Consider the following 144,179-nt stretch of genomic DNA (forward strand, 5'->3'; position numbering starts at 1 on the left):
AGAATGAAGAGAGACTTCCTGGGTAAGATAGAAGACATCAAGAACGTTGATGTCAATCAAAATGTTGCATGGATGCCACAGAGTCAATAATAATAATTAAACAAATGAACACATTTTATCTGCCTGTTGATTAATTTAGGAGCATTCGTTAAGACTCTAGCTGAAATTTGGATGAAGAGTTTTGAAGGTGAAATGTCTCAATCTCCACGTTTCCAGTTGCAACAAACTGGATCAGAATTGCATCACTTACTGACCTGAGGTTAGTAAACAAACCGCGGAATAACAAACTCCACCATGAAGCCAGGTTCAGTATATTATATGATACAGTATATATGCACACACACACCCCACACACACACACACCCCCACACACACACATATATATATATATATATATATATATATATATATATATATATATATATATATATATATATATATATATATATATATATATATAAATATATACTTCTTTTTTCATGTTTTAGACCAGATAAACAGGAAGCCATTTACATCTAATAAAAGGTAAATACTTGGATGAACAGTAAAGTGTAGATTATTTAAAATGCTTCAGTTACATTTATTTTAATGAAATTGTTAGAGAAGAAGTGATTCTTTGAAAAAAATTTAATTACTTCTCATGGGATATTTTTTTTTCTCTGAATGATTGTAGTTTTTCTTAATCTCAGTGTGTGATTGTGAAAAAAATACACTTATTTTAAGGCTCATTGAACATCTTTTTTTAGGTAATTGTAAGGGGTGCCCTATCTATAATTAAATCGTCTCAAAAATTTTGTTTTCACAATATACTTAATCGAAATGTGGAAATGAATGTAGGTAAGACTTTTCTTCACAGGCAAACCAAGTAAAATTGTCAAAAAGCTAGAGATAGAAAGTTGAAAACCTGGAAAAAGACAGTAAGTAGAAGGCAGCAGGGTGATAATTTGAAGGTTATGGATTCTGAACTCTTGGATGTGTCCTAATGAAGCCATGAGAGACTGTTGGGCATTTCTGGGTCAGACGCGTCGGGGCAGACAATACACAAACTTGCTGCCTACATGCACATGCTGTGCATGCACGCGCCCACACATTCATAAACAGAGACCAGAACTGCCGTTATATAATCATGCCAGAGAGGAAGCTGGAGAAAGAGAGAGAGAGGGACAAGAGGCACTAATCAGACACCAGCAGACACACTCACACACTTCTCACAGCTGTCTGTCAGACGTTGACAGCAGCAACTCTGCTCTTTCCAAGCTGCAGTCTACAAATGTCTTCTCACCAGCACCAAACAGTGTGACTGCTATTGTTTTCACTCCATGAGTTTGCCTGTGTGTGTTTTTCATTGCATAATGTGGCAGGTAATAACACAAAGGAGACTATGGTTGGCAGATTCATACTTATCACATATATTTGTTTAAGTCAGGAAAATAATTATGATTCCATAGTTTTTTAACAGTTCCTATAGGAACAATGCTACTATCAATGTTACACTATCTCTCCACCATTGTTATCCATCCTGGATAAGTTTAACACTCTTAAAATAAGTGGATGTCAAAGAGACTTGGATGTTCTCTTTGTTACAATTTTTTAACATTAAGCATTAGGTGTGAAGATAAACTCAAAGCTCTATCTTTTCTTTTTTTGGTGTGACGTTATATCTTATTCCTAGAAGTCGTTCTTTTCTACAGTAGCTAAATACAGAAAATCACCATTATTAAGAGAGAGAAAGTTTTAAAAATGGTGAACATTTTTATTTCAGACAATCAAGGTCATCAATATACTGCCAGAAAAAACAAAACAAAAAAACCAAACATGTTTATTGCAGTGTAACAAAGAGCTGATCATGCTTTTTGGGGCTGAAACTGAAACTGTTGAAGGTGTTGAGGTCAGTAGCAGTCAAGCTTTCTTTTTCCAAAACGATCACAATAATAACTGATTATTTACAGGGGCTTAAAACAAAAATCTAACAAGTCCATCTTCCTTAATTGGGTCAAAATGCTTTTGGTCCTTCATTATACCTGCTACTCAACCATTGTTAAAAAGGGTCAATTCAAGATCTCCACTACTTTTACTAGCCTGTTTGTGTTTGATCTTCTTAGATGACCTTCAGTGTTTGTTTTATTTCTTTGTTAAAATAAAAGTAACTCTGCTCTTTCTCTGCATAAGTATGACAGACTGTTGTCCGTATCTCTGACTGACAACAGTCTAACTGAGATCATGGTGCGATCATGTTTGTTTAATGGAGTATAATTGAATAGGCAACAAAAAAAAAACAGTCAGCTCTTATCTCTATTGATTAATTTGAAGCACTCAGACACTCACTTATGTTGCGTGTTGGATAACACAAGCACAAGGCCAACACTCCAAAGCCCTGGGTCTCTAAGAGGACGTGTCTGATACTCCCACATCAGCTATCAACTGGCTTTCATGTCTCAATGGGCTTCTTTAAACTAATCCATAGTAGCCTTGACTCTTTAGCTCCAGTACGAGTCAAGAATTCTTCTGAACCCTTTTACTGGATAGTGTCAATTTGGAGGTTTCAGAGACAAATAGGAGAACTAACATATCCTTATCAGAGTAAGCTCTGTAATAAGGTAAAACTGAAAGCGTAAAATCTGATTACATGGAGTTAAGTACTAAGTAAAAGCCCAATAACTAAATCTTAATTTGAATACAACGACAAATTTGATTTTTGAAATAGTTTATAGTACACAAAAGTTGTAGTTTAGCACACTTTTGGTTCTTCCCAAATCAAGGAAGAAAATAAATAGAGATGCATATTTTAGTTGTTTGTTTTGCTTAGCAGAATGCAATAATAATAATAATAATAAATAAATAAATAAATCGATTTCTGAAATTAATAGATGTTTTAGAACTTCTAAAGTGGAAAGAACAGCTGGAGGTTTTGATGTATTTTCTCCCGATGAATAAAAAAGCATAAGCAGGCGTAGTGAATAACTGAATAGATTCAATCCAATACAATGATCGAATAACTACTGGAAAATGGTCAATGTTTTATAATAAGACTGTGCTCACATTTGAGAGTGAAACCTGTTTTAATAAAGTTAGAGTTGTTTGGATGCTTAGATAACCTCATGTAACAGCTGAACCTGAAGGAAATATGCAGGTGTTGGGAAAAGTCTGTTCTCAGCAACAGAGATTCCTCCAACTGTCATCATTGATGTGTTGCTAGATGTTTGGTGTTGGGACTCACAGTTTGCTAAAGGCTAGTGGAGTTTTCTTCAGCATCTGTGATGTTTAGCTTGAAGTTGTTTCAGGCAAGTATTAAGTTCAGAGTATATTGCGTTACTGTGCACCTTATCACTGTAGAAAAACTGATTTAATTCAATGCAAATTCTTGTGACACAATGGAAAAATAGGGATCAAAATACAGATATACTTTTAGGCAGTAATTTGCCAAAAGGTATTTATTATAGCGTAAGAGTACTTTTGCGTTACATAGAGTTTGGATTCCTTGTTTCTGGCTAAGTGGTCAACAACCAGAAATCATAACCATATTATAACTTGCATTTTACTTTATGCATGCTGTGTCTGTTTCAGTAATGAAATGAGGTTCCTTTTGTGTTTGCCTGTTCAAAGTTCTTCATTTGATTTAACGGGACTGTCATAAACCACATCATGGCTCTTTGGTCCCTGGTCTCCTTTGTTCTCTCCATGCAAGTTCCTTTGTTCTCTGGGATATGTTTTGTTTTTCCATGTCTGTATGACAATGATTAGCTCTGATGGATGATAGTGACCCAATAAATGTGACAAGGACACAACATTAACAGTGAAGTAAGGACAATGGTTGTGCCGGTAGACAGCCACTGCATTATTCAGACCGGATGGCTGATGGAGAAAAAGGGGAGTGGGAACAAGAGGGGACAGGAAGGAAGCATGAGGGGGAGGAACTGAAAGTGGGAACGGGTTGGGTTTACATATGAAGTCATTTATGAAAAGAAACTGTTTGAGGTTAGGGGAAAAGATAAAGTTTACAGAAGACAGGAGATTTTTTGCAGTGATGTTGGGAACTACAGTAAACAGGACTAAAGATAAACTAATAATATTCAAGGTGAGGTGTGGCAACAAACTTATTCTGGTTTCGGATCTAGAAGGGCTAATGTTTTAAGGATATAGGTTATAATAATTTGTGTACTTGCAAAAGTACACCCCTAGAGCTTTTTCACGTGGTATCATAATCCAACCACACACTTCGAGAACTTTTAATAGGATTTGAAGTCAGACCAACTCAAAGTGGACCTTAAATGTAAAGGGAAAGAAAAAGATAAAACAATGATGGTTGTTTTATCTTAACCACTGGAAAATGGTCAATGTTTTGACCATTTTCCAAACATTGACAGAAGGAAGGGTGTGTTCACTCCTAAATAACATCCATAGCAAGGCGATATGTGTTTGTCAAAACTGATAGACATGATATGTAAGGAGAAGCTACATTGCTCCAAAACCTGGAAGGAAGCATCTGTTAACACAACAAAAATTAACGGTGCACTCTACACATCTTGCCTTTATGCAAGGGAGGGAACAAGAAAGCCATTGTTAAAAGAAACCCTTCTTGGACTCTCATTGCAAAAAAGAAGATATCAATGTAGTTAATGCATAATTGCACTTACCTAAGATATTGATGGTTCCCTCACCACTTCCATTCCTGGATGAAGAAAAGCATTCCCATGGCACGATGCAGCCACCATTATGCCTTTGACATTACAACTTTGATGTGTTTCCATAACTTGTGACAAACTACAAAAAGAACTTAGAGAAAATGCTGCCACAGCTAATATTAGGCAATGGCCAAAAATGAACTTTCACAAATTCCAACATGGAAACAGGCACTACTTTATGTTCTTACCCACAAATCCAGCCACTCAAAAGATGAGGAATTTTAACTTACTCGGCAGTACTTACTGTTCTTTGCACGAGATCCCAGTGCCAATAAACTGGGCAAAAATGATACCACTATGAACACACACAGCTGCTACACAGCCCCCAGCCTTTGCCGCGATATGAGCGGACTATGGAGGCACTGAGACAAAGCCCTGCTTTGCCAGAACCCAGATGCAATCACTGCTATCTTTTATCGAGAAATAAGACAAACTGGGCCCAAGGGCCTGACTTATTGATCTTAAGGCAGTATCTGTTCACTCCATCACTTTGGTGTGCAGAAACATCCAAGATACAAAGGATTAGTTGCAGTAAAATGTGGATTTTTTTAGGTTTTTGTTCAACAAAAACAAGTATATACCAAGAACACAAAAATATACAGCTCAATTTTTCCAAGTACTATTTTTCTTTTCATTGTTACAGACTGATTTTTATCAACATAGATGGAAATTAAAAAGTGACAAAAAAGATAAGGGAATTTGGTGCAGCATCTTCTCCGTTCGGTTCCACCATGCTCTATTTTGGGTTGTGTTCGTACGTTAAAATTTGTTCCGTCTTGCCTTTGGTGTCAGTGAGCCGATAAAATATGCATGGTTTGGACTTTTCACCTTTCTGATTTTTATTCCTTGTTTAAATCAAAGGAAAATGCAGCCTTTTATGGTTGGAGCTCATCCATGTTTGATGTGCAGCCAGGAGGGAGACCCAGATAATAGAAGCTATCACAGATGTACCATGCTCTCTGGGTGTGTGTATGCGTGTGTGTGTGTGTGTGTGTGCACGCACAAGACTCTGTCTTCTTTCTGATTCTGTTTCATTTAGATGCAATGATGGACCTGAATGTGTTATGACATACATTTAAAAAAAAAACTCTTACACAAAGCTTAATGAGTTCAATACACATGTTGATAGACAGGTGTTTTCCTAAACTGCATTTGAATTTTCAGTGCAGGAAAACCTTACGGCATTAAACAGGCGTCTTCCTTGCACCAAATGAGGTCAAGCAATTTAAAATGCAGTTTCTGCTGAATCATAATCTTCTGAAAAGGCTTTAAAGATATAAATGCATTAACTTTTCTTTTTCCAGCCCCTTAAATATGTCTGTTCAAATGAATTTAAACAGCCAATTATCCTGCCACCAGCGAGAACAAAATATGAAGCAAACACCTGTGGGGCTGTTTTGTGTGATCACAAATAGGAACGCACGTGATGATCAAAGCGAGTCCTCATCAGCTGAGAATGGTAATTGTCTAAAGGGGGGTCCTTATTGAAACTTCACTCATAGTTTGTATTTTCACGTGACTCTTGGCACCTAGCTATCTCTGTAGGGGGAAAAAAATCAATAACCATTTTAGAAACATGACTTAATAATGACTTACTAGACAGCACCAGAATGCTGAAATGAAGGTCAGACCTAGATCTATTGTCTGAAATTTATAATCATATTCAGCATAGGTATTATTTTGTACAAGCAACATACATTACTGGTGAAAAATCGAGTCCACCAGTTTTACTGTTTTAGGTACATAAATGTTTCAGAGCATCAAATAATTTTTTTAATCAGACAAAGATGACCTTGGTTAATTCAAAAGGCACATTTTATCAGACAAATTTGTTTATTAAAGAAAAAAAAATTATCCAAAGCAGAAAGATCTATGTAAAAGTGTTGTGTTATAAAATTGGTAATGATATATCTGCGGTAGCATTCAAAGGGCAAACCATAATGCATTGCTCTAATAAAGAACATGAAAATGTAATTAGACAAAGGTGAAGCACAACTTACAGGCATGTTTCATTTACTTTTAGGAACTTCAGAATTTCATAATTGCTAGGTATTTGTTGGGTCACTGAAAACATTTTTAACATATTTTTAAAACACAACAGTCATAAATATTCATTAAGACTTACTCATGTTTATGAGAGTGTCATGACAGTCTTATTCACACCCAGTCAAATAAAGTGTTACCACAAAATCTGTAATTTAACTTTTACCATGACTGAATTAAAATAAACATTGGATTTATCAAAACGTTTCAGTCTGACATTGCACTCCTGCGAATAAATGTGAATATTTCTATGAGTACACCTTTTACATTACATTTAAATTTAGTTGAATTCTCATCTTTGCCAAAATGTATATGGAATCAAGATTATAGTACAAGTCAAACCTAAGTCCTTCACATTCACTGCATGCTTCCATTGAAATGAATTATCTCGATGATGCATTGCAGTCATTACTCTGTCTATGCTGAGCATGGAGAATATTAAGACAGATGGGTTGTTTTCTTTTTTTTTTTTTTTACAGACTTCAGGATATTCTCACAGTCAGTCCACAGAAAACCGCAACTTCACGACATTATTGAAATAAAGTAGCTTAATGTTCTGTTCTGATTGAAGAACTCCACTTCTCCCTACTGCTGGAACCATTCAGTTGCTCTTCGATTGGATTTCAATCCAACTAAATTACGATCAGCCGTTGTTATTGAGCAGTAATAAGCCTAATTAGTCTCCACTAAATGAAATTGTGCTCATTTAGGCTAAAAGGAACTGAATTAACTCAGCAAATTTGTGAACTTATCAGTCTCCATATCAATAGATTAACTAATTAAATTCTAAAAGAATTTTTACAGAAAAGGCTCTATTCCTTCATGTACACAAGCAGTAGCATAGCAATCTATGTTCCTCCAAGCCTTAAATCACACTATAGTGTGATGCCTATCATTAAAATAGATAGGCATCATTCCTCTGCCTATCTATTTCAATATCTATTCAATATCTATTTCAATATCTATTTCAACGAAGGATGAGTAAACACTTGTTTTTCTTGCACTCCTGATAAAACTGGTTGGTTCAGGTTTTTTACTATAGCAAGATAAAGATTCGTTCGAAGGTTAAATTTAACAGAGCACTTAAATGTTCAAAACATTTATGTTAAAGTGAAACATGACTCCCTGCTGTGCAAACCGTGGACAGGAGCATCATACACACCAGGAGTTGTGGTGGAAGCTGAAGCTGTTGCTGAGGTAGCTCTTGGAGATGAAAGCATGGCTTAGGGTACTGCTCGGCAGTCCCATCGGAACCCCCCCTGTCGTAATCTTTCCTTCAAGCAGTCACTGCAGCTTTATCCATCTCCAGATGTACCTGGTGTAGAAAGCGGTTCTGAAACTAAACCACCCAACTAATTAAATTAAATAAATAACTTTGCCAACTACATAACCACCTTAAACTATATTTCGTCAAACAAAAAATGACAAAAATACAAAACAAAAATGATCTGCGAGAAACAAAAGCGCAACACAGCAAGAACAAAAAATACCTTCACTTCGTTAATAGGCCACCAGGCTTACAGTGTTAACATGTTTCTTAAAATGACATGTACACTCAGTAGTAAGTTAAAAAAAAAAAAAAAACATCAGAAAAGCTAAACTGATTATTGTGAGGGAGTAGTTTTTGTGACACAACTGACTCCACCTCTAGCCAATCAGTGAATGGTAGACTTATCGTTTTTAGCCGATCTCGACACACTCGGACCTTCAGCAAAGTAGATACTGAAAAAGGGGCCGGTAGCACACAACAATTTACAGTGACAATTTCCGATAACTTTCCCCTGAAATTAAAATCAGCAGGTTTAGTTTGTAGATATGAGTCGAGCCGCACTAAGTAGGTAATATTGAAAAGGAGCATTTACATGGCTTGTGACTTTTCAGGGAATTCGCTCCCTGAATAGATCTACTCACAGACCTATTCAAGGTGTGGATCTGTGTAGCTTCTACATGTCACTGCATGATTGTTTACCAAGTGGGTGAACAATGGCACCTCTGCTAAGGCTTCTGCTGATTTAGCAGAAGACTGAATGGATGGATGGTTATAAATGTAACACTTTCCTCTTGACATTAAAATCCCAATCAAAACAGTAAAATTTAAGGCTATTGTATGACAAGCGTGAATATATGTGTGTATGGCAAATGGTAAGAGGAGAGAAAACTGCAACAGGAAGGAAAAAAAAATTCTAATTCCACATTTACAACTTAAGATGTGATCACGTCAATTTAGCATGTAAAACAGCAGAAACTAATACCCTGATGTCGGTTTGAATTTAGTCAGATTTATTACCTTACACTTTTATGACAACTGAAAGTAAAATCAGCAGGTGTAGTTTTCACTTTTCCAGTGAAAATAGTCACATCTTGTATTCAAACTCTAGGCATCCACAAATGCATCCATGCGTGGCAAGGCTGATTATGGAGAATGCATTGCAAGCAGACGCTGTGGAGGATAATTCCCTTCAAGCTCACAGCAGGTAATGTCAAAATAATTATCAGACAAGACAGTTCATTGGGCAGGCAGCACCTCTTCATCACAGCAAGGTTGAAGGGGCAACAAAGCTCCAGATGAATGGGTACTTAGTCAAAGTGAAGCTTCTCAGAAAAATCTTCAAAACCCCCTTTAAGCTTGGCTTTTCCCAACTTTTTTTTATTTCTGCACTTTTAATTTTAAACCAGATTTTTGTAATGACTTTGCTTGCACTCGTTTGGATTATTCAAACAATCATGCATAATCTTTTCCCATGCCATTTTGAATGTAAATATCTTAAAAAGTACTTATAATAATGAAACAACACAGACTGAATAACTTAATTTACTCTCTCGGCCGCTGTTGCCAAACTACAAGCAGATTACAATACTAAAAGGACACAGGAACTAATCGTCATTGTTTACAACTTCTCTGTTTGCTGATTGGCCCAGTTGAAATTCTACCGGAGAAATCAAGCTCAATGAAAGAAATCCCAGATGGAAATGAGAATTGAAAGGAATTGCGCAGGAAGGCAATAGTCAGGATAGCAAAAAGCTCGTCAGCAGCTTGAAATTTTAGATTTAAAAAGGTGAACCAGCCCCTTGTTACTTGACGTGATGATTTCAGCCCATGAGACAAAATGTTGAGACACCACTGTTCTTGGCTGATGTATAAAAAGATTAACAGCTTTAGGTTAAATAACATTTGAGACTATAGCTGGAACATACCTTTTCGTTATTTTTCTAAAACAGTAAATTACTATTTTTGTCATCAAAAACCATCATCTTAGCATGGTTTTTATTTAGTTTTAGAATTAAGACACCAAATGCAGTTTTTTTTAATTATTATTATTATTTTTAGAAAAGACAACGATAAGGCTTAAAATACAATATTTCCCCAGTGGAACGCCTTTCTTAATAAATAAAATGTTGACATTTCCAATAAAGTTGCTTTGTCAAGCTTGGAAGTCAAATACTCCTTCTGTATAATTATAGGTCAAAATTTCCTACATGAACAAATGACCCATGGGGTCTTAGGGAGAAGGGCGGTGTCTTCAAATCAATTTGTGTCAAAGTGACAGATGTTATTAGAACAGCAATTGTAGTGTGAGTGCAGTGTGTGCAAAAATATTATAACGGTTATTAGTATTACCTTCCTGTGTCTTAGGTTGACAGTGGTTTCATATCACCTTGAATGACCTTCCACACGCATGGATGCCCATACACATGATGGAACACTTACACCCCCCCCCCCCCCACACACACACAGACATTACACCAAAGGGATTTCACATTAAAGAGCATTTCTGCTCATATGATTGACTGTCTGGAATAAAGAACCTTGGAAAAAACATCTGGGTAGGTGACAAATATGTCCCCTTGGATGCCTTTGTACGAAGGAGACAGATACCTAGGGCAAGAGAGAAAAAAAAAATGTGTGTCTGCATGTGTGTGTGGAGTTATCGCCGGTGCTACACAAAGACCTGCCAGACGGCTACCCTGGTGAGGTTGTGTGTGTGTGTTGTGTGTGTGTGTGTGTCTGCGCGCATCTAAAATGCGAGTCCTTGCCAGCCACTTGACATCACACAGCCCTCTCATGGCAGGCTTCTCGGATCAGCAGCTGAATGGATAAGGCTATTTACCAGCAGCTTATTTGGTCCAGGTCAGACCTCCAGTAACAGCTTAATAGCTGTTGAGTGTGGTTACGATGCAGAGGGGAGCAGCTTTATCTGTCTATACACCTTGGGCTCCCATCTGCATGGAGACTGATTTGGAAAAATTACATTTTGACAACCCAGCGGCTAGGAAGCAGACGTAACAAAAACATAGTTCAGGAGAGGAGTAGAAAAGTCTTCCTCCATATACATATATGCATCACTGTTTGTAATTCCAAGACTTCTTCGCCTTCTTCTTCATCTTAAAGAGAGAATTTTGAATCTGATATGTTTTGGACATGTTTCGACCTTAAGCAGTTAAATGCTTTGCTAACTGCTTTAGAAAAATAATAAGCTGTGAATGTTTCATCAGCTATTGCTTCTAATTCAGTCATATGACAAAAACAAGTGTTGGAAGTAATTGCTCCAGATGATCATCATAAAGACTTCCTTAATAAAAGCAGACATTTTGGCAGTTTGCATTCCATGCTACTATAGAAAAGCTATTGCTGTTGCCTATTAGTGTGAAACAAGACCATTGTGCCACTAATTTGGAGTCCATTGTTTAGTAGTGAGAATGATGTGCAACAGCGCGGTGAAAACTGTGCTGTCGGGTAGTTCATGCAATTATTGACCTAAATCTCATTAGCACACCACAACACTACACAGGAGGTCCAGCATGTCTCTGAAGGATCGCCAGATTGTTCACCAATGTCTGTGGATACCTAGTTGTTTAGCTTCCCTTTCCACCAGCTACATCTTAGTTTGTGCTGCTACCACAATACACACGTTAAAAATTCTTCAACATAATCTGGAGATCAATGAGCAACACCAGAATGGCACAATTTATTAACTGCAGATATACCAAAACCTAAAGACAGGTAATAAATCTGGACAGTGATCACACAAGTGTCAGTTTACAGAGCAGCAAGAGAAATACAGAATGTGGAAAAAAAATCATGAAGATGCAGCCAATTTATTTAGAATTTATTTTTTTGGCTCAATTTCTGTAAAGTGATGTAATTAAAAATTGTGAAGACCAGATGAGGCGCTTTACTTTATTTTTTTGTTTAGTTTCAGCTGAAAACCAGAACCTGCTCACTTTATATTTTGTTTCAGCCACAGACCATTTGATTTCAGTCAAAAAAACATCCTAGCAAGCCTTTATATAATAGACCCCACCTCTTTCAAGTCTTCACTATTAGTGGTGTTTTTTTGTCACCAACTTCTATAATCACACAATAAAAAGGGCAGTTAAGTTATAATTAGCGGCAATAAATCAAGCAGGAAAAAATCAGGGACAGAGAAGTACATCCAGCATGATTATATACAATGAGTTGGTCGAATTATCCTGAAGGTAAAGGAGCCATTTTGTCTCATATATTCACAGACAACCAGACAATCCCATCTAAAGTGACAGTTAAGGTTCTGCTGAAGGTCATTCATGATGATTAAAGAGGCACCTCTGCAATGATTTCCAAATGACCCAAGGGACACTTGGACCACTGACACCTTTTCAAGAGAAAATTACTTTACTATGCCCTGGGACACCTGACATTAGTCAGACACTATGACAGCCTTCAGCAAAATGTAAAGGAAAACAGAGAGAAAGCCAGTAGGTCCTAATAAAGTCACACTGAATGTCATGCAGATACGCGTACAACACCAGACCAGTTAGCTGGTTAGAACAGAGTGGGATGAACAAACAGGAAGGCCAGTAAAGACATGGAAGCTTAGACAAGCTTAGAGACTGAGGCTAGTGCAGTCACAAACCTGTCTGTCCATCTGAAAACAATCCAAGTCAGCACCAGTGGGAATTTGGCCCCAACGCAATCCCAACCTTCACACACACACACACACCCCTTGCAGGTCTTTCTTCGAGCCGCTGATACAGAGGTTTTGGTAATAGCCATGCTGATTGTGCGATGGCTAATTTCACACTTTCTGACACTTTTTGTGTCTGGCTGTAATAATAACCCTTAAGCCAGGCAGGCAGTGGATTCCCCCAGAGATCCACGTGGTTTGATTTGACATATCGCACATACATAGATTTGCACACGTACACAACATTGTGGGGCTGATATTTGCATATTAACTGCTGTGGCACTGGTTGGGCTTGAATGTCACCTTCACACGTATTTCAAGGCAACTGCAAACATCAAAGATACATTTATAAAGCCAGTGTTAAATGACTGAAATTAAATTAAATGTGCTAACAGAGATTACAATAAATTGTTAATACAAGGATAAATATCTTCATTGCAGTTTTGTAGATAAATCTAAAAAAAAAACAGTCCAACTAAAAGTAGTTTTTTTTATTAAATGTTGAAGCTCACAAAAATCAGCCATTGTTAAATGTTTATTGTTGCGAAGCTTTCACATTGTCGGCTGTTGCATGAGAAAGTGATAACATCGCCACTTTATTGTTGCTGACATCAGCAGTTACTTTCACTGCATCCAGCAGACTTTACCAAGACTTGCATCATCAGATTTAAAAACATACTGCATTTCATAGAACTCCTCAACTCATTATGACTGTGACCTAGCAATGAACCATCTATTCCTTGCTTCCTGTATGCTGCACCGCTACCAATGTGGAACTACATTAAAGACAAAAAGAATGATAAAAAACATCACCTGACAATATATCAGGGAGTGCTCAATTTTTCACTCTAAATCAGAAATTTTAGATTCATTTATTCATCCTCCACCCCTTTGTTACCCAACCTTCCAATAAACTGAAGAGGGGTGGGGGGAACATTGGAAGTGGCTCCCTTGTTATCCTGACAGATGGTGTCTAAATAACCAACAAACCATGTCTAATTGCATTGCTTGGAAACATTTTAAGTTGCCTTTTTTCCAAACACTTTGGTTTCTTTAATCTTACACCAATTTGTCAGCCTCGATCTCGACTACATTGGGATAATTTCAATAACAGTGCTGTTCAGTAGACACTCACACAGCTATTGCAATCAGTTACATTAATTTAAAATTGTAAAGAGCATAAAGTAAATACCTTCAGCCAAAACAGAAAATTAACTGGTAACTTTTGGAGGTCTATGTATGAAGCAATGTAAATATTAGAAATGCACTGAGAAATTAGATACTTGGGGAAACAGAATAAAACTATTTGCTCCATCTTATTTTTACATGTGTCTTGGCATTTATTGGATTCAGAAATGTTAGCAGCCTTTTGATAATCTGAAGAAAAAAGGGTTCACTTAGAATTTTAAAAGTGTTGTACAAAATAATAATTGGCAATAGTTTCTCCCCCAGCAGTAGAAGGAATGGTGGACGCCAACAACTATTCTGATATGTCATTGATTTCATTCGATAATTAGGATCAACTCCTATGTATGTAATTGATTTTTTTTTTTTTTTTTTTGTAAAGCGTCTCAAAATTACACTTGTTGTGAACTGGTGATATGTAAATAATTTCAATTGAATTTTAACTGATTAGTTGAAAAAATGATGAATTGAAAAAGGTCAAACCAGAGAGACAGAACACCATGTTAGTAGATATTAGCTTCCCATCTCAAAGACCATCGTTATGTGTGGTGTTGTTCTGTTTAGGCAAATATCTTTCTTGTTTCTATGTGGAGCGATGTTGATTGACTATACCTCTATTAAAGAAATGTGAATAATTTTGGAAGAACTACAAGAACCTCCAACAATAAAACACCCATTTGACAAACAAAGGTGGTGCTGGTATAGCCATAGATGGTTACATTACATAAGGTTTATTTTTTCCAAGTTTTATTGCAAAAATATAGAATTTGATAGGACACTACAAAAACATCAACACAAACATAATACACAATACAATTTCCAAGACAAACCAATAGCACATCAACAGTCAATATATATATATTTTTTTACTGTGCTTTCAATGAAACACAACAGTTATTCAGTTGTTCAAAACAATAATGCGTGAGTTACTGATAACTGACGATTTGCAATAACATCAGCGCAAACCTGTTTTTTGTACATTTTGATAGAAAGCTGCACATTACTCCCCATTGACCACACAGAACATTCCAACTTTCCACTTCCTGAGAGCAATAAGCAAAGTGGGAGGGCCTCTAGCACAAAATATTTTATATTTGCAGACTTGAAAATTAAGTTACCGTTCCAAAAAAAGAAAAAAAAAACTGCTTGCATTTTAGCCCGCAATAAGTTTTTTTGCATTTATTTTTTTTTAATCCACATTGTGTCTTTATATGGCACAAACTATTATAATAGCCACCCACCTCATTAGCATTTGGCGTGATGAAGTTGGTCCATCAAGTTCCAGTTTATTCCAAACATCCTTGCAAATGGAAACAAGTTTCAGCCTTTATCTTTCTCAAAGAAATGTTATTATAAATTGGAGGCCTGAGGAAATCAGATTTCAAAACAGAAAAAATTACTATAACAACCCTGTTCCCTGGGGTAAACGTTTTATTTATAGGTTTTCAAATGTTTTGCTCAGGACATTTAAAGATTAAAACTTGTCAGATGCAAGTGTGATCTTGTTGTTCCCCATGTGTCTGTTGCACATTTTTCCTGATATTGATCATTATTATTGCTTCTGCACTCCCACCACAATTTTTTCACACCTTACATTTGCATTCAGGGATTTTATTTTAAGAAAAAGAGCACCAAAACCATATTTGTATATTAAAAATAATCTGCTATTTTGACTAAAATGACCTTGTGAAATTTAAATTTGGCTCCAAATGTAGGCTTCATACTTTGTTGTTACATAACTGACTATTGCCTGATTCTTCAGCAATTCGTGGATTTTTTTGTCTCCCAGCAAATGTAGAGCTACAACAAAAAACTAAAGAGAAAATACAAACAAAATATTTTCAGACTATCATCTTAACAGGGTAGTTATGCCCAATTTCACACTTTCTTCACTTGAAGTGGGTGAAATAATTCTAATAATTCTACAATGATGAGATTTAATGTCTGGAAGAAGTTTGTTGACTTGTGGTAATGATCTTTTATAAAAAGTCATGATCCACATACTGTCCAAACAGGTTTTTGTAAAACCTTGTGCTTGTATTTTGAAGGTGTGATGTGTCATACACAAGAAAATGGTGCTCTATATATCAACAGTTCCATAGCTTTAATTTCTTTGAAAAATATTACCAACTCTTTGTGCTTAGCTGTCACCTTTTATGTCCAGGGAAGCATTGACAGTGTGAAGTAATATCATCATCATCAGGAAATGGATTACAAAGTAAATATTTAATAACTAAAAGTTAAGTCATATATAGACATTGCAGTCAAAGAAAAAAAAAAATCCCATAAAGTGCAAATTAAATTAGTTCCAACATACACTTTGTCTGACATTCTTCTTATTGCCTGTAGACATTGTTGGCAAAACATTAATATTGTACAAAACTGGGGCACAGTTAGGGCAAAAATATTTTGACAGGAGAGGAAACAGTGCTTAGAAGATGCGAGGCACTTATATGGCTGTATTATTCACCAGTTGTTCATGCACCACGCGTGGAATTTAAGTTTAACATTAAGCCAGAAAGAGTGGTTGTACAACAGCTGAAAACATTGCATTTTGATTTAAGTTATTCAACACTCCTGTATATGATATTGATGCATTATAACAAACAAATCTGCATAGCCACAGTAGTCTACAAGTTTACTGCATTCCTTGTATTTTCTTAAAATAATTTCACTGCCTTTATAAAAAAAAAAAAGTTACAAAGTAATAGCTTGAAAAATTATAGTAAAATTAAAAGACTTTGAATCTACAAGACAAAAGCTCCACAACTAATGAAAAGACTAAAGAGACTATGCAGATGCTATGCTTCCTGGAAGAAAACGTTCAGTTGGACCATTTTTACTCTTAGAAACACCATCAACCCTTGGAGAACTTCAAATGTGGAAAAAAAAACATCTTACATTCAATCAACTGATACTTTACAGCAGTAAGTTATCCATTTTCCACAATCAACACTCGAAATGTTGATCTGTAAGCACGGATTTATGTGTTTCAAAGCTAAACATGCTCTTCAAAAAAGTGGAACAACCCTTTAAAACCTTACATTCTTGTACTGTGCTTTCATATGGTCAAGTAAAACCACCTCTAAATAGAACGAAATATCCATTCCCAACTTTATGCCAAATCTTTACATTAAATGGACAAAGACATATAGAAGCAAGTCATCTGCGAACATAGATCTAGTGTGAATACTTTTGATTGTTGTGGACATTGCAGTCAAAGGGGTCAAGATTTAGTAATAATTCACAATGAAATTATTCTACACTGAAGTTTAAGTAAAGCACAGACTTGACTAATTACTGACATTTATTATTAAACCATAAAATAGGGGAAGCAAAAATATGGTTCCTGTAATATATTCCTCTGCTTTTCATTGGAAGTTAAATAAAATGCAACCACCAAAAACAAACAAACAAACAAAAAGAAAGATAAATCTGCTCTTTCTGCACATCCTTTTTAAAACGGTCGGTAGGAGATAAATGTGCTGTTAGCCCCCACCAGGACATTCAAGCAGAATTGCAGCTTCATAGTATCAGTCACCACTGACCTACTCTGAGATGTATAATCAATGTCAAGTTGTCCACATGACGGTAAACAAAGAAACAATGCTCCCTGCTGTAAATGTATAGTACATTATTTACATGAAAAGACATGTAGGGAGCTGCTCAGTAGTCCATGAGAAAGCACAATAACAAAACTGTCCACACAATTTTTTTTTAAACAAGTATAAATAAATGATTATCAAGTTTATCAATATTGCCTTTTTTTTTTTTTTTTTTCTACACAGCAGTCCTGTCAGAATGAGGTTTATTGCGGTGTGGCACACAAGCGTGAAAAAGATACTCTGCGGAGCGGTGAACTAAACAGATTACCGAGAGTTTTCTGTGGTACCTGAAAGTTACGGTTTCTAAGTGAAGGCTTGGTAAAGACGGCTAAATGCACTCCCAACCAGAGAAAGCTGCTTTGGGATCCTGTAAAGGTTTCAAACCAAACCATTAAACAATTCCATTAGATTCATCAGGCTTCCATGGGGGAAAAGTCACACAGATTAAGACAGGCAGGGCCAACACAACGTATTCAATGCTGCCATGAAGATTTTCTCAATTTTCCATGAAACTCCTAAAAAAAAAAGATAAATCACTCCAATTGAGTTTCACTGGGAGAGATTTGTCTGTTAATTCTGAGTACTTCTGAGCAAACAATGAAAGAATAAACAAAGGTTCTTGCTTATGTGTGAAATGTTCCAGCATGAGTTGAATATGCAAATCATGTATGCTGTAACGGCAAGGGCTTGCAAAATCTCTAATATTTTATTAAAATATGCATCTGTCAAGTATCTGATTTTTGAAATAAACCAATTGAAGTTTAGAATAATTTTCTGTATTTGAATAGATGATTTTAAAATAAAATTTCAAGTCTTTAAAGACTGCCAGGCTTGTCAGCTAAATGTTTTACAATCTCTGGCTTTATTCAGAAGCTGGGATTAAAGACATCAATAGATTATTGCCATATTCCACCAATGTTCACATTCAGGCAAAGGAACATTCCCAAACAAAGAAAGCCCTTTGTTGCCTTACACCAAACTTATCCTAAAGTGTATCATCTTCATTCCATGACCATTTCATTTATGACTTGTTTTACGCTGGAGAATCACTTTTAAAAGTAAATTAATTATGCAGCAACACTGTTGGGGAAGTTTTGTGGCATTAAAACCTCCCAGTGACAGAAAAACAACAAAAACAAAAAAAATTAGATAAATATGCTAAACCAACAGCTCACACTTGTAATAATTATGCTCTTGGTCCATCATTTTGCCCTGCCGGAGATTTTCTTTTCAACTCAGTGACTTGTAAAAGGTAGTGTATGTCCAAAGCTATGGCTAGTGAATAAATTCTGTTCCGATCAGGTGGGCTCGTCTCACCTGAGACAGATTAAAAAGGTTCCATTTTGAGCCCACTTTATGAAAACTCCAATGTGATACAGCCAAAAAGGGGCCAAATCTTTGTTTCTAGTTTGATCTGAGAGAATCCAAACAGTGCAAATCACGTAAGAATCTGGAAATTCCAGAAAATTGGGAAAAGTCAAATGAAAAACATCCTATAGACCCAGCTTTGTTTGCCTTCCTTAGTCTTTCGCATAGCACCGTTCAGTCCAGTTCAGTTTGGTTTTAGCTCTGCAGTGTATTATATCTCCATGAGCTCCACACACAAAACTCACCAAATTGCAGATCATCAAGTGTAGATCCATAGAACATAGGGTTTCCTTATCTCCACAAAGTGCTAAGCCGTTCTAGGTCCAACAGTTCTTTGATTTCATGCTAGGTCCAAAACATCAGTTTTAACTCATGTGCGCATATGGAGGTCTAATTTGTGTGCATGCTTGTACATATGCATCAGATGTTTACAGTAGAGTTGGTGCTGTTCATATGGACTCTCATCTCCTGAATACTTGTGATAATTTTTTTCTGGTGTCCAGCCAGGTTTACTCCCACTCTCCGGAGATCTCTGTAACACAGTAAGCAAATGATGGAATGGTATGTACCATGTTATCTGATGACATAAAACTTTAAACCACGAGTCATCAATTTTTTTATTAAAATATATCTTATTTATATTATCCAAAAAGAAAAAAGAAGAAACAAACAAACAACAATAAACCCCAAAAAACATTACAGTTCCTTTCAATATGTCAGTGGTCTTACTCTGATGTCATTTGAGCAACTGTTTCGAGCGAAGAGTAGCCACCCTCTATGAAGAGCTCTGTGTACCGGCCCATCTTGATGGAGTCGAGCCACTCTCCTATAGTCTTGCTTCGAGTACTGCAGTCTCCCTCTACACTGGCATGCTCCACTAACAAGTTGGAAACCCTAGCACATGGATGAAGATTATAAGAAAACAATTCCAGATACATAATTTATCCACTACAATGTTTCTGCAGAGAATCAGAGAATGGCCTCCTCGAAACCGATTATTGTCAAACAAAGAGAAATTCTTCAAATAATTTTAAGCACATGTGGTCCAAGTAGACAAAAGGATTCATAATATTTCATAATATTATTATAAACTGAACGACCTAGACATGTGCAAACATTTACACACACACATGCACACACTGATTTTATAGCCCATAGCTCAACCCATCAGTCCCAAGAGTTACCTGTGAGGCTTCACAGATAATGCAAGCTATGCACCAGCACACAAAGCTGCAAATGCTTTCCCCCTCAAAAGTCTTTATCATTCAGCTCACTCTTGGTGCTGACAAATAGAGCTCCCCATGCTATCAAATGAAACATTCACAGTAGGTAACAACATTTTCATGCTACGGCAGGAACGGGAGGCTGCTCTGGAAAAAGGTCTGGGCTTATAGGCAGCCCTTTAATCTTGACAGCTGTCACATGTCACTGTATATTAGACATGGCACTAATTTAATTTATTAAGCATGCTTCAATTTGTATGCATGTAGAAGTTCATTTTAAATCTTTACAAAGAAAAAAAAAAGGCCGTTAGGTGTCTGTATGGCATTCACATTTATATTGTCTAAATAATTTGTGGTTTTAGATTGTCCCGCCATACCTGTGTGAGGAATTGACCAACTTTTTTAATGAACATGGGTTGCGAATAAACTTGTCAAGTAGACAAACTATTTCATCAAACTTAGGCCGACTGCTGCGTTCCCGCTGCCAGCAGTCCATCATCAAGTGGTACAGGGCCTCTGGGCAGTCCATCGGGCCAGGCAACCTGTAGCTCTCTTCTACTGCTTTTATAACCTGCCGGCAAATCAAAGAGACAAAGACACATGAGTGCAACTTTCTACAAATAAGACTTTATATCAAACCAAACCACAAAAGATTGGCATTCAAATGCTTGAATATGTTTTTTTTGACGTTCAGTGAAAGAAATATCACAATACATTTCACCAGTATTATAGTACTACTTTTTCAACACAGCAATAACTATAACACAGGCCAGGTTACAACTGACTCGAGATGAAGAGCAACAGTCTCCTGTCTCCAGCTGGCGATCTGTTCATGCACCGCATTTTGCTGAGTGCTATGAGATAGCTGCAGATAGTACAAGTGGATCATATCCACATCATGCTTTCTTTCACCTGACCAAAATTTCAATCATAGATAGTCCATGATTTGGCATGTTTGAGAAGATCCGGTAGGACAGATCAACAGACAGACTGAGAGCTGCAGAGGCCAACACAGTTTCTCCTTTTTTAGTGTCTTTCATCCAAGACTCTCATAGTGGTCCATTTAAATGATCTTAGACGGTTAGAAGTTGTGCAATACCTTACGACAATCACAAGGATTTTTCTGAAATTTACTGATGAATTTATTTATAATTGAAATATACATTTCAGGTCAGTGTACTATTATTGAGGTTATGGCAGATGCATCTTATCTTAGCATGTGGGCATTTATACTAGCAAGGGCTATGCAGTCAAAATTGTCAACACCTCTTCATTTTGAGGCATAAATATCAAGAACAAAACATGACATCGAACTCAAGAAGTACTAACTTTTCCACAATAAGACTGTGACACACTTAAGGAGGGCAATGTTAGTTTGAAATAGACTTCCACCCTGCAACATCTTATATCTTAATACTTGCTCCAAGGATGCCCCTGTGCTCTTTATCTGACCTTCCTTTAAACACCAAGAAGCAGCAACCAGCCCCCATTGAGAATAGACTAACAGAACATTGAATTATTTGTTTATTCCAAGTGCTGCATAGCCCAGTTACTCATTTTTGCAACTAAGTACTAAATAATTTTTTTTACATGAAGGGAAACAGAGTTGAATGAATAATAAATAAACTCCATCTCTTTCTGTTGGAGTCTGCAGTGGAGAGCAGGCAGGAGTTTTCAGCTGAGATCCACCAGTGCAAGATGCTGCAGGGAATTGATTTGTTGAGTTCATGACAGCCTTTACTTTGGTTAAATTCCAAAAAAAAAAGACTCATACGATAACACTCCAATACACACAGATGTGTTGAAGTGCATGCATACACTTCAACTAAAGTGCAAGAAAAAAGCGCCGCATCAGACATCATCGCTGGCTGAGAGGGAGAAGGACTGCACTTCACACTAGCAGGGTGCAAAGATCAGAGACCGAGGAGGGAGGAAGAAGGAGAGGGTGGACGAAAGGCAAAAAGAAGAGAACAGAGACAAATACTGCATTTTAGAGAGACAAGAGACGACGAGAAACTGAAAGGGAAAGGGAGAGAATGGGAAACAGAAGGAGACAGCTTAGAGAACGAACATTCGAGCCTACACTTTCTTGTGCAGATCAGAGAAAATCCTGCATAACGCTTTCAATTAAACATCAAACGTCTTCTCCTCTCCTTCCCACTCATCCTCATCTTCCCTCCTCTCCTACCCTTCTCTAGTCTTTGAGATAGACAGCCTAATACCCAAAAGGAGGGAGGAGTCTAGAAAGGTCACTAAGGGGTTGTGTGCACATATGTTGCCCGTGTAAATGAGTGGGTGGCTGAGTAGTGAGTACATATGTGGTGTCTAAGAGGAAATACTACATATCAAAGCATCTACTCCATTATTGTTATATGCCTAAAATATGCATCTCTAAGACAGTTATTTTTCACAAAACTTACGTCTTGATTGGACATATCCCAGTAGGGCCTCTCTCCATATGACATAACCTCCCACATGACAATCCCGTAACTCCACACATCACTAGCGGAGGTGAACTTCCTGTATGCAATCGCCTCAGGAGCTGTCCAGCGAATAGGAATCTTCCCTCCCTGCAACAAAAGGAGATTATATTTAATAATGACTTAAATATATCTGTGGATTTGGAGACCCAATTGTTTTACACTGAAGCAACCATATGCAGATGTCTTAACAGGAATTTATGAACATGACACAATAAAGGACAAAAACAGACTAGAGCAGGACAGGAAAAATGTGAATGGAAAGTAAGGCTCATCATCAAAACAGTTCCAGTAATTAGCCAGTTAAGAAACATGAGGTGTCTGTAAATGCCTTGCAGTCCCAACTGGCTGATTTCTCATTGCTATCCAAGGTGCTGCAAATAGCAGTTTATCACAACATTTATAAATATCACCTGCCAATGTAAGAAGAAGAAAAAAAAAAAACTGTGCTAAAGAACTGAGTAGGAAATGTCGCAAGCAGATTCAGCTGAAAATAGTGGCTGTAAGTGCAGCTCAATGCAGCACACTGACCTACTTAACACCATGGGTGATATTGGAGTAAACAGCAGTAAGAAGAGAGACAGTCAGGGATTCCGCTTTTAGAGCCTTCCTCCTGACAGGCGAACCATTACCCCAGGCATCACTTTGGGGAAGGTGTGTTCAGGGTATTGCGTTTTGTATGAAGATACATAAAAAGTTACATTTTAATCTCATCTGACCAAAGCAAAATCTAAAAAAAAATATTTGCTCCATTCCCTACACAGCTTGCATTTTATTGAGGTAGATTTGAGAAACCACATTACAAAAATGAAACAAAATTTCATTTTGATACCAAACACACAAAGTATCAGCCTTACCATGTTGACATCAATATGATACCAATACTGACTTGTTATTGATATTATTAATATTTTGGATTGATCCGCTCACCTCCAACACAATTGCAAAGTTCTGTTTAGACCCAATATATACTATTATATTTCAAATGTCGGTCATTCACAGTTGGCATATTGATAATATATTTAGCTAGCTGGCTGGATTCCAACTGCACTTAAATCCCACACTTTATATATTTTTATCGGTTGAAATGCTAAAGTTCATGCCAAGTGGTGGGCACATTGTACATTGGTATTACAAAAACAAAATATAGCCATAAAAATGTTTGCAATTGGTTCATTCACTATCACTATTGTTTTATCAACAGTACCGCTATTACATGTTTTCCTCCTCTTGTGCCGCCATGTCTTTGTAGGTCGACAGTTTTAACTTTATGGGCAACCTGACTTGTCTATTGTGTTTCTTAATCTCATTAAAAAGGTATACATTTTAGATTTTTACTTTTTTATATTGAGCTGGTCTCTTGTGTAAATGAAAAACACAAGAGTTTCTTAGGTCTAATAAAACAAAAGGAAAACATTTCAAAGAGTGTGAATTGTTATGCAGTTTAAGACTGCATGAATTGTTTGTTTTAATCGTGTGATTACCATTTACAGCAGACAAAGCTGGTGTTGTCAATACACGGTACATAGTACAAGCTCTGCTTAAATGAAGCACAGACTGGGCCATGTAATCACATTCTATTGATGTTTTATAGTTTGAATAATTCCTTAATGTTAGATAAATCCATTTCACACTCTGTGGTCCTAAATAATCATTTGATAAGTACAGCTGCAGGCTGAAAAAACACAAATTTTTGTTGCATTCAGATGGCAACCAAGAACAAACTGTAATTGAGACACTTCCTATGCTAATGAATACAGATTTAGGAACACCATTGTAGTGACAACTTTCCCCCACATGCATGAATTCCCGATCCAAACTGTCGGGGGCCTGAGATTGCTCCACTCATGTTCCTTCATCTTCATTATATTGCTTCCCTAGTACAGATTTTTTTAAAAAAAGGGTTCACTGGAACACTGCTGAGTTCCACAGGAAAAATGTGTTTTCAGCTGATGAGTAGTAAAATTAACTTGATGCAGTATTGATGAATACAGCAGCAGGATATCTCGTGGTCTGATTATTTCAAGGATGTGAATCATGTTATTCTCACTTGTCGGGGAAAGAGGAGCTTGATAGCGATAGAGAGAAAGAGACCAAGAAGGGTTGAGGCCTGGCAGTGAGAAGTGAGTGACAGGATATTTGGTGCCAAGGCAGAAAGACTTGGTGCTAATTGAGTGTTGTGGAGCCCGAGTCGAGCACTAATTGGTCCTCCACTTGCAGGAAGCCGCCTGTCTCTGGCTAGCAAGACGACATTCAGCCGAGGACGTACGGCTCAATTTAAAGCCGGCTGCTGTCAGCTGTGTGAGTGCATAAATATACACATGCATATTTTAGCTGTGTTGTGTCTGAGTTTCTTATTTATTCCAAAGTTTGACACACTAGAGATTCACACAAAATGTCTGATTCATTTTGACTTTTCTCTTTCCACGGTTGGGGGAAGTTATGACATAAATCTTCAGTGATTTCAAGAAACAACTGCCTGCAAATTTTTTTTATAAATTCAGACATTTACTAAATTAGACATACATGTTCTTGGCACATACTTGGATGTACAACATTGTGGACAGATTTTAAAAATGGTTGGGGTGATTGTAGAAGGTTTATTCCTGCTTCCCTTGCTACAAAACTAGCTCCAGTGTGTGCTTATTGATTTTAGGACTTTAATTGTGTCAGATACCACATTATGCAAGACTTCAATTTTCTTGATTTACAGATTACAAAAGGAATAAAATTATTCAAAAACAACTCAAGAACCACCAAGTTTATTACCGACTTAAAAGTGTGTGAGAAGGTGCAGACCAAAGAAATCATCTGCTCCAATACCAACATCTTTAATCACAATTGGAATTGGTAGATGACTTACTGTAAGTCATGCTACATAAAGGTACAATTTAATAATCTTAGTAACTAATAAACACACAATAGAGTGTTAAGCCTTACTCGTGTAGTGTATGCTGCCTCTGCATCATCTTCCAGGACTCGGGAAAGACCAAAATCAGACACTTTGCACACCAGGTTGCTATTGACAAGGATGTTACGCGCTGCCAGATCCCGATGGACATAACCCATGTCTGACAGGTATCTGAAATGATCAACACAATGGTTAGAATAAAAAATAAGGATTGTGCATGGTTAGCAAATTCACTCAAGATGTGTTTGTGTCAAAACAATGTTTACCTCATGCCAGATGCAATGCCCCGCAGCATACCAACCATCTGGATAACTGTGAACTGACCATCGTTTTTCTAGGGTGAACACAAATTCAGGACATACGAAGGCATAAACTTGATGACATCTAGATCCCATAGTATTATATATACCAATACAATTGTTGAGTACATCAAACTGATTTCATGTAATGTTAAAATACAAAGGATAAATGAGAAGAAATCAAACGTTTCTATGATGTTCTTGTTTTTCAATCAAAGAATTTTTAGTCGGTTAACTCCATGGCTTTGTGATGAAATTCTCTTGAAGAAATCTGGTTGAATCTAATTACATGTCTTTTGTTCTGTAACTCCAAAGGTCAGCAGTTTGTAGAAGTGAATCCATAAAGTAAAATCACAAAGATGCCAGCAAAGATGGCAACGCTTCTGATACACTGTTTTTTTGTCTTCTTTTTTTCCCAGGCTGCCCTAACCGCAAAGTTAATTAACCTACAGTATAGAATCAATAACAAGCACCATTCTGCATACCCAGCTTTAACCTGTACACCTCAACTTTTGTAAGGAAGCATTCAGGACTACTACTACATAAATGCACATTGACCTCTGTGCATTTGTTCAAATGTGTCGCAGCTTTTTCCGTCCTTCAGAAGAGACGTAAATTCCTCTCAAGTAAGGTCAGTTTAAATATGAGATTTATCACATAAATGCTTCAGAAGATTATTAAATCAAAGGAAATGCACAATAGCACAGCCATCATGGTATCTTAAATATATAAAGCAAACTTTATCAGCATCTTGCCAAAGCTAGTTTTCTGTGGACGTACAGACTTTTGTCATTGAAAATGTGCCCTTCTATGGAGACACACCTATTAAAAAGAGATTTAAGTGCGACATGTGTTGCCCTACAGACATGGGTTTTCTAATTTCTAACATCATACAAGACAGTAAGCTGGTTCAAAATCCAAAATAAGGATTGTAGGTCTGAGAAGACCTAGGCTATTATATATTGTGACCAACTGACCAAGCAGCTGCCTGTTCCAGGATGAATTCAACTTTCACTGAGAGAGATGAACAGCAGCTCCAGCAAAAGAAAGACTTTCTTTACTAGATGCAATTAGTGGAAGTCTGTTAACAAAGGCTGACCGATTATCTGGATGGGTTCTAGAGTTTTGGCTTCATTAATTTTTTTTATTTATTTATTTTAAATTTTTGCTTTTTATTCCCAGTTTGGCTCTTGCTTCTTTGATATATATTCAATTATGACAGCTTTTAGTTTCTTAATCAACTTCAACAGTTAAGCTTAATTACTATGTTAGATATCACAACCAATGCATTGATGAATCATTGGTGAGTTGTCTAGAAGTTAAATAATTAATTACTACCATTAGGTAAATTGGTTATATTTTGATTAACCTTTTTCTAACATAAATATTAATCCTGGGAAAATAAAGTAATTTTCTTGTCTTCTTTTAACTGGGATGTTAATTCAGCCGAGAGGTAAAGAAGTAATCTTTCAGACTAGTTTGAGACTTAAGTATTCAAGAAAAACAAATATAGTTTGGCTCATCAGTGCTAAAATGAGATTACACAATGTCATTTTACCTAAGCTGCCCCCCATATGTAAGACTTTTGTGGTCAGTAAAAAGGGATTTATTGCACTTTATTTGTATTTAGCCCAAGAAGAAATGACTTTTCACTTCACCTGGGAACACTGTCAAAACAGTCATAAATGTGTGCGAGGTTGAGCCGCAGCACAGTCTACAACTCTATTAAGCCCTTTGGGTATCACAGTTTTCTCACAACAGTAAGCCACATCGCAAAAAACTCTTTATGCCAGCCAAACACGCAAACAGTTGTGGTGTTAGACAAAATAAAGGGAGAGAGAAGCAGGGTAAAAATAGCACCTTTAACATGTTTATACCACTCAAGCAGGTGGTGTGATGTCATTAGGGCTTTATTGCATTATCAATAATGCATAATGCTGTCAGGAACTAAAGCAGTGGTTCTACTTTTGTCATAGTGAAAACTATGAAGTTTGGGAAGTTTGCAAGGTGTCATGTGGGCACTCACAGGCTGATAATGTGGTAAACTAGATCTAGGACTGTCATTGCCGATTGTTTCGGAAAAGCACCGGGACGCTCATTCAGACAAAGCCGACACTTTGAGTTCCTGCCAGATTAATGGAAAGCAGCAAGTGCCTGAAAAGGAGCTTTGGTTTACTCAACCCAATGACAGCTTTCACTGTTAGTTTAAGCTTCAGCTCCTTCCAATCCAAATGTAAACTCTCCAACTTTCCTCTCATCCAATCTCCATGTTTCCACAGCAGGCTTGTAGCCACAACACTCCTTTTCCCCAAGATGATTTCCAACTTTGGTTTTCATTAGTACTACAACTTTTTCCATCCATCCACAGCATAACATCCCACTTACATGTGAAATGAGAGGTTAAGCTAAAGATGTGAGTTATCAGGGGCACAATGTAAAGCTCTGACAGTTAATACAGGACTGGGCCCAGTCACTGGTTTTCTCCTGAGTGTGTCATTTACACCAGCCTCAGTACACCAGCCATCCATGTAATTACTTCACAGGGTTTTCTGTGACCCTTCAACTGCTGGTCCCAATATCCCAGGCTTTCCTTTTGCCATAAAAGTTTATAGCCAAAGGCATACCATTCAGTCATGTCAGCATTTTCCCCTGACCACAGCTCTGTCTCTGAATATCGCCTCGCAGCGTCCAGCTTTTCCATACAGTCACACAAAGAACATCATGTTTGGCTCTGATCTGCTTTGCCGTTGCAGCACAACTGCACTTTGAGGCGCTAATATCACCAAAATCACATGACCTCATTTTGTGCACTGCTCTATGAGCCACCCACCTCAGAAATATACCCTTTTCTAGCAGAATTTAGTCCTCTGTGCCACCTGAGAATTTTGGTATTGTAATCACTGAATAGACTGGAGACGGCTCATTGCATTCAGAGATTTGCTGGCCTGCTTCTTAATTACAACTCATTTTCTGCTCTCAGTAAAGACTAGTCTTCACAGCACAGATACTATTCTGGAGTTGAGTACTTGGATGACTTTCAAATTTTCTGGTAAAGTGATCTGTGACACATTTAAGGTGAGATATGATGCTAAAATAGGTAGACTGTGTTGAAAATGTATTCAAAGCACATTCCCTCCACACCTTCTTGGAATATTTAATATCACTGGATGTTATGTCAAGATTTCTCAACTGTTCCATCAGCAAAGAAATGGGACTGCTATTGAAAAATGCACAAAGACAAAAACATCAATATTTATTACACTTAGAATATAAAAATAAGATTGTCTGAATCGTTTTCTCCATAGCTGTTAAAAACTGCAGCATATTTAGCAGAGAGATCATTTCTTGAACCAACACAAAGTGAATGTATTTTCTTTATCAAGTCCATCATTGCTATATATTTGAATGGCATGTTTTATACAAAAACAATCTATATAAACAATTATATGAAACGCCTATTTACTTCTGTTAAAATGTGAAGAATAATTGCTGTTGATTAAGCTTCAGTAGGGGACAAACTTGCTTGGCATATCAAAATTAGATTATTTTATGGGATTATTATTTATTTATTTGTTTTGTCAATTCACAACTTTGACAACGATTGTTGCAGTGACCTAATTTTACAAATCTAAACTCTAAAGACTACATAAAAACTACAAGCTGAAAAACTAGTAAGGGTTGCAGAGCCCTTTTAATCCATGGTCTAAATCTGATGCTTCAACTCTTTCAAAACAACATGCTGTTCAAAATTACAGTTCAGTATGTTTTAGAGCTTGACTGTCATTCAACTGCAAGATTCAGAAAAAAATATAGACACCTACATAAATAATGAGTTTGTGATGTTATGGTCTTGATCGGATTTTTGATAGGCTTACTGAAGGTAGTCTTTTTTTTCTTCTTTTGTTCAATTGAACTGTTTTTCCCCACTCATTTTCAGTCCAATTTCTAAAGTAGCTTTGAAAAAATATAGCTTTTTTGTTGAACCACTTTACTCTCACCTGTGAATCATTGAGCCATAAAAATAGGTTTCTTAACACACAAAACAGACTAGTGTGTGAACACATTGTTCTACTGTGAGTGACACAAATGACAAGGTACTTATGACTCCGATTATTATCCGAATCAGCTCTTTTCACACTTTTTTTTTTTACATCAGTTCCCCATGAACCTACCTTTTGTGAATTCTGATCTTTTCTCACACCTACCTTTAGAAAGGTATCCAGTGATCCGTTCTCCATGTATTCAGTGATGATCATCACAGGTTTGCCTGAAAGGTATGAAAAACACATTTTACTAAGAAATATTATGTAAGATATAAAGGTGCGAGGACAAAATATAAATGCTCTCACAACCTAAATTAAAATTTAATACTGACAAAAGCATGTTTAACAGTTAGAAATTATTTTCAATAAAAGCAACTCATGTCACAATTGCTCTAAATTTTAATAATATGCATCATAAAGCCACTGCAGTTAATCAGTTAAAAAAAGTCTTCACTCTGATGGCATCATAACCAACAAGAAAGTCTCAGGAGTAATGGAAAACTTCTATTCTTCAATAATACCTTTTCTTCTGTTTGTCTTTTTGGCACTGCAACGCGGGAATTATGCAAGTTCAGGGTGGGTTTAAAAAACAGCTCTGGAAATCATTCAGGTGACTTACTCTTGGTGACGACTCCCTCCAGGCGGATGATGTTTGGATGGTTAAACTGGCCCATGATCGATGCCTCCCACAGGAAGTCCCGCCTCTGCTGCTCTGTGTAGCCTGCTTTCAAGGTCTTGATGGCAACCTGGATCTCTCTTTTGCCAGGCAGCCTCAGGGGTCCGCTGCACACCTCACCAAACTCCCCTGCAGCAAACGAAGAGACATCCTTGTTGGCCTCAAAAATTATCTTGTTTGGAAATGGAAAAATAAATTTAAAAAAGGTTAAATAAATTCCTAAATAGATGGAATATTCGACCTATGTCTGAAACTGGTATAATGATATATGAAAACTAATTAGCAGTACCAATCTACTGTTCTTATATTAAAAGCAACAGGAATTCAAATTCAATTCTTTTAGATTCTGATATATGTTGCAGCCATCCAGAGCTTTGTTGTGTTAAATGATCCATCGATACTGAGTACATCTGACTGCAAATGCAACATACAGATTTATGAGACAGAGAAAAACATGGTGTATAAAAGTTTAGGTCAATCCATCAAAGGAAATAAGACTTGCTTTTTTTATTCCTTACAACTTTAAGCACTCTAGTGAATTTAGTGACTGAGAATATATAAATAAAGCAATCTATTCATTTTTATACCTAGATCAGCTTCCTTCTCTGAATAAGAACCCATATTTATCTGCAAGGTATGAACAGACTGAGGCAGGCAGGCTGATTTTACTCACCAGCACCGATGATCCTTTCAATAGAGATGCAGGAGACGTCAATCTCCTGTGCAAACTCATGCACTGCCTGGTTGGGGTCCTCATAAGTGAGGGGGTCAATGTAAGTACGGACACCAGGGAATTTTACTGCAGAAAAAAGAAAAACATAGCATAATTTCTGTTTAGCATGCTGGGTCATCCAATGATTTATTGCAAAATGTTGCCACCTTCTCTTTTTTCATATTAAACAATTACCATTTACTCAGGACTTTAGCTAAGCTCTTTATGTAATTCATGACTACAACAGATCTTGTCAGACGACTATGGTGAATGCTTTCCAACATCTGTTCAAAGAGTATTTAGTACTTTTGTAGTAAAGTTCTGCTTAAACCTCAAAATCATTTACTAGATTTGAGTCGTAGAAATCGCTCATACAGTAAATTCCAAGTGATGGATGCTGAATCTTGAATCTTGCCTGAGTGGGGCCAAGACCAAAAGGGTCCGCCTTGAAACAACTCCAGTCTTGAAAACATCACAGGATTTTATGTAAATGTTACTTTAGAAACCTTGAAACTCCAGTTATGTTTATATCGAGCAGTTGTGTACCAGGAAGCTGATGAATATTTAAATGGGAAGTTGAGCTTTGAAGCCGTGCGCCCCAATGAACTTTCTGTATAAAACACGTACTGTGAACAAAACATATAAACCAAAAGTAAGGCTGTGTAAACAAAAAGCAATAAATGGTGCTTGCCATATTACTTCTTTCTTTTTAAAACCACTTGTAATTTGCTTCAAGCAGTTGTTATTATTGGAAATGATTTACAAGCTCAGTGCCTTCTAAGTTAAGGAATTAATCACTCTGAACCTTTGAAAAGGACTTTAGCTAAAAGAATCTCTGATAATTTTGATTTCTCTTTACTTTCTTGCAACTAATGTCAACAAAAGTCTACTGGAAGATGCCTGGTAATTCCAATTTCATAAAGAGGGAAAAGCTCACTGATTAATTAAATAATAACTGAGGAAAAGTCTCAGTCAATTTCATAATTTTACTCTTTTGCAGATTTGATGATTATTTCTATTAATATAAACGCTTAGTACCCTATGCATATTCACCAACAGTTCTTCATTAGCTTTCCCCAATTAGAGAACTTCATCAAAGCAAAAAAAATATTTGAATCCTGTTCTGAGCATTTGTCAAACTGCATACAGATATAAGCCAAGCTATGTCAAGAACTGCTTTGACTGCATACTGGTTCCTTGATGTTCTCCGTTCTGGCTGTTATATCCATTACAGCTGGTTCAGGAATTGACAGATGGATAGTATGGTACAACGTCAAAAATAAGGACAAATATATTAAGCTGCCACAACCTATAATGCATCAGAGCATTATGTGTCCTCTGCTAACATGGATGTCATTCAGAAAATAGCTCTTGGCACATTGCATGACATACGCATTGGTAGCAGACATTCGGGCTTACAGAGATAAACAGAGACATGACCACTGTCTGACCCTGCCGCTAAACATGTTTAGCGGTGCAAACCTCAGATGAACTTGGATTTGTGTGCACACTGATATTATTGATGTACCCTACATTTTAGGCTGATTTAGACTTACTGTGACCATTGTGAAAATGCATCTTTTCCTCTTCAGGATCCTGCTTTGCTTTGCTGTAGCCACATCGCCTAATAAATGGGAGACAAGATTGATACAAACTTGTCAGGAAATATTTTTTAAACAAATACTTTTGTTATTCATAATATGCATGATTTAGAAACCAGAAAATACTCAGAGATATAAAAGGAATAAAGTTGAATTCAAATATTATAGCTAGTGACTGAATCCCAAGTGAACACAGTAAAGGAGAAAATCCTTTCTATATTTTCAGTTATAAATCTAACCCACATTTCAAGCTGCTCAATATTATTGCTGAAAATGCTGAAAACCACAGCGCTTTGAAGACAAACATAAGCGTGCAGTTTTCCTATAATACAGCTGTCTGAAAAAAGCTTCCCTCAACAAAACCAACACTGCCGTTTTTGTTCACTTGAAAAAGGCCTATTACTTTCCAGCAAAAGGTCATATGTTAAAAAAAAAAAAAAGGCGAATCAAGTGGGCCAGCAGTACAGTTTTTTGAAACCACTTACTCTTCTCCTCTAGTGTTCATGTGAGAAGGGTCGTCTGCACAACCTTAACTGCCAAAGCCTGAATTAATTTGTATGCTGCCTCCATGTTTACATCTGTGCGTGTTTGTGCTTAGACTGCTCCCGTATGTTGATATTTAGACAAATGGCATCAGAGATAATCACAGATATCCCAGATTAAACGGGGTGATTGGGTTTTTAATGTGATCCTACAAGCAAACACAAAAACTGCACATGTCAATAGAGATAAATAAGTAAAATAAACAGACGTGTCTCTTGTGTATTTGCAGAGTTGATTGAATAACAGCCTCATATGCGTTAGAAGAAGTCAACCAACTGTTTTGGATGAAGGTGATTAACTATTTTTTTGGTACTTAAATACAATTGAGCACAATAACACACAAACACAAAACATACACACACTGAAATAATGTCCAAATGTGTTGATCAGCCAGGCAAGAAAAGACTGCTGGGTGTACTGAAGGAGGGATGTCTGCTGTGTCTGAAGGAGAGTGCTCTATTAGGAGGTTGAGTAAAGAGGTGTTAGCACCTTTAATGCCTGGACAGCCTTCCAACTACATACATATAGTGCTTTCCACTCTTTCATTAAGATTTGTGAAAAGAAGAACAATAAACCCTCTGCATGAGTTCATATTCTATGGCAGGAGCATAATCTAACAGCAAACAATGCTGAAAAATACAGCTGGTAATTTGCATACTTTTATTTAGTGCAGAAAAAAAAATCTATGCTAAAAAAATTGTTTTGATTAAATCAGGTGGAATAATTATTTTCATCTTAAATCATTATTTAAGATAAATGTAACTAAGGCATTTCTATAATTTACATTTGATGATTTTTAGTTGATCAGAGTTTCTAGGAATATTTTATACTTATGGATTCTGTTTCATTTGGGTAAACAAAAATGATCTGAAAAAACACCAATTTCTCTTAGCCAAAGGCAATCAGAGTAAATGGGGATCCATATTTATGTTCCCATCACAGACAGTGTGCAGGTTAGCAAGGTGGGCTAAAAAAATCTCTAAAGCTAATTTCTTCACAAACCTTATTTGATGTTATCTATATGCTGATGTGAGAAAACAGCTTTTTCTGTCCAACCATCACTGAGGCAAATGTGTTCAGTTTGTGAATCTCTCCTGGGACTTAAACTAGAACTGTGAGCTTTGGTTAGATGAGACTACATTGCAGCAGATGCTCCAGGGGCATTTGGCATAAAACAAAATAACATGAGGAAAAGAGATTCACTCCCACTTTTCTGTGTGGTTTAGGGTCTTTGATGCTGTGAGCTTAATTTTACTGAAAATCCTCAGCAAACCCTAAGAGAAGGTAAGAAGCTATTAGAAATAGGAGATTTTAGACAAAAATATGTTGAATTTATTTCAGTGAAAAATAATGTTTTTAATAGAGCAAGTAATCAAAATACATGACCAAAGTAACACACGAACAGTCCACGAGGCACAAAATCAAACTTTTTCTTTGACCATCATAATCCATGGAGGTAAATCGTACATAAAAGCTGTTGACTGAGCTAAAGAAAATGAAAACATAAGAAAGGACTCAAGATTCAAACAGATGATGGTTCAATTAAAGGTGTTTTAAGTTAAAAAATGAGTTCCTCTTAATGTACCAACCAATGATTGTACAGATTGCAATTATTGTGCAATCTGTTTTTGGAAACTTTTAAAAACATCATCTCCCCACTCTCCCGACTCCCCATCATTAGATATATGAATTAAAATGAACTTTTAGTGTCAGACTATGTGATTGTTTATATAGTCATAACAGCTTTAAAATTGTTGTTTCCTCAAATTTTCATAAACTTTGTATATTTATAGGATCATTTATAGGAACTGATTCATCTCTCAGCTCCATTTTTTTTTAAGTAGCCCTGTTTCAGAAGACAGTACTGCTTCTGTCCTCATAACTGTGAATGATCAGTTTAGTTATTTTTTTCTAAGAAAACACAAATTTGTTGTTTTGGTAAACATAAAAAATAAAACTCTTCCGAAGAAACTTTCCCTCTGACACTGAAGCACTCAGCATGTCTGCACATATTGTGGTGAAGGAGTTGCACCGTCAAAAGAAAGCAGGTGTCATAACATCTGCAAAAAAAGATCAGTGGCTGGCCTTTACCCACCTGACTCCCTCATGAGAGTAAGAAAAAAAAAACCTTACTAAAGACATTGTTGAACTGTGGTCCCTAGACAAATCCCATAAAGACAACACAACATGAACCAACATAGAAATAGGTTTGCTTTGTGTGCTATGAGCACACAAAATAAAACTATAATCAAACAATTCCAGTTTGCATAATGCTGTCAGTTAAAATATTGTTTGGCCCATTTATCATACATTATTGCAAATGCTAATTAATGTCTACCCCCCATTTCCAATCTTTAATGCTTAATTCCTTTTCCATCATATTTATTTATGCCTCACCGTCCGCTGAGCAAGAATCCAGCAACAACCGCCAGCAGAACCAGCGCCAACGTGATGGCCACTGCTATTATCGAAGCCTGAGCACGCTCACTGGTGGCAGTTACTGCCAAAAGAAAAAGATGTGAGATTAGACACACGGAGTAAGCACACAAAGCTGCACCTGGCACCTATTGTTGATTGCATTGTCGCATTCCCATCTCTGATGTACTCACAGTAAGGGCTCGTCTGGAATTCAAAACGACGGCTAAATGCGCCATAGCCTGCTGAGGTCCTGGCTCGTACCTGCAGTGAATCATCAAGAATCATTTGCATCATTGTAAACATTTCCATATTCATGTTTGCTTTACTTATTTTGAATTTGATCCTGTGTAAGTGATTTAAATCAGGTGCTATTTTTTGCAATCTATCCCTATAACAACATTTGTTTTGTTGTCATTACATTGCTTTGGAAAACCATTCATATAACTTTTACTTTAAAAACTAAAATTACAACCATAAACTTTAATGGATTTTATCCAGATTTTTTAAGAGATTTCTAGCTCAGGTGCAAACATCAGTTGCACCTGATGAATGGACAACTCTTCATAGTCATATCTTAAAATATGGGTGTTAAGGGATGAAAGCAATGCATTTAGTCATTTCTATTGTGTAATACAGACAAGATACACACAAAAAAGTTCTTATCAAATTAGACCAAAAACTACATTTCACAATCTGGAGGCAAAATTCCAAGCGTAATAATGTGTAAGAATGGTCCAGTTGAAGTCCAGACCTAAATCAAATTGAGAACCAAAGCAAGACACTCAATATGACTGATCTTGAGCTAAGTTTCTCAGGAGGAAATGGTTAAAATTTGAACTTCTTTATGTGTATAAAATACATTTAAGGTTGTGGTTCTAACATGTCAAAATGCAGAGTAGTTCAAGTGGTAATAATACCATTTACCAATTTACCAATTGTCTTTTTTTATTATTTGAAGGTAGCTTTTACCTGAAATATGTAGACTGACGAAGGTCTCAGGCCTTCCACCACCATTTCTGTTTCTTTTGATTTTATTATGGTATAACTGGAGTCCTGCTCCTGTAGCAGAGGCAGAGAAAAGAAATTAAATCCACATCATTAGCTTTTAATCTCTCAGTATGGTGGGCAGTATGACATTCATTTACAAGCATTTGTTTTTCCAATCAGATTTTTGAGAATTTATGTACTTAGGCCACCTGTGATGCAAGTGTGTGTGTATGTATGGTAAATGTGTTTTAATCCCTGTGTGCAAGCATCGGTTTCCAAGCTGAAACCACATCAGGTTTAAACACAACTAAATGCTCCTTCCATTAAGCCTGAGGCCATTAGCCGACCACTGACCACAAACTCCACTGTGTTCTCATGTGAACCTTTAGTTTGACCTTCCATAAAAGAAGACATTAGAGCCAGGCAGAGGGAAAAGAGGAAGGGCAGAAGAGAAACAGTGATACGGATGAAAGCATCGAATTGCTGTGCTGACCTTAATCCAGTGGAAAAAACTATATGAATCATCAAAAAAGTCAAACTAGTCAAAAAAACTGTTGTACTAAACTACTGCATTGGTTAACAAAGTGAAAAGGATGCATTTTGATATAAACTGTTATTGTAGCAAAGATATTTTTCTGTTCCAAAAGCCCGTTTCTGAAGTCTATTTTCATGGAAATACTGGGAAATTCTGTTTTTAAACAAGAAATTCACGTCAATCAAATGTTTTCAATTTGCCCATATCAATGTGCAGCCCCTCTTTATACTTTACAATCATTAGAGAAAGATATAAAATAGAAAAATGGAGCCATTTCTAAGAATAAAAACACATTTCACAACACCAACAAACTTATATTTGTACTTTGCAATAATCTTAATGACATCACTAAACTGAACACTAACCCAAAACACTTCCACTCTAATAAAATTTTCAATAACAGAAAAGAGAAGTCAAGGAATAAATAAGTTGTTCACCCTTACTTTTTCAAAATATTTGATCTCGTACTCAAGGATGATGCCGTTGGGACGATCAGGTTCTGCCCATGAAAGGGCAATGCTGCTTTTTCCTGTGTGGCCTTTTCTCACTACACTTACTGGGGATGGTGCTGCAAACAGAAATATACCATTACATTATATTACAACAGTTCACAAATATCATATTGCCTTTCATTATTTGTTGATAACAGGTGGTGCAAAAAATTATCATTTCGTGGTTTGGCTTGACATAACAACTCAAGCCTCCATAACTTTAAAAAACAACAGAACTGAGAAAACTTGCCAAGACACAAAATAGAAAAAAACATTTTACAGAATTCTAAATTTCATTACTTCTTAAAACAGGAGAATACTGCCTTATGTTTTTCCTGCAGGTTTCTTACCAAAAAGTCTCCTGGAATCCAGAATTGTTTGAGGTTTTCATTCTCGGTCCACTGAGTTCTAATTTAACGAGAGATATCGGTTCTGAAAGCAGATTTACTGCTTAAGGATGTTTACAAGCTGGGTGCACCTGTATTTAATTATATACTCCTTTTATATCTTGAAATGGAGCAGGTGCATTTTGATGAGGCCAGAAAGTCAATTGAGCGCCTGCTCACGTTTAGGTGGGACCATCTCCTGAAGCTGCAAAACCTGGCAACCCCCAGAATTTATTGGATGCTGTCAACTTTTCAAGAAGGAAACAAACTTAAACAAAAAAGAATTACAAAAACGGTTCCTTTATGATTTCACTTTCAATTATTTCTTTTGAGTACAGGTATTGTTTCTATTTTGAGGCGAAGTAAGCCAAATTGTGTGAGTTTCCATCAATCTTAGAGCCATCCAGTTGTAACCTGAGCTTTTCGGTCGTCTCTCAGAGGGACAGTTGGCGAGTTTCTGACACATAAAGAGCTTTTAACCAGGCAAAATGCTCCCTCAGGCAAGATCTTGGTGGCGTACAAGTGTGAGCGTATGTGCACGTTCCTGTGCATGTGCAGTGCCTGTCTTCTGCACAAATGCTAAACAGCGTTTGGGTTTCAATAGCCTCAGCAGAACTCCACAGGGAATAAATCATTGCTACAAACACAGTAACTAAATCCTGAGTGGATGGTTGCACAGAAGTGTTATCTGCAACATCTTAAAAGCCTGAAACTAGAGACCACATCACATGCACGCACACACAATGTCACTGCTTAAATGGAATAAAGGCAGGGATTCAGTAATGACAGAAGGATTATTTTCCCAGAAGCATCATGATCAACACTACACCAAAAAGTTTAAATCCTGCAAAAATGGGTGCTGTGTTCAGTGCTGTCATAATTGATTACATTTGATTATAGTTAATAATCAAATGTAAAATCCTTTATTCAGGACTAAATAAAGGATTTTACATTTGGATTTACAAACCAGAAAAAAAAAAGTTTTCTAATTGATTACTGGTGATTCTAGCAGAATTAAATATGTATTGTCTTAAGGTTTTGGAAGTGGTTGCCTCTAGTCAATAGCAGCCTGGTAGGAAGCAGTGCAAAGAGAAAAAGGGAAGATGTGCAGTAAGATACCCGGGGCTGGGAATTGAACATGCAACATCTACATTGAGGAGTGTAGGCTAAGCATACAGTGTGCCCCTTTGCTGCTGAGCCATATCATGCTGCATTATGGACATATATATTTTTTTTAAATGACTAAATAATAAATTTTTCAACATGCCACATTAATTGCTTCAAGGAGCATATCCATCACTGCATTTTTTGCAGAATAGATAAAATATTGGCGTATTTGATCAAGTACTTGCATAATGCTTGAAGCAGATGCCAGACGTTTGCAACTTTAAGTCATATTTTTGGTTGCTTTTATGTTGGGGAGTTTGTGTTTGCTGGAAAAAGAAATGTTTTACACCAAGACAAAACATTATACAAGGGAATCTCAAATTGCATATAAACGGATGTAATCATCAAACTTATCAGATTAACTCAAGTTTATACATTTGGCTAAAGCTTGTTTTGGAAACCAGCTGCTATTATAGTCTGCCGTGAGCAGTGTACCAACTCTGGCAATATTCTAGCGCCAAATACAGGACAGTAGAAAACATGCATACATCTAGAGCAATTATCTTTATGATGCATTGTGCTCATAATAGCAGGGAGTTAATTGTGCGGCAATCCTTGGTACTTAAAAAGGATTCAACCATCAAATGTTATTGAACAAGTATATTCCCCAACTCCTCTTTTGTTGAGCTGTTTGTTACTTCCATCAGTCTTTCATGTACACACATTGCAACTGCAGACAAAAAGGTTTGTTTGACACTGGAAGACAAAGTTGATCCAGTCTGATTTTGTAAACATCAACCATCACATTCTGAAGGTTGATGTGCCCTCTTCATATGCGCCAGCAATTTATACTTCAGATTTAGCAGCTCTGAATTTAGCAACAAAAGAATATGTTTACCTCCATTTTGTGTACATGTTTTTAAAAAGTGAGAGTGGAAATGGGCTTGGCAATGAGCATTTTGTTTGGCCATGTTGCAGTGATTAAGCAGGAAAGTAATGTAGTGATTATTTCATAGTCACAAGGGGCAGGAAAAATACAGTATATAATACCGGTGAATATTGGTTTTTGGCCAAACAGCAATATTGATATCAAAAATTGTCCCAGAGTTTCATATTGGTGCATCCAAATTTAAACATTAGCCAAATTAATTTGATTAAACTGTAAAGTACTTTAGAGATGCATTCAGAAATAGACTGAAGATCAGAATCAATTGATTTTAAGATGAAGCCAATCTTTTCCACTAACTCAACACCTCTTATTTACAGGTTACAGGTCACTCTGACAAGACAACTCTTTGTGGAAGTCGTTATTCAACCTTTTTAATTATTAGAATAAATTAATTTTTAATATATCCATAAGGTTTTGAAATTAATAACAGCTAAATTCAGTTCTGGCAGGTCAGAGTTTTACAAATATGCTAGTCAAGTATCATGTTCATCAAAGTTCTGATTGCTGCATCTACACTGTAATTTAAAATAGGTTTTTAATAGGAATTGCAGAAGAGTAACAGGCGAGAGAAGATTGGACAGTTTTGAAAATGATACGGAGGGAAGTGGGAAAAAAAAAGACTGAGAAACAAAAATATTAGTGAGAAGATGAGAAGGAGACCTGCTGAAAAAGTGTTGGCAGGGCCTAAGCAACACATTTATTTTAGCAGCAGAGAAGACGGCGTGAAGAAGCGTCCTTGCTTAAACACTTCCACTCCCTATTAAACCTGCTAATGAGCAACTTCAGAACAGTAATGCAGAACAAGAACGTGCTTCAGCGACTGGCTTGATGTCATAATGCCAGACATAATACTAATTTTCTCTTTGTCCTAAGACTGGCGGTGATAATAAATATTTTTTCTTAAAGAGAAATGTTAGAAGCAAGTGAGAAACCATCTCAGAGGATGAGTACATGCCTTTCTTCAGGTAAGCACATTATTACATTGCCGAACATAACCCTGTCAGACTTCTATCTGTCTGCACCATCGCAAAAATCAATGCTGGCCTTAAAGTAACTGGTTTATTATTTTTTAATGATTCTTGGAGAATGTCAGAAAGGCAGGGTCACAATAAATCAGACAGTTGGGTTGGGGAAGCCTTCATTAGAAATCATGATTTAACCTCATCCCTGCCTGCTAGATGGTGATAATCTTAAACTCGGAGTGTAAAGCAACTACATAACCACCATTTAATGCGTTTGTCAATTAAATACATGTCGAAGTTCTTAGAGGAAGCTTTACAGGGAAGACAGTTTTTGTTTTTCAAATTAAACATATAAAATACCAATGAAATACTTGCTTATATCCTCCAGCTAATGCTTTGTTTTGTCTGCAACGTTATCTCAACAGTGATGACATCATGTTTTGATATCTGTAGTTATATACAGATGAAACATATTTACTTCAACTATAAAAATTTTTTCACTGCGATAAGATGAAGTATGACCACATTTTCCATTTTAAGACCAGTTAGTCTTGTCAGTTTCTTCTTATATTGCTTATTGTCAGAATAATGACAAAAGTATGTACATACATTCCTCAAATTGAAAAGTTTACCCAGATTTACTTTGGTTTCACAGAACTGTCTTTGTAGTAGAAATGCATTTTAAACTTTTTGGCTTTGACCACAAGTTTAGGGTACATTTCCTCAAGCTTCACAATCATTAGTAGATTTTGGGTCGTTTCATCAGATAAAATTAGAGTTAGATTGGTAAGGAATGATGCTTGCACACGTTTAGAATCCACAAATAGTGTAAAGGGATAAGATCAGAGCTTTGTATTGACCATTCTTGAAAAATATTTATCTTTTGAACCATTTTGTAAACAATTTAGCCTTCTTAAATTTAGTGTTCTTAAGGTCACCCATTTGTTCCTAAGCTTCAATTCAGATGTGGCTTCCATCTTTTCTGATGATGCCACTTAGTTTGTGAAGTTTTATTTATATATATATATATATATATATATATATATATATATATATATATATATATATATATATATATATATATATATATATATATATGATGCTGCCACCCACATACTTTACAACTGGAGAGGGATTCTGAAATCCCTGCATCTGTGGCTCTGGCTTTGCATACAAACTAAATAAAGCAGTGGTAGACATTGTGTCACCATCTTCAGCCTTGCAACTAAAAATCAAATGATTTCTTCGACATTCACTTGCTCATGCATTCCAAACTGATAGGAAGACCCCCTTAACATTGTTATCGCACAGAGCAATGCTGTGTGAGACAGCTTTGCAAGGGTAAAGCAGTGCACAGAAAATTAAACACACCTCTACCATCAGGTGATTTGGGTAGCAGACACAGAAGAAACAGAGGAACACATGTGGCATACAGTGTTGCTCACAACAAAGCCGGGATTGCAAGAGGCTCCCAGCAGTCTGGCTCATGCACTGCATTTTGAAGTTGCTAATGACATCCTATAAAAAATTGTAATTGTGGCCGTCATGCTCCATTTGCTTTTAAAAATATATATATTAAGATCTGTACATATTAATATGTTTCAGATTTGCCAAAATTTAACTCGGATTTTGCCTTTCCAAATTGTTTAAAGGCAGTGATATTAAATGAACGTGAATTTGAAGATACAATTGCATTTAGCATAGAGCAATAACTTTCTAATTAAATGTCAGTGGCAAAAGAAAGGTTTTGTCTTTTTAAACAGTGTATGTATATGTCTGGTTTCAATCGTTTATTTTTCTCTGCCACCTCACTAAAGTCGAAGAAAAGAGGCATTATTGAAACTGCAACCAAGGCCAAAATAAGATGATTGCTCATCTAAAAGGCTTAAGGCTTAACTGGGTTGTCAAGATTTTCTTTGCTTCAAGAAACGCTAAGTTAAAAAAAAAAAAATAAAGATTCAGACAGGCTGCAGCAACTTTATCTACTAACAAAAATTAGTTGCTACTTCGTCTTTGCCCTCTCACGCATGTTTTGATTTTGTACAGCCTCCTATCCAATACACTGGATTCCAGCAATCCCTCTTCCCATTCTGTATGGGAACCAACAACAAATACACAGCTACACCAGGAGGAAATGCACTGTCAACAAGCACAGGCAATGCGTCACAATTTATTTGATGAATAGCCAGCAAGAGCTTAACTCAGGTAAAAGCACATGTACATTTTTACACAATGGCCCTACATTTATGAACATTACACGACTAACCCAAAATAAGGACGGCAATTTAGAAGGATTTTTTGCGTAATTATCTCACCCAATTCAGAATAATTGCAACTGTGGGAGATGTAAATAACAGAATTTCGAAGAGGCTATGTGATATTTAAAATGATTTCACTTGCATTCCAAAGCCAGTTTTGGGCCATAAATTTGGATTATACCAGCAGGTCTTGCTCACATGGAATTTTTTTTTTTTTTTTTATGTGCCAGCAGGGATCTAATCACTTTGCCACATTATTACCAGAGTGCAAAATACACATGGGGTGGTATGAGACTCTCACAGGAAAATATGTACCAAAATATGTAGGTTTTCACAAATTTTTGAAACAAAAGAAATAAGGTGTGAAAGACTTATATTAAAATTCAAAAATGCATAAATGATCCATTTTGATGTTTACATAAATAATTACTGAAATCACCAAAACTGCGGGAACTTCCACAACCGAGTAATGTTTGTTTTATTTATAAACTGGACAACAAATAAATCCAAGTTCAATACTAAAGAGCAAGTTGTTTCTAAAGCAGATTCCAAAAGCAACAAGATGCTTTTTTTCTTATTTGTTCTTTGTTTTGTGACCTTTCCTTCTATCAAAGTCCTCCACATCAATTCTCCAATTTGTTCCCTTTGCCTCTACCTCGTCATGTCTCTCTCTACCCTCCCCAACGTTTCACATTCCTCAATCACCTCCTCGCGACAACACTTTATTATGCAGCAAGACTTCAGAGATGCTGTGAAATCGGCTATTTCATGGTTTTCTTATCACATGTGACACTGTGCACACATCAAACAGCAGGTCCTCCAAGTCTTCCCAGCAGTCAGAGTGTTTCTCACTCCTGTGTCCCTCAGGAATTCTGTCTGACTTGCTTTCTACCACCACCAAAGCACAACAAGCACACAGACTGAACACGAACATTTTGCCGTGTGCTCAGTGCAGTGATCAAGGTGCTCACAAGGTAATTACTTTTGAGTCAAAGGCTGGTAGATCAGAGGCAGTTAAACCTCTCATTACAAACATTGCTACGGGTGTAATGTTATATTTAATAGGACGGATTTTAGTGTCATCAAAATGACACCAGTAATCAATGTTTCTCTATCTGATGGTGCTGCAATGCGTTTGTAGTTTCAAATATGCAATTGTACAGTCAAACTACATCTACCAACTGAACCTCGTTTTGGGGAATTTCATCTGATTCTCCCACAAAAAGAAGGGCAGAAATAACGATTACAAATTTTTGCAAATAAAATTCTGAAAAACAATCACTGTTCTCTGTCTTCCCAGTCATCAGAAGTGTGTCTCTACCAGTTTGGGATATTTAGAACTGAAATTTGTGGCCACGACTATTTGCAAATAAAAACATCTCAGAAATATTCTGAACTAAACCATTTTATTGAAACTCCGGCAAGTTAAGTTGTTCTTTCCCCGCTGTTTGGTGAACCTCCAATAAAATATGCTAATAAAAAAAAAAAAAAAAAAAACTTCCCACAGCATGAAGCCACTCCCACCATGTTCTACAGTTAAGTTGGCGAGTTGAAGATCATGTGCAACGTTTTATTTTCCCTTGTAAGCATGTCAAAATACTTGTCAAGTTCAAGTGTCAACGCTTCAGCAAGTGACACTTTACACCAAGAAAATAATGTACACTTCCAATACAGTCCTTCAAGTAATAAAATGAGAAAAAAAAGATAGCAGCAACCGGTCGTAGCATTAGTGAATATAGCTGATTGTTGCACTTTTTTACTACAAGCACTTGCCTCACAGCTGGCTGTGCAGACAATTTTATTTTCCAGCTCACATAGCTGTTGTGTTGCTGAAATGTGCTGTACAAATAAACTCGACTTTTTCTTTTATGGTCAATTTGATTGCTAATTTAAAAAAAACACACACACACACAAATGACTCAATATTGTTATTTTTCCCATGCAATAAGACTGACTCAACAGGCTAATCTTCCAGGAAGATACAGTTTACTTTAAAGTAGTCAGTGATCAGAATTGGACAGTTTTCACTCTATCAACTTCGATCAGTGATTGATCGGTCAAGTCCTCAACAAAAAGATATGCTTTTTTATTCCATCTATTACATTCTCCTATCTGGCTCAAAACTGACCATGAAACTGTGAGATATGGCCAGTTTTTGAGGAAAAAACTGGTAAAAAGACAAAAAGTTTGGGACATGTTCTTTGATGCATATCCAGGGCTTACCTCAAGTTCATTTAAGCAATCTAACTGTTTTAAACACAATTGCTCTGATTTTAGTAGCTCATTATTTAAAACCAGTTCAGCGCCATATCAGGTTACAAACCACAGCTAATGTGCTGCTCATTGCCAAAGAGCAGCACAGTCTATCTGTTTCCGTCTCCTGAGTATAATCTAACTTAATCCCAAATCTCCATTTGGTCGCGTGACTGGCTAATCCAGCTACAACTTCAATAACCTGAAATTGAGTTTTATAGCCCAGTGTAATCCACTCAGGACGCTGACAGCCGTAGTGACAAGACATTTAGAGGACTGTCAGCAGCCTTGACTGTTAGACAGCCATCTGCCTCCGTCTCTATCTGTAGGCATCCGCCTTCAACACATACCATATCTGCTATCTGCCCTTTTACAACCACTACGACTCCTACTGAGGCTGCTAGTAATACTACCTACTGTTCTTTGAATCCCAGCATGCCATCTGTTCAGCAAAACGCATCAAACTGTATCCTTCAACGCATTTTTTTTTTTTTTTGCTTTTCCTCCAGATGGAAGCCTAGGGGAGGAGAACTGTAATCTTGTGTCTCTCTCATTTCATTATCATGTGAGCTAACCAGATCATTATAAGCAAATAAAAGCTATACAAGTGCATACCTCCTATAAATATGATAATGTGTTACCGAAGCAAATATGAGCTCTGTTTTTCATTTAAAAAAGGAGCCCTAAAGCAACACAATATAAATATACATTTGTATGCACTAGAAACTCCCCAACCTATTTTTGGTGAGTCTGACATTAAATCACACTAAACTTCCTGGGCCAGCTAGAGTTATTTGGTAAATGCCAAAGCAATGAGAGATGCAATGCAACAAAGATAGAAAGTTTTTGCAACCTTTCTCAAATTCAAACATTTCCTCATTTATTTTTATTTTATTTGAAGTTGGTTTGGGTACAGCTTTTGGTTCTTTCCTCTTAGTGCAATTTGTTTTGGGAAGTATACGATACTGCCACCACTGTACTTTAAAGATGGGGTCGTGTTGAAAGGGTTGGAAGCCTCCTCCTTTTTCATTTGAATACAAAAACAGTGATTAGGGCCAAGCAAATCTTTGCCCCTAACCAAGTCTGACTGTACTTTTATCAGACAACTGAAAACTGTAGTCAGACATTTTTTTTCTTCTTTTTTGATTTTGGAGAAATGGATTTTTCCCCCGTAACTGGCCTTCTCAGCCATTCTCCTGATGTCACACAAGGAAACATGTTTACGGTTTTCACCTAAATACACCTGAAAATGTAAAGTTTTGAATTAACTTTAAATCAGAAGCGTACAAAATCCTTAAAAACATTCTCTAAGGTTCTTTAGCTAGTTCCAGGGTATAAAAATAGCAAAAAAATAAAATGAAATAAAATTCTATCTCATTATTTTTGCACTTAAATTCATTTTGGCATTGCTAACTGACACCAAGCAAAAACAATGTTGTTTGGGTGAGTATGTAAGCAAACCTCAAGTCAATGTAATGGTTCTCTCTATTGTCCAACATCAGGGTGGTCTATTGGGTTTAGCCACTTTACTAGACATTTGGTCAGGAGTGTGTGTATAACTCTTCCGACAGTTAAACTCCTTTATCACAATGATTTATCACTGTGGGCATGAAAGCAGCGTAACACCTGCTACCGTACACAGAACACATACACACAACAGCTTGCAAATCAGGAACATTCATTATGCCACAGATTTCTGTGAATCTTGTTTATGGAATGTTTCTCCCCCAAATGAAGGGACCAAGCTGCTTTTTTGATGACTTATCGGACAGCAATGGAATTTTTTGTTGTTGTTAACAGGCACAGTACATAAGCGAAAATTAATACAGCGACAGATCTGTTGGACAAATACTGTGATAATTTGATCATCTGCAGTCTTTGTTTTCACACTCGGCTATTTGTTCCTGGAAGCAGACATGCTGATCTGCGTTGGCTGATTAGACAGAAGATTTTAAAAAAAATGCTTGGCAACATGTAATAATGTTCTATTCTACAGGAACATTCTTTCAATAGCAGGATGTGCATGAAAAAGGCGATTGTACCAGACGAACTGGAACGTAAACTGCACATGTAAAGTCTGACAATACTCAGTAATCACAACAGAAATGAGGTGCAACATACCTGCCTGATTGGTTGTCACATTAAGTGTCACATACTGCTTTGCATGGTCTTTGGCAAGCTCGGACACCCCATTGACAGCCTCCAACAGGAAGCTGTAGTTGGTGTGCGACTGGAGGTCAGCCACCATCACCGAGGTGTTCGAGAGGCCAAGTCTGCGTGGAAGAAACCGCACGTTGGGGCCGCACTCCTCCAGTCCTCTGCCGTCTGGTAAAACACGTCTGCACAAGATGTTATAGTGAATGTCTTTCCTGCCACCCGTCTCCACTGGAATGGACCACTCCAAAAAGACACTGGTTTCATTGACGTTGGAAATTGCATTCCGTGGTGCAGAGGGAGGACCTAAAAAAGACAATTTAAATACATCACAAAAAACAATTTTTTGTTGGCTATTATGAGTTAGCCATCTGATTAACTAAAGATTGCAGGAAAGAGTGTCAAACATACAATCAATATATTGTATGCTAGGGATTAAAGAGGACAGTTATCTAAAACTTTTGAGAGTTTTCCAAATGAAACTGAACTCCCAATACATTATTTAAATCTGTGAAGTGCACAAAAGCACGATGCGCAATTGATCAATGTTTTCTCCATCTGAAGTTACCCTAACCTGGTGCAGATCACTGCTGCTCAGCTGATTTAGACAACAGTTGTTTTCATAAGTGTCGAAATTTTTGGTCAATCTTTTGCAGATGGTGTATTTGTCAAAAACTGTCTAAATTAAATAGTGAGAAATCATAGTATTTATACTTCACGTTATTTTAAGAACATCTGACAGCATGTCAGATGTTCCACCTATATTGTAGAAACAATATAGGTGTTAAATCCTTACGTGTGCAGGCCATACTAGGAGGGTCAGAGTCGATCTTATAATATCCATCTTCACAGCTACAGGCCGTGGCCCCCATCTGTCTGGCCACACTGTGGGGTGGACATTTACTGCAGGCTGAAGTCTCCAGCTGTGAGCGGTAAAACCCCATTTTGCACACTGAAAGACAGAAAGAGTTTTGCATGAGAAGTTCGGTGAAGGAAAAATGAGATGAGGAGGAGACTTCAAAACAGTAAAGAGTAGGCAGGCCCAGTGAGAGACGCAAGATTAAAAGAAGAGTACAGAATGTAAAACAGTCTGTTTCACCCCTGAAGTTTTTTAGTTGGAATTGTAAGTTTTTTTCATTAGAGATAACAAGGGTAGTCTGAAAAGAAAACAAGGATTTGTCTACCTTTGTTTCTTTTGAAGTCAGATTCCTTCTCATGTTTCTCTTGAGATTATTGTTTTAGTGAACCCACACAGTCATGTCACACTATTCCTGTTATATTGTCTTCATCAAAAAGTAAGGCATTTCCCTTACAGTTGCTTTTTTTTCCCACCCTATTTCAAAGGCTTCAGTTCAGCGATATACAAGTTGCACCTGTCAAATTGTTTGCACTTACATCTGCTGCACAATTATGGGTCCCTCTGTGAAGCACATACAGAACATAAACAACTAGCAAAGAAAACGGCATACTGCTCTCCTAAAACACACACACTCAATGGCTGATCTAAGTGGGGCAGATAGACAGGAGAACTATGCAGTTAGAATTACAATACATCAACAATCTGTTGATGTTATTTATTGTTTATTGTTATTTCTTTGTCGTTTCTGGTGATGTGAACAGTTTACCAAAATAAAATAAATGAAAGAATGAAAATGAATGAATATGCCAATTGAATTAATTCATATTGGAGGGCAATAGATTAACTTCAAAATAATTTTTTTAACCCTTCATAAACTGTGACTTAAACTGGCTCTCACTGTTGTGCACTGGAATCTAAAATGTTTTACGTGACTTTGTAACTGGTTCCGTGCTGAAAGATGTAAATGACTCTGTTGCTAATCCTAATATTACATTTCAGATCAGTCTTTAACATTTTGCTTTTCATATCTTTTAGTATTTTCACATTGTTTTAACATTTTTCTAACTGAAATTAAATGTAAGTGAAATTGATTTGTTGAGGCTGGCTTGGATACCATTTTTTAACTCTTAGCAAATTAAGTAATTCAAAATATATACATTTTGTATTTAAATCTGCTCATTTTTTGTCTGAAATTCACCATTGCTTATTGAGACATTTGAGCAAAACATAAAAGCTAAAAGTTGAAAAAATCTGTACAAGGTGACATATTTTTGTGGCATTGTAGTAAATATCACAGAGGTGAAAGTAAGAAGTTGAAGTGCTATGCGTTTTCTTTCTCTATCCACAGAATTAAAGACTTGTTTGACCAATGTTGGTTTTTGTATAGCTGTTATGAAGCAGACAGCACCTACATAATTAAATGTCTGGTTGAAGACAGCAAAATAAAGACAAGGAGATGAAAAACACAATGTTAAAAGTGAAATAGGACAGGAAGAGATAGAGGGCAGGTTCATAAGAATGAGACATGAGGGACACAAAAGAAGAAGAAAAAAGAGGAGACAATGGAGGATTGGTGGGATTGTGAGTGTGCATGTGTGTGTAAGTCGTTAGGCAGCAGTGCCTCTGATTCACCTTGACGGAACCTTGGTCTGTTGTCATGGAACATTACTCTTGAAAAATTCTCCCTCTGCCCTGGATCACTTCGAGTCTCACCTCAAAATCTCTCTCACACACACACACACACACACACGCACACACACACACCCACACCCACATGCATACGTGCATGCGCACCTACACAGACACTGGAGAACAAGGCTTTCATAGGAAAAATTATTTGATATTTGACAAACCCAACAAACCCTGATGGACATTGATCATAAAACTAGAAACACCGAATCAATGTTGTAGTGACTGTTGAATTCAATTTGAACTTGCTATTTCATAAAATCATATGTATTCAATATCACTTCAAGATGTTCATGTCCATTTTAGAGTAGTAGGACTCCAATGTCAAGCAATTACCATAAACAAGTTGGTACTTTTGTCTTTTTTCAGGACAGAAAAAGACTTTGTTCATTTGGAAAAACCTGATTTTCGCCCAACATTATATACATCCGACAATGTGTACAACACACACACGTAAACACACATTAGTGTATAACTAAACCACATACTGAACCCCCTGCCCACCAACACACAACCCTCGTACTCCTCATTGAAAGCAGCCTTGATTCATGAAAATAAATGCATGTGCCAGTAAGATCCATGTTCATCTCATCCACAATCTGAAGCCAATAAAGACACAGCCATTTATGGCTTCAAAGAATGGGGGCATTTATTACTATTGTAAAACTCACTTTGACCATTTAAAATCCCCCGAGGCCAGTCAATAAAAATGGGTTGTCGGGTCCTTCCACATACACAAACAAATCTGATTCTGCACCAAGATCATATTCAGCGGTCTCTTGTGACAGCAGTGATTATTGGTCACATTAGGAATATGCGACATACTAGTTTCCGCCATTATAAGCAGTGGAAGAGTGACATTTTTTGTAATTGGGTCGACATTTGCTTCATTCTACTTTACCCAAAAATTAAAATCTTGATTTCAAACAAGATGGACTGAAAGAAACGCAAAAAGTAATTGACTTCTAGTGTTCCAGTTTGACTTAACTAATGGATTGAAATGTTTTCCTTCTAGAAGCTGTATAAAATTATGAGAATGAAGGAAAAAAAATCTAATTACAATGTGCAACTCAGTGTTCAGAAAAATCGGTTACATGCCACTGAAATTCCTCACAATTGTTAGGCTATTTCATACCACTGAGGCAGATTTTATGCAGAATAAATATACTGGCTAGGCTCAACAAGGCAACATCTGAGACGACACGATACGGCATATCATATTGACATATGATATGAAATTACTACATTTGCAATTTGACTGTCTTCTTTTAACATTGTGGGGAAAATCCATGAAGAGAGGACCATGAAATAATCGAGTGGTTGAAGATGTGAAAATATATTTTTCTCCATGTCCAAGTCATTTCAAACATAATTTAACATGTTCTCATCTAATGCATGCTATCTGTATAAGACTGCATTGTTGTTGGCTGTAAATTACCATAATTACCTGTTTTGGACTCAATATATAAAAATTATTTTCTCTTTTGAAAAAATAAAAAATCATTCACCACACAAGACTTAATTTTGTTTTAATTAAGCTTAAAGGTCATGTTTGAAGATAAACATGCAAATACCTTACCACCGTTAATGTTATATTGCTGAATTTAACATTAAATTCAACAAAAAATATATAAAGAAATAAAAATATATTTTTTTGTCTTTGGAAAACCATAAATGTCTTTAAATCAATGACTGGGTGAAAACCGATCAACCACTTCCTTTGAATTCAACAACTGAACTATGTAGTGCGACACTTATTATTTCTTGTTTTCAGTTGAAAAATTGTCAATAATAATGTCTATTCAGAAAATAGGTACTTTAAAAATGGCTATATGGAAAGTGAGGTTTAATTTAGTGAGCAATATAAAGAAAAATGTAGAGTTCCTGAATATAACAAGGTATATTTATTTTGAAAAGCTAACAGCAGTATGGTAGTTCTTAAGGCAGGTCTTCATGTCAAGCCCATATTTTAAACCCCGGCTTCACACAGAATCAACTATATTTTTATTAGTGCTCGTCTTTTTCTCGGATGTGCTGGAAACAAGTCAAGAATGGGGCCAATATTAATATTGATGAGTCGACTTCAGACTTCAGTCCTGACAAATTCAGTCCTGATTTTGTCAGGACAATTAATATGACGTAGAAGCATAAGGAACATGATTAAATCGCATAAAGAGATTATCGTAAAGGAAATTAATCCTTTACAAGTCGCTGCAGTCCCAAACATAGTCTGAGCTCAGCTTAGTCAAGTGCACAGTCCATCTAAAGTCACTACATTCCATACTCAAACCATTGAGCCTATAAGAGGTCGCAATTACCACAAAAGTTATTAAAGGTAGAACTTAATTTTTTTTTCTACGCATAAAGACATGACTTCAAGCATGAATGCCACCTCCTTTCCTAAGAATATTTACTTATTTGGCTATAGAATTTATTTACTTAAGACTATTTCACGTTCAAATAAATTACGTTAAACAGATTGTTAGATTAGAATGGGCATCTTAAATCATTTGACCATTTTAAAATCACATAAATTAATTTATATTTGTACCTGAAAACACAGATACACTTCCTGTGGTGTAGTTTGTTATGTAGTTGGATGGATTCCTGAAATGGCTCACTCCTCATTGAGAATGCAACCTGTGAAGACAGTTTATAGTAGTAACGAGTGCATGTGTGTGCGTGAGTGTCTGCATGTTGCCCTTGGGCAGGCTGTCTTTCTAATGCCACGCAGCTCTTAATGCATGGTGCAAAGGCTAATGGGTAATTAATATGCAATACACACTAATGCATCTGTAAGGATTTGAGTATGTATGTGTGTGTATGTGTACCATTTGAGAATGAGAGGTTAATACGTAATTAATATGCATCACGCACTGGCATCCCAGACAATTAGGGATCCAGCGGTGTCCGTGAATGCTTCTTAACAAACGTCCTGTTTAATTGGAAACATTTCACACTAAACATGTTGATTTATTTGCCCGGCTGTCATTTGAAGGGATTAGGAAGAAAGCTATTAGGGCTGAGTCAGAAAGGCATATTAAGGCTGAGCAGTGGGGTGTGAAAATTAAAAGGTAGATGTAAAGACCACCTACCGTGCATCAACATTGGATTTAAAAGTATTTGTCTCAGCATTGGCACACGGAGGATGCAAATATTGGCTTAGTACTCTCTACACATTGCAATATGAATGCAGCAAAGCTGGTTTAAGTGGAGCCACTTAAACTCTATAGAACTTATCTCAAGGATGTGACTGACATTAAGCCATAAGAAGATTGAAGGGTAGCAAGTTAATAATTCAACTTCAGAGAACATCAAGACATTTTCACCTTGCAATATTTATCTAGTGCATTAATATCCAAAGCATAAGTTGTGAAAGTACAGCATATATTGTCACATACAAATGCAAACTTAAATTAATTTTAAGATTTCATGCACATCACATATTGTGTTGCTTAATTATGCAATACTTTGTGTTTGCTCATCTAAATTCCCAATAATCTACAGTTTGTTTATACATATTCAAAACTGGTTTTGAATATGCTTTAATTTTGGGCATGAACCAGTCCTAAAGTCAAATAAAAGTGATTTATGTAAATGAGAATAAAATGAAATGGCTTAAATTTCATTCACTGCACATTACAACTAATCACAACCTTTATTTTTGATCATAAAGACTGATGTGAAAGTAAATTCCAACAAAAGAAACAAAAAATAGCAAGGCTGTGTTTCACTGTGATGCTTATATTGTTAGCCGATAGGATTGTGAAATAATAAACCAGCAGAAGAAACAGTAAATATCCTCTTCCTGTGTTTGTTCAACAGTAAACTACTGGTCTAAGAAACATAAGCAAAGTGGATGCTGGACTTTTTTGAGATTGTGCATGCATGAGGGTTTCATACCTTTTTGTATTATTGTTGTCATTTTCTGTTTAGGTGCAGGCCCCTGCATGTGTCTGTGCGGTTTTGCCAATGCATGCACATATTTGTGCATGTCACTGTGTGAACGCTAACAAAGACGGATGATAATACAATAATAATACACAATCAAGTCAATAGGGATTTCCTGCCCGTGGAATAACACAGCGGGGCATTGTTCAGCACTCATTTATTCTCACAATCAGACATTACGCACAGACAAGGAGGTCAAATTCTTAATAGTTTTTCAATTTAAAACAATATAATAGCTTTATTAAGGTCTAGACTAAAAAATTATCATCAATAAATGATTATGGCAAATCAGGAATCTCCATTCTCTTAGATCATGCTTAATGCAACTGAACGCCTGGCCTCCCCACGAGCCCAAGTCTCCCCTGATAAAAGCAATAAATCTAAAGTTGCTTCTAATGGCAGATGGGCTACTTCACCAACAGCTGTCACAGTTTGTGTTGGTGAATATGAGTAGCTGAATGGGAGACTCATTGTAAGCCCTGAGGAGAAAGATGCAACATCAAACGGTCACTCAGGTTTTGAAGTTATTCCTGCAGCTTCGTCAGGACTGGTCACTACTACTAAATTCACAGTGTGAAAATGACAATCACACTAAAGTGCTTGGATTAATAAATTTGATTAGCTGAATGGACACCCTTGAGGCATATTACCAAAACTCGCATCACAATATTTAATACTGCCATCACAATTTTTTGTTCCCACAATACAGTGCAAACCTACTTGAAACCCATCAGCAGAGGTTACCATGTCTCACACACCAGGCAGTCAGAAATATTTAAACTGTCATTGATAAACAGTACGCTGTAGATCTGATGACTGTTTCTAACGCTTCCTCTGCTTCCTCTAAGCTCTTTGATTTTATCTGCAGCATTATTTCCACCAATTCTTACACTGCCTGTTCAGTTAACAGGTCAGGAAAGGAGTGCATGAGTCAGAGAAGAAATAAAGGTGTCCATGGTAATTCTAGAAACCCAATGGTCAAGTGAGAGACTGTCGGCAGGGTCACATAATCTTGATAATTAATAGTGGCATCATTTTGTGGCATCACAAATAGTGGCATCATTTTGTGATGGTGATGCATTTTGTCAGTTGGGTTATGTTTTTGCTAAAGTTTTTCATATTAAGACATAAACACTGTTGATCAATAAATTTCTTCATTCAGTCTGACAGAGAAAATTGACAAAACTTTCAATTTGAAGATATGTAAAACAGGCAGACAGTCAACCTCAACACCAGGTGCATTTGTTCAGATATAATAAAAGGGAAAAAAATACATGGTATGTAACTTTTAAACTTTTAACTTTTAAAATTACATACCATTTATTTGGTCAAATGTATAATATGCCATTAAAAAATAGTCGATAAAAATGAAGAAATAAGTTGTAAGGATAGCTTAGAGAGTATCGGCAACCAGCAATTTGATCAAAACAAGTTTGTGATTAGATATTTTTGGGATTTTATTAAGCCTACATGTGATCTTAAAGCACTAGATGAGTTTTTATTTCCCAGTTAACCCAGTCATAGCTACTGAGTGGGACTCTGGGGACAGACAAGCTTTCATGGAAATAACTGGCTGTGCCGAAGTATTTTATTAATAATTTACAAACTTCAGATTTGTGCGTCTCTGTCTTTCAGCTTGTCACCATGTCTTTTTGAGCACAATGACAATGTTGTAAATTCTGTTTGAAGGTATCGTATTCAAGATTTGTAACAGGGTAACCAACATGACCAGATATAGTTTGACATATGTTGCCATGTTTACTAAGGTCTAATAGGATTACTTCACATTAGGTTGTCAGTAGTAGCCTATAGGGGGGGAAAACTGCAGATGTGACGGTTGGGGGTAAAGGGCAAAATGGGAGAAGTCGGTTTAACCAACAAGCACTCAGGAAACACTTTAGTTGTCATGGCAGCATTACCGGGTTCAGATGATGGGATGATGAAGTGGGGGTTGAGAAAAGACTGACTAGAATGCAGGAGCAAAGCAGGAAAAGGTTGATTGACAAAATAAGTTACTCCGTTTTCAAACTGCACAAAGTTCAAAAATATGACAGCATCTCTGCTTCACTTCCAAACTACCTTCAATGGAATTTTTAAGTTTTACATTTTTAGGTTGTTAAAAACTCTAAACAATATGAGAAATATTAATAATACTTTAAACTTAGTCACATCAAAAAAATAGAAAAAGAATGTAATGAAATGCCACTAAATTGTTTGGTCGTTTAATAAATTGCGGGGTGGAGGAGAGTACTAATGATTCCTAAAATATTAAAAAGTCCTTTCGGAAATCACAGCTGTCAAAATAACAAATGTGTCTCTATGTTACGCAAGTGACTGTAACACCAGTGTCACCACAACAACCACAAAACTCACACTGCTAGTGTGAACTGCTTCTTAGCCCTCCTATAATTCCCCGTGGATCGAAGCGAGAGCGCTTCCTCGGGTTACCACTCCGCTGAGACAGTTACTGATGGCAGCCCCACCAACGTGACCAGATCGAGTTTGACATATGTTGCAGTGACATCTGACAGGCAGGCAAACAGCTGAACACCATGGGAGCCCAAGCAGTGAAACAAAGTGTCGTTGAGGGTCGCCCAGCTCCATCCATGAGGCATTTCATGACCACATCTGAACAAACTGCCTATGCTTATTATTTTATTAGAGAGATTTTTTATATTTTAGTCTGAATAATTATGCTTACTGATAATATCAACTGCTATCCACATTTTCAGCAGTAAACCTATAGATTTTCTACCCTCCCCCATCATGATCTACTGTCTAGACCGCTGCCCACATTGTCAGTCTTTTTTTCCTCTTTTGTCGCAGAAATTCAGTGCAGCTTGAATTTCAACACCAGAAAGCTGCCAATCCCTGGATTCCTTTCTATCCCCTTTTTTGTCCTCAAAGTAAAGCATTCAGCCCATTCAGCCCTTATTCTGTCATTCCAACAATTTGGTCAGTCTTTATTTAATGTTTATAACCTGATCCCAGCCGTTTTGCAATCCCTGCACACTCCTTAAAAGCCCTATTCCATTCATCCATTGTATCATTTATCTCTTTTTACAGCATTTCACTTAGCTAATGTGCCGTTATTCCATCATTTAGTGAAATAACTGGGGGCACGGTTTTATTCACTTGTTCAGCCAGCAGTTGTTATGACAGAAATGTGGCTTCATTCTAAACATTTATTTCAGTATTTGCTGTGTGTATTGTTCATCGTTTCAGCCTCAGTGGTATGCACTTATATGCAGCACTTTGTGTCAGTCATAGTTGCTTTTTGAATAAAGGTGGTTTTGTATGGTCATTTTACAGCCAGCAGGACACAAACCATAGCAGAATGTAACTTTTTAACATGAAGTGTTCATTGTGTGCTTGTGGTTAAATATACTGCTTTCTTTTTTTTTTTAAATTTGCCTACATTTTGACGTTTTTAAATATGAGGAAAAAAGCTCCAGAGGTGTGCCATTGTAAGCAGACTGCCCAGACAATCCAGGCCAGTTTGCTACTATTGCAATTGTCTTCTGAATTTTAATTCCCCCCCTCCATTTGGTGGTGCTGAAATTAGAATTTTTTTTTTTTAAACGTATTGTTTAAATTGGATTTTTTAAAAATATCTATACGACACTTAGGAAATAATCAAAACAATCAATTGTTTTCATAAGTTGATTACACAATTAATGTACATTTTTTGTGATGTTATTAAAATGTGCTTAATAAAACAAAAAAGCCAACTGCAGAAACTAACTTTTACAGAGCATTATGTGGCTAACTCTATCCATAAAAATATACTGATTCTTTTACAGACCACTGTATTTCTGCATTTAGATTAGAGTAGGATGATGGCTTTGTTAATGGAGAAAAAGAGACAGATCTTGAAAGGAGGGATGAAAAGACGACTGAAGTGAGAGGCTGTGGCAAGTGTGAAAGACTGAATGGCAGACATGTAGATGGCAGAAACAGATACAGTGAGAAAATAAGGGAGGAAAGCCTGGGTTGTGGCCAAAAAAAAAGTGAGACAAAGACAAAGATACAAAATTGCAATGAAAATAAAAAGCAAGAAATATCACTAATGAATAAGTGTTAGAAAAACTACAAAATGGCCAAAAAGTGAAAGAGCAATAAAGGAGATTAAGAACCACCTAGACGGAAAGGAAAAAATACTAATTATCAGAAATTTACAGCAGATTCTGTCCAACGCAATACAGTATAAAACAAGTGCTCAAAAAGCTTTAAATCTCTTTCACATCTGTTATATGTACTTTTATAATTCATTTTGAAATAAAGTAAATGCTCAACAATAAGAGTCAGAAGGCTAATTGACAGGAGGAGAAAAAGCAGTTAGATGTACTATAATAAAGTATGAGGCAGTGTGCTTTTTTAAAAATTATTTTGTATTGTTTCCTGTGTTCTTAACTTAATATTTTATGCTGTGTTCAGCAGCAGATGGGTGCTGCTAGAGAGAATTTGAATGACTGTTCACTTGAAAACATGAAGATGACTCCAATAACTATCTGGAAACACATTTAGCCTTTCTGTTTCTCTCTTCAATAATTGAAAACATCCATTTAACCTGCAACAGATCTCCAAAACTTAACACATATCCCTGTTGAAACATAGAATGAAATATATACCTACTGTGGAGCTTATATATCATTTCAGTAACTCAAAAGCTGATTCAAGACTTCACAAGCCATTTTTTTCCACTTATTGGTGAATTCTTGAAACGTTCAACACGTTTCCATGTTTTCTCCATCTGTGAGTAATGGCTCTCATTTTCCCAAAGGCTTACAATCTTGCAACATTTTTCTGATAGATAATGTCAGTGTCTTTTTTTTTGGTTAGTTCTAAACATGTTTTAGGAGCAGGAAATTATGTGTTGATTTTCCAGATCTTTTAGCTGACATTATGTATTCAAACAAGTTAAAGGAAACTGATGTTCTGATTGGTATTGATCATGCCTGGATGTTGGCTAATGGAACTGAGCAAAATAATTTATGAATGTTCACATTTAGCCATTTTTGTAAGGGTGGTTGTGATGTTTAATAGTTCCTTGTTCTGCCACTTTATAAAATTTAGAAATTATCATGTGGAAAAATCAGTAGGAAGGAATTTCATATTGGATTTTTGAATATTAATGCCACTTTCTGCACAATGGCATAATGCAGAAGCTGTGTGAAAGCTGCGTGGAGTGACAACATATCCGATATACAACATATTGGATACGCTAGCAAGAATGACAGGTGTCGCACACAGTCACAGTTTTATCCAAAATAAATGTAAAATAAACATTACTGAGACATGCTGCAGATAGGACACCATATGTGATAGGCTTCGAATTGCCATAGCAACTTGTTAATTAAATGGAGCGTGATAGCTTAAATATAATTGAAATCTCATTTGCCCTAATGGTCTACACCACTTTCTTTCCGCCATCACCACAGGTACCACCAAATTTAATGCGTTTCTTCACAACACCCACAATCTTTTCTTTTTTATTTCTTGAAACTAACAGGATCCATACATTCTACAGAGACGTAAAAACAAAAATGTTTGGCTTTATTATTTTCTTCTTCAACTCATCCGTGCCACTTACTCTACAGAAAACCTGAAACATCTTTCTGGAAGAAAAGGAAGATTTACACTCCTAAAGCTACAGTGACCCATTTTTATTAAACTATAAGCATGTAAGTAACTACTAATTCTAGTAAATATGAAGCAATAAGAGTTGTGCATGTTTGTGGGGTTCAATAAAAGCCCTGAAGTACTACTAGTGGAATGATGGTAGTCTGGCATAGACAGTTATTATAATTGTTCCAAGTAGAAAACCTAAAAAATAAATAAATTAAATTTTGCATCACATAGGAAGGAAAATAAAGAAAGTGGACAAGAACATGTAGGAAAAAAGGAGATAGAATACATTATCAATCATGTCTTGAAAACAATAATTGATTTATTTTCTATCAGTTAGAGAATGTGATGACTTAGAATTATTTGTCAAGGCAAGTCTGCCAGCTGGCCAGGATAAGTGCATTTATTTGTACATGTCTCAGTCTTTTTTTATTGTGATTTTTCATTTATTTTTTTATTTGTATGCACAGTTTCGACCTTGGATTGACCAGTTTTGGAGAACGCCTTCAGCATGACAGTCAATGCTTGGGTTAGTTAAGCTTTTCCCTCTAAGAAACATGCATACGTTAATCCTGCTTTATAGTGCAACACCAGGAAAATATGAAATCATCCTGATCTTCATGTCCCATAAAAAGAAACATGGAAAATGTTGCCTGACAGAATCTTAACAAACATCGCTTTCTTGGCAATTTCTAAATGAAAGATGGAGAGATATCAGATAACTTGGGGGAGGAGGAGCATTAATAAGGCATTAATCAAAATATTCCTCTTTTTAAAAGTTGCATTTTGCAGCTAGTGAACCAAAACCAATAATTTAGGTCATCAAACTGGTTTGTCAAAAGGAAGACTTCGTGTGAACATAAAACTACCAAAAAATTCTAAATATGTTTCACACAGCTTTTAGTTGGTGCAAAATATATGGAGAAATATACATGTCTCCATGGCATTCAGACCTTCCATGAGTTGTATAAGAAGAGTGACTGCAAAGAATAAAACTGAGTAATTCGAAGAAAGAGAAGAAGACAACTACAGAGGATGGATAGAGAAAAATAAATAGCAGCAGCCAGGGAAACCCATGGAAATGGCAGTTAAGGATGGAGCAGGGAATGCTTGGGCACAAGTCAAGGCAGAACAGTGGCTTTATGAGAGCAGCAAAGTGCTGCAGGGCTCAAGGGAATGCCCTGCACTAAGCGAAGGAGAAACACAGACAGTCTCACAAACACATACATAAAGTAAGAACACACTTACTAAAAGAACAAGCTGATCTGCACACACGCTTGAGCAGATAGCACTAAAAATAAACATCACAGTGGATATGAAAATAAAACAAGATGGAGACAGCAATGAAAACAAACACCGGAAGACAAAACATTGATGGAAAAAAAATAAATAAATTTATGAGCATCTTTAAAAGTGACTCAAACATTCTTAATTAATTGTTAAAAATGCTCAATAAGGATCTCCTTATTGAGCAAAATGACAATTTTAATAATTAACTGCCATATTTTACCTTGACAAGAACCGCCGATTTCCTCAAAGCCTGGTTTGCAGACACACTTCCCAATAGGCACCAGCCATTCGCCTTCTGTGCTGCAGTGCATCCGTGGCGGCTCGTATAAGGGCACCGAGTTATTGACGCAGCGGCCCACCACCTCAACCAGCTGCGACGCCTCCGATGCCGGGATGGTGTCCGGAAATTCTGCCAGGCTCTTCACCAAGAACGGGCACCGTTTATAGAATACCCGAACTGATACTAACGCAATGCAGGCCCCCAAATCCTGAAAGGCCAAATAGAAACCTTTCCGAGACAAAGGACCTAAATCCCGGACTTCAGTGTTGAGCTTCATGACACGGTCCCCCAGGTCCAGCTCGGTAAAACTCTCGTCAGCTGCTATGGTGTCAATTTTGATGTATCTGCTCTCTTTCAATACCCTGTCTTCCTCTTCAGTTATGCCAACACCATCCCTCATCCTGCCGTCCTCCATGTCATCCTCATCGCCATCTGTTTCATAGTAGTACATGTTAAAAGTCTCCTTACACGTCCCGACCCCACCAGGCAGGCTGTTGCAGTCTCTAAGCGTAAACTTGAGTTCGATGTACACTCGCTGTGCACCCTCAGTCAGGATCCAGTTGGTGTGGAGCCAGTTGTTCTGGTTCTGCTCCATCACACGGCAGACTTGGTAGGTGTGGATGGGGGCATAGTCTTCATCTACTTCTCCAATCTCTTCCCACTGAAGGATAAAAACAAAGCAAAGCAGGGAATATTAGGGGAAAAAAATATTAATTATTTGAAGTCAACCAAATATTGCCAAGCAGCCCCAGGCTTTTCTAATATTTCAGGGTCAAAATTTATAGGTAATTATACACTTGTGACTTATAAATGCACCCAGTCCTAGTATTGTCAGCACAAAGAACAAATAAAAACATTACACAGCCATAGATGTAACACGTTATATTTCAATTGTCTGTGAATACATTTGTAACAACAAATGTTACATAATCTCATGCAACGATGGCCCTTCATCTGCATGGATCAAGATTCCCTCACCTCAGGATGGTAAATGCTTGAAGATGCTGACTTGGGGAAGCTGGATTTATATTTCAGCTAATAGTTTTGGAATACTTTAGGGTAGAAAGGAGCTACCATATGTTGCAGACAAACAAGTGCTATGTTGATGAATATTATATTGATATTGTGCAAATATACTGTAAATATATTATTTCAATATATTGTGAGGTATTTGCTTGTAAAATGAGGACAATGTATACTTTAAATAAAATATAAGTGATGATTGTTAGAGCTTTACATTTAATCTATATGTACAGCAATATGTTCTGAAAGTGTCTATAACTCCATTTCAGAATATATTTACCAATATTCCTAAATAGACCCTTAATGGTAAAATAATTTTAATATCAAGCCTGATGATACACTATAATGGAAGCATACCATTTGATGGTACTCCATATGAAGCAGCAACAGCAATTTTCCTTTGATATATTTTTGTCTATATTTTTGTTTATCTGTTACTTACTGTTCAAGTAGAAAGAGGATTATGTTCAAATATATATTTGAATTTACTCTGTGGGAGGAATGACACCAACATATAAAAAAGGTGCCCTTGTAACTTAATTTATTATTCCTCCAAAAGTGAGTGCAAGTCAATTCCTGCCTGTGTGTGCATATATGCAAATTATTCTGCAAGTATTAATGTGTGCTTGTATTTTCTCTACTAGCGTGCCTCAGACAGCAGCATTAATTTCTTCTGAGGGTCTCCTGGGATGTGGCTATTATCTGCGTCACTAGCACTCTCCCATGGCTAATACAGGCGCTTCATCATGTCTCTGTAATATGGCCAGAGGGATGAAACTATGATCTGGTGTTATAACTTAATAGCCTATATTAATCAATCCTTGCTGTAGCCGATCTGAAACCTTCTGTCTCCGTCTTTCCTCTCCGTTTTGTTCACCATCTGTCTGATTTTCAGCCGCCACGGCACCGGTTGAGTCTTTTGTTTTCTGGTTACAATTAATCAGCTGCTCAAGCATTTCTCTGGGTAATTGATTCACTTAGACATTTCTGTGCTGCTAAATTCACACAGTTTCAAGATGGCATTCATAATGTCTCCATAAGCATTTCTGTGTCAAAAATAACTTTTTCGTCATTGAGGCTGAAGAAATTGACAGTTTAGCAGACAAACGTGGACCACTTGAGAATACAAGACGTATGAAGTATATTACATTGGCGGGTGTCTACTTAAGTATGATGGCAAAAAGAAAATTGTATGCACGGGTATGTGACCCCCTGTTTCTTCCTGACTTTAGCCCAGTTGGTCCCACTGCAGACATAAGCTTCTTACTGGTTAGATCACACAGATCCACCAGCCTGCCTTGAGCTTTACACAGCTTAAAACACAATCTACACACACATGCACACAGTTAACGGGCTACCCGTTATTATTGGCATCTCAGCAGGGTATTGAACAGATGACCTTCCATAATTTTTTTGCCTAGAGCCAAATGATTTCAGTATTCATGAATGTCATTACAGAAAGTCTTCAAAATCTTCAGTTTAAATTCTGGTTACAAAATGTATACACAATACACAATATCATACATGTGGAATTTGGCAGCTAAAGTGTGAATATTTGCTTTAAAATAGACAATTTATTGAGTAACTTAAATGAATATATTTAGTACTCTAAAAATTTTGACTGAATTTATTCCTATGACTGCATATGTCTCAGAGGTGATTGTATATTATGAGGAGAATTATTGTGGTCTCACAAATGTATCTATGCTTAATATAATAGAGGAAGAAACAGCTGAAATGAGAGAATCAAAACATGGAATCGAAGCACAAAAAAGTTTAAAAATACAATAAATTAAATTAGTTTAGCACAATAGTGTGATAATTTTGTGGCTGGATAAATTTCTGATCACCAAGAAATGATCAGAAATCATTGCTCCTTGTTTCTCCATTACTATGTAAACGTGTATGTGCAATAATGCATCTCAGTTAATTATGCAACAGTTTTGAACACTACACACATTTCCATCTGTCTCTGACATTAAACTAAATCCTATTTTAACTATCCTGACATATTTTTATGATGGTATTTTGACTTGATAGACTTTAAGATTTTCAGCTTAGAATGTTTATGAGGAGCTTGCCTGCTGTCAAGTCAAACTGAGGACATATATATACTAAATTAACACAGAAAAAAGTTGAAAAAAGTCAGAGAGAAAGATCAAAAAGCAGATTTAAGGATGTGGTGAAAGAGAACATGAAGTTAGTTAGTGTGAGGGTAGAGGATACAGAGGGTAGGAATAAATGGAGACAGATGATTCGCTGTGGCAACCACTGAATTTGAAAGAAGAGAAGAAAAAAATACGGATGAACTCAGAAATGAGTTCAACTGTTGGTTGGAGACACGAGAACAACATTGTAAAAAAAAAAAAAGTATTTTATTGGGCCTTTTGGAGAAAGAAAAGCATAGTCTGATTGCTCATTTAAAAAAGAAAATGTCCAGGGAATATTTTTACATGGTTATTATTTATGGAAATAATTAATTACTGAACTGACTGAGATATATGCAGTTCTGACAGGGAAAGGGAAGGCATAGTCCTTATTGTAAATTTAAGTAACAATGATAGTTATAGCAGCATGGATTCTATGCTGCATCTGCAACAGTCTTTTTAACATGGGGACATGGTTCAAAAACAGACAAACAAATAATGTCTATAGATAACAGATCATTCATTTTCATTTTCTTTTAGCCAAACACAACAATGCACCTCTTTCTTGCTCTCCATTAGGAGCAGACTGCATATTATTTGGGGCTAGGGTCGTCAGATGTCTCACACACACAAAGACTTGCACACAGCACGACACGACCAGCTAATATAGCATGTCAAGACCACCAATGGAGTTAACTTTGTCCTGATGAAGAAAAAGCCTTTACAAAGCAGTTCATTTGATAAAAGTACATCACATTTTGAAGGCTTGACAAAACGTTTTCCATTTGAAACTGTCAATAAAAGCTTGGATACTCAGAAACTGTGGGATTTGATGTGGGTTTTTTTTTCATTCCAAATCACACCTAATTACATATGAAGGAATAGAATAATATCCATATAGTATTTAATAAAGGTAAAATTATGCTTCAATTTAACCAAGTTCTGAAAGCCAATAGTATAACGGCCAGTGGTGACAAAGGGTCTAAATATATAACATTAACCTTCTGCATTGCCTCCTTTGCACTTCGTACTTATTACCCCCGCTGCCCAACCACCCCCCGCGCTCCCTCCACACCGCGAACACAGCAGTCCCTATAGGCATCCCTGCAGAGCCTCATTAGTGTGTGTGTTGAGTTTTTCTTACTTTAAAATGTGTGGCTGTGTAACACTTCCATCAGCAGACCCCCTGTGGCTGCGCTGAGTGCTCTCCCAGCTTTAATTCTATAAAGACGCCTGCAACTTATTATTACCACCCATTACCGTTGACCATCGTGACACTGTAATAGAACTGTTCCTTTGGCTCCTCACACAGAGAACACCTCACCTCGTCTTTTTCTATTCCCATCCGCATCTCATTCATCCCTCGTCTCGTGTGTCATTTCACTGCTTTTTTAATTTGAGTCATGTCTGTCATCAGTTCCCTGCATTCTCAGTTTTAATTATCAGATCTTAGGTCTAACAGAGAAACACTACTCAAAAGGTTTTCTTTACCTTCACCCTTTTAAGACTTCTTTTCAGACTCTGCTCTTTTTTTGAGACCTTACATTTTTTTTACATTTCCCTTAACTGCTTTGTGTTATATATCCTGCCAATCTTACACATCATTGTGTTTTTTTTTGTATTTTTATTTCTAGCTCTGAACCATATCATCATGCCTACTGCAATACACCAAGACAAAAAAAAAACAAAAACAAAAACAAAAAAAACAAGAATGTAATGAGATCTCATGGCAGGAGTTCCACTTAAATTAAAAACAGAATATGTGTTAAAGCACACATAAAATAAGTATTCTTTATAGTGTTTTGGCATTGTGACCACTGTACAATTACACAGGCATACAATCTGCAATATCCAGAGTGATCAATCCGAGGCATAATTGTTTTCTACCTTCTACATCTTCCTTCTAAGAGTTTGCTTTTTTTGGGTGTTTTTTTTTTAATACAAAAAAAGGGAATTTTTAGCTTAAAATACTGCAGAAGGTGTTTTTCATCTCTTATCATAGCCTTACATCTTTTGAAAGTGAAAACAATAACTGGTAGATAAAAAAAATCAGAAAAAAAATCAGAAAAAAAAAACGTCTATTCACCCTTTTTAAGATGGTCAAAAACCAGGTTCGCTTTCTCAAATGTGTCACACAGCTGGTGGTAGTGACATTCGCCAACGTTTTGCACATGTTCCCATCGCCTGCCTGGTTTGTACAGTGTGCTCAGCATATTTTATGCTCGCCTGTCCTCGTCTCTGCTCAATTAAGCACACTGAATCAGTGGAGGCCCTGGATGAAACAGACCTTTATGACTAGATGCTCAGTCAAGCAAAGCACAGATTACATCAATTTAGAGTGAATTTTGCCTCGTTTGCCTGACTTGCACGGCTAAACTGATGGGCAAAGGAGGGCAAATAGATTCACTGATTATCTCACAATGACATCAGATGGATAGCATAGATGTTGCTTAAAGAACATGGAAACACTCTAAAGGGATACACAGGAGGAAACATAGTAGCTTGGTTAGAAACTTAATGAATAGTGTGGAACTTGTGCATTAAATGTGACTAACCATTTGTCAAGCTTGTTAAGTAAAAGCCTATGAACCTTGCCTTCCAGCATTCAGAGTTGTGAAACACTGCCTCTTCATTCTGTGATAGTAAGATTAAACATTAGCTGAAGCAAATCTGTGCAAAGATTGCCTCATTAGGTGACATTGTGGCATAAGAGAATATTTTTAGAGATTTGTTTTTCAAGCATTAATCTCAATATTAGTGGTTAGATCTGATCTGAAAACAGATTTAGTTTTTGAATCTAGTCTTAAAAGACAATCTAGGCCTCTCCCATCGTCTGTCAGCCAACCGTCCTGTTTTTCCATTCTTTTAGTGAAGGTTTAATGGCAACCCTGATATAGCACAAAGCACATTTCATCAGTCTTCTTTTGTCACCCCTACATTCAGAGTCTGCTTTGTTGCAAGGCCTTTACAAACCCATCAGCCATCACCTATTGATGTTTAGATATAGAGTGAAATGGTTTGAGGATTTACTGGACTGATGGGTTACATGGGAATCAAAATATAATCTATATTGTGAGATCTACTTATTTTATGCTGTCTCAAACAAAGAATTAAAATCTTTTTGAGACCAAACTAATAGACAAGTTCACCTCTTCCATCACTGACATATGGCAGCAAATTGTACACTCTACTTTAAGCAGAACTTTAATTCTTGAAGCCAAAATTAGCTTTTCTAGCCCCAAATTTCAGCTCACACACTTCAAATGACAGTCTGTCACTTCCTTACAGTCTGGCAGCTCTCCATCTCTATACCATGATATTCTGGTAATGTCTCAACTTTAAGTTCATCTTATATCAGATCTCAGATTGCTATATCACATCTCTTGGGAGGTTATTTGCACCATGATCCTTGAAGTGATGACTTATTAGTATTTGTTCATTATAAAAAAAAATAATATAAAAAAAAAAACTCCCTGATTTTTTTTTAAAGTTCAAAAGCTGTATAAAAATGTAAAAATATAATTTAAAGTGTAAATGAAAATGTTTGATATGAAGCTGCACTATTTTTTTTTTCCTGTTTTCTTTTTAAATATGGTGAATATTTGCCACACCATACATTGAAAAAAGAAGCCAGTATTAAGCAAAGTTATGGTGTACGGCCAGATGTGAAGAAGGGTCTAAATATATCACATTAACCTTATATATATATATATATATATATATATATATATATATATATATATATATATATATATATATATATATATATATTATTCCCTTCTCACCCACCGCGGGTGGTTCTTATCCTCTGAGCTGGGAAACCAGAGCACCTGGATGACAAATGGGCTAACAAGACGGAAATGGGCGAGAGATGAAAATGTGGATCTGTTGGAATGCTACTACTCAAGTAACCCTAGTGAGAGAGGTTACATGCAAAGACTGGGGAAGGAATGGTTCCTTCGACATCCCCAGTCAACACTAAGCGCTAAACAACTAGTAGCTTAGTGTTCCAACATCCGCAAACGGCAACTGCTATCACAACTTGAGATTGACGAGATACAACACAAATGAACTGTGGGGACTTAACTACAAGTCCCCACCCAGTGAGGGGATACACGGCCCCAATGGTACAGTCATGCTTTACAAATGGTAAAGTTCAATTCAAGGTTAAATCTTTCAGGCTATGGATGGCAAAGTTGATCCCATAGTCGTAGTAGCTTAAAAATCAGAGAAAGTTCAAGCAGTAAAAGCAGTAGATGGCTAAAAATCTATTCTATTATCGTCACCAATGTGACTTCCATAAAAGGTGCTTTTATAGTCTTGTTTGTCCACTCCAATTATAATTCTTTTTCTCTATTCATTTTTTTGTTGTTGTTGTTGCTTTGGTCTTGGCAAGCCTCATCTGTTAGACAACCAAATAATTCCCTTGCATGGCAATCCATGTGCAAAGCTCAGTTGGAGATGCATTGGTGATAAGATCATACCAAAGCAGGGGACAAGTTTAAAGCTGCCAGACTCTGTATAGTAGAATTGAAATGATAAAAAGTTTTGGTGCCACTTTTACAACTTCTTCAGCCAAGACTGGAAGTGTGAATGCGGACATTTGTTTGTGGAGGGGGAGTGGGCTACAGATGGGATACAAACACGAAAGATAAACTGCAATGGCCAACTCCAACTATGTGCCATTTAACACTCCAAAGAGGGATTATTACTCTGTTGGTGAGACGTGTAAGAAAATATAGCCCCTTAAAATTGTTATAAATTGGTGATAAAAGTCATATTGTTTATACATTTACAGAAAGACAACTTTTGTTTTTTTTTTACTTTCTTTGCACACCCATTTTATAACACAAATTAAATAGACAATGACTTAATATTCATCTTAAGACATAGATAAACGTGAAGAGATAATGGGAATTTCATTAGGAGACTTCAATATGTCTTGGGTCTCATTTCCTCTCCGTCTACCCTCAAGTTATTTATGTAGCTTGGATGTCAGAAACACACACAGACACACGCACGCAGACATGCGCGTACACACACACTTAACATAATCACTTCCTTATTATGATTGCACCTATGTCTGCTTTTTCAGCATTATCTTTCCCATCTACATAGTGTACAGCCTCAAAGTGAGCCGTGATTTGAATATCAAGAGGAGATAAAACAGCTCGGTCAGCACTATTCGTCTGGTGGGTTTCTCCTGCTTTAAACAAGCAAAAGCTACGACTGTGACTAATGTTTCACATGCATCTAATGGAAATGCTAAGTAATCGCTCTAAACCAAATAAAGAATTACAACATTTTTTCTGGTTGGGTAATTCTGTTCCAAGCAACCTGTCAATATTGAAGGTAATATTTCTCCAAGCACCACTTCTTCATTTAAAAACACTATATTATAATGTAATGTGAAATTACATTTTTACCACTCCAGTAACTCATTCTCTAATTGGCCTTCACTTTGGGAATACTTGGAGATGGATATTCAACTTCTGGCTTGAGAATGATCTATTCCATGGTGACTTTCAATATCTTATTCATGAATTCAATTTAGCCTAATAATGAAGTAAGGGTTTCCAGAAATTAAATGACCTTTAACCTCGACAAAGCAAATGAAGCACTTAAAATGTATAATGAAATGGGAAGTAGGTATTTCTAGGTATGTTTAGCGTACCTAGAAGCTAAAGCATACCGCAAAACTACTTTTAGCTCATGACTTGAGCTAAAAATATCTTGAAATAATACAAAACACATTTTAGCTTCAACCGACCCATACGCTTCTTTAGAAATAATGATATGCTTAGTGAAAACCTGAAATATATTATGTCTTCTGCACTTCATTTAAAGATAGAAATAAATAAAGTAAATATTAAGTTGAATAAAATTGGACTTATGAAAAATGTATTTTATGCCTTTGGAATAAAGTGACTCACCCCATTCTTTGGATAAGCCACCCAACCAAGGTCTCCCATCACGGAGCGAGAATCCAGCAGGTTCACTTCATTCAGGAAGAGAGAGAAAAAAATAACACAAACATAAGTCTTAAATGTATGTGGGGGGAAAAAAAACAACAAAAACATCAAGAACAGCAAATATTTATGTTTTTTGTTATTACTGTATATTTAAAAACTCTGGTATTAAATGAGACATTTGCATGTTATCCAATGCAGTTCCAATCCAATCAGTTCTAAAATATTTTATTGACATGTCTTCAAAAACGAAGACATGCTTTCTAAAACGAAGACATGCTTTCTAAAAAGAAGACATGCTTTCTGAAAAGAAGACACGCTAAGGAAACATATTTCAAAAACTCAGTTGATGAAGGTTGTGGCATGCTGCTGCCGAATCAGATGCTGAGTACCGGGCAGATTTGAAAGCTATACACCATATCAAACTATGATCACAACACCAGTTAGCAATTCTCCAACTGCAAATACGTTACATTCTTGTTAGACTCTCACATTTGAGTTCAACATTATTTATCTGCATGCCAATCATATATTTAGCCGGCTGTAGTTCAATTCCAGAATCCTCCTGTCACATGCTAATGTCCCTTTGACTCTTAACCCCAAGTTGTCTCTTGATCTACGAGTTTGTGTGAGCGTGAATATATGAATATCCCTAATGTAAAAAATGTAAGTGGGCAGGATGACTGGAAAAATGCTCTGCAAGTTCAGTCTATCTGAAGGCAACAATTTTTTTCAAAACATTTTCACAGAAAGAGGTTGGGACATCGTATGCAGAGACAGAAATAAGTATTGAGACCTTATAGATTACTGCAACTTATTCTGTCATCAATGGTATTGTAACTGCATGTTTTTCTAATATCATTTAGCATTAAGTTTTACAACAGATTAAACTTTGATTGAAAAGCAATACTTCAGCAAAAACATGCAGATAAAAAAGTGCAGCTATTCTTTCAAGCAGAGCAACATTACATCTTCCACCTTTTTGATTAAAAACTCAAAAATTTTATGTAATGCAGTAATTCAAAAATATGTATCACCAAACCTTCTTAGCTCAGTCTCTCAGATGAAAGTTGTCAAGTGTGACTACTTGACCGGTAGCAGCTTTACAGTCACTTATCTCCTCTAGCTGCACAGTCTGAATGCTTCTTCTGCAGCAAAATTACTCAAGGTCTTGGCAAAAAATAGCATCTGACTATGGTGACCATGACCTCATAGTGGGAGGTTTTAAATGCACTTTGCTAGACTTCGAAAGTCAAAGTGTCATCCAGCTGCAACTTGTCTTTGCTGGATGGTGGGTATGGCTCAGCGCACATTAACGAACAGACAGGTCTTGCTGTAAACACACTGGCTGTGGGAGAAACAGGCAGGTGTAAAGACTTAAGTGACTTTGACAAGAGCTGAAGCCTTTTTTTTCCAGATGACTGGGTCAGGACAAACTCTCAGCAGCAGTTTAACGAGTCCCTCATAAATTACAGACAGATGATGAATGGCTTTTCTGGTGGCTCCAGACTTTGTCTCTGTTCTCGCAGGTTGTAGAGTCATAAAACCAACCCGTGTTCTGAAGTTTGATGTGCTTTATCTGTTCTATGATAATGTTTGTGCAATCCAGCCATAAAAGTTCTGTCATCTACACTCAAATATGTGATGAATTGAAGCAGCTTAAAACCGACATGCACTGAAAAGAAAAACCAAATGTATCAGGTTCTCTGTCTTAAGTTGTTTAAATACTTTTTCCCCCTAAATCCTTTTGTCATGTTTGAAACTTAAATATCTATAGTATGACTGTAATACTTTAAAGAGTCGGGTTGCAACTATTAATGTAAAAAGCAGCATTTATTGCAAAAAAATGACTACAAAAAACTTAATTGTTGACATGGTGCAATTACTATATTTAAATGCAATAAACATGAAGTGGTGGGCACAGGAATTACTACTGTCTGCCAGCAAGTTGTATTCAAATTGTGCAAAGTAGTACAGTCCTTCCACAGAGCAACAGGGTATTAAGGGTTGAAGTGTTTTTCATATGACAAAGGCTGCAAATACCATCTCAGTTATGCTTGTTACCATGTTAGCAGCAGTGGAAAGTAAAGAAATAACATTGATGTTGTCATTCAATCTTCTTGAGGGTTTTTGTTCCCCTCTCTTCTTCTAAGGAATTTGGTTTATCTCGGCTCTGCTCTTGTTTAAAATCTGAAATACTTAGATTGGTTAAACCTTGACTGAATTGTTCTAAACTAAACTAAAGGGATGTAATGAGATCTCACCACACAAGTTTCCATGGTATGAATTGCCAGGATAATTTTTTTTGTTAAAGTGGCACGTTTTCTGTTCACTGCCGATGTGTAACTATTTCTGGTGAAGAAAATGCAATCATTATTATGGGCCCCAGATATGACACCCTAAGCTTTAAGCTGGGATTTAGATATCCACGTTTCAGACTATATTATAGGCAAGCTTGACACTATTTTGATGTAAAAAAATTTGAATGTTGTATTTCTAAAAGCACAAATAGGACCACTTAAAAAATGCATATTTGGCAATATGACAATCTTAGAATTAAGCATAGCAATGGATTATATAGACATCCCAGCTAAAATACAGCTTAATTAAAAAATAGAGCAAACACATTTTTGTTTCAATAAAAAAAAATAAAAATAAAAAATGCTATTTGTTCACCAGCTTCATGCTTGACCCCAGACACTCGCCTTTTATCAGTCTCAGTAAATACCATGGTCTTAAAAAGGTTAAAATTTCAAATCTCTTGACATTTCCCCTCCTACTGCTCCTACAATTTAAAGTCTTTTTTTTATATAAAAGGTAGTCTCAGTCAGGAACCAAGTTGCCCCATTCTCCCATTGCTCCCATTACTTGTTTAAATGTGACTCTTATTTTTCTTGTTTAAAAGAAAGAGTGCACACTTAAAGTTTCCAATTCAGCAACTGAATTCAAGACTGTCACTATCTGAACTGCAAAAGATTGCTTTTCCAGCTTGGAAAAGCATGCTGTGACAATTAAGGCAGCGCCACCCTTTATTGTTGTTGGAGTGTTTAGCTTTTCCAAAAGTGAAACATGTGGAGCCAGTAGCTCAGATAATTAGCCAACTATTGGGTTTCAGTTTAACTCCATAAACAACAAAACAGCCAAATGTGAAGATACTTTGTGAAAACAGCCAGTTTGCTTTCTAACTTATGCTTTTAAAGTAAAAGCATAAAGTAAAATACTTTTACTTTATGCTTTTAAAGTAAAGCATAAGTTAAAAGCATAAAAAACCATAAAAAATTATTTTACTATGAATTTATTCATGTTAAAAAATTATAAAAATGAACTTTCATAGATACAGTCAGACTTTCAGCTGTTCTCAACTAATACATATTATAAACATTCCTATATGCATAATAATCAGCATAAAACTCAAGCAGCAGCATTTTAATAACTGTTGCAAAGAAATATAAAGTGCTTAGATCACTTCTACATTACTTTTTTTTTTGAAAACCAAAAGATGAACCCTGCACAACATTAGAATTATGACATTGTGATAACTTTGAGGATATCGTATTGACAATATTGATAATGATTAACTTGCATGTTTCTGTTTAATCTACACTTTGGTAGATAATTCACCTTGGTCTCAAAGACGTAGATCAAATGTGGATACAAAGCTCAATCAAAGTCTATCCAAGTAGTTAAAGGGTTTTCATGCAGGGCACAAGAAATATTATAGTCTTCCAAATTTTGCATTGAAGAAGACCTTTGCGATTAATATTTTGCTCAGCTCTAAATGATGATATGAAACAGTGATGTTTTTACTCAAGGTTGTGATGCCATGAGAATCTCTTATGGGCTCAAAGCTACTTGGCCCTCTAGTTGGTCTACATGCCAAATTAAATGGATTCACTGTTTCCCAAGGGAAATGAAAGTAAAGGCTAATCACGAAACTGTTTTAAATAATCTGTAAATTTAGAATAACACAGTTCAAGTTTACTAAAAATACTGAAATTATTCCAGATGGAGAATTTGAACTAATAATGGAATAAAAAGAAACGTATCTTTAAATGAACAAACAATTCACAGTGGAAATTGTGAAGTGTCGGCATACATGTGAAGTGCAAAGGTGACTTCACATGATGCATTAGAACATGTACTAGTTCAAAGTAATGGCTAGTTACAGCCACTTCCTTACATGAGCTGACATAAAAATGTATTATACTGCCACTGTGAATTTGGTCAGATTCGTGACAAAAATCTGTATTTAGTAACCGTTGCCCTGAGGGCTAAAACATTAACTATAAGTTAAAGACACTTAATTAAAAATCAAAGGCAACCAACCTGCTAGAAAAAAAAATGTCTTGAATCTGAGGTAAACCCAAAATTACAACTCTCTAAAGAGTTATAACATTGATTTCATATTTGCGAAGCTTATGAACATCAGCTGTATATAACTGGACAGCAGTTTTGTTTTTGTTGTAGATACTGTGATTAGCACTGTGCAAAAAGAACAGCCAACCCTCAAAAGTAAACAAAAGGAAAGCTACACATAAAACACCTGCAGACAGGAGAGCAGAACAAAACAAGGACAAAGCCAGTACTGTAACAAAAGCACACTTCCCCCTCACACACTCGCCGCGTCTTACTGTCTCCACAGCTCTGCTGAGAATAATAAAAGATGTCCTTAGGAGGCGATTAGACACCTAATTAGGCCATAAAGAACAGATAAGTGATACTGAACTAGATCATAAGGGATACGTTACCTCTTTCATTCTCTCTATCTCACTCTCTAAGGATAAAACCAGTCAAGTCAAGGAGCTCAGAAATGACAAGCATCTACAGAACGTGTTATTAAAAGTCATCAGTACTGAATGAATGGAGCGGCTTAAAGTCGTGAGCGAAATTGTTTCAAAGATTGAGATTTGAAATATGCCGAAGTGTGAGGAGATTTTCTGCTCTGAATGTTAAAAATTCTCAATTAGAATACAGTTAACATATGAGCAATTTTGATACTCTGATTAGTTGCAACATTACCCAAGTGATTCTTAAGTTCTTTTTTGTGAAATAAAAGCCACACAATTGGTTTTTTTCTTTTTTTTACAAGATTTCCCCCCAACTCTATTTCTTCCTATCTTTACACCCAGCAATTGTATTGTAGCATTTACATGCTTACATTTTACATGTTTATTGTTCTTGGCTAAATGGTCTGCTCTCCATCTGCTGTGTTGTATGCAGACAGGCAGATATAACCGTCTCTCAAACCTGTTGTGATGAATTCTCTCCCTTCCCCCTTAATTGTGTTGACTCACTTATGCAACACATATTTATTTATCTATTTATTTTTTTATTCTACTAATATTAACAGTCTGCACTGTTAATATTAGGATAATTCCCAAACACCCCCCCAAAGAGGATGTTTGAAAGTGCATTTTCAAACATTCTCTAAAATTAATCAATTTCAATAAGAATGGATTGGCTTCAGGAGATGAAATTAATCACAGAAGTGTGTACAGTTTTCCTCGTAATGATTCGTCGGGGGATTCATCACTACAGGAAACTGTTCCCATTAAAATAAGCATCAAGATTATTCTTCTCATCTGATGTTCTTTTGGCTTCCTACTAACACAAAAAGACCATGGGTGCATCTGAGCAAAGCAAAATATAATTGAAAAGTTAATTTATTTCAGTAATCTAAACTAAAAAGAGAAACTCGTTACACAGACTCATTATCCACAGAAGGGTATGTGAAATGTTCATCTCAAGTGGTTTTAATGATCATGGTCAATGGCATTATGTAGCAGCCTGACCACGAAAGGTCAGAATCTGGCAAACATATTAATGAGAAAGGAAAAAAATGTGGTAGGAAAAAGTTTAGAAGCAATGCCTTATCATCAACAATGATTTGAGGAGCTGAGGTATTTGCTGATTGAATCTATATGTTTATAAAATAAATTTATTCCTAAATGATATTCTAACTTGATGAAAAACATTTGTTTATGAGACATGTTTGTAGTAGCACAAAGCGTGACAAAGTTATGCTAACATTGAGACAAAATGAGTAAGTCCTGAGAGTTGCCAAAGTTAAGATTTTGACAAAGATAAACTTTGTGATTGTGTGTTACCCCAGTGTTTTCCCCTCTTCAATTATAATGAATTAGTCAAATGGAAAAGCAGGCTGATTTAATTATGGGCTGTGCTCTTCCCTTCAATTATGCATGCAATTCTATGATTATCCATCACAGTGCAAATATCAATCAAATTAATCTTTAACTTGTGTTGAATATCTGATTTGTACTTATGTAGTGAATATTTAATGAATAAAAACACTTATAAGACACCCAATTTTAAAAATAATGAGACAAAAACACTGATTATGAGTTTATAAATGAGGACAAAGAGTTGACTAAATCCTAGATTAAAACCTCAAATGTAAGTTTGCTTCAGAGCATCTCTCTGTCTCTTAATGCTATTGCATGTTGATTAATTTAAAATTCTGAGTTGTTGAGAAAAACAAACCCCTCAGGGGATAAACTGCATGTACTTTTTTGGTGAGACTGTTTTTACACCATTCAGAATGGTGACAAACTCATCCTATTAACTACAAAAAGGTAATTCCTGAACCCCTGGTGGAATAATTTCAACCCTTGGGATCCAGAAACAAAGACGTAAGCCAACACAATGTCGCAGGACTCCTGAAAGGTGCCCTGCAGACTCCCATCCAAGCTATTTGAAAGACCACACATTGGGAGTCACTTTTGTCAAACTAAACTTTGACCAAATAAATCCATCATGGGAAGAATACGCAGACTGATGAATGTTCCTCATTTCCTGGATAGCTTAATGCTGTTCAACAGCTCTGAACAATGGTGCCATTAAAATGCTGCTCACTGTGCAGACAAAAGACTCCAAACAATACCGTAGCCCCATTTTCCCTACTTTGCAAAATGTATCTATACATACTGCTATGAGATTATCAGGTGACGATAAAAAAAAATTGCCACAGTTTCAAGATGTTATCACAAATTAGTATTGAATTTACTGATGACATTTCCATTGCATGATGAGGGAATATTGTGTCTCACTAATTGGCAAATGACTGTTGTTGTTCTTTAACACTGAAGTTAGCATGTGATTGGTAGCTTCCAATTCAACAGCTGAATCAAGCCCTGCATCACTTCCCGAGATACAAAATTACACAATCCAAATCAGATCCTAATATCAGTTTTGTCATCAGCTTTTTAGAAGTCTGCAAGTTAAATGGTTGCTTACCAACATTTACCTTGTCATAAGGTTGATCAAAGAACAAACAAACAAAAAAAAACTGCTTTTAAAAGGTTTATGTATGTCTACTTACTAAATGGACCAAGTTTACGTTTTTATTTCAATGTTAATTTTCATCATCTGCCATAATGTAACATTTATCAATAAAACACTAAAAATGTTTAGTTTTACAACAGGAAATAATACAAGTTGAGAAAATGTCAATTTATGGTTTTCTTTCGGAAAGACACTTAAAAATAATGGAAAACATAAGTGGTTCATAATGCCCCTGTTAATATTTGAGACAGTAACACCAAATGCAGATAATGTCTAGGCAATGAAGGGTAATGAACAACTAAACTTAAAAAAAAGGATTTTCAGAAGATAATTAATAAAAATGCATAAAATTATAAAGACATAAAACAGTAAGTTTGTATACAGCTTTAGCTCAATGCTAATGTCAAATCTCCAGGTTTGCAGCATGTTCTTAACCCTGAGGCAGTTGCTGCCAATAAAAGCCAAATTTTATCTGTCACTGTCAGGAAAAAGGCTTTTCGTTAGAGATCTGCAGATCAGGCTTCTGCTGCTTTAAGATAGAAAATAGAAAAACAAATATGCTCTGGAAATTTTTGAATCCAGCAAAAAGTTAAGACGTCTTGAGATCATCCTTATTTTTTGCCCTGAAGCATATGTTTCTAATCATAATATTATTAATAATAAACCGCATAAGTAAAGGTACTGAGAGTTTTTGGTTTGAAGAATTTAATGAACAGCGAAAAAAATCTCAACTTCAATGTCAGACCTGTCGATGGCATAAGACTCTAGTTTAGACAGCACCTAGTAAGGTGGAAAACTTAAAATTGTGACGTTATTGTTGAATATTATTATGACATATTGAATTTTTTTTTTTTTTTACTACATCATGAAGATCCCACCCCTCTTCTTGAGCATCTTGCTCAGAATCTGGATCTGAAGCGGGCATAAAAGGCAAGCAAAATCCTCCAACTGGCCAGAAATAATATTGGCAAGAAGCTTTCTAAATCAGTACAGTCTACCACATGTAATGTCTAAGCAGTTGAGTTTGATTGCGGCACAAAAAAAAAAAAATTGCACTGGCGATTGTTATGATATTTATTTTGCAGTTTCATCATTTTGTTTGAGTGGATCTGAGAGATCTGATCAGATGTTCCAGGGTTCAGCAACAAATTCTTTTGTATTATTATTAACTAATTTGGCAAATAAGGAAATTAAAAATGTGAAAATTTGTTGTAACTGGTAATTGCACACAATTTCTGTGGAGAAATATTGACTTAAATACAATTCAATTTAATTATTATGATACATGTATGGCTTAAATTCAAACAGTTTGCAGTGCAAGACCTGTTATTGTAACACAACGTAGCCCAAGTAGCTCAAGTAGGCATGCAAGAAGTGGGAAAGAATGGGAAAATTAATGTCATTTTAAAACTTTTTTTTATGATATCATGATGATGTAAAGTCTGGAAAGACAATGTGCGAACTGGCAGAGTTGCAACGGATTAAACTGAGCAGTTTATGTGTTCTAGGAAATTGTTCAGGACTCATCCAGACATCTCTGCTGCTTTATGTCTCTTTGCTGCCACGTCCAAGTGCGCTGGTTATCTGACAGGGACATGTTCAAAGGTCCTTGTTTTATTTCTGCTTTTATCGAGTCGGACCACACAGTCATTAGAGGCTGAAAGAACAGCTGTCATAAATTTACCTGCTTTAATAACACCCCCCTTCTTTTGTCAAGCAGCCATATCAACACATGACCCTGGTGGTTAAGAGCACTTGAGAGAGACTGCAAACCTTTAACCGATCTGACTTTTTTTTCAGAGCCAATTAAAGCCTGATTTAAGCAGCTCGCTCGGGATTGGTGTCGGTCACCCCCAGAGCGTGTCTGTCCCCCCCCCCCCCCCCCGCGTTACCTTCATTCGCGGGGATGCACCACGCTCCGATCACTGCCAGGCTCCAAGTCCACGTCCACGCCACCGGCCGAATGCCACAACTCCTCCAACGAGGTTGCATGGCGCATCCAAAAGCAACAACGAAAGAAAAAACAATGGAACAAAAATTAAAATTCAAAGCCCGGCGGGTCGTCCCCTAAACAAGAGCAGCTTCAGTCAGAGTCAGACGGGAAGCCGTGAGAAAACCATTTGTATTGTTCAACGTCCGCTCGCGCAGATTGGAGCTCATGTTCCGCTGCGGCCAGAGGACGGTAATGAGGAGCGGAGTGAGCTCCGGTTTGGGGAAGGCGGGCAACGCGCCGGGGGGCGGAGCAAAAGCGCAAGGTCTCTCCAATCACAGACCACCCACAGGTGAAACCCGCCGCTGCTGGACTGCTGCCCAAATGATCATCGATTCTCAGTCCTTTCCACTTTAGTTCTAAGCCCATTACTTTCTTGTTCCATTTATGATACTCCATCTCTCTGACTTGGTGTAGAAGAGCAGAGGTGAGAAGCTTTACAGTTTGCTGAGTCTTACGGTAAAAGCTGGTATGGTGAATTAAATAAATGTGATAATAGAATTATCACATTGTCTCATAAAGTACTTATGGTTTTGTTTATTGGTCCACGTAAAGCGATTAAGAAACAACCTTTCTTATGTTTCTGACCTCCTGTGAAGAATTATTCTGAGTGGAAATATGTAAACTGTATTCTTGTAATGAGTCAAACTACATTTGTACAAAAAAATATCAATTAAAACTACAGAAACTAAGTTAAACTGCTTTGCAAATGTATTCATAGAATTTAATTTTTACATGTTTTTTTTTTTTGCATTTCAAACATAAATCTCATCTTAGCGTCATTTTGTGTCGGGCACAAAACTTAAAAATGTAAAGTTTTTGTCGCGTTTCCTCAACTGCTTATTGTCTGCTGTTGTTTTGCTTCAGTTTTCACAGCATAGTTAATATTTCTGATGATGCTTTGGTTATCTTCTTGAGGCTTACCCAATCAATCCCTCCCACACTCCTTGTGTATCCCCACAGGCGTAGCCCTACATGTCCATGTATATATTGATTTGCACCATGCTTAAAATGTAAGAGGAATGGATCTGTATTCCTGATATCCCCTTTTTTGTCACCCATGTGAGTCCTCAACAGAAGTACAACTCCCCCTTTTGTAGTTTGCCTCAAAGTATCACCATCCCTACATTACTGTACATGTCAGACCAGGGCGGTGGTACATTGTAGATGAGTGAGGGTCTGATCAGAGCAGACAGCAGGTGTGGAGGTGGTTCTGATATGCCAGAAATGGTTGTCTTAGTGAGGTGCGAGTTTAATTCTATAAAAGAAAAGAGCTTAAGAAAAAATACGCCTCCAAAGCACTGTTACCATCAGATCGCAATGTTACATTTTCTCCTTTTGTTGTGTGGGGAATTAATTCTTTTTGTCCTTGGAGGTGTTGGTAACAAAATGAGGTGAGATTTATTTGAAACATTATCTGATCTGTAATTATGAGGTTTGATTGTATTAGGTCTTCATTATGTGCAAGAGAAGGCAGGAAATTGGAAACACCAAAAACTGTTGTTGGATGTCAAAATAGAAAATTGGGAAACTAATTAGAAACACATAATATTATATCAAAACATTAATATCCTGACTGGGTCTTGTAGAGTCACACAAACTGATATCACCAAGCAGAATTATTACCAGAAACTTAGAAGTTAGTTCTGCAAAAACATTTTGGAAGCTTTCATAATTCTCAAACTACTTTATTACTCTTTTTCAGAGTATTTCTGTTTGTTTGAAGTCATCCATATACATTTACAAAAATTCTGTCATCTGAAAATGAACAGTTACGAAGTTAACTTTTTTCAGGACAACACATAATGTCTCTTCTACTATCTGTTCTTTTCAGACATGAAGGATATTGGATGAAATATTACATGTTATCATTTGTTAGTGTAGTATGCATTTAAAAAGTATAAAATGAGATGCCAGTAAAAAAAGTATCACTGTGGTCATGTCCAGTTTTGACAAAAAACATTTGCCTTAATGGTTAATGATCACTAAAACACAAGGAATTGTGTTAGTAGACCACAGCATGATCCTGCCACCACCATGTTCAGGTGTGTTCAGATCATGTGTGTTCACATTATATTTTCTTTTTTTTGCAGGCCATTCGTCTGAGCAGAGTGACCCTTTTGACATGTTTGCTGTGCCCCCTACATGATTTTGTAGTAAACTATGGGTATAGCTGTATTTTAAGAATGATTTCTGTCTTGCCTTTTTTCTATTAAAGCAGATCTGTAGTGGTTTAATAGCTGTCCTTTTGACAGGTTCTCTTATGGATCTCTGCAGCTCTGTCGTTGTTATCGTGGATTTCTTAGCTACTTCTCCGATTAATGCTCTTTTTGCTTCGCCTGCTGGTTTAGACAGATGGCCATGTCATGGTAGATTTGCAGTTGTGCCATACACTACTTCTATTTTTACCTGATGGATGGAGCAGTGTTCTTCGATGACTCAAATGAAGCATATTGTTCTGAACTTCGCCCCCCGTTAGTTGTATGCACAACTTTATAATCCCTGTGGTTCGCTAATCGCAATGATACCTTGGTAAACTTGAGGACATGCTATCCTGATGCTGTACTGACTTTCATTTATCAATCTTGGCATACAGGAGAATACACATAAATGTACACCCCAGTTTTCAGACCTTTTCTTAAGCTATTGTTTTTCTTTCATTTCATTAATTGTTTGTTTATTTACATTAAAAGGGCATTAAATTGTAAATGCGGGCTGGCAATCAGACAAAATGTCTTTTGCCATTTTTTTTCCTCTTTTATTCCAGCATATTGAAAGTATTTTACAAAAACCAACATTTTGATAAAATCTGATGTGGTGCTTCCCTGGGGGCTTAATGGTCAGCTGTGATTTTCTGTCTGCCCACTCATACCAGTAGGGGAGGGAAATGGAAAAGCAAGGTCGTTTGGGGTCAGTTTAGCACACACCACACACATACATGTTTGCATTTCTCTCCCACTGTCTCTTATCGTTCACACATGCCGAAAAATCTAGAACTGTTTTTCAGGGTGAACCCTGTTGGCACAGAAAGGATTTCTTCATCTGTTGTAGGAGTAAAAAGTCAAAGCTGAGTCAGTCTTTGAACTGAAAGAGATCTTGTTTCTCATATGCAGAGACACTCACAAACAAAGGTCTGTTTCATTAAAATGTATTTTATTTAAAAACATATATATTCAAATATGACTTCATGGTTTAAATCATTTGAATCAAGGACAAAGCTTTAAATACAAAATTCTAAGAAACTTTTGATGGATTTATTGAAAAATGTTTTATATTTATGAATTATGAAGCTAAAACCTAGTTAAAGGCTCAAATCTCACAGATAACATGATTTAATTGTGTAATATTTCCTGAACAGTTATATTGCACCCAATTTACACTTACAGTTAAGCCCAACATTTTTTAATCCTCCTGCACATTTAGTTTTAAAACCAGTTTAATTCAACAGCGATTGTTTCTGGTATACAAAGCAAGCATCTCTAATAAAATAAAAATAAAACAGTGTAAAACAAATAATAATTTAGATTTTTTTAAATTTAATACATTGAGCAGTTTCTAATGGCAAAACCCACTTTGCCCTTTCAGCAGATCAGGGCATGTAATGCCTCAAAGGAAAGTACAAATTGGTGCATAGCAAGTTCAAAATATCCCCTTGCCCACAGCTCCATTTCATTCCCATGACATAGAGCAAATGGAGCAAAACAACAAACTTCAACACATTGCCATACAAAAAGGATAAAACAACCAGCAGCCAAACCCACAAATATTCTGCAGAATAGCTGGACTACATTTCTAATCTAAGAACTGGAGGTTTTTCAGACATCTCATTATGCTTTTTGTGTCTTGATTGATGTTAGAACAAAGACAGTAATGGACACTCAGACTTGTTGTGTTTGACACCAGAAAAAGTGTTTCTAATTGCAGACATAAGTCATGACAGCATTCTTTTTAGATGTTCCAGTTCCAAGACCCAGCTTTTGTGCCTGCTGGCTCCCTATCATAGCTTACTGGAGCACTTAAATATAGAGAAGCCATCATCAATTTCATCAGCTATGCCTCTGCTTTCATTGACAGGTCTACTGCTGGTCTACTGCAGCACTCACAGTGAGTGAGAAACTGGTCCAGGCTCATGCAAAGGCACCTCCTTACCAGATGAATGCTTGTGCAGTAGACAACAAATCTGAATGACTGCTCAAAGTCGAATAGTGAAACGGTTCCAGTAAGGAGCAAAAACTTAAGAACTGGTTGCTTTTAAATCAGATATTTCAACACAATTCTTAAGTTCCAAAAAAAGGTGAATTTGGTGCAAAGGCAAGAATTAACAACTCAAATACCTTCTTACTTTTTCTTGCTTAAATGAAAACAAGTTGTGCTTACTTTGACAGCTTACTAACCTCTTTGCAAGTCAGCTCCCCAAAAAAGTTCGGCTTTTCAAATTTGCTGGCCTCTCTTTGACCCCCAAACATGGAGCCCTTGTTTTGGGCTTATCAAGCAAGAAGGCACAAAAAACACACAAGCACCCATTGTGGCACTGATGTGCATACACACACACACACACACCCCACGCACACACACACACAACCCCTTGGGCATCGTTAAGCCCTGCTTAGCAGCTCAGTGAGCCTGGCAGGCAGTGGCGCTTATACTCTCTCTTTATTTTGGCTGCTACTCTCTGCATACTGCTCCAAATCCTGCTGCTCTCGATTCACACATTTTATCTCCTAACTCAGGATAAATAAAAAAAAAAATACTCCACACACGCACAGAAAAAAATGTAAGGGGTAAAGGATAGATTCTAAGTGCTTACTGTGGGGAAGAAAAGTAGAAGATCACAGATACATAATGTGTAAGCATTGCTTTTCTGAGTTCTTCACAATTTAATGCATTTGCTTAGAAAAAAATCGAAAGATCTTAAAAAGAGCAAATATTTGGGAAGGGAAATTTTTTAGGTTTGAGTGCCCTCAAAATACCTTGGAGAAGTATTCATATCCCCCTTTTTATTGAAATTATATGTAACTAACTAAGAGAGAAGCACACGGTTGAAAAAAACACAAAAAAGAAAATTTGAAAAATCTGAACTATTCCCCATTTACTCTGAAGCCTCTGGATAAAAACCAAATCTAACCAACTGAGATTAGAAGTTAAACGTTAAATAATATCAGAGCTTTGGAAATCTTCCTCAACATATTTAATTCCACCATTTGAAAACCAAAAAAGTATGATACAACTTCAAAGATTTAAAACAGATATTTTTTACCTAAACTGATGGTCTGGATAAGGATGGCACGGATAAAAACGGCAGACAATTCTATGGTACAGCTGAAGAAACTACTAAGGTCAACAGGTCAAATGTGGGAAACTGACTATCTGTATTAGTAATTGGGCAAGAGTTGAGGTGCATCCTGGACAGTGTGTGATCCAATAGGCTTAGACTAAAATTTGACAACTTTGCCAACACTGCAAAAATACAAAAAACAAAAATCATCCAAGTTCGGATGATTGGTGCCATAGACCATTATATATATTACCATTTATGTAATATATGATTGGCATTAACACATGAAAATCTTATGTTACAATGTTCTTTATTGTCTTTTAAATAACAATAATAATAAAAAACTAAACAAAAAACAAAAATAGTCAATCAAGTAAAAAAATAATAGGAAACTCATAAAAATTTGCTGCTGTCATAAATCTCTGTGAGCAAAATTTGTTGTTTAAAAAGTTGTTTTAACAGGTGAAATTGCACAACACTGACAACATTGTACAGCATTAAAATAATCCAACAAGAACAGTAACATTTCATTCAATCCCCTGAACAGATGGACAACTGCTTTCATGCTATATCCTATTAGAGATGTTTCAGACTCTTTATTGTTGAAACAATGGGAAATTCCCCTCAGTGTTGAAATTTTAACTTACAGACTTTTGGCATTTTGGGGATGCACAGACAATGAACCAGCTTATTTTGATATTTATGCACATTCACAGTCAACAGTGTTTGTGATTTGATTACACAGAAATCTTCCCAGGGGTCTGGGAGAAAAGGATCGCTCCAGAATCCTGATTATTCAGAAAACCAAGGCTGCTGTCTTGGAGTTAAATAACACAAAACCCGGTCTTTTGCAGCCCATTGGCATTTTTTTCCCATTGATGGGCTCCATTTTTTCCAAACATGACCCACTCCCCTATCCTTTTAATCAGCCTCATCCCTTTTTGTTGTTCCAATCTGCCCTGTTTTTCTTTCTTTTTCTCTCTGCCAGTCTTCCACACCAGATTCTACACTTTTTCATCAGTTTCTTTGTGTTTCACTCAGCTTTTTTCTCTTTTAGACTGAATCCTGAAATAAACTGTGTTTTTTCCTTGATGTATCACAGAACCCAGAAGTGTCCAGGGGCAGAAAACAATTGAAGGCCATGTTTTTCCACACCATGGCCATAACCTGATTACACCCATAATAAATGCAATGCATTACTTTTTGTAGAGCCTGTGTTCTTCTTTTAATTAAGTTGTAACATCTTAACTTAATTTGTTTGCTTGTTTTAGGTAATTTGTGCAAATAACATGCATAATAGTCAACTACAACAAGGCCAACACCTTTTGGTTTTGCTTTGCTGCTAACACACAATTATTTTATCTCCAGCCTGAATGTATATCAGCAGGTTTTGGCTCACTTAAGAGTGTAGTTTCAGTGACTAAGTCACAGTAGCCTAAAATAGTCTGAGCACTAAATTGTTTTCTCTGCAATCAGCCTCTGCAATTTTTCAGTGATTATTTTGAATGCTTTGATTAAGGAACGCAAGCTTAAATAAATAATGCTTTGCTCATTGAGTGAGTTTATTTTTGTTAACTGCTCTCTCTAGGGCCTTCTACACTGTGCTTCTGGCACTACCAATTTTTTTAGTTAATTATAGAACTTTTTTTTGTCTCACCCACTGGATAGTAATCACCATCTCCTCAGAAAAAAAAAAGAGGATAGAAAACGCTTGTTTGACTGAACATTGTGATTGACACATTGAGAGATAACAAAGAAGATGCTGATTCTGTTGTCTCCCATCTTCATTCTTTATATTTTAAAAAACAACAACCAACTCTGGGAATCTTAAAGCATAAAGGAAAATAAATAACACATCCCTGTAATGACTGGCTGCAATTCTGTGTGCTGACACCACTTCAGGAGGGACAATTTACATGACACCATTACATTACCAATAGCATTGATTGAACCAGTGAACTGTGTGACCCAATGAAAAGTCAGCAGACAAAACATCCCCAATCATCTATCCTAATGGTCACAGCAAGCATAGTTATCTGATCATGATGGAAATAATAAAGAAGTCCATCTTAATTTTCAAAACGTGAGACCTTTTGTACAAACAAGTTGGTCATCTGTGACCCACAAACATTGTGTAAAAAATAAACTGTAATAAAATCCAAACATTTAAAAAAAACAAATAAATAAAAAAATGTATATAGAGAAGTTTTAGGAGGAAGGAAAAAAATTCTAACAGGTAAATATTCAGGTAGAGACTTTTTCTATATCTGAGATTTATTTGAATTATTAGGTTTTTTTTTCAAATTAAATGTTTCATCTTTGTTTATTATGAAACATCATGGTGGAATTTGTGATGGATTGTTCAAAATGAAAAGACATGTTTAGTTTTTAAACAAATGTCAGAAAGTTAGATTTGGTTTGCAAGCAGTGCCCTTACATGTAAAATTTGTTACTAAAATTTTCTAGGTAGGACACTACCTAGACCTAATCTCTTGGTAATGTCCTACCTAGACATGGTTAATGCTGTAGGTAGGTTATTGCTGTCTAGCATTAACCTACCTACAGCTTCTCTGCATATCTCTAAAATGGTTAGCTCTTCTCCCATATAATCGAAAAGGGCAATTGCTCCCAGTAGAGCAATTTTAAAATAAATGTCATATGCATGGGTACAAAATGATCATATATAGTGATACTAATGAAAAATAGAAAAAATGAAAACCTACAATAAAAGCACTAAAAATATTAAAATAAAAATGTACTTTTTAAACATCTTAAGTAGTGAAATGTAAGACTCTGGAGCTGTGATGTTGCCCTGTTTTAAGTCACACATGTAGGAAATATCTTGACATTTAGTTTGTGGAGTTTTCCAAGTAGGTCTTTCTGTTCATATATTTGGATGGTTCACATTACACTGAAGAAAGTAATATTACAAACATGCCAGAGGTAATATGTGTGAAATAATATTTTACAAACAATATAAAGTGACGTGTCATTAAGATATGCCTTGAAACAAAACCAAAATCATGAAAAGAATCTGATGAAATCTTCTGAAATAATTGGATGCTAAGAGTCCCTTGCTGTTACGTTCTTACAGAGCCATCCAAACTAATTATTCTCTCCCCTCATACAGATATGTAAAAAGTCTTGAAATAAATTTATATTTTATAGCAGCAGGATGACCTCATACTAAAGAACACAAAGAAAATACATATTTATTATTTAGTAAGGAAGAAGCTCCCTCTTTGAAAATGTTTCTTACAAAAAACACTGATTTTACATTTATTAGCAACTCCAATATTATTATGTTTTAAATAAAGCACAAGTAAAACATATTTGTATTTGTTTTACTTTATCATTGGAAAAACATCAAATTCTGAAGCTTCTGAAACTATCAGGAAATTAACTGAAAAAAAATTGTTAGATGGAAATCCGATTGAGCTTTTTTGAAACCAACATCCTTTGCTTTTCGTTAATAATTTAGAGCATGAATATAAAGGATAGCATCTCATTCCTAAGAGAGGAATATTTAGAAAACTCTACGAAAATCTGTGGAGGGTGCAATGGTCAAAACGGTGATTTGAAGAAAAGTTACTAAGAAGTGCTGCCAGTTACTTTTTACATAAATGTAGTGGGAAGCTGGATTTTGTTTTCATTGGGAAACTATACTTACTTAGGCTTTTATAGACAGGTTTTAGGGGACCAATTGTGCAGTTCTGTTCATTATTTTAAATGAAATGTACTGATGAAGATTTTAGGTCAAACCACTTCTCTGATCAATTTACCAAAGTCCAATCTCCATTAATTTAATCTCATCTGCATTCAATACCTCTCAAATAGTAACATAGGTCAAACAATTATGTTTACCATGAGAATATCAAAATTGTATACCAATAAATCAGGTGAAAAGATTATCTCCTTAAAGATGAACACACACAATAAATATAAACAAAAGAAGAAAATGCATGTTTTTCAGTTAATTCATAGAAACTCCAATCTTTGCAGCGAGGTAGATATATTGTTTATGTAACAAAAAAGAAAGAGCATCTTATCGACATTTTTAAAACAGTCCTGGATTTCATTATGCTGTTAATTCTGGGAATTTGTGTCATTTTCAAAGGGGCTTTCATTTTTCCACACTTTGTAAAACTGAAATGTTATACTGTTCAGCAAAAGCTTGCCAGTAATTAAAGGGTCAGGGGTCATCTAGCTCAGCAGGATTTTCCTCTTCCCTTGCTGTTGAGATATTTTCCTGTGCCTGTCATAACACATTACGTCTTTTTTTCCCTCTCCATTCACAGGTAAGTATTGCAGTATTTTTTAAATTTGCACAAAAGAATGCTGAAAATATCAAACCAATAATCAATCAGTTTTGGAAAAATAGTTTCATGTATAGATTCTGTACTTTTTAGAAAAAAAATAAAGCTTCACTGGAGAGAGACAAAGTACTACTATAGTTCCTGATGCTTTCAGACACAGATGGTTTAGGACAAAACCGACTGCCAGGACAGGGAGCTGGTCCAGCTGGTAGACACTGTAGAGACGTTCTAAAAACAGCTTGTAGATGGGCTCACTGAAAATTGATCACTGGAAGAAATATCCTTGTTGTGCCCAATGGATTGTTCATTACACATCATTTAATACCGGGGTACTCAAGAGTTTATTTTTTTATTAATTTATTTCTTTTTTATTTTAGAGGGAATACAAATTTCTAACTGATTAAAATGTAGCAACAAAATGTCCTTTTTTTCAAAGGCATATTTAATCCACATTGAGTGTCGCTTACATCCATATATAGTGTCACTGTCCAGGCCAAGGATTTCTAAAAGTCAGAACGGCTGTTATCTTCATGTTTCACATGTTGTCTATGTGCCATATGCCATAATATATTAAATTACTCATATTTTATTTTAAATGCAACTACTCGGGATGCAAAGTAATTTTTTACTCAAAAAACTGACATTGCAATGCCATCTCACTTCATCAAGCCTCATCATTTTCGTGCCAGGGGAGCAGTGGCACAGCTGGTGGCACTGCAGCAGTACAGGGAGAGCAGCTTGCTGCCAGACATATAGGACAGCAATAAAAAGAGACATTAAAAAGACTTGATGGCTTTTACGGTTCATGTGCTGGGAGAAGCTGTAGCCAAAAATGCTGAAACTGCTAATTTCATTCAGAGACGCACATTCAGAAAACCCCGTTCACCTACATCTGAGGTCTTTTGTAAGGAAATGGAAAGCATAACTTGATAATTAAAACAGATGGGAAAGAGAGGAGGACAAAAATACATCAAGGATAACAAGTAGTAAGATTGTTTTTCTTTCCAGTGTGAGATGTTCTGTTAAAAAATGATGAGGAGGAAAAGTTAGCTTTCATTAGCAATAATACACAAGAACTTGGAAGATACACAGTAATAAAATGCGGCATGAGTTTTTAAAATGATATTCAAAATATCTCCAAAGAGATAGGAGGACGCATGAACCTGCAGAGTTTAACTATGTGATTCTTCTGAAGATTATATTTTTTTTATTTTATGTCCAATTGGAATAAACCTGTTGGTATTTGACTGAAAACAATAAATCCAATCATTGTTGTTTTTTGAATATAAGAATATTTATAGGTTGGAAAATAACAGAAAAACAATACAAGACATATTTTTGAGGACTGCTCACTTTGTAATCACATGAGAACCACATGGATCATTTAATGTTAATCAATCTGTAAAATTTAATCCAGTTAATCAATTTTAACTGGATTTGGAAACATTGTAATGCTTTTATACAAAACAGCATGAGCGGTGCAGCCCTCATAGTGTGAGTGTGTCCCTCTCTTTCAACATATGACGTGCCCAAGTGGGAAACATGCAGAGAGAGAAATTAATACTTCAAAGGAAAAAGAACTGGTCGAGATAAAAAAGAAAAGATTAAGAGCACAGACCCCCATCTGCAGAGTCAACCCTCCCCGGTGGTTGTCTCAGTGAGTTAGTTTTGCTCCTATGACAGCTTTGTTGGTTCTTTGTAGGTACTTTTTTAAAAATGATTTGTGTTCTTTTTTCACAGCATGTATGTTGATTATGTTTCTGCACGTTCATTAGGATCTTCATCAGTTACACGGTGTTTACCTTAACATGTGCAGGTATTGCTGTATTTAAATTGTATGCTTATGATTCACAGGGTAATGGCAGTAATGTTTGTTTACATGTATTTGATGGCTGCCTGCTGTTTATCCTAGTGATGCAGCTCTATCCAGCTGAGTTCATTGACTTATTACCAGAGAATCACAGACCCGTATATCTCCAACAACTCTCATCTGTGTAATCCCTTATCCTGACAAGGAGGAAAGGCGAAAGAGGAAGAAAATGTCAATTTAGAAAAAATGTGTTTAACAACATGGGTGAGGACAAAAACTCAAGAGCGGCAGAAATATATACCGTATTTTTTTTTTTTTTACATGGGTCAAGGCAATGAAATACACTAAGAATATAGCAGAATATAGCAACTTTTACCAACCTTGTGAGACTCTGATAGTGGTGATGTGAACAAAAGAATATTTACAGGCATAAATATTTATGCAGATTCACCTGCACAACAGGGGGCTTCGGCAGACAAAAATGTGTAATATCACTTTACCCCCAGGAGCTACAAAGCCATATACAAACAAGAACTACTATACAAAAGCCCTAAGGCCACTCCAGAGTCAATGATTCAAATTGTAAACAGCTTGACAGGAAACAGCTAATTACGCTTTGTGATTACTTTGCTTTGACACAATGCATTCATTAAGTTAGCACATGCTCAGTTCACATGTGACGCTCCAGTGTACACGACTTCAAACACATACTGAGAGGCATTCCTGAAGACATCTTTCGAGATCTTAAAGTGTCCTGAGAGAGGGAATCAACCTACTTCTGCACAGGAATCAAAAAAGCAAGCAGATGAAGAAAAAAAACACTATGGAGAAGTAAGAAACTCAAGCTTGTCAGCTGCTTGATCTGTTGGGTGCAAACTGTGTGAAAATTTGGCATCAAAATATTAAATTGAAAGTTTTATTTAAAGCTATTCCTTACTCAGTAGTAAACAAGTTGTTTTTTCAACCCAAAGTCATCCAAAACAGTGAGTTTTAGATGTCTGTCCAGATGATTTCCCTTCATCATGTCCAAACAAAACAATGATGTGGAACAAGGATTCCTCTCTTTTAATCTATTCTTTTTTCATATTTTGTAGTTTAAGACCTAAAGATCCATAAAAAGTTTCACTTGATCCATTGAGGTCACTGCCATAATGGTGTTTACAGTCCATCCTTGTTCAACTAATGATCATAGGTTGACACTTGTAAACTGATATTGTGCACATTGACTTGTGGGGTGTCTGCTTGCTGAGGCTTAGAGGACCACATTATCCACCAGAGCAATGATGTAAATCAAAGCTGGCTGCACCTAGAAAATACCTGCAGTCATGTCAGTCATGGCACAATCCAGCACCCACGGGAAAAAAGTTTCATACAGCTTATAATGGACCACAACTCAAGGGATGTAATGACTGAGACACAAGCCCTTTTCAGATTATAATTCTTCATTAAGAATGCAATCTTTAACTTGCGTCAATTGTATCTCATTGCAACTCTCAGACAATTTATTTAACTTCAGCATCTTAGAGGTGCTTGAAAAACTTTTTTTTAGGTGTAACAGTTAAAAATCTCCTGGGATAGGATTTAAGGAATATGCTCCATTCATGTACTTTTTGTGTTCTTCAAAGCCCCATGCCCAGTTTTTACCTGTGGTTGGGACCTCAAGGCAACTTATGACCAGATGATAGTCAGTTAGTTTAGCTTCTTTCTTATCCACTCCTGCTCTAGCCAATGTGCCTCTCCCACATTACAAATACTTTGGACACCCCTACTGATCCCAAAAGGTGATCAGAAAAACACCAACTGAAATCTGATGAACTCGCTGGATGACATGAACTGTCGTATTTAGAATTATCATGCAAGTCAAACTTGTGAGAAAGTAAGAGAAAATTATAAATGTGTTTTTTTGTTTGTTTGGATCTTTATGGATAATAAGTCAAGTTTTTCTTTTGAATTGCTAGTTTTTCATTAAACAAAAAACAAAATGAATAAAAATGTATTTTCCAACGTCTTAGTGCACATTGAATGCCACTATTGATCTCTTAAAGGGGACAGGGTGCACTGGTATTGATTCTAAATGGGTTTGGTAGCAAAAGGGTCTACTAAAGTTTCAGCTAAGTGCTAATCTAAGGGTTTTAAGTAAAGGATGGAAGGAAACACTGTTCTAAAGTTTCACTAGATGAATAGACTGACAGAGTTTTACTCATGACCTTGAGTTACATTGTCTGCAAATTATCCAAACCTAAGAAAAAGTTCTTGTTTTTCGATTTACTTAATATAATGCACTAACTGTAAGAATCAGTCACCTCGTCAAGTTTTTTAGCTGAAGATCAGATATAAATTTAGAGGTTACATGTTCAGCATTCAAGTTCTGTCAATTAAACAGTGATTGTGTAAATCTCATAGCATACAGTATCTGTATGGTTTTGCTTTTATTTATGCTTGAACAAGAATCTTTTAAGCTTTTGGTGGAAAATATATATGTTGGAATTTTTTAAATAGTTGGTATCATTACACTCAAAAATATATATCTATCACATAAAATTTAACACTGACCTAATAAAATATTTTTATTTATAATATTGAGACAAATACTGTTGTTTCTTATATAGTGGTTATCACAGTATGAAAAACGTGCTTGGATAACTTTTTAATTTATTCAGTTCTCAAATAGACTTGCTGACTAGAATTATTTTTCATTTCAGTGTTGTGTCTGTGCTGGATTTTGGTAAAGTGCTTGAATAAATGCCTTTCTGGAAGAATTCCCTCTCTCCTTCCCTGTAAGGTGAGAAAGCAATGCAATGCTTTTTCTTTAAGAGCTTCACTCTCTTATTAGAGAAAATGAGACACTAAGATCTTCATACTTATATCAAATCCACACTCAATTTTGTTTTGTACGAGCAGATTTGTAGCTAATGAATACTGTATATGAATGGAATAAAGAACAAAGTTGGGAATACGAGATATTTACATTCAGTCATGATTTCTGGTGGTAATGGGTGAAAACCAAATGATCAGAGGTGAATGGATAATGTGGATTTAACGACAGATAACTCAGGAACAAAGGCAACACGCTGGAGACAACAATACAGAATCTGTCACTGCCTGAGAAACCTAAAAACTATTTACACTTTGCATCTTAATAACTGGAACATTACCTGGTTGGGTTGATGAGGAAATAAGGAAAAGCTGAGGGAGTACAGGGAACTGGGACACTGAAGAAAAAAAGTATTAAGAAACATAGAAAATAATAACTAATAAATTAGTATAAACACTAAAACAGAAATCCAAACATAGCTAAACATGAAATCCTAAAATAGTGAAACATTTTAGAATTTTGTATTTTCAAGGTCAAGTTTTCTTAGTCTACAATTATATAGATTTAATTTTTCATCTTTAAGTCAATTATTAGTACCAAAATTATTTATATTTATTCCTTTTCCAAGGCCTTGATTGGCTATACTCCCAAAAGCAGCGATAAGAAAGACTGTAAAAGTTTGTTTCCATGGTAGCACCAAGATGGTTTCCAGTGTCCATACTGATGCACATCAAGGTAAATTTGTTGTTTTACTTTTAAAGACAGACATATATGAAAGCATTTTTAGAGGGAGTCGCAGTCATTTTCAGATCGTAGTTATTCATTTGCGACGTTGTTCCCTAGCCACCTGGAGTCCACCGTCTTCTGTTTTTAAACCTCTTCACATACCTTTAGTCTTTTAAATATTCGGACATGAATATATAAAAGCAGGTGTCCAGGTGGTTAGTCATGTTCTTTGTTTGTGGTCACCTTGTATCGACCTACACCTTCACCCCTTCCTTTGTTTGCCTCTGTATGTGCGTGCAGCATATACATGTTTGTGCATCTAAGTGGGCATTGTGTCATTGTCACCATTCAGCATTCTATTTTTCTGCTCTCAGCTCCCACAAGAATTCTCTACCACATGCAATCCTGCCTACCTTAAAAAGACACACACACACACACACACACACACACACACGCATACATGCTTGCACAGTCGCAAATGCTCCATCTCAGTCAAAAATTCATTGGAATTCAGATCATGTAGTGAACTTTGGGGTCGTGACTTTCTGCTGTGTACATGGCCCAGAGCTATCAAGCAGGGGAGAAAGTGCATACTCTGTGATCTTTCTCTCTTTTCTTCTTTCTTTCTTTATTTCATCTTCCATCTCTCCTCTAAACGCAGAGTGGCTGAAAAAATATTGAATTCTAGTCTCTTGATTTTGCTCTTATCACCACTTAAAAAACACAAAAGGTGAACTGAGCAAAACATGAGTGTTGCACGCATCTCTTGTTCAATTAACTTAGTTTTTTAATCTGGTTCAAGTGCCTATTAAAACAAGTTCAATGTTAATCAAATCAAATAATTTTTTAAGCAATAAGTAAAGCCTTCTCTGCAATCTTAAGTGAAATTTGGAGGGATTAAGCTGCTTTAATAGAGGGGGGGGGGGGGGGGGGGGGTGCTTCATGTTAAAATGAAAAAAAGAAGCAGGAAAATAAATTTTCCCCCCATTAAGAAGCCAGACTAATTGCGTTATTTTTAATTTTGTTTTACTTGCTTGGTAAAATGTGAAGCACCAGCGATAAACTTCACACTTTATGTCTGGCTCCTCCCCCCCGCCTGATAGAGATGTCTGTCAAATCAGCGAGACGCAACCCCCTGCCTCGTCTTAAGCTCTCTCTTCTCTCACCAACTGTTTTGCTCTTTTTTTATCCACAATTTTATCTTCTAGAGTTTCATCTATGCAGTTAACTGCAACGCTTTGTGTAGTTTTATTTCTGTGCACCCAAATCCTGTTCCCTCTCCTCTCTTTTTTTGCTCTCACCTCCTTATCCAGACACTCTCTACGTCTTCATCCTGTTCGTCACCCTCTTTCTCACTCAGCCCTCTCATCCCCATACCCCTCCTCTCTTTCCCTACCCCCTCACTGCTTGTATCTCACTCTGTCCTAGTTTCCACAGACTGCATTATGAATTATGTGCAACTAGCTTGCCTCATGAAAGAATAATCCTGGCCAATAAATAATGGATGCTGAGGAGAACAGAAGTGTAGGTTACAAACTATGTTTACCCTCGCTGCCTCGTCAACTCGTCTTATTAATTTCATCATAGCTAAACATCTGACCCAGTCGTTTTATCAAAGACGGAGACAGTTTAAACCAGTCCGTCACTGCGGTCACAAATCTGCTGCGGATGGGAAGAACAAAGATTCTGGGTCACTGCTTCATACTGCTCTATTGATTTCATCACACAAATGTCTGACTTTGTTACGTTCCCATTATGAACAGGTTTCCCTGTTTTAGCTGCAAAGTCAAATATTATGGCAGATAAATCTGAATCCCTTCACCTGAGATGTTCAAATTACATGAATTACAAATAATGGAGATTTTTAAAATCTTGATTAGTTTCCTTTGCTCATTGCAATTAAGGCAGCAACTTGAAGATAACTGAGATATGTAACTGCTAACTAATTTATAGTCAAGATTAATGCTGGAAAATCTAAACACTAGCGCAGGCTATGAGAAGAAGTTCAGTTGCTACACCTAAACAATTTCTGGATCTTAGGAGGATAATCATCGGATAAGTTGTAGGAGAGTGGGTGGCCATTTAATAGATGAAAATTGTACAATACGATTAGCATTACAAATGCTAATTTTATCATCCATCAAATTAATTTTAAGAAACAGGTTCAGTGAAGTTTGATAGATAGTAAGAAAATTTTAATTGTTGAAGAACAATGTCACTTCCTCCAGTAGTTTCTTCTCTTAAAAGAAGAAACTACTTCTTATTAGTAAACTTATTCACCCTAGCAGCTCCTTCTTTTTAACTTCCAGTAATAAAAAAGATGATAAATTTAGTGAAGAAGTACACTTTGGAAAGCATAAGTGGAAGAAACAAAATGATAGCCTTTTTCATTACAAAAATAACACAGGCCAAGTTCCAATATCTTAGTGTCTATTTACTTGTCATGTTATGAGACCCCAGTTTTACAGGTTTACAGGTGGTAACGTGTTTTGTAAAGTACATCCTAAACATGATTTTTTTCATGTTTCTTATGAAAGTACTTTTTATAACTTCAGAGTTATTATTTTATGTGAAGAAATTAGACTTATTTTTCAGAGTTAATATTTTTTATAATCAAAGACTACCAAAGATCCAAAGTTGTAAACATACATATGATTAAAATACTCAGATTCAGGCACTAATGACAGAAATAGGGTGTTACTTTTATTTTTGAGCTGTTTAAAATCTTGTGTTAATTAACACATTATATAACAACCTAGCACTAAAAGCATTTTAATCTGTAATTTTTATTTCAGACTGCCAAAATGCCACAAGGCTATTATCGATGACCTAACAGCTGTGTGAGTTACTCTTCAGTTTAAATATCACATTTTAGTGATAGAAATTAGCATCTCACCCTTAAGGCTAAAAAAAGGAATACCCTTTCCAAATCATTATGGCTTTCATTATGGAATATTTCAGTTTATGTAAATGCATTAGATGACTGTAGCATTAAATAAGCATACATTAAAGAGAGCTTAATAACCAAAAACTGAGAAGACGACTGACTGGAAATGCATTTGAGACAGCTAAATTTGAACATTTGCATTTGCAATTAGTATTCCGTTTAAGAGCGGCATTTGCTTAAGGTCCATGCTCAGATTTCTTTTTTATATCTACAGCTATTTAACAAGGTAAAAAATATATAGGCCTATATATGTTGCAAATTTTAATGGCTTCCTGATGGCACTTCAAATATATAGGTCAAATTAAGAGCTTGAAACCCATATGCCAAACACCTTTTAATTTGCTGTGATTTCATACATATTTGTGCAAACTCAAGGTTGTTTTAGTTTAAAAGAAGTTTCAGTAAGGATGTATCCATCTTTCACACAATCTAAGACAAACTGGCAAGTAAGCAAGGAAAAAGAGAGCCAAGGGTAGAGAGAGTTATGTGGTAATTATAGATCAAGAAGATGGTAATTCTACTGGGTTTCTATCCCTCTAGGATGGGGGCGGGGGTAAAACGGGAAGAGACTGCAGAAACAAGTGAGAGATGGCAGATTTTGGAAGAGAAACATAAAAAGCAAGATTTAAACATGGACCAGATATAATAGAAGGGCAATGCAAAGAGGCTTATAACAAAATCTAGTCAGCATGCAATGTGTTATACTGCTTTTTCTGAGGTAGGTCACAATTCGTGAAGTCATAGCATTATTTTAGGTTGCCACTAGAAGGCAGTGTAAGTCTGAAAGTACAGTTTTCTTACAGCAAAGCAAGAGTTACTGGTATTTGACTTAAAGATACTTTTTTCATACAGCATAAGAAAGAATTGCAGAGCAACAGGTGACCTAGTTTTTAACTTGATTTTTTCTCAATAGACACTTAATCAAATTGGCTATATTAAAAGACCATAGCACTTTATTAGACTTAGGAGTGACAATTGCTTTGTAATCTGTTTGCTAAAGGTCTAATATCCCTAAATAAATGCAAAGAAAAATGCACAGAATTTTGCATAATTTTTGTATTTATTTGCATTTTGTTGTGGTAAAACCACAAGCTTTATTATTTTCTATATGGATTTTATATGATATACCAACTGAATGAAGCACATCAGTACAAAGTAGATGGAAATATCTCCCATGTTAATCAAAATGTTCCTTTAACTTTAAAAAGTGTGGCATACTCTTTTTATGTTGAGAAAGGCGTGAAATATTCCTAGTTGAACATCAGCATGTAAAACATGCATCATGAAGAAAAGAAAAATTCAGGAACATAAACAAGCAGAAGCTTAGAGCAGGTTGAATTATAAATCAATATCCAAACGATTGAACATCTCATTGTAGAACTGTTCAATAACTTGTCCTAAAATGGAAAAAATGGACAGCAAGAGAGAGTGTTTTTCAGGCTATTCAACCACCATGACATAGTTATCCACCAAAACTAAGTGCAGGCGAGGAGAAAAGAATGGGCTTTGGTTAATTGGGACCAAAAGCTTTGGTGTCATCAGAAAACTTGATACACAGTGGAAATGTCATGCTGGAGTCATGTTTTGGTATGGTGAATCAAAAGAAATTCTGAAGGAAAACTTGTATGAAGCCGTGAAAGGCTTCACACTGGTGTGACGCCTCACTTCCCCACAGGAAACATATGTAGAAATAGAGCCACGTATGGGTGAAAATCACTTACAACAGAAGAGATATAGCTATAACTGCAACAATATTTATTCAACAAAAAACTAAAAATCATGCATCTTTACTTTCATATGAAAACATCACGCTACTTTGTTTTGTTGTATGACATTGAATCCCATTAAAATACTTTTCGTTTGAACTATTTTCATCTTCCACATAAATGTTTAGATCCACATTCTCAAGGTCAGTAGGGCACAGGAATTATGGATTTTCAAAAAAGAAACATCATATCCTCATCAATAGGTAAAAAAATAAAATAAGTTAATGAAGTCTTTCATGCCTTCTTTCTGTCTCAGGCTTTTGATGTGTGACTCAGTGGCTCTGCCTCACTGTGGAGGACAAAAAGATCAGAGTTTTAACATGTTCAGCTCTCATTGCTGACAGATGAAATCTATTTGATCTAGATCTATTGGATCACACGTCATAACAATGTTTTCAATGTAGCTGGCATATTACATCAACACGACATGAGAAGTTAATCAGAGCTCAGGCTACTTCCCCTTTTTTTCTGTTTTATTTAATTTTTAAAAATATATTTTTGTTAAAACGTTTAACTTCCTGTCTTTTGACAATTTACACAAAGCATGTTTTTTTATTTTTTTAATGACTGTAATCAGGGATAATAATTCCCACCGAAACAAATTCCCTTCTTCAGTGCCTTCAGCTACTCACTGATTTTGTAGCAACAGCAGGTTCCGACACCTGCTGTTGTCAGCTGACTGCCTTGCTCAGACTATCATCCTCAAAAGGTTTCAACAACCCTCTTTCCAGCTGACAAACATTTGTGTTGCACAAGTGCTCAACTTTTGCATCTCCTTACACAGAATAGGAGATAAAATGTCAGTCACAAAGAAACCCCCAGCAGTGCCTCCATCATGATAAAGTCAAACGAGTCAGACACCGACAAGAAGTTTGAAGGGGTTGCAAAGAAAAAAAAGCAAAAATAATAGAGACAGAAACAGATGAGATAGATGGAAAGTTCAACAAGAGAGCAAGTAGTGATTGAGAGAAAGTGCTAAACATGAAATCAAATAGAAAAAAAACATAAAGCCACAGCAGACGCAATCAAGAGCCCAGAGAAGCAGAGCATTGAGATTTTTTTTTTTTTTTTCCATGAGCTGAGATATCACAGTGTTGACACTGCACACAGTACAGAGGCTCCTTGGCAGGAGTTGGGAAGATATAGCACAGCCTGCATCCACACTTAAAAGCTTCACCACCTCATCTGATGTTTATATCCCCTCGAGAACTGACATCAGGACAAAGCCTGAAATTTCTCTTCTCTTTGAACTCTTTCTCTCATGGCCTGAATGCTAATGTTAGATCAAACAGAGGGGGAAGGAAGAGTGTCATTTTTTTTTTAAAGCTTACATTTTACTTGTTGAAATATGAGTTGCTTTTTAAATCAACACCAATGTTCGTAGAAACGGAGCACACTTTCTACCAAATAGTGGAAAGTGACATCGTCTCCTGCACTGCATTATTTACAAATACTGCAACCATTTGCATTGTTCACGTTGTTTATTCTGTTATGTCTGATTCAGTGATTTGATGTTCAGCTGTTTGTAAAATTTTTGATGGTGACACAGCTGCTTTCAAACTCAGGTTCTCTCTCATTTTTCACAGAAAATACTCCTTGCTTCAGTGTTTAACAATATGACTGACATTCAGAGTTAGTAATGCTATCTGTTAAAAAAAATAGCTTAAACAAAAAATAGCATTGCACATTTTATATTAAATATCATTTTGTTCTTGTCGCAGAAACTTGACAAAATCTATGTTGCAAATTTAATATCATGATGTAATTTCGCAACATAGGTTGTATTGTCAAACTATTTTGTTTACTCATTACAATCATCGGTAGATGAGTTTATTCTCCCTCACGCTGGTTTTTGAAGCACTTCTTATTTCTTCCCTTCAGCTGGTCAAAGCGTCGTTTTTAATCCGATGGCTTCATTAAATGATAAAGAATGGCATTAATGAGCACCCCTGCCCATTCACAAAGGGGCACAAGTAAAAGAAGAAAGAAAGAGAGCAATAAAAAAAAAAAAAGGATTAAAGGAAAGGGGAGAAGCAGCAAGGGGAATAGTCAATGAGGGAAGACTTTAACTATACTCAACTGTATAAGAGATACTAAGATCAATATTTTATTAAATGTTGCAAATGACCACAAACAACATCGCTATTACTAGTTATATAACTCAATCCATGCATGATGTCCTGACAACCAGACCATGAAATACTGCAATAGCCTGGATCTAAAGTGATAGCACTCTTCATTATAATAAATCCAATTCTCTTTGTCAATACTAATTGGCAAAGTTTGAGAGAGCAGGTACCAGATTGTTAAAGTTGAAAGAGTAAAAACATTTCTAGGCTTTCAATGATTCATCATTTTCTTTGTGCATGATAACATGCGGTTAACAGATCTGATGCACACGTAAGATGACAAAATGGATTTTCTTTATATCTGACCAAATATATTCTTGTTGTGATTAGGTTGATTTTGCTCCTGTCTAATATACAACAATTGTGAGGGAATTTCCTACCTATATTCATTTTTCTGGCAGCAGTGTTTTCGGGATATTACTTCATCTGTCTGTAAAACCGCTAAAGTACCAAAATTCTTGTCACTGCGTTGACCTTTTACGAAGAATTTTGCATAGAGGAAGATGATGTGTTGCTCATGACAATTTTTTCCAAGAATCAGTAACTCTACACAGTCGATGAAAACATTTATTTTCACATTTCTGAACACTTCTGCTGTAAATTCCTAATGACAAAAGCAAAGTCTGAGAAACCTGTAGTACTTTCCAGGATCATTCTAGCTTACTCCAGAATCTAATTAGGTGTGGACTAATAATTATGAAAGCCAGTGTGTATTTGCATAAGAATTATGACAGATTTACAACAATTAAACATGCCATAAAAGATTTGGAAACTATAGAACCCTGAAAAGTTAGCAGTTGTTAAAAATGGTGTTGGTATTTTTATTTTATTTTTATTAAGCATTGACTTTTCTTTCTAATTTTGAATACAAAATCAAAGGAGCTTTTATTTTTTGTGTCATGTTTTAAGTTCAAGTTTTTCAATTGTGACAGACTTTTTCAGGAGATTTCTGAAATAAACAAGATAAAAATAAATGCAAAATTTTCTCATCAATATGTCAACAAAAGCACTGCATATATTGCCAGTTTTTGTGTAAGTAATTTTGCTCATCAAGTGATATATTTTTGTAATACCAGACATTTTGACATTGCAAATTTAAAACTCAATATCTAAATGTTTCTCTCAATAATATAACTTACTAACAAATTCACTTCCAAATGCTTAAAAAAATCACAAAAATCAAGAATTTATACCTGCTTTTTTATTTTTTTTTACATTTCCAATAACTTTGTAGTTAAATTCAAATTCATTACTTGCAATTTGTTATGTGCAAATTCTCCTCATAGTGAGTCGTACGTTTTTGTCAAATATCTCCAGCTAGGAATGTGTGCCTCGTGCTCTGATTGTTTCCCTGAAATTCCCATGCAAAACATGTACAGCTTTCACATGAAGTTTGTTACCATCAGCGGATGCCCCAACAAACAAGCATGCTCCACCAACAGTTTACACTTGAATCCACATTCCCACAAGGATGAAGCTCCCTCTCTTCCCTGCTTACGTCACTCTTGCTTGAAACTCACGTTGCTGGAACTTGGAGTAATGGGAATGCCTGGAAATGTCAGACTAAGATATAGAGGGACAAACAGTACCCATGATTTAAACATCATCTACAGGAGAATCAGATTTAGCGAAGATGGACAGAGAAACACAGGTATGCACTTTGATGGATGGCAAAGCAGCTGGCCTGAGGCGACTCCTGTTTGCCGCCATGTTTGCGTGCAAACTTCCACTTAGTGTTGATGTTCACGGCGGTTTAAATGCAGAGGCCGAGGCAGGCCTCGGTGTGTGCTGATGTGGAGGCTGGCGTGAGCGTTTATTAGACCGTGTGCATGCAGAGGCTCATATTTTATTGACATAAAGTCCTCAGAGGGCAGCTAAAGCTGGCGCTGTATGTGCCTTCAGAGAGCTGCGTGTTTTGGCTGTGGGGAACTGTAGCAATCACACACAGATAAAAACATCACAATACAGAGAAGAAGGATACGTCAACACATGAACCAGTCAGGTGGGGGTTGGTGGTGGAAGAACTTTTAACATGTGGTGGAGGATGAAATCACAGATGGAGGAGTTCTGAAGATTTGCTGGCTAACCTGTATGTTAGTCAGCATACAGGCTATACAGCATACTGTATGCTAACATATAATAAGGTTTTAAAATTATGTTTTGTTGGACACCATTTTTTCACAATTTAATAAAAATATGGTTTGGGAGCAAACTTGAATTTGTTTGCAACATTACTTAAAATGACCTTTGACTACAAACTAACTTGGTTACAATATATTATATGCGTGATCTGATTTCAATCAGTCTTTATGATTGGACATTTATGATTACATATTATTGCGCACACATTTAATGTTAGCTCTACACTACATTTAAAACAACCTAATTCCACTGTCCACATTATAAATTCTCTTTGGTGGCTAACATCATATTGAAAAACTCTGTACCAATTACTTAGCAAGTGGTGGCAATATCCTGTAGTAAAATTGTTTTATTACCAGTGCTATTTGAGGTCTGCACAAAGTGGATAGAATTATAAAGTCAGTCTATCTCAAAATTCTGCAGATTTACCTCAAGCCAATTGTAAGACAATTAATACTGAGGGATTATTTGGATTTCCAAAAGATAATGATCCCTCACACCTCGTAGCTTTATACTTGCTGCCAAGTAGAGAAGTGAAATATCAAGAGAAAAATGTTTGATCAAAGTGCAATGTGGAAATAGACATGTAATGTCTTGTGTCTGTATGTTTTTAAGTGTATGTGTAATTTTGATAGCAGATTAGTCCCACAATAATTTCAAACATGATTCCAGTTTTTACTCATGAAAGTCATGTACATATTTTTTTACATATTTGACAGTTTTCAGATTCATTTCATAAAAATGGAATGAACAAGAAATTGAAACTGTGTATGAAGAGCACATTCCCACAAAGAAGTAAAATAATGCAATCAAGGTTTACGCATACTTGTTCCCATTGGGGAGAAAATAATACTGGTATCGGGATGCATGAGCATGGAGACAGAAAAAAAAAGAACTTTCATGCTCTTACATACAGAGGGAGGTTTATTTGCCTTTGATAAATCCGAAATTTCATGGTTGGGAAGTTGCACAAACCTCTCCTTTCCTCACCTCTATTGTAACATCTGTGAGAGCAGCTGGGTGCAGAGTCTCCCTGAAATAGCTGCCTAATATAATCACAGCTAATGGCATTATACTTCACACTATTTACATGTTGGCAGAATAAATTATCCTGCTCCAATCCAATCTACTAACCCTCCTACAGCTGCAATTGCTCAATGCTTCCCTTTATTTGAACCTCACATCTGCTTTTGCACATCCCGCCTCCTTTCTTTCTTTATTTATCACTAGCTTCTCATTTAGTCTGGGCCCCAATATTGCTGCAGCTGAACCAAAAAATATGGATGAAAACATACATGAGGTGGATCAAATCAGTCGTTTAGCGTTCGCTGTCATGCTTCTATTTGCCCATGATGCACAGATACATACAAATAAACCAACATAGATTTGCTTTGGCTTGCAGTTCTGTAAAACCGTCACAAGTAAAGAAGAGTCAGAGCATGACCAGAACTAATTCTTATTCAAAATGACCCATCTGTCCATTGTCTGTACTGACAATAGACAATGCATTTTCTTTAACTCGCATATAAGAAAGGATGTACATAAACACTCAAAATTATATCAAATGCACCCTGATTAATACCACTACTAACCATCTGCATGATTTCTACCTAATTCTTTCTAGATATTTGAGAACTCTTTGCGGAAATAATGACAAGAGTTCATTAAACTGACTGGTTTTGTTGATTTGACTCAATTATACTAAACACATTTTCTGTACATTTCATACCTTGCTGTTACTCCGTTTTACGTATTTCAAACCCAGGTTTGATGTTTTTTTGTAAACACACTAGATTCTATTCAGGTTTCAACCATCTGATCAATACTTTCACCCTCATATGAAGAAAAATGAATTAACAAAGATCAAGCCCACCATGACCTGAAATTGGTTGGAACATCCGTGTCACTGTTAAGTGTACAGCAAGTTTCAAATTTCAATGGACTGAGAGTGTGCTGACCAAAAGAAAGAAGCCCCTGCTTAAAATTGACGCTTTAAACTTGAACAAAATTTTCAGGCGCTCACATGGAAAAGTCAAAAGTCTTACCATGAAAAGTGCAAGGAGAAGAAAGAGTGTAACACTTTCAAATCTAATAAACTTGTGCCAGCTGTAAATCATGGTGGAGGTAGCATTATGAATCGAGGGTGCGAAAAAGCATTGTATAAAATGTTTGGAATAATACAGAATATCAGTTGTATCAAAACCTGGAATTGAGATTTGCTTAAAAACTGGGTTCATAACATGAAACCAAACCATTCAAATGAACTCTAGCAAGTCTACCATGAATATAACTCTGAAACTATGCTAGAAAATTGTTGAAGGCTCCATAAACGGGTGTGTTGTTTAACTTATGTGACTTTGTCCAAATATTAATGGGGATGTGTGTATCTATTTCAGGTTGCATGCAGAATTTTCACTTTGTGTAAATTTGACAACGTCCAGTGTAAATCAAATTTTTTTGCATCGAGTATAGTTTATGCAGATGTATATAGTGTAAAAATTTCCCTTATTTTCAGAAGACAAAGATAATCTATTGTTTTTGACTCACAGTTGACATAGTTTTGATTTATTTTTTGTGCTTTCTCCTTAAATGTTTGATGCGGAAAAGCCTGAATTTTTAAACTGTGGCAGCCGCGAGAAAAGAATCGGAGCTTGCTTTTCAAGACAATTTATTATTTTGACGAGGCACACAGGTGTCTGCTTAAAAGGTACAAACATTTTCTGGCATCATGGTTAAAATAGCTTAGTTAATTCTTGCAAAAAACTGCTTAAATGATGCTCTGGAGCTCAGTATTATATTGGAGTAAAACAATTAGCCTGAGAAGAGTGGGAAAATGTGTAAAGAAAAGAAAATGAAACTCTGCCATCTTGACAATGGGAGCCATTGTGGTAAAGCGGCGAGAGCCAGCTTTGCTGTCAAATTATCTCCAATGATAAATAATGTCTTCATTAGACACAATAATCACTTTACCACCAGAGACAAACAGGGCAGCTGGTAGGCCAGACACCAGTCAGCCCGACCAATAAGAATTGGTTATACTAAAGAAACCGGCAAGCAGCAAATCCTCAACTGTAATTATTCTCAATATAGAAGTCACATCCCTCATCACTATGACCTGACCTTCCTGATGGTGTGTGTGTCGGCATGTGTGCGTGTGCATGTGTGTATGAAGGGAAAAGAAAGAGTGCGTAACATAGGAGAACCGAAGCACAAGAGATAGATTTGAATGCTGACGTGAATAGATGAGGCATGAATGGAGGTCCCAGGGTATGGGAGAGACATGACACCTCATTATTCAGGTCTTGGTGCATGTGTGTGAGCGCATTGGTGTGTGTTGGAAAGTAGGACGAGGGTGGGCTCAGGGATGCCAGATGTCTTATGAATTCATCAGAAACACACAAGCCCACCCCCAAGGACTCTACCCAACATGTTTGTCCACATACTGTTCTTCTATGTGACTCCTAAATGTTTTTGCATGGTTTCCAAGATGTTCCCAGCTGCCCAGTTTGGCATTTTACACCTTGATGATGTTCTCACAGTCCCACCCATCATATATAATTTGATTTAGAAAGAAAAGACAGCTAAATTTGATGGAATAAAAATCTAATAGCCACATTAAATAAAGACATCACTAGATCTCAAAAGAAAAATCAACACATCATTTAAATGTTATATTTTGCTGCTAGATTATTGTGACATGAGTCAACATTCTCTTCAATCAATCCATCGTTCTGTTTTGCACAACTTGTCCTTGAATACAGCCTTTGCCCACAAATGGAACAGGCAATTTATGGATGGTATCAATTTCAGCTGGAGGTGATAAGAGGACTGATGACCCCGTAGCCAACAATGAGATTGGTGCAGAGTTGTATCTGCTGCATTTTTCTTACTGTTGCAGATCACCAGTGTTACTTGTGATTGGAGCCGATGATTCAGCCCAGAGCTTCTATAGGTGATGTTGTGTTTAGCCTTATTGTTTCTGTTACATTTTAACCAATTCTGTCTGTTCTGCATGCTCTGGTGAAGCCTTTCTCTTTAAAAGTCCCATTAACACTTGTGCCTGTTTGTCTTCTCAGACGCAGCCGAGACCTCCACGATTAAAAAAATTATCTGTACCTACAGTTATAGCTGCAACACTAAGGATGTTTGCAGAAAATGCATCAACTGCATCAATTCCTCTTCACCTGACCAGCTGTCAACACTATCTTTCTGACACCTCCCTTTTCCAGTGAACATTAGACCAACTCTGATGTATGATGTGCTGCAGCAAACACAAATCTTGGTGACTGTGGATGTTTTGGAAGTGATTATATCCAGCACAAAGACAGGTGACAGTGATCCTTTGTCAGTAGGACAGCAGTTGTGAGTTTGACAGGTTTTTAATCTGCAGTGTGTTCTGTCTGCGTTAACTGTGTTTGAACTGTAAAATGACATGAGGATTGCTGAAGAATTTTAGCATTCTGCAGGGTGGTTTGTAGTGAATATGGAAACATTTTGGTCATGATAATGAGTGCATAACAATAAATAACTAAAATCAATAACATTCTGTATCCCACAGATAATGATAGTTGTTTTCCATTTGTTTAAAATAGTCTGTGAAGAATGATGACAATCCTTCTAATCTCTAACAAAACAACAGGATTCCAATTTTTGATCCAATGTGTGTGTGTGTAGATATATATATATATATATATATATATATATATATATATATAAATAAAAAACAAAGAATTCAAATAAACTACAGATGTACAAAAGACAAGAAAAGAAACAAAATTGCAAGTTTTTCCCCCCATTTTATTCATGAGTTAAGTAATTAGACAGTCTGGGAATGTCTGTATTCATATCATTACCCAAAGCTAATCAATAATCGACTTAGGTTACACCACCGCCCAACCTCCATGACACCACTTGACCTTTTGTCTGAGCTTCCTCCTACTTTTACATTAATATTAATAGGTTTTGTTGGTATGAGGGAAGAATGATATCAAAAGAAGAGAAAAAAGTGAGGTTGCAATGATTCTTGAAATCATCACTGTTAAAAGTCTGAGTTTAAGACGAATTAGAAATGCATCGCTCAGTTAACTCATCGTTCTTCACAATTAATAGCAAAACAATGGTGACACAGTCACTATTCTCTATGAAGATGTTTTGACTGCGCCTATGTTGCGTTTGTCTTTGTCAAGCAGTGTTTAAGTATATTATAAATTGTTTTTGACCCACATGATCAATTTAGATTGATGACTTATGTATGCCATCCTCCCACACCTGACCTCTGTTGTAAAAATCTGGCAGGAGTAAGATTAAAACAGGAGATAAGGTGATTAAATACCCTTCTCTCCTCATGTCTTGAGATTTGTTCCTAATCAGACATACAGGGGGAAACTACAAGCACAGCAGATGAGCACACCTGATGCATTATTCATTAGACAGTGTCTCAATCAGAGCCAGATCGATACACTTTCTGTATTTACACAGCAGCAGGGCAAACCGACTGGCAAAAATACCCCTGAGAGAGATTAGGGAACAGGTGTGATGCTTCAAAGAAATACTGAAAAAATATTTATTGAACCACTTTCCAAAGGGAAGACCTATTATCAAGGTTTATGAGATAAAAGTATATGTCTTTAAGACATGTATGCTTGCATAGAAATGCAATTGCATATCAAGAAGCAAAAATCACTGAGGTTGAAGTATTTGCTTTCGTTGCCCCCTGCAGGTTAACGTAAACAACACATTGCTGTAACCTTTATTGTTCATTTCCAAGATAAATTTGATACATGTCATGTAAGTTTATATGCACTCATTCGTGTCTGGCATAACCTTTTGTTTTCCAGAAGATATCTTCATTAAAGTCAGAGGAGTGTGGTGTGATCAAAGACCTCCACATAAATTCCCCTGTCTCCTCATTTCTCTCCAAGTCACATCAGCTTGCCAGAGTTGTCTTGCACACATCTCACCGTATGCCCTACCATCTGGGGATGCGTTTGGCTCCCTTTGTTTTTTTCCTTTTCTTCTCTCTGTCTCTGTCTGCATCTCTGAAGTGTGTGAACTGTGAGTTTTCTGTTCTTGGTGTTGTGCTGGGTCTCAGGTGAGAGCTGGCTCTGTCAGTGTATTTGGCAAAAGCCAATGAGCGCTTCCTTTTCTGTCCTTTGTTAACACTCTCCTCTCTCTCAGGGAACATGTTAATTGCTTTTGGACACCAGTCAGTGTTCATTAAACAATCCCATATCCAACATGGCAGATGCTCATTCATTGTGTAGCAATCCATATTTTTTTTTTGTATTTCTTGTTGAGGAAACTGTCTGGGGGGTTGAAGAAATTACATATGTAGTTAATTGTCATCTGTTTGTTTTTTCTTTATTATTTTAAGAAAACATGTTTTTTCATGTCATTACAATGTGCAAAATTTTCAAATTAAACAATAAAAAATGTATTGTATCAGCTATTTTCAATGATCAATGGAAAATATAAATGGTTGGTTAGCATTTTCTCTTCAATAAAACAATTGATTCATGTTTCTACTATGCATAAAAACACAGAACCTACCTCACCAAGAACTCTTTGACCTTTACACATTTTTTCTCATGTTGCATTCACAATCACTGGATATCATTGTTTTCTCGGGATTTTATATGGTAGACTAACAACTGTGACCCCCACGTTCAGCCCCATGACTGCTGTCTTTGACTGGGCAATTTTAATACATAAATATTATTTTCCATTATAACTATGAATTTCTATTTAGGGTTATAGTCAAACTCAGAGGTGAATGTCCAACAAATTTTGGGGATTTTTTCAATTGACTATTTTACAGGCCCTTACATGTCTTTACTTGGGATTAGATTATCCCAGTCATAACTTGAGATAAGTTTACTGCGGCACTGAGTGGCTATCCACCACAAATCCTCTACTGCGTCCATCTGGACGTCCCAACACAGCTGTGACGTCAGCAAGGAGGTGGTGGAGTCATGGATCGGCCCCTTCAGAGTCCTTTAAGGTGTGAAAATGACCTCAGCAAAGTATATGGACTTTCTGACTGGTCACTTTCTTTCATGGTTCAAAATGAAAAGCCGTACCTTCCATAGCAAAATCATCTTCATGCATGACAATGCACCATCTCATGCAGCAATGTGTCATTGTCTGCTGTGGGCCTAAAAGGGGAGAAACTCGTGGTGAGGTCACCATCTTCCTCCGACCTCAACCCTATTGAGAACCTTTGGAGTTTCCTCAAGCAGGAGATTTGAGGGTGGAATGCAGTTCATTTCAAACCAGCAGCTCTGGGAAGGTATTCTGACATCCTGCAAAGAAGTTCAAGCAGAAACTTTCCACAAACTCACAAGTTCAATGGATGCAAGACTTGCGCAGGTGATATCAAAGCAGGTGTCCTATGTTAACATGTAACTCAGTCTGTTAAGATGTTTGTGATTGAAATAGCTTTTGATTTTAGTACATGTGACCACTTAATGCTGCACATTCAAACAATGACAATTTGCAGTTCTTTATAATTCATGAAATGTTTAGAAAATCTGCTACACACGTCCATAATAATTTGGAACAGTGCATTTTGATTTTGATTTGTAATGATCATTTTAGAAACTGCAAAAAGTAATAATTCATTTTGCAAGTCTAAGTAGATTTCTAAATATATCTGATTACAAATCAAATTAAATGAAAAATGAAATCTAAAATGTGAACAGCTTTCTGGAGCTTTAAAAATAAGTCAATCTATGACTTCATTAAGAAAGATATTTGAGAATCACCTCAAGTTGATTTTTAAAAGCCTACTGAGCATTAAGTGCATCACTAATCACATTCAAACATAATGGAAACCAGCTCACATTAATATTTCAGTTTGAACAGAAAAAGCCAATTGCAATTAGCTGCAGGAAATGGGCAGCAGCAAATGAATACGAACAAAATCAAAACATTGTTTATTCTGTCATAATGATATCCTGTATAAGTTTCTTTTCTAGGTCAGCTCTAGAGTTAAGACCGACAGGCTCATCAACTGATAATGAGACCGTTGTCTGATTAGTGTGTTCATGTCCAGGTAGAATACATTACATTATATCACAACGATATCTAGCACAGGATGACCACAGTAGTCATTATTGTCCTGATACCCAAAGGGTTATATTTCTCTTTCTATGCCTTTCTCTAATTTTTTTTCTGCCCCAGTGTGATCTACAGTTCTCTTTCATTTTGTCCATGAGCAAGGTATAATTATCTTCTAACCCCTCAGGATTGTTGGCCAGATGAACAGGTAGGAATTAATAGTTAGATACGTTATAACAGGCTTTTTTTCATTCAACATGCATTATTACCTCAAGAGCTCACTTATATTTTAGCCCCACATTTTCATGTCTGCAGGCTCATGATAAATTGCATTTTTTTTCTTTCAGTTATAAGTGGATTAAAGAGGCAACTATATGAACGTGCTCCTTTAATTTATTGTATTAGTATGTGAATAATGTAGCCACGTTAGAGAGAAATATAATGAAATGTTTTCTTTACCAAGCTAAACAGATTCCTTTTAAACTTCCTTAAAATTGTCTTTTTACTATATGCAAGTGAGTAAAGTTATTAATTTACTTAACTGTCACGCTGGAATCTGTTGCCAAGAAAGGATTTCTATCATTGAGCTGCTACCCAAAAAGGATAAATTTGTTTTCTCTACTTTCCACAAGGATCTGCATGCTACAGTACATAACAAATAAGCTTAAACTGACTAAAGTCTTGCAAGGAATCAAAAATTTCCACGCATGTTGAACCATTGCAAAGAATACAAAAAACCTGTTGCACTTCCCAGACAGATGAATTACATATTAAAAGTACTACCGATTAAAGATTGTTGGGATGAGCCTGGAGTCTGTTGAAACAAAGATGGCTAGCCCTTGTGCACTGTTTTCTCCCAGAAGAATAGCGCACGCTCAGGGACAGATTCCTGTGGGTGGGCTGTTCAACCGAGAGGCTCAGGAGCGCCTTTGTACCACAGGCCATTAGACTCTATAATGCTGCTACCGGTGGGAGAGGAACGGCAAGAAACGGGGAAATTGATGTCTTAATAATTTATCTTTGTGGCAGTTTTTTATTTTATTTTATTGTGCCTTAAGGTTTTTAAATGTAGTATTTTTATGGATGGTTATGTATGTATCTGAATAACACACGTCCTCAATTTCCTCTGGGTTAACAACGTGCCACCTAAACTACTCCAAGAGGGTCCAATAGATCGAATTAAATAAAAAGCACCGTCCAAAAGATACAAAGTGTCTTTAAAATGAGCAGTAAATGGTTTTACTTTCCTAGAATTTAAAGGATACATTTTTTGTAAAAGTTAAAGCTCTTTTTTGGGCTGTCTTTGGGCAACTTCAGATGAGACAGAACATAAGTCAGAGAACAATTTTGATAGCTGAAGTTGGAGGGAGATACCTAGTGACTTTTTACTTAGGTTTTATGGACAACTTTGAGGTCTTGGGTCAGTCATATATTCTGTAAAAGTAATAAAATAATTTTATAGCTACCGTAAAATAATTTAACAAGAGAAAAAGTACTCCCAAAAAAGAATCTCTTGGGATTATCAACATAATACTGATCAGTGTCCATTGGTGCTGAAGATCAGTTAATGGCCTGCTGGTAATTAGATCCATTAATTAGTCCCATCCAGGGAGACACTGAAATGATCTATCTAGAGTGTTGGATATATGTCTCCTCAGGTTAAATTCCAATCGATATGTAAAAAAGGTTCATTCCTGTCTGCAAAGCAAATTGCAAGAAACACTTTTGGGGCAGCAATGTTTTTGCCTTGAAACTCTTTTCCAGATGTAATTCTGAGTCGGATTCTTTTTTGTTGTTGAATCCTGAATCGTGACCTTAACTGGGACAAGTGGCCTGCAGTGCATCAGATGTTGTTCCAGATTTTATTTCATCTCGACTTGGACTTGTGACGTTAGCAGTTTTCTAAGCCCAGCTAATCCAGTGTTAACACTGGATATTGAATTTGATCTATTCTAATTCTGGGTGGGACTAGATATTTGTTGTTGTTAAAAGAAACAACAAATAAACGAGACAACAACATCCTGAACATTATCAGTGAAACTGTTAAATGGGACAAAAATAAATACAAGATCTGCATAATTAGCACTGATTGTCTTGAAACATTATTCTTAAAATTACTCTAACCAGTATTGAAGCCTACAACAATTCTTATGACATGGCAGAAAAAAAAAATGATAAAAAACTGCATTATTTGTTTAAGTAAGAAGCAACTATTTTAACATTTATTTGTGCAATATATTTTTGCAGTCAACATTATCTCATCTCATCTCATTGTAGCATCTTTCAAATCTGCAGTACAGAGTGAAAACTGATAAACTAGCACCTCCTTCTGGTAAAATTGGTCATGTTACCTTGTTATATGTACTATAACAAGGTGTGTTTACAAAATGTAAAAATATTAATTAGTAGACCATGCACAAATTGCACATTTTACAGATCAAATGGGCTAAACTAATTCTGGTGTCAATTGTTTATAAATATTAAATGGTAATATCATCAGACATTTTTTTTTCATGGAGCTCATTTAGTAATGAAAAGTTATGAAAGGAAACATCAGCAAGGACCCACTGATAAACAATCCTGTGTAAAAATGTCTTATAGGACTTATTTTTCAAAAATTTTAAAACAATAGCATTTTCCCAGTTTTAGTACTAAGAAAATGATTAAATGTATTTTTATGTGGCATTAAATAATTTTCAGTTTGCACATTCTCCCTGTGCATGCATGCAGTCTCTTTGTACTCTTGCTCCCTCCCACAGTCTAAAAAACATGGCTGTTAGGTTAACTGACTTCTCTAGACTGTCTGTGCGTGTGCATAGATCTCTGTGTGTGTGAGTGCATGGTTGTTGACTTGTGTATCCATGTTGCCCTGCAATGGACTGGCAACCTGTCCAAGGTGCGCCCTACCTCTCACCCAATGAGTGCTGAACACGAGCACCAGCACCCCTCACTGCCTTGCAAAGACCAGTGGGTTGAGATAATGGATGCATTGACGGATTATGTGATGGGTCTACGGGGACAGAGACCTGCAGCAGAAGAATAGTCCTGAATAAATAGGGGACATGACAAGACCGGAAACAGAGTGTTCTGGTTTCATGCTACGTCACTTTATAGTGTCTTTAATTTCACATTTGTATTCAAATATACTCTTCAATTCACATTTCTGTCCATTTACATGATACACATAAAACAAAGACCATGTTTATTATGACTTTCTATTATTTTTATAATTACCTTGACAAATCCAATCTATTTCTAGGTGCTTTTTTTTTTTAGCTGCAACTGACATATTACCAGAAAATAGTGCTTTCACTTGGATGAATCTGGAGCTTTCCACACAATGCAAATTTATTTAGTGACTTGAAAATCAACTGAAATATTTCCAATTGCTTGCTTGGTCTCCTAGTCAGTTTTTGTATTTGTCAAAGCAATACTATACTATATTAAATGTACAAATAAAACTAATAATGGTACTAAAACTATTTTCCTATTAATAACTTTATAACAGCGCCCGGATTATAATCTATTAATATCAGAGTTAAAGTAGGGATGGAGCACATTACACAGCCTTGCCTTTGTTTAGGGATAAGCACAGCCTAAGCACACATTAACTTTAATAAAACCACACATAAGTCTGCTGTAAAGCAAACTTATGCATACAAAATATGCGATTTTGTGTGCATTTTATGCAAGATTACCTGATCAAAAGGGAGACATGATGAGACGGGAAGCACCAGGTTCTGGTTTAATGCAGCTTAACACAGCTTGACACCACATTGCCCTCGTGTTGCACACTCCACAACCGCATTCACCTCTGGATCAAATAAGAATTTGTTAGAATGATTTTTTTTTCCTTATAACTGAAATACTCCTAATAAAGTGTGAATAAACTATTCTCAATACAAAATAAACAAATGTCACAGTTGCACATCATTGTAGCAAACATCGTCTATTTCCATCAACCGAATCAAATACTGGTATAGTTGATGTGCGTAATAGCATTTGTACAAACAAATAAACGCAGAATGTAAAATATATATTTTTGCATTTTAGGACTCACACAAACCAGGCAATCTTTGATTAGTAACATTGTTTTTGTTTTAACCACTATTACAATTAACTTTTACTGTATTTTGGCAAGGCATATTTCATAAGGTAGAATTATATTTACAACTACATGCATAAAAATACTTGTATGTGGATGTAAACAGAGTATTGAAAATAACTCCAGTATGTTCGAATTAACTGTGAAAGGGGCATTTGGTGGCTCACAGACTGTAGTTCTTCTTGATGTTTGAGTTGTGACCTTGGGTAATTTTCCTCATGTCTCCTCCTTTGGTCTCCTCCTTATTTCCTGTCCAATTACTGTTCAATAAAGGCCATTAAGGCTTAAATAATTAACTGTAAAGAGAACCCCACATACAAAACATGAAAGGCTATTCCAAAGTTAAAAATAAACTGGCTTTATATCCAAAAAAAAAAAAAAAAAAAAAAAAAAAAAAACAAAGATTTGATTTATGACCTATGCAGAAAAATTCAGGTCTGCATCCATATTTATTTTCAAAACAGTTTTTTTTTTCTTTTTTCTTTTTTTTATTTCACTGGGATCCAGAAGATTTCCACCTGCTCCCCAATCATCTTGAATGCAGTTTCTAATTTTGACCACTAGGTGTCAGAAACATACAACCTATTAGCAGCAGATGGGTGAACAAACACTGGCCTCATTTTCTGCAGGGACTTCATTCTCTAGTTCACATATTTATTTATGACACCAAGATGCCTTTAAAAAATCAATTCACGACTTCCATTTTTGGAATCTATTTATGTTAATTTCTCAGAGTAAGTAAGCTCGGCTGGCATAAAGTACACAATTTGGCTTATGACAACACAGCCCATCCAAAGCAAACAGGAAATTTGCATGCAATGAAGAGTGAGGTCCTGGTGGGATTAAATCTGAGTGATAACACATGTAAGGGATTATGCTGATCAGTCATATAGCAGTGAGGAGAGAATGTCAAAGCTGAATAGAGTCACCAACAGGACAACGCAGGAAAGGATCGGAACAAAGTGTGAAAGCAGAGCACGTGGTAAGCAAATAGGAGAAATGGATTTTTATGGACACAAAAAAGGTATTTGGAACTTTTGTGGGAAAAAATAAAAATGTAAATGTTTTTTTTTATTTGTTGGTTCGTTTTTTGTTTTTTTTAACTGGAGCGTTTCAACATGTTCTTAATCACCGTTTGGAAAAGGAGACTGAAATTATCTGAGTTTTTTTTTTTTTTTACTAGTATTGAGTTTATCATGCCCACTACTATTGTATTGTCACCTGCAAAATTAAATTAGTTTTTCCTAATTAGTTTTTCTATTAGGCTTTTGTCTGCCTAATAGAAAATATACTTCCCATTACTTTAAAATGCTTTTGTCTTTACATCTGAGAGACACAAAACTGCAAATCAGCCAACCAGAGCATACACTTCACAAGTCAACACACAGAGCAAAAATCTAAATCAGTACACAACATTACATGTTTCTAATTGAACAATCTTTGTTACTTGAAGATTATAGTTCAGAGACAAGAACACGAGACCTGCTGTTTAAAGCAGTGGTAAAGTTGGAGAAGCATAAAATAAACAACCACATAAAACATTATATGTCTTCATAAAGAGAAAACCAAGTTCCCCATCATTTATATTCTTCTTGCTTCTTTTCTCAGATTTTAGTCCATTTTTTAGTCTTTTGGGTCAAGAAGATCCTCTGTGGTACATGAACCTTACTAGACCTTAGCACCACAAAAATCTTTACATTTTTTATTTTTCTGTTTTCCAAGAGTCATCACAGAGTTCTCTTTTTTAAAACCGAACAGCTATTTTACAACACAAATCAGTAAATGTCATGAGAATTTTCCCAAAGCACCTTTAATTTTAAATTATTCAATATTTTTTTTGCAAGACTATACATATTTACAAGATTAATCAATTAATCAATCAATAAAATATTTACCATAAAATTGCAATGGTCTTCCCATACTCACATTGAATGTGAGTATGGGAAATATAATGTATTGAACTCATATATATATACAAAAATTGTTAACTTTCCAAAGCCAAAAGTGCAAACAACTTTAACTGCATCAAGCTGCAGTTCTGTGGGTGGATAAATATTTACTTAACTATAAAGGTCTTGTTATCACTACGAACCTCCTTCTAACATTTTGTGTACTTTTCACCTAAGAAAGAGATATTGACATGAGCTAAACAGTACACTTGTTTTGGATAAAAACACAACAGGGAAACAGATATTGCAACACTTGCTGCCCTGTTGTAAGCAAGATGAGCAATAAAACAGGGTTCTGCTAAAAAGATAGCAATAAAGAGAGCAATAATTTTCTTCTGTGAAAGACTGGGAGCATTTAAAAGTGCTGATTATGTTGTGTGGACACACTGGGCTGTGGCAGGACATGTATGAGCAACGACCCAGAGAACCAGAATGGCTGCATTTTGTAGTAATTTTGGTTACAATAGCATAAGGTGTTTTTTTTATATATATATATATATATATATATATATATTTTACCCTCATAAGGTACATCAGTCTTCAGAAAAGTATTGATTATACCAGAAATGGTCTTAAATAGGACAGCTAAGCAAATACACACATGCACGCCCGGCTGCCCACACACACACACACAAGGACAACTTTAACCTCAGTGTCTGAGATGCTTGAGGAGAAAGACAGGTGTATGGACCTCAAATACAAAAACAGAAAAGACAACAATATTTATTTATACAAAAAAAAGCAAATAGTTAAATTAAAAAAATCTAATTAAGCCTGTTGGATATAATACCTTATTAGTCTTATTTCTGCATTTTTAAACAGTATGGAATGAAAAGTTGAAGTAATAACACAAGAAAATTTGTTTAGGGTCAAAACTGAAACATAAGCTTCTATTTTAGGTTCCATATATTTATTTATTTGACTCCAGTGGTGTCAGTGCCTCACCTCACGTCTCTGGCTCTCTTGTGACCTGCTGAGTGTTTTTAAACCACTGCTGCATGTCAAAAACATTTTGTTGCCTCTCCCAATGTTAAAAGTACTTTTTCATTCCCCTGTAGCCTGTCTTGAGCTTCCCTTAACCTTTGTGTTGGCATCTCTCCACTAAAGTTTCTTATCAAAGTTTAGTAAATTCACCAAGTTGCGCAATGTTTATGGTTTTAAAACATTTGCCTTTAGTGTACCATAAATCCAAGTCACTGTCATCATCCTCAAGTCTGGCTCAGCTGGAGAATGTATGAAACAAAATCACTTCCTCTGCACTATTTGTCACATTTGCTTAGTGCTAAATCAATAAATCTGAATTTGACCTTATAACATAACAATGTGTTTTTCTTTTAGCATAACTAGGCCCTTTGATAAAAGATGAAAAAGATGAATTGATTTTGAGAAATGTCAATAAAATGAAATATAAATAGGTTTTTGGCTGCTTCTTCTTTACATAGATACAAGGATGTTTCATAAAGGATTTCTTACTTGATGGGTAATGGCTTTTATAGTTAATAGTAAATTATTGACTCGGCGGTTAACTGAGTCCAGAAAGATGTGGGGAGCTGTGGAGAAGAACGGCAGACATACCTACTTTGGGTGAGTATTTTTCCAACCATGTACACAAGAGGAGTAATACAACATGTAATCTTAATGTCATGCAGACATGACATTAATATTAGAATACTACATCAGCAAAAAAACAAAACAAAAAAAAAAAAAAGCAGCATTCTTAATGCCAAAATGTAGGTTTAATGAAAAATATGTTTAATTCCTGCTTAAAGGTTGCTATATTTTGATCTGAGAAAAATCCCTCATCAGAACCCATATTCTTATTTACTGGACATGACTATAAATTGTAAAAATACATATATTTAAAAAAACAGATTTGAATGTCATGGGGTTGTTTTTAGCAGTTCCATTACCTAATATAGCTGAGTCTACAATTAATTGACACAAAGAAAATATTTTGTGTTATCACTTTTGTCATCGTCACATAACATAATACAAAATATTGTGATACATATTTGAGTTCATATCAGCTAATCTTACATAGACGGACAAAGCCGGAGACTTCTGCTAACCTGCTTATAAATCAGGATTGATTAGTATAGGGTCGTCTTTGTGCCACCTTATTTTGCATGCAGAAAGACAGATGTGCAAGTACTTTGTAATCTGAGCAAACAATTTGTGACATATGCATCACACTTGAGTCAGTGTTCACAAATTAATCATATGATTAGCCAATCACAGACAAGTTTTGTTGTTTTTTTTTTGTTGTTGTTGTTTTTTTCCACTCCCTAAGAGTACTACAGTAAAAAGCTGTTACAATCAGCAATTTGTGGAAATGTGGAAATTACAAAAAAACAGGAAGGATGTATGGAAAAACACAATAGTTGCAATAGTTGTAAGATAAACATTCTAATTAAGAAATAGAAGAATATTTAGTTTTTCTGCATTATTTGTTTTTTATTATGTCGAACATACGTTTGTGTCATGCGTCAGAGAAGTCAACAGAATTGGTGTTTGTTGCAATAAGATGCAAAATGGTGTCTTTTCTAAGTATAGTTGTTTACTCATTATGACTAACTTGATAAATTATTAAACGACTTTGCTGCTTCCTAATGACTGACAACATTTATATAATGTTTTTTTTTTTTTTTTAATTAACATTGAATGCATTTACTTGAACCTGGGCCTATTGAAGTCCTAGGTTTTGTATAAATAAATTCTTTATTAAAAGGTTTCAACAACTTAGTCCATTTTATGTTAAAAGAAAATATTTTCTGCAGTCTGCTCCATTAGATACAAACAGATTACAGCTCATCAGTTGTGTTGCGACTGATTACATAAAAACCTGATTGTGTGGTATGTTTACATTCAAGTGGAACAAAAAGACAGCTGAGAGTGGAGATGATGCTGAACGAGTGGAGTCGATGTTAAAGATGTTTATGACAGAGTGAAGCACGCACAAAAGACATGCTGAACAAACAAGGAAGCCTGGAGCACACATCATGAATTATTATAGCCCAGTATAACAACAGTGCTTAATTTAGCCTGCCTCTTTTGATTAATTACAATGTTTTTTTTTTGTGACTTTACATTTAAATGCTTAGTTCCAATTGAGAAATCAAGATTGAGTCTTTTCTTAAATCAATCAAAGTGTCCCAGTTTGGGAATTAGTGAACAGCTTCTTCTCTAATGGGGAAGCTTTTGAAAATGAGCAACTTATTTTGTAAATCATTGCAGGTATGACTCAAACAGCAGGAGAGACCGAAGACAAAAAAAAAAAAAATCCTATGTCATATGTTTAATTTACCTCTGTACCTACAGGCAGACATCTGCTCCAGTTTGCTTTTTAGACTGGCTCCAGGTCAGCTATTTGTTTTTCTGGCAGGTTTTATGTTACTTGTACAGAAAAACATTTGCTTCTTTTGACATATTGGTTTATAATTTAGTTTTTTTTCTTTTTTTTTCTCCAATTGCCAGACCAGTTAGTTCTGGATCCTTCCATGAAGGAATATATGGTCAGCCAAGTAACTCCTGCAGTGCTACAGAAATCAAAGAGGCACTTCTCTCTTTTTGTGGGCTGCAACCATGCCCGAAGAGCCAAATAAAATCTGTTCCTAAAGAGCCTGTTCGGAACAAGTAATGCAATGAAAATTAATGAGAAGGTACTAGAAAAAAGATGTTCAAACTAAAAGAGCTTCTACCAAAGATCAGCTTAAAAAGCAGCAGTAAATATTGGAAAGTCCTTCACAGTAAATATTTAGTAGGAAGTTTATAGTATGTGATTGGATTATTAATGTTCACTAATATCAAAAATAATATGAAGGTATGTGACCACTTTTTTGGTAAAATCCATTTTCAAAAGAAAACTGTTTTAGAGCTTATGGACCAACATGTATTTCCCTACTTATAATGTCTTGTGTGCATTTGGTCCAAATGTCTCTCTTCACTTGTAACCTTTTTACTTAACCAGTTGAGATTTGCATCATAAATATTTCCAACGTCCTGGACAGTTATGTCGCATTACAGCAATACATTTAAATGTACATTGCTTGGATTTTATGTGACAAACCAAAACAAGATAATAGATGCCTTATTTAAAGCAACTTAAAATAGAAATTTGAACTTGTTGCATGTATGTATATTCAGTCCACTTTTCACAAACACCCCAAAATTAAATGAATTCTTAGTAGAACTGCAGCTATTCTATGAAGGGACCAGAGAATTTATGGAGAACATTAGAGAATAAACAGAATCACAACGAAAAAGGAACAGATTGTGGAATAGCTTAAAAAATGGCTCAGTTAACAAAATCTCAAGTTTTGGAAATCTCACGGAGCACTGTTCAATCCATTACCTGAAAAATGAAACAGTAAATACCCTTGAACATCCCCAGCCATGGATGTCCACTTATAGGCAAAGAGACCATTAATCAGAGATGCAACAAATAGGCCCATGTTAGTTCTGAAGAAACTGCTGAGAACTGCAGATCAGGTGGGAGAATCTGTTTACTTGAAAAGCTTTGTGTCATGCACTTCACAAGTCTGGCCTGAAAGAGTGACAAGAGAGAAAACAACAAAAAGCCTCAATTTCAGTTTGCCAAAGACCATTTTACTAACAGAGCAAATGAAGAGGAAAACGACCTGGTTTCATCAGATCAAAATTAATTTCAACATTCTTCATAAATGGCAAAAATTGCTGGAAACTAACATGCCACGCAACCTTGAACACACCATCCTGATTAGTGGTGACAACAATATGCTGTGGGAATGCTTTGCCACCGCAAGGACAGCAAAGATGATCAGAACTGATGGGAAGATTTATGGAGCAAAATACAAATAATTTCAGGAAGAAAACCTGTCAGAAACAGTAAAAAGCCTCTATTCTGGGGCTGGAGGTTCACACAGCAGCCAATGACCCCAAACAAATAATCAGCCAGTCGAATCAAACCAGTGAATTATTTGCTCAACGTGTCATCATGTTCCAGAGGAGTGTGCTAGCCTAGAATTTATTTGATTAAGATGTCTTGGATAAGGGGAATACCTAAAACAAGCAGGACACTGGCTCTCGATTGTTATAGTTGTATATCAGTGGTTAAGATCAAACCTTTTTTATATTTTTGTATTGCCTTGTTAAAGTCTATAATCAAAGTCTAACAGAATTTTTGGCAAGACATGTTCACAGACACTCTGCAATCAGACCAAGTATGAATTATTTGTACGAAGAACAACGACACCAGAAGACTTGAAGAAGTACAGTAGTTGTAGAAAACATTTTTTTTACCTACAAAATACTTCTAGATTTTCTGATAAAGGATATACCACATCACAGTACTTCCAGTTAGACTGTCCTATTTAACTGGAGTTAATATAAATTGATATTTTTGTACTTGCAACAAAAAGTGAATAAATTCAATTAGTAGGAATACATTTGTAAAATCACTGCATGTACATTCACCTCTGTTTAATTTAATCTTCATGCATCATGGCCTCAAGGTCATCTTCATTGTTACCCCAACACACACATATCATTTTTAATGAAATTGTTAGGATCTTGCGTTGTTTTGGAGTTTTGATCATTTTCTAGTTGCATTATTATTGTGTTCCTTAAGTTCTTCTTTTGATATCAGCCTTGTTTTCATTTTACTTTAGCTCTATCCTTTCTCGGTTGCTCTAGTTTGTTTAGTTATTCATTGTATCTGTCTAAGTTACTCTTAGATTATTTTTTCTGATCCTCAGAGTATTTAAAGCCCTCTCCTACTCACACTCTTAGCTTGTTTCTCCTCTTAAACCCTATTATAATTTGTCTCTTGCTTGTTTTATTCCTCTGGATTTTTGTTCTGGGGTCGTGTTTATGTTTGGCTCTGCCTCCTTGTGGTTTTTGTAAGTCTTTTGTATTTTTTTTTTTGTTTTGTTAAAACATTAAATGTGATCCATGCTCCCAGCTGCTGTCTGGATTTTGGGTCCACCAACAAACACATTGTGACAGAAATCTCTCCGACTTTCCAGGCAATTCCACTCTTCACATTTTTGAATTTGCTCAAGTGGATTAAAATATTGATGTCAGCATCTATCATATTCCCTGGATTGCTTCACAAAACTGAGCTGACAATTCAACATTATAAAGAACCTGTAAATTTAATACAGATTCCTTCTTTCTTTGCATTATTTGTATTCAGCTTTTCCATAGGAAATTATGATTTTTAGTGCTGTAAGGCTAAAACCAATAAGACAACAGATGCCAGATGAGCAGGACATGCTGCATTGAGAAAAAATAAATATGTAATGCATCTCACAATGAGTTGCATAGCGGTCCAGAGGAAGCGTGTACTGTCTGCTGCCGTCTATGCTATTTAAAAGATACAAAAGATTTTACTTATCAGTAAAATGAGTTCTTTCTATATCCTGGTTTTGAGTTTTCTGAAGAAAAAAAAAACACACCCAAAAAATTTACTCTCAATTTTTACTGTTTTCTCTTTCATCTCTTCCATTCAGCTTTAGAGTGAAAACAACATGAGATAGCCAGAAGGAATCTGGATTTCAGATCAACAGAGAGGTGAGGCTACAGACTTGACACACTCTGAAATACACAAACATCTTCTTATTCCTGTGCCTGGATTAGCAATTTATTCAGTGGATTACTGTGTCCTCTCTCACCCCGATTAAACATTCATCCATGCTGTTTTTATTTCTCTCAACAATGTTCATGTGTATAAAATTCAACTCTGAAACTGCTCACTGTTGGTTCAGCTTTTTTTTTTTCTAGACTCCGACTCGTCAACATATAGTTATTTGTCAGTCATTATAAGCATCCCTACAGGCTAATAGCACAACAAACACAAGCTGTCACACATACTTATGCATGCATAAACTAAAATGTATGACTTACACTCCGACACACATACTGATCCTCAGGAGGATTAATTTCCAACTCATGTAAAATCTGAATAAAATGAATACAGAAATAGGAAATAACTGAGGAAAAAGATCCTTAAAGCAACGTTTCCAGCTAACTGGTTAGTACAATAACACTAAAATTTATTGACAGAAGAGTTGAGATTGCCAACTATGTTGCAGAGTTAAAGCTTCAGACACAGTTCTGTCCATGTGGACAGTGAGAGCTGCTTATTCTTTGTATCGCTAAATGCAGAGGAGCAGGTAGAGTGGGATGGGGGTTGAGTCTAGGGACTGGGATCTCACCGAAGAAGACAACAATGAAAATGTCTGTGCTTGTAAATTGTATGAATAATTAGTTCACTATGTGCTCTATTCTATTTGGTCAAGGAATAACATGATTTAGAAGCCATATCCTTATGCAATAGGTCACTTTTGTGAACTCTGCTCCCCCAATATGCTGCAGAAAGTTACATAAATCATTTTTGTAGTTGACTGTAAGGCCTTTTGGCCAAAGACAATGAAACTTTAACTGTTTTTCTCTGCTTGCTGCTGATTATGGTGCAAAAGCCTCTTGAAAATATCTCAGTAGAAAAAAACGTGGGACTAAATTCTGAAAGAAATTGTTCGCAGTAAATTGAATTCTGTTTGTCAAGGCTACTTTTAAACAACTTTGTCTTAGTCATTCAGATAACATGCAAATTTAGTTTGCCTAAGAGACTCAAACTCTTCTTTTCAGCACAGATTTTCAAAAGCATATTTGAAAGGATTTAATTTTCAAAGTTAAAATGAACTTATTAGAGTTTTTGACTGAGGTTCTTATAGGACTCTGCCTTCTCCCTCAGTCAACTGCAAAATGCTTCTTATCAGCATCGGGTTCCTGTAATTAGATTTTAGCATGATATCTTTAAAAATTGTATTAACTTTTATCTGAGGAGTTAATACTATCTGAGATAGTAATATATATATATATATATATATATATATATATATATATATATATATATATATATATATATATATATATATATATATAGAAGGTGAAGACCACAGTGGTGCCTGTGGTCATCGGGGCCCTCGGGGCAGTAACCCCCAAACTGGAGCAGTGGCTACAACAGATCCCAGGAACAACATCAGACATCTCAGTCCAGAAATGTGCAGTCCTTGGCACAGCCAAGATACTGCGCAGAACCCTCAAGCTCCCAGGCCTCTGGTAGAGGACCCGAGCTCAGAGGATAAGAACCACCCGCGGTGGGTGAGAAGGTAATTATATATATATATATATATATATATATATATATATATATATATATATATATATATATATATATATATATATATCTCAGTCCAGAAATGTGCAGTCCTTGGCACAGCCAAGATACTGCGCAGAACCCTCAAACTCCCAGGCCTCTGGTAGAGGACCCGAGCTCAGAGGATAAGAACCACCCGCGGTGGGTGAGAAGGAATTTATATATATATATATATATATATATATATATATATATATATATATATATATTTAATATATATATATATATATATATATATATATATATATATATATATATATATATATATGTGTGTGTGTGTGTGTGTGTGTGTGTGTGTGTATGTAAATGGAGCAACATACTTGATCACAAGAGCATTAATGCAGAATATGTCTTGCTTGAAATGTTTCCCTGTGCTGTAACGTCACTGCATTTGATCATTTTTTGTATAATCTCTTTTACTTCCTTTAATTAGCCCCTTTCTTCCTCAGTGCCAACTTTGGGATTATTGACCAAACACTATGACAGGATTAAACCTTAATGGGCCTCAGGGTGTTCAATGTCCAATGGATCATCGATGCACGTTATCTGTACCAAACAAACTGTTTATACAAAGGAAAAGTGTTTTGAAGCCATTTGCTGCTTATTTTTTATAGAACAGATTGTTTCATATTGTCTGGTAAACTTTCAGTACAGTCATATTGCAAAATAATTTAAAATCAGTTAAGAGTGGAAATGTGAGGGTACTGAATAATATTCCTCACTCTTTAAAATAAGGGACACACAAATTGTTCTGTTCACTGGGGAAGTTATGTTTAAGAGAAGCATGAATAATGGCTTGTTTATGTGTATTTTGCTACTTATAATGTTTTAGTACATGTTCTATGTGTATGAGAAATATTGCAATTCCTTAGCTCTGAGGAATTAATTCAGAGTTCAGCAGCATGAATGTTAAAAGCTACTAAGCAAACTCTATAACACTGTATACAAATAATTGTAAAATCCATTTATTGTTTTTTTGGTGGGGGGGAGGATTTTGCAGAATAACTTATCACTTATAGAAATTCATTACGCTAAGTGAACATAACAGTGGATGGAGCCGTACCTGGATATCACATCACTGAAGCTACAGCACAAAACATTGTTTAATGTATAAACATGTTCTGAGATAAATCAATTGAATAACTTCAAAGAGCAACTTTGGAAAATTTGTACTTTTCTTCTTTTTCTCAGCCATCATTGCTTGCAATTATTCTGACCACCTGTGGCCAGTCCCTAAGACACCATGTAGCATAGGCTTCTTTTTTATCTTGATGTTTGTCTTTAAAATAATTGAACAGATGCACCTGCTGGGAGCAGGAAGTACATATTAACACAATAAGTAAAGATTTAGGAGGTGTTGTGGTAACAGGAAAAAAAAGAACAACAACCTCAGACTGTCTACAGAATAAATCTATCTTCATACCTGAGCAACATTTTTAACGCAGTGTTGGAAAAAGGCACTCTTAATATCTTTTGGATTGTGAAATCCATTATTTATTTTCATATCACTTCTAAAACCACAACAAGAATCGAAGACATGGAATATGTTTTGACAACTTAATGAAGTCAGTGGCAATACAGACTAATATCTATGGTAATCAATAATAATAGTCATGTTGAAATATCTTAAACTCAATCTAACAATAAATTTGAGTCTGTAACAAAGACTCATAATGGGTTTACCACATGTAAACAGATAACAAGACTATCAAAGGGTTTTATGAAACCAAACAGAAGGAATCGGATGTTGTGTTTTAAAATCCTCGATCTTGTATACATGTAAATGCCTTAAAGCAGTAATCACAGTTATTGATTATAATGCCTCTAGTGATGAAATGGTAATCACCAGATTGAAAACATCGATCCAGTGGGAACAGAATGTCCTTGGGAAAAAGAAAGGACTAGCAATGTGTAACGCTTTCTTTTGATGCGCAGATCTGACTGCAAGGTATAGTGTTAACCAGTTTGTAGATCAGAAGTAGGTACGACATGGAGTCATGATTGGGTGAATAATTAATACAATTGATGCCAAAAAAAGGTTTGTTAATACTGCTATTTATTGCAGTGGCAATAATAATAATAGTAATAATAATAATAATAATAATAATAATAATAATAATAATAATGATAATGATAATACCAAAACAACAAAAATAAATAAAGTTCTCAAAAAACAGGGAAATAGAAAACAAACAAAACACTTGTCAGTGACACTTCAAAACCTAATAGAGTCCACAAGAGGTCCAAAAATGAAGGGAGAATAGTTATTTTCCCTTTTTTTTTTTGATACTCCTTAGAGTCTGTTCAGTTCCTATATGGAAAGTGTAGTTCTGTTTCCTACCACCAGATGGTGGGTGGGTAGCTCGCCATCTTCCGTCATCCAATGTATCCGTGCAGGAGTCCGGAAGAAAAAAAAAACCTGACCTAAAAGGCCAAAACCACATTAAGTTCATATATAAATTTTACATTTATATAAAACAAATACATACTTGCTATGTTTCGACAATTTCATTATAATAAGGAAAAAATCCTTTTAAAAAGTGCACTTCATAATTCAAGTTCAAAGTTTCTTAATTGACATAATTAGCAGTCATTGCAAACAACTAATATTGAATCAAAATCAATCAATTTAAAAATGTGATTGATCAAAGTAGCTACAACAAATCATGTTGGATATGAGACTTCATTGCTGCACCAGCATAAAAAACAACACCAACAAAGAAATCATGAAAAATAATCAAATCTAAAGTTAAAAGGGAAACCTTTAAGTATTAAAGGGGTAGTCTTTAATTCGGCTGAAACAGTGTGACTTGTCATTAAGTAAATAATTCATAAATAGACTAATGATGTGGCCCCTGATTGTCGAGTTGGTAGCTAATGCTAATTGGCGGAGCGTAGCAAAGTAACGGCCTACTGTAAATGACTATTATTTACTCACCGTCGAGTAACGGATTGTCTGAGGAGGTGGATGCAATGGTAACTTGTTCAATTCAGGAAGGTGTTCCAGCTGTTAATGGGCGAATATTGCAATGGGAGGGAATGTTAGCGGCGCTATTATTGCAAATACAATATGTCAAGTCAGATCGTATTTAACAACTCACCAGAAATCTTCAAAGTTGAGTTTAGATTAAATGAGTGATGAGTCGATTTATAACTTCAAGTTGTTTTATCAACAACGGACGCGACAACCAACAGTGAGCAGCAGCCAACCCGGAAACACACATGACAATGAACTTAAAGGGATGGGCTTAAAGGGAAGGTGATTGGGTCATGTCGGTCACATGGGTTACAAATGAGAGTCAGATCTGTTTCACTGGCTTCTGTCCCACAGACACATATCTGTGTCTGGATATTATACTGAACATGTACTGTATGTTTATATCAAATGACATGAATTGTGTTTTCAATAGAAAATAATATAGTAAGATTTTTTTCCTAGTTGAAACAAAGAAAAAATCTTTGAGTGCAGAGGGAAGTCGGTCTTTTCTGGTCTCCCCTTTAGAAGCAAACTGACAGTTGTGCCTTGAATTTTTTGTCTTTTTTTTATTATTATTATTTTTTACGATGACAGTGCAATGCTAAAAGTGATGGGATGATTCAAAACAGACTTTAGAAATTTTACACAACCTTGCATTCAGCTCAGCACCACACAACAACTTTTGGAATAAGGATGTTGTGTAGATAAATCAGAACCACATTTACTGAGTTGTTAATATTGTGTTTTTAACTTGAGTTAGTGAAGTTTGTGGTTCTAAGATGCTTTTGTTCCTAGAGTTTTTTTACTTCCATTTTGTCACTGTTCCATTTTGTAACAGTGGTTACAGTTTCCTTGTATAAAAGTTTCATAAATGTCAGGTTTAAATGGGTTTCTCAAAGCCCATGATATTAATGTGTTACAAAACACTCAAAAAGTCAAGTGCTTGCCACCAGCCTGCAGTTCCTGAGGGGGTCATGGGAATTCGATTGTCCAGTTCTGCATTTTGTCCCCTAATGTTGATATGAAGTCTCAATATTTTTGGGATTTTGCATACATGAGATAGCAAAAGGTCTTGTATGCAAAAATAGTACTTTTTTCTTAGTACTTCAAAAGAAGGGTAATGACTCACAAGTTAAATGTCTGCTATGTCTGACCTGAAAAGACTCATACTAGATGTTTTGAAATAAATGCTTGAGAATGTTACCCTGATTTTACAAGCACGTCTATGCACCATCAATGTACTGCTACATATGCTCATCCACTGACAGACTGTCAGCTTTTCCTTGATTCCTCAGCTGGAGAGGTGGGCAGTGAGTGACTGTAAGAAGGGTTTATTTGTGACATGGATGTCTGTTGTGCATCTTCAAGCGTCTGTGTCAACTCAACAACAAGTGATAAAAGGGAAATGCCATGTTTGTCTTGCAGATTTAAGCAAATTGGCCTCCAGGATTTCCCAACATTTTACTGCACCATTTTATGTACGGAAATGGATGCCCGGTTGTTAAATGGAAAACCTCTCTCATTTCAGCTACTTGAAGAGCATTCCAAGTTTAATCTTCCACCAACCGTGACGCAATAAAATCAAAATCAAAGAAAAAGCTAATGTCACTCCAAGCTAACAGGCACAGACATATTCTCTTCAGCCTACAATACAAAAAATAATTGGGTTTTTATGAAGTTTTTTTGTATGTTTGTTTGTTTTCTTTTAACCAAAGAGCAGAACTAAGTCTGTGGAATTTGACTGAGATTTCTGAACATGTCTGGTGTTCTGCGAATAGTCAGTAATGCTTTCTGTTTTAATACAGCAGATGTTTTTTTTTTAAAAATAATTTGTGTACCAAGAAAAACTTTATTATTAATTAGAAAACTGTTGGTGTCTGATTGTATTTTGCAAAACTGTGGTGTGCAGTTGACATATATCAACATCTGCTCATTGTACTTTGTTTTCTCATTGTCAAAGTTACAGCTTAAGTCAAAGTGGAAGAATACATGGGAAGAACCAAAAGCATATTGTTTCGATGCTTTAACTTTTTACCCCAATTGATATTAGCAACAAATGTCTCTGTCAGAAAAACCCTTACGATGGTGGGTTTAAATATTAATATGGAAATAACATTTCCGGCATCATAAACATTAAAAGCTACTTTCAGCTCTATAACACTGTATAAAAGTAACTGTAAAATCGCAATTATTTTAATTTGGGAGGATTTTCCAGAATAACTTATTTAGAAATTTTCTATGCTTCAAAAATGCTCACTGTTGGAGCCAGACCTTAGAACTGCAATGAGCTCATCTTACGTCACAGTTGCACAACCCATTAGCTTAAAAGGGTTCCGGTGCAAATACTGCTGAAGCTGTATTTGCATCAGTGCTTGTTGAAGGTGGACTGACATGCGTGCATCTGGTGTGCGTGTGCTTGCGTGAGATTGTGTTTAATCACATGCCCGTGTGGGAAGGAGTGTTAGTGTTGTGTCAGCACCACTACACTACTAAGATTTATGCTCATTTGTTGAAGTCACACACAGACACTTTCTTTTCTCTGTGACACTACTTCTCTCTTTATTTCCAGAATCCAGAATCTTTTAACTCAATTTTGCATCTAAAGGAAACTGCATTTTTTTTGTTACAATAAACTTACTGATGGTCTACTTTGATGAAAACTGTAACTGGCTTCAATCCATCTATATGACTGATCATATATTTAGGTACATTATCTGAATCTGTTGTCTTGTCAAGTCCCTTGGGTTGACATTCTTTTTGAATTGGTGCAATATAAAAATGCAGGTGTACTGTAAAATATTCCTTAAATGGCACATTATAATAACTTATCAAAATCAATATTCACTTGAAAATGCTTTTCTTTTTCAGAGTTATTATTGATTATATTTTAAAATTGTTTAAGGTGCCTATAATATTTAAAATTTGGGGAAAAAGCCAATACTTAAGAGCCACAAAAGAAAGACAGCAGCCCTAACTGCTCCTCTTATATCACAGAAGACCCAAATCTAGAAGAAATTTGAAAGACAAGAGAGAAATTGCTTTGAATGACACTAAAACAAGTCCTTTTATGAATTTAGGAGTTACTTAATTAAAGGTCAAAATTGGAACATATATATGCAGAAGTTGAGTGATTGTGCATGTCAATCACATAAGTATGACTAAAATGTTATTCCATTCCCTATTTTTATTTTTTTTATATGTCATTAATCTTTCCATTCCCATTCATGAGTCAGTGACCCATTCAAGTAGAATTGGCCAACAGGAGAGGATCCAGATAAGCCATTCTAAAAGAATATGTTACTAAATGTCAATTTGGCAATGGTTAAGTGTCCTACTTATCACCAATTTATCATGATAACCAGATGACTTGCATCCCTCAAAGATAATTTTCTGGGATGTAGTTGGACTTCATTGTGCCTTTACACTTCTGCTACCGTATGGACATTTTTGCTGCTCCTCCAAGCTGATGGAAGCAACATAACAGCATACTTGAATGTCAGTTCTTAAATTTAAATGACATTTTCTGTAATTCCTGGAACATTTAAGATTTCAGAATAGCTGAAGTGCCAGAGAACAAAGTCATCACCAGGTAGATGAGAGAGAAAAAAAGATAAAAACAAATCCTGCTGTGATTCGGTGTTACTGAGAGTTTGAAGGACTTATGTCTTAGAAAGAAACTCAACAAAAACTACTCACCTAAAGCAAGGCACAAAGAGGGAAAAAAAAGCATGTTTGAAGCAGTGACGGGATTATTTAAAGTTCAGATTTGTTGTTCTTTGATCCATTTCCATGAAGCTTTTTGGGAGGGTGGTAGCTGTCCACAGGGATTTTTGACCAAAAGCCAAGAACATTCGGTGGGAGCATTTGCTGGCTGCTAGCTGTTGCCAAAAATTTTGTAAGATGCAGGAAATAAAAAAAAATTAACAAGTAGGGTATAATGTGAACTAGAAAAACTTGCCTTTTTTATACTTAAGGTATCAAATATCTGTCTTGGGCTCCTCAACATCTGGGTTGACCCACAGCCTATTTTGGAAATGCAAATTATCTGAAGAGTAGAAAATGTTAAAGGACGGAGTAAATTAAAGGCAGAAAATTGACAACTGATGACTGATCATCATCAATGTATGCTTGTTGGCACTAGTTTCAACCTCAATTTGAAAATTAAAATTGAATGGCTGAATTAAATTTATAAGTTCATAGCCATATGCTAATTATGGCTATGAACCTAATGAGTTCATAGCCAAACTTAATTCAGGAAGTTTTTAATTTCTGAATTAAAAACTTATTAAATGCTGGAAGATAATGTCAAGAATTAATTAAATTAATTGTCGCCATGTTGTGTGGAATTTGCAATGTGCTCTATGTCAGCTTCATTTAAATTCGTTTGCTTCTATTGTATTCCTTGAAAAAAGAGACTTTGTACTAAAGTAGGCACTATACATAGTGCCTACTTTCCATGGAAATTAAGAGGATTAGACTAATTGAATGTGATTCAGAAACTGGTCATCAACAAATGTGTCACCTCTACAGAAGCACAAGTTCTGCATTGACACACATGCCAGACGGTAAAGATGTCAGCTGTAATGTTGTGGAAGCAACTTTTGGTCATCATAATCTGATATCAAATCACTGAAGGCCTTGAATCTAAGGAAATGTAAATTTCAGGAAAAATTATTTTATGCATTCGAGTCTACAAGGTTTCCATCTTTCTGAAAGTGAGGACATCATATAAGCCCCATAGAGTTGCTGAATCAAATATAAAGTATTCATTCCTGAGACGTTTTACCTTTTTGTTGCTTTTACAAACCCATCATGGTCAACAAAATTAGATTAGATTTAGAGGTATGGTGTGAATTAGGTTTTGGTTAAGTATACAGTTAGAAATAGACTAGTACTGATGAGTGTAAGGCAAAATGTCTGGGTTAAGCATAAATTCAGTTCCAAAAAATGAATGGAAGTCAAAACAAAATCTTCAGTTTGTATAGAAGTAGAAGAATGTGTGTGTGAATGTGGGATGTGTGTTCATATAATTAGAACAACACCAAGACAAACGTGTGTAAACCAGATACTTGTTATCAGCTATTAATGCTAATGGCATTTCCTCCTTAAAAACTCTTAAGATAAAAGTTATCAACAAGAATTACACTAATTAACCTCCCCTAGCCTCCATTTATCTCTGGGTGTTACAAACATAGATTAATAAAAGCCGTCATCGTAAACTTTATTCTTTTCTGAGTTTACATTTTTGCACAGTATCGTAAAATGACATTGGAAGTTATTACTACATAAAAAAAAGATATTATTTTACCATACTTTGATAAATTACAGTAAACTGAAATAATGAGCTTCTTTTATGTCAGATACTAACAAATTAGTCTTTCACCAGTCACAATACTGCACTTGAAACTTGCAGTTTTGAAAAACAAAAGAAGGTTTAGTTTCAGCAACTTTTTGTCCCAAATACTGACTTGAAGTTTTTTTTTTTTTTTTTTTTTTTTATCAAACCAAACAGTGAGTCAGTCCACCCATTGTTTCTGTCCTTTTAGGCTTTTTGTGGTTTTATGGAGCTGGTGTCCATCTCAAGTTGTCAATTAATACTTCAGAAGACTTGAGACAGCCAGAACAAATAACCTGTCCATCACAAGACAAAGCTTCACACTTTATCACTAAGACCACCCTGCAGCAGAGGCTCATTTTGGTTTAACTGTAGGTCTGTTTCAGAAATGGAATGCCATTGATTCTGTTTACTATTTTCATTTATTGACAGTGGGCCACAAGATTTAAGAAGGTGATTGAGAAGGTGATTGGCTTTCATTAGCATTGGAGTGACACCTTATAGAGCTTATTTTTATACACACACATATATATATATATATATATATATATATATATATATATATATATATATATATATATATATATATATATATATATATATATATATATCATGGTCAACAACTATATATATATATATATATATATATATATATATATATATATATATATATATATATATATATATATATATATATATATATATATATATCATGGTCAACAACAATATATATATATATATATATATATATATATATATATATATATATATATATATATATATATATATATATATATATATATATATATATATATATATATATATATATATAAAATTCCCTTCTCACCCACCGCGGGTGGTTCTTATCCTCTGAGCTCGGGTCCTCTACCAGAGGCCTGGGAGCTTGAGGGTTCTGCGCAGTATCTTGGCTGTGCCAAGGACTGCACATTTCTGGACTGAGATGTCTGATGTGTTCCTGGGATCTGTTGTAGCCACTGCTCCAGTTTGGGGGTTACTGCCCCGAGGGCCCCGATGACCACAGGCACCACTGTGGTCTTCACCTTCCAGGCCCTCTCCAGTTCTTCCCTGAGGCCCTGGTATTTCTCCAGTTTCTCGTGCTCCTTTTTCCTGATGTTGCAATCACTTGGTATTGCTACATCTACCACAACGGCTTTCCTCTGATGTTTATCCACTACGACAATGTCTGGTTGGTTCGCCATTATCATTCTGTCTGTCTGGATCTGGAAGTCCCACAGGATCTTAGCTCTGGCATTCTCCACCACCTTTGGGGGTGTTTCCCACTTTGGTCTCGGGGTTTCCAGTCCATATTCTGCACAGATGTTTCTGTACACTATGCCTGCCACTTGGTTATGTCGCTCCATGTACGCTTTCCCTGCCAGTATCTTGCACCCTGCTGTGATGTGCTGGACTGTCTCAGGGGCCTCCTTGCACAACCTACACCTTGGGTCTTGTCTGTTGTGGTAGATCTGGGCCTCTATCTATATATATATATATATATATATATATATATATATATATATATATATATATATATATATATATATATGTATATATATATATATTTTTTTTTTTTTTTTTTTAATTATTATTATTAGTTGTTTTTTTTCCCCCAAGTACAAGTAAAAAAAAAAAACATCAACATTGTTATGTCACAGTAAAAATACTATGTTCATTCTGAAAACACAGTGAATTGTGCAACTTTCAGCCCAATGCAGAGCCACACAAACAGGACACTTAGGCCACTTGATTTGATTCTAGATAAAATACTTTATTTGCTAACCCACAGGTCTCCAACCTACAGCACTGAAGTTACAAGTGAGTTTTTTGATCTTCCACAATGGCTCTTAATAACTTTGTCTGAAAAGAACCATCTAATGTTTTATATCTAGATACAATAACAAATTCTGTTTTTTAAATATTTTTCTTCTTTTCCTGCAATATTTACATTGATGTTAATCAGACTCGCTGCTCGCTGTAACTGCAGAACTGTCCTTGCTTTACTGTTTTGCTACCAGTCTCAGATAAACCACAGAAAGTTGCTGGGATTGTGATGAGTTACTTTTAAAAAAAAGAGAGAGACCATGTCATTTCTCCCATTTATGTTTAAACCACATATTAAAATATATTTTGATCCAAAATTCACTTCTGATTCAAATCAACTCACATGAAATTACCTGATTGGATCCCATTTCTTATCCTGCGATCAGACTGGGACATCCCTAATCTCAAAACAGTACTTGCATAAAGAAATAAAACAGTAAAAAAAAATGTCATCCATCAAATAAGATGTATTACCTATCAGAGCAGAACCCTTCAGGGACTTATTATTTTTCACAGAATAATATACATTTTTTTAAGTTCTCAAGTGAGTTCAGTTGCATGGCCAGAGTTCCTGAGAGGGAAAGTTAGGACATCTTGGGCGGCATGATGCTATGTTCTTTGTGCGTCACAACCTCCCAGGGAAGTTTAGTTTGTCGGGTGAAAAGAAGTCGCTGTCAGCTCTGTGTTTATCAAATGAGACATGAGGCTGTCCAAACTCCCGGCAGACTACTTAAAACCTATGTGATGAAAGCTGCAGCCCACATGACCGTTCTCATTTTTGCAGGATGTCATAAAATGAAGTCTTGTCAAAACCAATCTTTGAGATACATACCAAGGCTATTTTGGGTTTGGTGTCTTGTGCAGTGCCTTGTAAAAGTTTTCATACCCCTTGAACATTTTCATGGTAAACCCAACATTTCACCTAAATAGAAGGCAATCCTGGGGTAAAGCCTGTTGAAGGCTGCAAAAGCCTTGAAACTAGTGAAGAAAATCTCCTATCGGGGGAATGACACTTAACATTACAATCAGAGCCACAATGTTATAGTGTAGATTGAACCATATTTCTATCTTATTATGGCCCATTTAAATTCCAGATATAAAGCAAAATGGGAATTTGTGCAAAAATTTAAATTACTGTCCACAGATGCTTTTCATCCAATCTAACTAATCTAAATGATTTTGTCACTTTCTTTTTTTCTCCCCTTCACAATTATGTTGTACTTCGTGTAAAGCCACCACATAAAATTTTAATAAGGCAATGGAGTTTGTGGTAGTAATGAGACAAAAGGTTAAAAAGTGCAAGAAGTATTAGACCCTTTGCAAAGCAGTGTAAAACTCACCACAGCAGTGATTGCCTGTAAATAACAGAAATGTCGCAGTCAACAGGAAGTACAAATCTCCTTACAGTGACCTCTACTTGCTAATACCCCGACACACATATAGAGAGCAAGAATGAATGTGGTGATTGTACATTGGCCAAAATAAGAGTCAGCAGCTTCATCTACTCAATATATGGTTAAGTTTTTGTTTTGTTAAGTCTTCATTTCATTTTGTTCTTTTGGCTGTTCTTTATAGGGTAACGTCAGGAGTCCAACAAGCTAATATTCATTTATTTAGTTGAGCAAAGAGCTCAATATGCCAACTCAGCTGCTTATCAGGCATACTTTCACTCTTAATTTCCACACAAAGACCTTCCAAAGAACAAGGGTTCTTTTCAACAACAACGGTGATCTCCACTTAGACTGAAAGAGTTCAGGCAAATTGCACTGATGGGACGAGTAAGAGAAGTAGGATGGAAAATGTTAGGGTATGCACTGCTTGCATAGCAATGACAGAAATGTTGAGACACAAGCAGTGGGATAAAAGTTTGATAAATAAGTGATTGACATGTGCCAGAGAGGCATGAGTTCAGCCTTCTGCAAATCATCTGTAACTCTTTGGTGTGGGATTCAGTGGGTCATGTTAGGGGTTTCGTTTGCTGACAGCCTCTTTTGTCAGAAAATCATTGTTTGTCAGAGCCTTCCAAACCCATCATTCATCATTCATGTAATATTATTCAGACTGTCATTTTCTGATTTGTTAAGGTTAAGTCAAACCATTCCTTATTCTAAGAGTGTAAAATATGACTATGTTTCAAAGCCAATAATGCCTCCCAGATATGTGCAAGGTGTTCTTTGAAAAGTACAAGGTGTTGGCACTGACACCTTGTACTGCACTACAACAAATGAAACAAGTGGCAAAGTTTTTTAAGGACTTTGCAGGGCTGGTTATGGAACAAGCAGTCAGAGCATTGAAGAGTACTTTTCAAATTCACTAGTTTTAACTTCAGAGAAGTAGCTATTGCATTGTGCACCACAGTCTTCTAGTTCAAATCTCAATTTTTTCTTGAGATGTTTTAGAAATTGGTTGGTTAAACATGCAATGGACAAGGCAAAGCAAAATTATTTGTACAGAAATTTTTTTCTACAGAAAAAAAAAAATAAAAACATGAATAAACTTGACAAAGAAAATCAAATGAAATACACGAAAAAAAAAAAAAAAACTAGTTAACTAAATAAAGAAAAATGTAGGTAAAATACTTTCAGCCGTTATATGCATGGCTGAAAAAAATGGCAATTTTGTAATTGTATGTGCTTCTGCTTTATTGGTTTAGTCTGAATTTTGTTGCTTTTCTTTGAATCCTATTTTGCCTTAGATAATACAAGAAAAAGAATAATAAATGTTTATGTTTGTTTGTACCCACAAAGATACAGATATGCTTCTATGAAGCTCTAACTCCTCAAGGTTCAAACATGGCTGATTTAAGTTCAAAGATGACACTGCCATGAGGCAGTAGAAACCAAAGGGTCTAAAAAGGAGTGTGTCAGACAGGATGAGCTCAGGGGAACCATGGGGTGGTCGGCTGATGTTGCCCTGTCGACTCCATCAACAGGAGTGCTAAAATTTGGAATGGCAAACTTGACATTTTGATCCCCTCTTGAGTCTTGTTCAGCACTCCTGAACTAAGTAAGTTGTCAGTTTGATGGCTCCACACTGAGAATAAAAACATTTTTAGCAGTAAAGAAATCACCTTTGAAAGTAGAAGTTTGTTGTAGTTTATATTTCTAAATCTTTCCTGTACTCTCAATCTGTTCATACACTGCAGATGAAAAGTATATTTCACTGTGATGAACTTTATCTGTTGGTAAAAACTGGTATAGAATTACAAGAGAAAGATAAACAAAAAATGTTTGTGGTCAGTTTCATCTTAAAGGAAACTCAAATTAGAAATAGATGAGCAGTTTTGAATTCACTAATTCATGAGAAAAAAATACCCCTTTCAACTAATAAATGTGATTTGTTAGCTTTTCTTTTTACACAGTTGTACACAGGGAACCAGTAGTATACATTAAAAATGTAATTGCTTCTTAATAAAACCAGTTCCTATTAAACCTGGAAGGTGGCTGTTACCAGAACTGCAGGAAGAGCTGATTCCTGAGATGGTTGAGGGAAATGGTGAACACGTAGGTATTTGCAAATAATTTCTTTTGATCAAGTAGGTGTGTATTGACGATGGACTGGGAGGTGACATTTGCAGTAAGAGGGAAGGCTCTACATGGGGATGAACACAGATCATTTCAGATAGGGTTTGATCGTATGGAGTTCCATATTCTCAAAGGTTAGGCAGGTTTTTTGGAACAAAGAAATATGAGCAAAGTCTCAAGGAAGCACGCAGCAAAGTTCACAGTAGGAGAGTTTGACTGACTGCCGGGAGCCTAAAAATCATCCCACAGATCTTTTGTGTAGAGGGCTTGAAGAGAGGATTGTGTTCAGGTTAGTCAGTGGCACAGTGTCAGCCAAGATTTTCACAGAGGAACAAAACAACTGCACAGATGGGAGAGGGAAGAGGAAGTGAAGAGGACAAAATTATCACTTCATGATCATAATGGTAAGAGTTTTAGGCGATATTCGCCTCACATTTAACTGGCTTTTAGGCCAAAATATCTGGCTATCATTAATCGTCAAGCAATTACCTTCTATTATCAAACGTTCTGTTATTTTCATTGTTGCGTTTTTTTTTATGCATATTATTAAGTATAGTTTGGTTGGTGTAGAATTTAACCCAGTTTTAAAAGCATTTGCAACAGAGTTGCAAATTGGTATATTAGCATAGGTACAAACCTAAAGCTGCAGTCATTTTTTTTTTTTGTATTTATGCTTGTGTTTCTAAACACTATGTTTTTAGAAATGTTATGTTTCTAAAATAAAATGTAGGCAATTATTTGGAGTATTGTTGCTTTGAAGTTTGTACTCTGCTTTTAACAAACTCTTGTTCAACATTGTATGTGCATAATGGAAATCAATATTGGGAAATTCACAATTTTCTGTTGCATTATGACTGAGCACATTGTTTTTGTGGCACCACCATGTTGTTTTATTAAAAACTATCAAATAATTACATTTCAAGCCCCTAACAGTGCCTCTTACTGGTCAGATATATATGACCCTAAGTAATTATATGATAGATGTCATAAGTTTCCCTTTTTTAAGGATGAAGCCACTTATGGTGAGTGAATCATCAGAATAGTTATATGAGATTATGTACAACTATGGAGTCATTGCTGCAATTTTGAGTCAAATCTGTAGCAGTGGTGCATTTGTGGTTCACATTGTTGGAGACAGCTGCATCATCATTTTCTAAAAATACCAGTTTTAAAAATGTGATGCAATAAAATGAAAAGCAACATTATCTATAAACAGAAGCTATTACGGTCATCATGGCGTAAACTAATCAGCATTGATGCTTTAGTTTTACAATAACCTCCTTCACAGCGGAGTTAATTCTTTCTTTGAAGCACATTTTGCTTGTGGTAAACAGCTAAAAGCAAGCAATGGAGGCAGGACATGCTGTATACTTAAAAGAGTCCATACTAATGTGAAGGAATGCTTGGGAAATGCAGTTTCTGTTCTTGTGTAAGTGTTTGGGCCACTGCCACATTGATTGGTGTTCAAAAGCTGCATGCTCAGGGTTTGGGGTGTATTTATGTATTGGGTCTGTCACTCTGAGCCATCTCTCGTCCTCCTCAAATTTGCATCTGGAGGCAAAAACACAACAGACACACTGCAGAGACAGATCAAATAAAATATTAAGGCTTCTATAAAAATAACAATTAATAATCAAAGACCTTCAGGAGCAGTAAAGAGAGTGGCAGAAAAGAGAAAAATAATTTTTTTTTCCTGCTTTTTTTTTTTTTTTTTTTTGAACAAGAGCCAGCCAAAGAATTACAATTTTTCGTTATGGTGTTTGGTATGCTAAGCACATCGTCGATCACTCATCACTATCCAGCTGCCTTGGCACTCTTGGCAGCTCTGTCTGTCTCTCTCTCTCTTTCCCTGAGTCTTTGATGCCAGCTGAGCCAGAGCAAAGAATGGGACATGAGGAGGGGCAGGCGGCTGTAGAGGTGGGGGGAGCTCACAGTGCAGATGTTAAGTGTAAAGTAGGGCTACATGCGCCGTGCAAAATATTTCACAGTTTGAACCCTGTGGACTGAAGGAGGAGACTGCTGTAAAAATCCCTGCAAAACATGGAGTGGTGCAATGCTTTGCAGGAGATGGTGTGGTTCATCAAGCAAAAGCTTTTTGACTTTTGAGGTGGCTTGGGCTTAAAGCTCATAACTTAAAAGTATTGCAGCAGATGAAATATCTTTAGGAAGATTCCCTAAAGTTGAACATTCCGAAGTTTAATGTCTGAGGTTCTCTTGTACGATAACATATTTAAAACTCTGGTATACAGTTTATCAAAGTGACATCACAATCAGCCATTTCTGCTTGCCATATTAATTTCTGCATATTACCATATAAATGTTAATATTTAGAGGTCTTTGTAATGACCTAGAAGTGTCAACATTCATTAGTAAAATTGTTGTGAACACTAATTTTTCTGACAGAGTTAACTGATCAATTTAATTTGTCAATCAATACAAAGCACTTGCCTTTTTTAATGTGTTTCTGCACTGCATTGAGATGCTCCGACATGACACTGGCCACAAAGTTGTAATTACGTCAGATGTCAAACTTTAACTAAAATCTTGTGGCATTTTGTTTGCATGTCTTCATGTGTAAATGTAAAAAAAAAAACTAACTTGTACATCTGTATCAAATGTAAGGATCCTGTAAAAATTGGCAAAAAAATGAAACCAACTGAAATTAAAATGTTCAATTTGTGCTGATTTTATCCTTAATCAGAAAAACTAATGCATAATAAAGTGCAAAGTTTATTAGAAAAAGAAAATTCTGACAAATGTTATATTAATAAAAGATGCTGTTGTGATAAAAAACGAACATTAAGGATCTTAATATTTAGCTCTGCTGCCAAAAACTGTTCAGTGCACTGTAGCTAGAAATATTAAAAAAAGATGCATAGTTGTAGAAAAACTTTTTTAAGCATAAGTTATAAGTGGAGTAAGAACATAAATAAATACATTTAATGAATACAAAATTTATATGGATTATTTGTTGGGAACATTGTGTTAGTATTGTACAACTATTTTCATGCATGTTCAGCACCAGCCTGGCCTTTGACAAAACCTGTTATTTTTTTCTCATCAACAAAAATAGGCACAAATCAGCCACCCAATCAAAATAACAGTTCTGCTATTCTCTTGACAGAGAGATTTCAAATTGCACTGAACAATCTCCGGTCAGCATTTCGCCATTGTGACGAAGAGGAAACTCAAAAATCAAATCTGCCATCAATAGGTGCGTCTGTAACACCACTGACTCAGCTCATGACAAGGACAAGTCCATTTGTGGTGCTGTTTGCACCTCTTAAACCTTGTTTTGGCTCTGTCTACAGACATTTTCACTTGCAGTATGTTTATATTTTTGTGCTAAAACACATGTTTACATTCTTCAGGAGATCCCATTAGGGAATGGATGCTTGGGAAGGAAAGACTCAGGACATATTTCACAGCCTCGGGCTCAACAGAGAGTCACTCAGCAGGTAAAAGAAGCAGCTCTAGGCAATATACATATATATATATATATATATATATATATATATATATATATATATATATATATATATATATATATATATATATATATAGGTCCCTTGGGAAATAGCCTGCATTACCTTGTGGTAACATTTCTAACCAGTATGAAGAAATGTGGCATGAACTCATCAGCAACTGTCTCAAAAAGCATGTCCGAATGTGATGTTCATGTAAAAAGCCTAAAAATACATCTTTAAGCTGTTCTTGTGGAAATAATAAAAATAAAACCACATATACTGGAGATTATATAGATGTGGTACTCATCGTTGTTGAGTGTGCCTGAAAATGTAAAAAAGAAAACCATGCATTATAACTGAGAACTCAGCTCAGTGGAAAATTATTGACCCACAGTTTTTTGCACAAACAACAATTGAATAGATGAGAAATGACTGCCTAAAGAATTAAGAAATACTGAGAAAACATGTCAACAAAGTCATTGCCAAGGCATTACAGAATCCTAACTTCCAAGAGATTTATTGAAATCTGTTTAGGTTAGATTTTTGTTTAATATCAGCAATACACACTCAGGAAAGACATAGCACAAGAAGAAGGATGAGATCTGTGGAATAAGTCAAGCTTATCATGCAAAAAAGTGTCCAATTTGCTGCTTCTCTGTCTTTTGCCAATCTAATATACAACTGTGGCCTACTGATTTATTAAACATGAATACAAATCCCTCCTGGCTCTCTAGGCCTTTCAGACTAGGTCGCAGGCTCTTTAACTTTAAATTTTCTGTGAAATATGTGACGTAAATACTAAGAAAGAGAAGAAACACATGCATGGAATTTGCAAAAGTGTGCATACCCCTGGAA

The 144,179-nt window shown here is 36.0% G+C and overlaps 1 protein-coding gene and 1 long non-coding RNA gene across 2 annotated transcripts; both read right to left on the minus strand.

The window, feature by feature from the left end:
* Nucleotides 1-14,220: 14,220 nt before the first annotated feature.
* LOC129366368 (ephrin type-A receptor 5) lies at nt 14,221-80,117 on the minus strand. Its single transcript, XM_055040158.1, has 19 exons — nt 79,847-80,117; nt 70,617-70,681; nt 61,454-62,174; nt 48,613-48,768; nt 47,784-48,122; nt 37,700-37,824; nt 36,704-36,793; nt 35,926-35,995; nt 35,714-35,816; nt 32,729-32,796; nt 31,134-31,259; nt 30,404-30,589; nt 29,947-30,008; nt 25,709-25,776; nt 25,472-25,613; nt 22,472-22,621; nt 20,429-20,622; nt 19,558-19,722; nt 14,221-19,360 (listed from the first exon to the last, which is right to left on the minus strand). The coding sequence occupies exons 1-19, from the start codon at nt 79,944-79,946 to the stop codon at nt 19,249-19,251; spliced, it is 3,042 nt and encodes a 1,013-aa protein (XP_054896133.1). The 5' UTR covers nt 79,947-80,117; the 3' UTR covers nt 14,221-19,248.
* A 47,555-nt stretch (nt 80,118-127,672) lies between these two features.
* LOC129366530 (uncharacterized) lies at nt 127,673-129,454 on the minus strand. The gene is made up of 3 exons (XR_008606628.1): nt 129,281-129,454; nt 129,118-129,186; nt 127,673-128,603 (listed from the first exon to the last, which is right to left on the minus strand). It is a non-coding gene; the product is annotated as an uncharacterized LOC129366530 (long non-coding RNA).
* Between the last annotated feature and the right edge of the window lie 14,725 nt (nt 129,455-144,179).

The sequence above is a fragment of the Poeciliopsis prolifica genome, unplaced genomic scaffold (genome assembly GCF_027474105.1).
Source record: "Poeciliopsis prolifica strain line A6 unplaced genomic scaffold, Auburn_PproV2 SCAFFOLD015, whole genome shotgun sequence".
Taxonomy (NCBI): domain Eukaryota; kingdom Metazoa; phylum Chordata; class Actinopteri; order Cyprinodontiformes; family Poeciliidae; genus Poeciliopsis; species Poeciliopsis prolifica.

What these genes read in the sequence shown, in the direction of transcription:
- LOC129366368 (XM_055040158.1), bottom strand. Translation starts at nt 79,946, where the DNA reads ATGCAACCTCGTTGGAGGAGTTGTGGCATTCGGCCGGTGGCGTGGACG. An exon ending in TGTGACAACCAATCAGGCAG is followed by an intron (nt 37,825 to 47,783) that starts GTATGTTGCACC and finishes TTCTGTTTGCAG; the next exon opens with CACCATCCCCAGTAAGTGTA. An exon ending in AGGCAGCATACACTACACGA is followed by an intron (nt 22,622 to 25,471) that starts GTAAGGCTTAAC and finishes CTTTTGTTGCAG; the next exon opens with GGAGGGAAGATTCCTATTCG.